Source organism: Pleurodeles waltl, chromosome 6 (assembly GCF_031143425.1).
Source record: "Pleurodeles waltl isolate 20211129_DDA chromosome 6, aPleWal1.hap1.20221129, whole genome shotgun sequence".
In the NCBI taxonomy this organism is placed as follows: domain Eukaryota; kingdom Metazoa; phylum Chordata; class Amphibia; order Caudata; family Salamandridae; genus Pleurodeles; species Pleurodeles waltl.
In genome coordinates, this window is record NC_090445.1 from 1404769371 (window position 1) to 1404913549 (window position 144179).

General features: G+C 47.0%; 1 protein-coding gene across 1 annotated transcript; it reads left to right on the plus strand.

Annotated features, from left to right (window-relative positions):
• The first annotated feature begins 32673 nt into the window (after positions 1 to 32673).
• On the plus strand, positions 32674 to 99601 carry LOC138300893 (arylacetamide deacetylase-like 4). The gene is made up of 4 exons (XM_069240753.1): positions 32674 to 32942; positions 78763 to 78988; positions 89081 to 89144; positions 98622 to 99601. Exons 1-4 carry the CDS (start codon positions 32766 to 32768, stop codon positions 99394 to 99396), a joined length of 1242 nt encoding a protein of 413 aa, XP_069096854.1. The 5' UTR covers positions 32674 to 32765; the 3' UTR covers positions 99397 to 99601.
• The last annotated feature ends 44578 nt before the right edge of the window (positions 99602 to 144179 follow it).

The following is a 144179-nucleotide window of genomic DNA, read 5'->3' on the forward strand; positions in this document are numbered from 1 at the left end:
TGCCATCCAGGGTGTAGAAAGGGAGGTGCACCAGAGTAATGCATACCTGGAGGGCATTCATTCGGGTCAGGCTGCCCATCAGCGATCGTTCAACGCTCTGGCCTCAGCACTGACGGCAGCAATTGTCCCTGTCTCTAGCCTCCCCCCTCCAACTTCCTCCACCCAGACCCAATCCCCTGTACCTCTGCCTATCCCATACACACCATCAGACCAGCCTGCACACACCTCAACACCCAAGGGAAGCTCATCCAGACATAAGCATCACACAAGCATTCACACAAGCAACATCCACATGCAGACATACCAACAGCCACTGCCTCCACTGTGTCCCCCTCCTCCTCGTCTCCCTCCTCCCTCCCTGTGACGTCTCCACTCACACTTGCATGCACAACATCTTCAGCCACTACGTCCATCACCAGCACACCCACCAGAACACTCCGCACACGTGCAGTCACCACCCCCACTACCATTTACACATCCCCTGTGTCCTCTCCCAGTGTGTCTGTCACCCCCTCTTCCAAACTATACAAACGCAGGCAGCCACCCATCCAACAGCCATCCACCTCACGACTGCCTCCAGCCCAAGAACCTGCACCCAAAGACACCAGACTTCACACTCCTACAACCACATCCTCTTCCTCCACTCCCATACCCACTACACCTACCCGTCACTCTCTTTCCAAATTGCTTTTCCTTGCAAACCTTAACCTCTTTCCAACAACTCCCCCACCCTGTCCATCTCATAAGACTCCAATCAGCACCTCAGCCACCACAAAACCGGGACCTGTAAAGACTGTTGTCCATGGACTGTGGAGTCCCCCACATTCAAGGGCATCCAGTTCATCTAGGAGCCAAGGCACGGCCAGCCCACCCCCGGAAAAGCAACCGAAGATTGCCAGTGCCCGGCGCGAGAGACCAAAGACCCCAGGGACCAAAATCCCTACATTGGCTCCGGCAGGAAGTCGGATGCCACCTGGCACACCACCAAAGGTGGGAAAGGGCCACAAGCGTACAGGGAAGGGTGGGAAGGGCAGCACACCCGACAAGTCCGGCAGCAGGCCAGCTGGCCAGGAGGGCCCCACCAGCCCCATCCCAGGTGTGCAGGAGGACACACACAGGCCCGGTACTGCAGCCCAGGAGGGACCGCAAGCCACGTCCCAGGTGGGCAGGAGGACACCCACAGGCCGGGTACTGCAGCCCAGGAGGGCCCCGCAAGCCACCAGACAGATGGGCAGGAAGGCCCCGCCAGCCACATGTCAGGTGGCGAGTGACATCCATGCCTGGGCCGGAACCGCTGACCAGGACAATCATCTCAAGCACCCCTCCGCTGGGCACCGCCGTCTCAAGAACCGCTGAACTGGGCCCTTCATCTCAAGCACCGCTGAACTGGGCACCGCCGTCTCAAGCACCGCTGAACAGGGCACCGCCGTCTCAAGCACCGCTGAACAGGGCACCGCCGTCTCAAGCACCGCTGAACTGGGCCCTTCATCTCAAGCACTGCTCCGCTGGGCACCGCCGTCTCAAGCACTGCTGAACTGGGCCCTTCATCTCAAGCACCGCTGAACAGGGCACTGCCGTCTCAAGCACCGCTGAACAGGGCCCTTCATCTCAAGCACTACTCCGCTGGGCACCGCCGTCTCAAGCACCGCTGAACTGGGCCCTTCATCTCAAGCACCGCTGAACAGGGCACCGCCGTCTCAAGCACCGCTGAACAGGGCACCGCCGTCTCAAGCACCGCTGAACTGGGCCCTTCATCTCAAGCACTGCTCCGCTGGGCACCGCCGTCTCAAGCACCCCTGAACTGGGCCCTTCATCTCAAGCACCGCTGAACAGGGCACCGCCGTCTCAAGCACCGCTGAACTGGGCCCTTCATCTCAAGCACCGCTGAACAGGGCACCGCCGTCTCACGCACCGCTGAACAGGGCCCTTCATCTCAAGCACCGCTGAACAGGGCCCTTCATCTCAAGCACTGCTCCGCTGGGCACCGCCGTCTCAAGCATCGCTGAACTGGCCCTTCATCTCAAGCACCGCTGAACAGGGCACCTCCGTCTCAAGCACCGCTGAACTGGGCCCTTCATCTCAAGCACTGCTCCGCTGGGCACCGCCGTCTCAAGCACCGCTGAACAGGGCCCTTCATCTCAAGCACCGCTGAACAGGGCCCTTCATCTCAAGCACTGCTCCGCTGTGCACCGCCGTCTCAAGCACCGCTGAACTGGGCCCTTCATCTCAAGCACCGCTGAACAGAGCACCGCCGTCTCAAGCACCGCTGAACTGGGCCCTTCATCTCAGGCACTGCTCCGCTGGGCACCGCCGTCTCAAGCACCGCTGAACAGGGCCCTTCATCTCAAGCACTGCTGAACAGGGCCCTTCATCTCAAGCACTGCTCCGCTGGGCACCGCCGTCTCAAGCACCACTGAACTGGGCCCTTCATCTCAAGCACCGCTGAACAGGGCACCGCCGTCTCAAGCACCGCTGAACTGGGCCCTTCATCTCAAGCACTGCTCCGCTGGGCACCGCCGTCTCAAGCACCGCTGAACAGGGCCCTTCATCTCAAGCACCGCTGAACAGGGCCCTTCATCTCAAGCACTGCTCCGCTGGGCACCGCTGTCTCAAGCACCGCTGAACTGGGCCCTTCATCTCAAGCACCACTAAACAGGGCACCACCGTCTCAAGCACCGCTGAACAGGGCCCTTCATCTCAAGCACCGCTGAACAGGGCCCTTCATCTCAAGCACTGCTCCGCTGGGCGCCGCCGTCTCAAGCACCGCTGAACTGGGCCCTTCATCTCAAGCACCGCTGAACAGGGCACCGTAGTCTCAAGCACCGCTGAACAGGGCCCTTCATCTCAAGCACTGCTTCGCTGGGCACCGCCGTCTCAAGCACCGTTGAACAGGGTCCTTCATCTCAAGAACCGCTGGCCCATTGGCGGAAGGGGCAGGCCCGCATCTGTGTCGGGCAGGGTTGCACGAAGCACTCTGGGCACTAGTCCCCCTCCAGTACCAGTGGAGACTGATATTGACTTGAGAGACTGTGGCTTTGCACTCCCCAGGATGGCACAGTGGGCAACCCACCCACTGTAGAGACTTGAGAGACTGTGGCTTTGCACTCCCCAGGATGGCACAGTGGGCAACCCACCCACTGTAGAGACTTGTGAGACTGTGGCTTTGCACTCCCGAGGATGGCACAGTGGCCATGGAGGCCCCTCGTGGATCTGGCGTCGTGGACTCATCTGGCTGAGGTGCCCCCCCTTCCCTTCCCCCTGAGGTGCCTGTAGTTTTCCTATCTGATGCCCCTGCAGTGTTCTCTCCGTTGGAGGCAGGTATCCTGTGTGGGCTTTGCCCATGTGTTTTGGCCCAGTGGCCCACGAACAATGGCTGATAGACATATCGGACTGGACAATTTATGTATATAAAGTTATAGATGTGTGATATATTTTATACTCAGTCTTACAATATAATTCTATATTTATAATCATTTCCTTTTGCCTTTGCATTCTTCCAGGGGGTTTGGGGGGGTAACTGTGATGTATTTCTATGCATTGATGTGTGTGTTGTAGTGGGTGAGGGTGGGGGTGGGTGTATCGCGTATGTGTGTGCCCGTAATATTTTCGCCTCCCCCCTCCCCTGTGTCGTAGGTGCAGTACTCACCGTTGTCTTCTGCGTCGGCGTTCGTGCTCCTGGTAGAGGAGCAGGAAGACAATGGCTGGTAGGATGTGGAGTTCGGGTTCCATGCTGTCCTGATTCCTCGTGGGATGTATGGAGGTGAGCGTTTTCCGTTTGAAATGTCTGTTTCCGCCGTGTTTTTATCGGCGGGGCTACCGCCCCGGAAAAGGTGGCGGATTGGTGGGTTGTGATAGGGTGGGCGGTACATTGTCTCCCGCCTGTCTGTTGGCGGTGACCGCCGCACTGTTTGTTTGTCCCGCCGTGGCGGTCGGAGTGTTAAAGTGGCGGTCTCTCTTGGCGGTTTCCGCCAGGGTCGGAATTTCATTTTTTTTAACACCAGCCTGTTTGGCGGTTTGGCCGCCGCTTTAACACCGACCGCCAGGGTTGGAATGACCCCCTTAGTCCCTAGTACTATTCCAATTGTTTTCCAGGGATTGTTTCAGATTGTCTTGTCCTCATGTTAAAAATGCAGTGTTTGTTCTTAAACAGTATTCTAGAAGGTTCTTATATTTCTAGACTGTATGTGATATTTCATGAAAAGCTCATATGAAATATTGGATTAACCCATTCTTGATTTATTCCAGGTACCTAGATTTCTTGAGGCCTAGTTAGAGTCTAGTTCTAGGCCATTCATGTTTCTTCAGTCTGAGTGTTATTTCATGTTCCGAATATCATTGAACCCTAGATTCAACAGAGTGTTATTTCATGTTCCGAATATCATTGAACCATAGATTCAACAGAGTGTTATTACATGTTCTGAGTATCATTGAACCCTAGATTCAACTGAGAGTTTTTATGAACCTCAATGTAATTATATCTTGATATTGTGTTGTTTAACCTTTTGCTTCCTACAGGTCTCCTTCCCAGCTGTTCCCTTCCTAATCCCCTTTTCCCCACTTGGACTCTCTCAGGCTCTGTGATATTCTAGCAGAGTTTTGGAGCTGTCTAGTGGTGGACATGTTGTGAGCGTACGCAGGCCCCGAGGATCTGGCCTCCCTGACAGAATAGTGAGCCCACAAATTTATTATCCTGCTGGTTTGCATGTGTTCTCAACATGGCCACATTGGACGAGCTAGTCAAAGTGATCACGCAGCTCCAAGCAGAGGTAGTGTCATCAAAGGATATAGCAGCCAGCTTAGCTGAGAGAGTGAGTCAGTTGCAGGAAAGAGTGGGAAAGATGGAGCAAGGTCCTTTGGGTGCGGGTTGGCTTGGTCCTCCTCCTCAAGGTACAAGAGGCAATCCTCCAACTAACATTTCTCTCAACGTTCCCTCAGCCATTCCTCTGGCTCCTCCAGAACGGTTCTCAGGTGATCCTTTGAAAGCGCAATCCTTTTTGATGCAAGTAGAATTGCACTTTACCTGTCGACCAAGTGTTTTCCCTGATGCCCAATCCAGGGTGGCCTTCTTGCTATCTTATCTGACTGGAGACGCGGCCACCTGGGCAATGACTCTTGTGCGTAAAGACAGTTCTTTGCTCTATAAGTGGAGAAATTTTGTTCGTGAGTTTGAACGAGTGTTTGATCAAAGAACAGTGACATTGTCGGCAGATCGTGAATTATTAGACTTGAGACAAGGTAACCAAGATCCAGTTTCCTACTTAGCTAATTTTAATCTGCTGGTAGCCGAAACATCCTGGCCTGAAGAAAAGCAAGCAGCCTTGTTCTACCAAGGACTCAAGGACGAGTTAAAAGACATTCTTGCTCAGATAGACCCGCAGCCTACAGATTGTCAAGATCTAATAAACCTTGTTTTGAGACTGGATCATCGTCTTGCAGAACGAAAGGGAACACGCAAAAAAACTGAGAAATATTCCTGGCGTGTTCATAATCATAGAGAATCACAAGTTCAGAAAGTGAACAATGAGGAACCAATGGAAATTGGAACTATCAGGGGGTCCTTAATGAATGCAGAGAAAGACCTACGCCGGAAAAAGAGACAATGCTTGTGTTGTGGCCAGGAAGGTCATTTTGTTAAAGAGTGTCCAGTAAAACCAAAGAGCAAATTGGCTGTTGCCAAAAAGGTTGTGACAAAAATAAATATTGAACAGGAAAAACTAAAATCCCCAGAGTGCAAAGAAGAGTTAGTCTTGGGAGTTACCACAGACCCTTCTCAGGAAGAGGCACAACCGTTAAGAAAATCACAGTATTTGAAATTGGAGCTAGAAATTCAAGTAAAAGAACACACCTACCTAAGGGAAGCTTTAGTGGACTCAGGTGCTACTGAGAATTTCATAGACACTCAATTGGTGGAAGCATGGGGGATCCCGTATGAGAAAAAGAAAACACCGGGGTTAGTGGAGACTGCAGATGGCAAGCTCCTAATTGGAGGTCCAGTGACTCTACAGACCCTGCCCTTGTCAATAATTTGTGATGGACAAACTTATGACACTAAACACGTCAAGTTGGTAACCTTTGATGTTATTCATGCTCCTCAGTATGGAAACTTCCTCGGAATGCTCTGGTTGAGTTACCATAATCCTCAGATAGACTGGGAGGAGAGAAAGATAATATTCCAGTCATCTTTTTGTAAGACAAGATGTCTTAAAACTTTGTATGTTCTAAATCTGAGTGAATCTCCGTTAGCTATAGTCGCTACAAAGGAAATGACATTGCCTTCACAAAACGTATCATGTACTGGTGTGGAGGGGGCAAGGAAGAATGGAGAGCCCTTCTTGTGGTCCCCAGAAGCCAATAAGGCCTTTTCGGTTTCAAAGGAAGTCTTTTTCAGTACTCCTATCCTGACTCGTTCAGTGGCTGAAAGTCTCATTGTCACAGAAAGCTGTCTCCAGACATCCAGTGGTATAGAGCCTCAACGATCCCACATAGCCAAGGATGCTGAAAAAGAAGACTTCTCCACCATCCCAGTCTTGACTCATCCTGATCTTGACCGTCAAGTCACAGTAGAAGCAGGTGCTTCAGATAGAACAAGTGGTGGCGTGTTATCCCAATGCAATAAAGACAGACAAAAGCATGCAGAGCATCACAACAAGAAACATTGTGAAGGACCTCAATATAAAACAGGTGATAGAATGTGGCTTTCTACACAACATATTGACTTCAAGAAAAGACACGTGTTTAGTCCCAAGTTCACAGGTCCTTACACCGTCTTTCAACAAGGCAACCCAATAACCTATAAACTGCAGCCCTCTTGGAAAAATTACGGTCCTGAGAGTAACTCATGGGTCTCCGCTTCTGACATTCATGCTCCACGATTAGTGAGGCGTTTTCATCGCCTAAAACCAGACAAAACAGGCCCTAGAGCACGCTTGGGAGAGAGGAGTACTGTCAACATCAGGACAGTGCGCGCTCTACGGGTGACAAAAATGCAAAAATCTAGTCTTTATGCAAGAGCATAATTCATGCATTGTGTTTATATGCAGTTTGTTAACCTTTTGCATTGCAGAGTTTTACCTTGAAACCACTATTAATGATGTTTGCAAATAATGTTCATTTGCAAGGTATTGCTGCAGGCTTACAGAGTGTATCAGGGTGTGGTCCCTTTCTAGGACCTTCTAGAAGCTTTCCGTGCAGCATGACTGGGTGTGGTTTGTGGGCTGGGCCAGACTCTATATAATGGAGTCAGCCCAGCTCCACGTGCTCACTATTCAGAGGTCCCGGTGCAGAGCAGCAGCATTCTCCTGAGCTCCTGTTCCAGAGGCCTACCTTGGTGTTCCAGGCCTGCCCCGCATTCTTTTGGTGATCCTTGAGCAGGGTGGTAGGACGGAGGTCGGGCTGGGCCCCCGACCCCATTCTAAGAGACTCTTGAGTTTTGGGGCCTACTCGTGAAACTTTCAGAGTACGCAAATCATTGCTCTGATTCAGATCTTGGTGTTCAGATCGGCAAAGGCTTGCACGATCATTTCAAGGCATTTGCATATTCTTGTTTGAATCGGCAGTGTGCGTGATTCATTTACCCCATGTAAATCTTGGTCTTCAGATCGGCAAAGGCTAGCGCGATCATTTCATGGCATTTGCATATTCTTGTTGGAATCGGCAGTGTGTACGATTCATTCCTGCATTGAAACCTTGATGTTCAGATCGCTTATAGAGCACGCGATCATTTCATGGCATTTGCATATTCTTGTTGGAATCTGCAGTGTGCGCGATTCATTCCTGCATTTAAACCTTGATGTTCAGATCGCTTACAGAGCGCGCGATCATTTCATGGCATTTGCATATTCTTGTTGGAATCGGCAGTGTGCGCAATTCATTCCCACATATAAACCTTGATGTTCAGATCGCTTACAGAGCGTGCGATCATTTCATGGCATTTGCATATACTTGTTGGAATCGGCAGTGTGCGCGGTTCATTTCCCGCATTTAAACCTTGATGTTCAGATCGCGATCATTTCATGGCATTTGCATATTCTTGTTGGAATCGGCAGTGTGCGCGATTCATTCCCGCATTTAAACCTTGATGTTCAGATCGCTTACAGAGTGCGCGATAATTTCGTGGCATTTGCATATTCTTGTTGGAATCGGCAGTGTGCGCGATATCATCCCGCATTTAAACCTTGATGTTCAGATCGCCTACAGAGCGTGCGATCATTTCATGGCATTTGCATATTCTTGTTAGAACCGGCAGTGTGCGCGATTCATTTCCCGCATGTAAAACTTGGTGTTCAGATCGCTAACAGTGTGCGCGATCATTTCATGGCAATTAAAACTTTGATGTGTAGTGTTTCCTGAAGTGCACACATTTATCCTGAGCCTATGGATTTCCTGTGAAGATGATAAATTCAAAATGTGTTGTTCTTTGTGCATATTAAGTCCCTAGTACAATTCCAATTGTTTTCCAGGGAATGTTTCAGATTCTCTTGTCCTCATGTTAAAAATGCAGTGTTTGTTCTGAAACAGTATTCTAGAAGGTTCTTGTATTCCTAGACTGTATGTGATATTTCATGAAAAGCTCATATGAAACATTGGATTAACCCATTCTTGATTTATTCCAGGTATCTAGATTTCTTGAGGCCTAGTTAGAGTCTAGTTCTAGGCCATTCATGTTTCTTCAGTCTGAGTGTTATTTCATGTTCCGAATATCATTGAACCCTAGATTCAACAGAGTGTTATTTCATGTTCCGAATATCATTGAACCCTAGATTCAACAGAGTGTTATTTCATGTTCTGAGTATCATTGAACCCAAGATTCAACAGAGAGTTTTTATGAACCTCAATGTGATTATATCTTGACATTGTGTTGTTTAACCTTTTGCTTCCTACAGGTCTCCTTCCCAGCTGTTCCCTTCCTAATCCCCTTTTCCCCACTTGGATTCTCCCAGGCTCTGTGATATTCTATCAGAGTTTTGGAGCTGTCTAGTGGTGGACATGTTGGGAGTGTACGCAGGCCCAGAGGATCTGGTCTCCCTGACAGATTGTAACATTATTGTGCTGGAGATGTTCAAATAGTGCATATGTGTACTGTGACGCAGTTAGGATCCATGGCCTGCACCCCCCCTGAAATGGCGTCCCCTGTCCTGTATGGAGGGACAGGTGGAAATGAGGTAATTCTGCTGACGTTGTGAGCCATTGCGGGAGGCGGTCGAGAACCGTTGTGCAACTCCTCATTGGTTATCACTGGCCTCTATGGTGGTACAGTGGCCAATGGTGATGTACGTCGGCGGTGACGGTACGCACCACCGCAGACGTGACCGCCATTTTCTATCTGTGCACTCACTTGCTACCTGACCTTCAACAGGAGAGGACCTACACTGCAAGTGCTGCTGCGACCTGTGCCGGGAACTGACCATGGCTTGTGTTACTGGGGAAAGGGCCCTTGCCCTCACTTCAGCGGAGTTGGAGTGACTGGTGGATGGGGTCCTACCCCAGTACCGACTGCTGTATGGGCCTCCAGACCAACAGGTGAGTACACCCTGAGTACGATGCATAGGGCATGAATGCATGGAGTGGTGTGTGTGAAGGCCTCATGTAGGGAGGGGTTGGTGGATGGTCCCTGGGCAGCGTACAGCATGTATGGTGAGCCATGTCTGTGCTAATGGGGATGGGAAGGGGCATGGTGGGCCATAACTGTAACAGGCAGGACGGTCAGACTAATACCTTTCCCTGTGTCTATTTCCCTGCAGGTTAGCGCCCATCCAAAGAAGGGTATATGGCGTGCCATCGCCAAGGACGTATGGACCCTGGGGGTCTACGGCAGGCAGAGCACCCACTGTCGGAAACAGTGGGAGGACCTAAGACGTTGGGCACGGAAGACAGCGGAGGCCCAGCTGGGGATGGCCTCCCAATGAGGAAGGGGTGCCCGTCGAACCCTGACCCCCCTGATGGCCCGCATACTGGTGGTGGCCTATCCGGAGCTAGATGGGCGCTTGGGGGCATCACAGCAGCCACAAGGGGGTGCGTACAGTGCCCTAATTTACAACTTACGCCTGGTGGGGTGGTATCCGGGTTGGGGGGTGGGCCCCTTCGGGTACCCCTAGGCCAGGCCTGACATTGCAGAGTAGGTCACATGTTGTGCAGGATTCTGATGTGAAAGTTCTCCAACCAAGCTAGTAGGCTTCCACTAGTTGGCAGGGGTCTGTGGGTCTCTGGTATGCTGTTAGTGGCGTTAGGTATTACTGTCCATGGGCTGGTGACTAGCATTGTGACTGGTAGTGCATTGCCTAATGCGTAGGGCTGTTCCCTGTGTGTGAGTGTGTTGTGTACGCCAACCGTGGTGTTGGTGCCGCCAGTGACCAAGTGTATCATTTGTTTCTCCCCCCCACCTTTTTGTTTTGTCACCCTGTGTAAGGAAATGCCTCCTTGGCATGGTTACCCCCTGACTTTTTGCCTTTGCTGATGCTAAGTTATGATTTGAAAGTGTGCTGGGACCCTGCTAACCAGGCCCCAGCACCAGTGTTCTTTCCCTAAACTGTACCTTTGTCTCCACAATTGGCACTCAGGTAAGTCCCTTGTAACTGGCACCCCTGGTACCAAGGGCCCTGATGCCAGGGAAGGTCTCCAAGGGCTGTAGCATGTCTTATGCCACCATAGGGACCCCTCACTCAGCACATGCACACTGCTTCACAGCTTGTGTGTGCTGGTGGGGAGAAAATGACTAAGTCGACATGGCACTCCCCTCAGAGTGCCATGCCAACCTCACACTGCCTGTGGCATAGGTAAGTCACCCCTCTAGCGGGCCTTACGGCCCTAAGTCAGTGTGCACTATACCACAGGTGAGGGCATATGTGCATGAGCACTATGCCCCTACAGTGTCTAAGCCAAACCTTAGACATTGTAAGTGTAGGGTAGCCATAAGAGTATATGGTCTGGGAGTCTGTCAAACACGAACTCCACTGATGCCAGTGTGCAATTTATTGTAAAATACACCCAGAGGGCATCTTAGAGATGCCCCCTGAAAACATACCCGACTTCCAGTGTAGGCTGACTAGTTTTGGCCAGCCTGCCACACACCAGACATGTTGCTGGCCACATGGGGAGAGTGCCTTTGTCACTCTGTGGACAGGAAGAAAGCCTGCACTGGGTGGAGGTGCTTCTCACCTCCTCCTGCAGGAACTGTAACACCTGGCGGTGAGCTTCAAAGGCTCACCCCTTTTGTTACAGCGCTCCAGGGCATCCCAGCTAGTGGAGATGCCCGCCCCTCCGGCCACTGCCACTTTTGGCGGCAAGGCTGGAGGAGATAATGAGATAAACAAGGAGGAGTCACCCCCCAGTCAGGACAGCCCCTAAGGTGTCCTGAGCTGAGGTGACTCTGACTTTTAGAAATCCTCCATCTTGTGGATGGAGGATTGCCCCAATAGGATTAGGGATGTGCCCCCCTCCACACAGGGAGGAGGCACAAAGAGGGTGTAGCCACCCTCAAGGACAGTAGCCATTGGCTCCTGCCCTCCCAGACCTAAACACACCTCTAAATTCAGTATATAGGGGCCCCCAGAACCTAGGAAACTAGATTCCTGCAACCTTAACCAGAAGAAGGACTGCTGACCTGAAGCCCTGCAGTGAAGACAGAGACGACAACTGCTTTGGCCCCAGCCCTACTGGCCTGTCTCCCAACTTCAGAGAAAACTGCAACAGCAACGCATCCAACAGGGACCAGCGCCCTCTGAAGCCTCAGAGGACTGCCCTGCAACCAAGGACCAAGAACCTCCCGTGAACAGCGGCCCTGTTCAACAATCTGCAGCTTTCTGCAACAAAGAAGCAACTTTAGAGACTTCACGTTTCCCGCCGGAAGCGTGATACTTTCCACTCTGCACCCAACGCCCGCGGCTCGACCTGCGGAAAACAAACACCTCAGGGAGGACTCCCCGGCGACTGCGAGCCCGTGCGTAACCAGAGACGACCCCCCCTGAGCCCCCACAGCGATACCTGCAGAGGAAATCCAGAGGCTCCCCCTGACTGCGACTGCCTGTAACAAGGGACCAGACACCTGGAACCAACACTGGACCCGCAGCCCCCAGGACCTGAAGGAACCGAACTCCAGTGCAGGAGCGACCCCCAGGCGACCCTCTGTCTAGCCCAGGTGGTGGCTACCCCGAGGAGCCCCCCCTGTGCCTGTCTGCATCGTTGAAGAGACCCCCGGGTCTCCCCATTGCTTTCAATACAAAACCCGACACCTATTTGCACTCTGCACCCGGCCACCCCTATGCCGCTGAGGGTGTACTTTCTGTGCCTACTTGTGTCCCTCCCAGTGCCCTACAAAACCCCCCTGGTCTGCCCTCCGAGGACGTGGGTACTTACCTGCTGGCAGACCGGAACCGGGGCACCCCTGTTTCCATTGAAGCTTATGTGTTTTGGGCACCTCTTTGATCTCTGCACCTGACCGGCCCTGAGCTGCTGGTGTGGTAACTTTTGGGTTGCCTTGAACCCCCAATGGTGGGCTACCTTGGACCCAACTTTGAACCCTGTAAGTGTTTTACTTACCTGTGAACTTAACAATTACTTACCTCCCCCAGGAACTGTTGATTTTTGCACTGTGTCCACTTTTAAAATAGTTTATTGCCATTTTTGTAACAGTTCGGACATGGATACCTCCTCCGATGAAAACTCCTCCTCTGATGGGAGCACCTCTGTGCCCACCCCAGCTACAGTTACAGCCGCCCCCCCGTACCAGCACCGCCCTCCCAGCAGCCCCTCAGCGACTTTCCCGTTCCCGCTCACCCAGGAGGGTGGGCATCTCCTTCGCCCCAGGCACCTCAGGCCTGCCCCCTTTAGCCCTGCTGCCCTGAGTGAGGAGGCTATTGACCTCCTGCGATCAATCTCTGTTGGGCAGTCAACCATTGTGAATGCCAACCAGGGGCTGGCAGCACAGATGCAACAGACTAATGCATTCCTGGAGGGAATTCACACAGGCTTGGCTACCCAACATAGATCAATCCAGACTCTGGCCTCCTCTCTGATGGCAGCCATTGTCCCTGTTTCACCCTCTCCCCTCCAACTTCCTTCACCCAATCCCAATCCCATTCCCCTCAACCCCAACCTATCCCAAGCACACAGGCAGACAAGCAGGCACCCAGGACAACACACAAGAGTGGACATGACAAACACAAGCACCACACTTCATCCCACAGGCACTCAGACAAACAACATCCAGAATCAGACATACCAACATCCACTGCCTCCACTGTGTCCCCCTCCTCCTCGTTCTCCACCTCCCTCCCAGTTGCGTCTCCACTCACACCTGCATGCACCACATCCTCATCCGTTACCACCATCACCAGCACACCTATCAGTACACACCCCTCACTGGCAGTCACCACCCCCACATCCATGCGCAAGTCTCCTGTGTCCTCTCCCACTGTGTCTGTACCCCCTCCTCCCAAAGTACACAAACGCAAGCACTCGGACACCCAACAGCCATCCACCTCACAACAACACCAGCCCATGCACCTGCACCCAAACACAGCAGACTGACACCTCCTACCACCACTCCCTCTTCCTCCACTCCCAAACTATCTCCCTCTTCACACTCCAATGTCCCTAAGAAGCTTTTCCTCGCCAACATTGACCTCTTCCCTAGCCCTCCCCCCATCCCTCACGTCAGGCCAGGGTGGTCAAAACCCTGGCAAGCACCTCAGCCACGCAGTCCACGGTCACAGTAGTGTCCCCAGCAACTCCAGGTGGGAAAGGATCCCGGCCACCAGCCAGCCAGATGGAAAGGGTGCCTGCCCCAAGTGCGTCAAGGAAGGGCAAGGAGTCAGCCCCAGCTGCAGAAAGGAAGGGAAGAAGGTAGCCCCAGCTGCAGGAAGGAAGGGAAAGGAGGCAGCCCCAGCTGCAGGAAGGAAGGGCAAGGGGCCTGCAACATCAGACAGTGGAGACAAAGGACCTGGTGCTGGGACTCAGTCAGAGCCCCCACCACCAACCATGGTGGTGCAGCCACACGAGGCTGCAGGGGATGTACTGGAACCACCCCCACCACTGCCACCACCGCCACCAGCATCAGCAGCCCCATTAGGCAGCCGTCCGAGGCTGGAGGGGATGGGCTGGTGCCTGCCCCCACCACTGCCAGCACCGCCACCAGCAGCAGCCCCAGTGGGGAGCCGTCCAAGGCTGCAGGGGATGTGCTGGAGCTCCCCCCACCACTGCCAGCACTACCACCAGCACCGCCATCAGCAGCTGCAGCCCCAGTGGGCAGCCGTCCGAGGCTGCAGGGAACGGGCTGGAGCCTCCCCCCACCACTGCCAGCTCCACCAGCAGCACCACCCCAAGATCTGCATCAAAGGGCAAGATGCCCCCTCCAAAACCAGTGGAGAGGCCATCCACTCACCCCATCCTCCCCAGGATGATGCTCACAGGGCACAATGCCCCCTTCAGAACCAGTGGAGAAGCCATCCACTCACCCCATCCTCCCCAGGTTGAAGATCACAGGGCACGATGCTCCCTCCAGAACCAGTGGAGAAGCCATCCACTCACCCCATCCTCCCCAGGATGATGCTCACAGGGCACGATGCCCCCTCCAGAACCAGTGGAGAAGTCATCCACTTGAGAGACTGTGGCCTTGCACTCCCCAGGACAAAGCACAGGGCATGTTGCCCCCTCCAGAACCAATGTGGGAGACACCCACTTGAGAGACTGTGGCCTTGCACTCCCCAGGACCAAGCACAGGTATTGTTGCTCCTCCAGAGCTGGTGGGAAGTCACCCACTTGAGAGACTGTGGCCTTGCACTCCCCAGGACCAAGCAAAGGGCATTTGCCCCCTCCAGAGCCAGTGGGCAAATCACCCACTTGAGAGACTGTGGCCTTGCACTCCCCGGACCAAGCACAGGGCATGTTGCCCCCTCCAGAGCATGTGGGCAAATCAACAACTTGAGGGACTGTGGCATTTCACTTCCGAGGACCAAGCACAGGGCATGTTGCCCCCTCCAGAGCCAGTGGGCAAATCACCCACTAGAGAGACTGTGGCCTTGCACTCCCCAGGACCAAGCACAGGGCATGTTGCCCCCTCCAGAGCATGTGGGCAAGTCACCTACTTGAGAGACTGTGGCCTTGCACTCTCCAGGACAGAGTGATGGGCATTTTGCCCCCTCCCGGACCAGTGACATTGTACCATCTTCCGGCTGAGTGCCCCCCCATTCCCCGCCCCATTAGGTGCCTGGCTATTATCGACCTGATGGCCCTGCAGTGTTCTCTCCGTGTTGTTGCAGGAGTGAGGTGGGGCCTTGGACTTTGTGATGTGGTCCTGTGGCCCAGGAACATTGAGGACTGGGCAGTGTCCCTTGATTTGTGAATATGTGTATACTTTTTGATTTGGATGCATGTATTACTACTATATTTATCTCATTACACTCTTTTTACTCTATTGTAGTTGTCCTTGTGTAGGAAGTTGGCTCTGTATGCACTATTTCAAAGTAAGAAATAGCATGCACAGAGTCCAAGGGTTCCCCTTAGAGGTAAGATAGTGGCAAAAAGAGATAATTCTAATGCTCTATTTTGTGGTAGTGTGGTCGAGCAGTAGGCTTATCAGGGGGTAGTGTTAAGCATTTGTTGTACACACACAGGCAAAAAATGAGGAACACACACTCAAAGACAATTCCAGGCCAATAGGTTTTTATATAGAAAAATATATTTTCTTAGTTTATTTTAAGAACCACAGGTTCAAGATTTACAAACAATACTTTAAATGAAAGGTATTTCACTCAGGTATCTTAGGAACTTTGAATCATCACAATAGCATGTACAGTTTTGGCAAAAATTGCAATAAGCTATTTTAAAATTGGATACTTAGTGCAACATTCAACAGTTCCTGTGGGAGGTAAGTATTTGTTAATTTTTCAGGTAAGTAAAGCACTTACAGGGTTCAAAGTTGGGTCCAAGGTAGCCCACCGTTGGGGGTTCAGGGCAACCCCAAAGTTACCACACCAGCAGCTCAGGGCCGGTCATGTGCAGAGGTCAAAGTGGTGCCCAAAACGCATAGGCTCCAATGGAGATAGGGGTGCCCCGGTTCTAGTCTGCCAGCAGGTAGGTACCCGCGACTTCGGAGGGCAGACCAGGGGGGTTTTGTAGTGCCCCGGGGGTGACACAAGTCAGCACAGAAAGTACACCCTCAGCAGCTCAGGTGCGGCCGGGTGCAGAGTGCAAACAGGCATCGGGTTTGCTTTAGGTTTCAATGGGAGACCCAGGGGTCTCTTCAGCGATGCAGGCAGGCAAGGGGGGAGGGGGCTCCTCGGGGTAGCCACCACCTGGGCTAGGGAGAGGGCCTCCTGGGGGTCACTCCTGCACTGGAGTTCGGATCCTTCTGGTCCCGGGGGCTGCGGGTACAGTGTCTTTACCAGGCGTCGAGTTCATTGAAGCAGGCAATCGCGGTCAGGGGGAGCTTCTGGATTCCCTCTGCAGGCGTCGCTGTGGGGGCTCAGGGGGGTCAACTCTGGCTACTCATGGGCTTGCAGTCACTGGGGAGTCCTCCCTGTAGAGTTAGTTTTCCGCAGGTCGAGCCGGGGGCGTCGGGTGCAGAGTGGAAAGTCTCACGCTTCCGGCGGGAAACGTGTGGTCTTTAAAAGTTGCTTCTTTGTTGCAAAGTTGCAGTTTCTTTGGAACAGGGCCGCTGTCCTCGGGAGTTCTTGGTCCTTTTAGATGCAGGGTAGTCCTCTGAGGCTTCAGAGGTCGCTTTGCCCTGGGGGACGCGTCGCTGTTGCAGTTTTTCTTGAAGTGGGGAGACAGGCCGGTAGGGCTGGGGCCAAAGCAGTTGGTGTCTCCGTCTTCTCTGCAGGGCTTCAGGTCAGCAGTCCTCCTTCGTGTTCAGGTTGCAGGAATCTATCTTGCTTGGTTCTGGGGGCCCCTAAATACTCAATTTAGGGGTGTGTTTAGGTCTGGGAGGTTAGTAGCCAATGGCTACTAGCCCTGAGGGTGGCTACACCCTCTTTGTGCCTCCTTCCTGAGGGGAGGGGGGCACATCCCTAATCCTATTGGGAAATCCTCCATCTGCAAGATGGAGGATTTCTAAAAGTCAGAGTCACCTCAGCTCAGGACTCCTTAGGGGTTTTCCTGACTGGCCAGTGACTCCTCCTTGTTTTTCTCATTATCTCCTCCGGCCTTGCCGCCAAAAGTGGGCCCGTGGCCGGAGGGGACAGGCATCTCCACTAGCTGGGATGCCCTGTGGTGCTGTAACAAAGGGGGGGAGCCTTTGAGGCTCACCGCCAGGTGTTAAAGTTCCTGTAGGGGGAGGTGAGAAGCACCTCCACCCAGTACAGGCTTTGTTACTAGCCACAGAGTGACAAAGGCACTCTCCTCATGTGGCCAGCAACATTTCTGGTGTGTGGCAGGCTGGCAAAACTAGTCAGCCCACACTGGAAGTCGGGTATGTTTTCAGGGGGCATCTCTAAGATGCCCTCTGGGTTTATTTCACAATAAAATGTACACTGGCATCAGTGTGCATTTATTGTGCTGAGAAGTTTGATACCAAACTTCCCATTTTTCAGTGTAGCCATTATGGTGCTGTGGAGTTCGTGTATGACAGACTCCCAGACCATATACTCTTATGGCTACCCTGCACTTACAATGTCTAAGTTTTTGCTTAGACACTGGAGGGGCATAGTGCTCATGCACCTATGCCCTCACCTGTGGTGTAGTGCACCCTGCCTTAGGGCTGTAAGGTCTGCTAGAGGGGTGACGTATCTATGCCATAGGCAGTGTGAGGTTGGCATGGCACCCTGAGAGGAGTGCCATGTCGACTTAGTCATTTTCTCCCCACCAGCACACACAAGCTGGCAAGCAGTGTGTCTGTGCTGAGTGAGGGGTCCCCAGTGGGGCATAAGACATGCTGCAGCCCTTAGAGACCTCCCCTGGCATCGGGGCCCTTGGTACCAGGGGTACCAGTTACAAGGGACTTACCTGGATGCCAGGGTGTGCCAATTGTGGAGACAAAGGTACAGTTTTAGGGAAAGAACACTGGTGCTGGGGCCTGGTTAGCAGGCCTCAGCACACTTTCAAATCATAACTTGGCATCAGCAAAGGCAAAAGGTCAGGGGGTAACCATGCCAAGGAAGCATTTCCTTACACCTTGCATTATTCCTGAGGGGTACAGGGTGAATATGCAATGTTGCTGCATCTGCTTGTGTGTATGGTGTTGGGGGTGGGGGTGTTGCGTGTGTGTGTCACTCTCTTTTTCCTTCCCCCCTCCCTTGTGTGCTAGGTGGCAGTACTCACCATGGTCGTCTTCGCTGGCGTTGGTGTTTGTAGTGGAGCCAAACGTAGAGGAGCATGGGGAACACATGCAACTCGGGCTCCATGGTTGCGTGGTTCTTCCGTGAGTCTCCAGAGGTGAGTTGTTTCATTTCTGTGCAGTGTTTCAGCCAGGCTTTTGATGTTGTTGGTACCGCCCTAGAAAATGTGGCGGATTGGTCCGTCATTTTACAGTGGGCGGAACATTGTCTTCCGTCTGGCTGTAGGCGGTTACCACTGTGGTGCCTGTTGATTTCACCCTGGCAGTCGGTGTGTTAAAGTGGCTATCTGTCTGAGCGGTTTCCGCCATGGTCATAATTTCATAGTTATTGCCGCCGGCCTGTTGGCGGTATTACCGCCACTATATCACCAACTGCCAGGGTTGTAATGAGGGCCATGGTCATTATAATCCATCCTCTGCATCAGGGAGAGACACACATGTTATAGCAGATAAAATCAATATGCACCAACTATCAGGAGAAGCAGACCATCATGGCAGCATCTATGGCTCCCAAGGCCCCACTGAGAGTCAGAGATCTGCAAATGGAAGGTGTGCCTCACTTCGACAGCTATGGCAGAAACAGAGAAGGACAGATATGTCAAGCAAGGCACATGGAGCAGCTAACGTGTGCAGAAGTCATGCTGGGCAAAAAAGCAGTGGAGGTCACCAAGTCAGAAGCAGCCAAAGGCTGTCTTAGGGCAACATACAGCAAAAACAGGTCTTGGAGCAGGTTAGATGGTTCACCTCATTGCTAATATTCAGCTGATGAGTACAATGCGGCCGCGACCCGTCCTTTGGGGGTGATAGGCCATGCCCCTTCTCCTTTTGCCCCTCAAGAAGCGTGTCTGTCAGGCTGAGCAAAGGTCAGCCTCAGAGACACACCTCATTTTCAGGTCAGGCAGCCAGGAGCTAGACATGCTCTATTTCCACAGCATGCGCTATTTCAACAGGCTCCTGGCAGCATGAGCTGAACTTTGCTGAGCTCCTGTGGGCGTGACCTCCTCAGCTCAGCAAAGGTCCTTGAGGCCCTCCCCCCCAGTGACAAGGGACATTGTCATCCACTGACACAGACCTGTGCACTTCAGTTTTAAGAACTGTAGCGCACAGGGCCGAGGGTCAATCAGTGACACATCGTCACAGAATAGGGTGGGGTCAGGAGTCTCACCGACCCTATCCCACTCTGTGACGAGGTTGGGAATGCCAACCCTCCTGGGACCTCCGAGGCTCGGGACTGCTCTCTTCCCTCATTGGCTGACCAAAGGCAGGAGTCCCAACCCTCCTCGGAACTCCGAGGCTGAGCTGCAGTTATTTGTGTTTTTTTCTTCTTCAAATTAATGTTTGATGTGTGTGTGTGTTTGAATATTTGGTAAAGAGTGTTGTGAATGGATGTTTGTGCGTGTGTGATGTGAATGAATAAGTGTGACTGTGTATGTGTATGCATGCGTGTGTGCCCCGTCTGCCCCTCCCTCCGTCCTAAAATTACCGAACCCCACTGCAAAGGATCCTCACCATGAATTTGTGAAATTAGAAATTCACTAATAAGTACAATCATGCTTACCGAGGATGGACTTTTTGCCACATATCTACGAGCCATAGGGGGCTGAGTAATGACCAGTGGCGGCCAGTAATTTGAGGATTGTCTGTCAGGCTGAGCTTTGTTCAGCCTGACAGACACTCTTCTTGAGGGGCAAAAGGCGAGGGGGCATGGCCCCTCAACCCCAAAGGACGGGCCACCGTGCAAGGGCCTGATTTAGATAATGGCAGACAGGTTACTCTGTCACAACGGTATTGAATATCCCGTCTGGCAAAACCTAAATCCCATAAGAAACAATGGGATTTAGATTTTGGGAGACAGGATAACCATCAGTGTTGTAATGAAGTAACCCATCCGCCAAAACCTAAATCAGGCCCAGAGTCCTGTGTTTCATGTACTTGCCTTTCCAGATCGTTCTCAGTAGGCATAGCAACTGGCCTGGATGGTAGACCCAGAAACATGTATTTAGCATTAGTCAGCCTCAGGGGACCTGTTTTACTAGGAGTACCTGAAGTTACAGCATCAGGTTAAGAAGGCCCATCCTCTGAAAGCATTGCCATTTAAAGTTCTCTCATATATTCCTGCATCTCCGTTTTTGGTTTGCCTTTCCTTGAAATGAGTTATGCAAGCAGGGGGCGTACGTCAATGAATATCAGAATTTGACTGTGTGTGCAAATAGCATATGTCTAGTTCCGGGCTGGCTGACATGAAAATGAGGAGTGCCTGTCAGGCTGACCTTTGCTGAGTCTGACAGACACCCTTCTTGAGGGGCAAAAGGCAAGGGATTGTGGCCCTGTAGGAGGCTGGCCTGGTTTGTAGTGGGTACCAAAGGTACTTACACCTTATACCAGGTCCAGTTATCCCTTATTAGTGAAATGTAGTCAGTGGCTAGAAGCCAGGCTGTCTAGAGGTAGCTGTAGGCAGAGCAGCCAAGGCTTTAACTAGGAGACATGCAAAGCTCTTGCAATAGCACTGTAGTCACACAGTACTCACACACATGAAAGACAATACTCAGTGTTACAAAAATAAAGGTACTTTACTTAAGTGACACAATGCCAAAAATGCCTTAGAGACTATACTCCCTTAGGAGGTAAGTAATATACACAATATATACACTAGTAAGCAAAAACAGGTATGTACAGTCAGAAAACAGTGAAAATAATAAAAATCACAATAGGTTGCAATTGGCCTAGGGGGAACACAAACCATATACTAAAATAGTGGAATGCGAAAGTCGGTTTCCCACCTAGACAAGTGTAGTGTGTACAGGGGCGCTGGAAGTGTAAGAAAACGCCAAAGGTAAGAAATAGATCCCACCCCAGAGCCCAGGAAAACAGGAGTAAACCACAGTAAGTGCCCTGAAACACACAAGAAGTTGTGATAGAAGATTATGCAAGAACCAGAAGAGACTGCAAGACACCAACGATGGACCTGAAGACCTGTGGAAGAAGGGGACCACGTCCAAGAAGCACTGAAAAGTCCAGGGAGAACAGGAGCCCCTGCTAACTTGGATGAAGGTGCAACAGAAGAACCACCGGTGAGAAGACAAAGTCAGTTTTGCACCCAAGAAGACAGATGCAGGTTCCTGGTTGGTGCAGAAGATGTCCCACACTGGATGAATGACTGCAGTCTGGTTTGCGTCGCTAGATTCTGCCAACAAGCCTTGGCACATGCAGAGCTTGCGATTAGCAGTTAATGGCACTGCCCGCGATCAGGAGTGACATGATGGCCTCATCCAGGAGGGGGAGACAGAAGGGGCTCTCATCAACTCAGAGAGCCCTCTGAAGACCAGGCAGCCTGCACAGGAGTTCCACAGCAAGGGGACAAAGAAGGTGCAAATGGTGGTCTACGCAGCACGACACAAGGGCATCCCACACCGCCAGAGAACCACTCAGGAAGCTGTGGATCACAGGATGGAGTGCTGGGGGTCTAAGCTGTGCCGTGCCAAAGAACTTGTTGGAAGGTTGCACACAAGCCTTGGCAACTTCAAGTTATGCGGTGCACAGGGGTACTGTCCTGCATGGGGAGGCAAGCTCTTACCTCCACCAAAGTTGGTCATTTGGACCTTGGGACTGTCAGGGTCACTTTAGTCTACCACCTGTGTTGCTGGATCCACGCTCGTCATCTGGAGAGGGGACCCACACCAGCGGTTGTCGCTGCAGAGAGGTGCCTGCTGAAGCAGGGAAGTGACTCCGTCACTCCACAGGAGATTCCTTTGGTTCTTCTGGTGCAGGCTGAAGATAGACAGTCCTCAGAGGATGCACGACCTGAAAACTGTTGCAGTTGCTGGCAGGAGCTGAAGATACAATGTTGCAGAAGTCGTCTTTGCTTCTTTGTTACTGTTTGTAGAGTTCTTGAAGGGTTCAGCTGCGGTTCTGTCAGTAGAAGATGAAGTAAAGGATGCAGAGGATTCCTGCTGTAGTCTTGCAATCCAAATCTGAAGAAACACCCAGAGGAGAGACCCTAAATAGTCCTGAAAGGGGGATTGGTCACCTAACCAGGTAAGCACCTATCACAGGAGGTCTCTGACGTCACCAGCTGCACTGGCCACTCAAATGCTCCCAGAGTGCCCCACCACCTTGGAATCCAAGATGGCAAAACTCAGGGACACCCTGGTGGAGCTCTGGGCACCACCCCTGGGTTGGTGATGGCAGTGCTTAATTTGTAAATGAAGAGGAGCCGGTGCCCAAAGCCCTCCTCTTAAACATGCGGCTGCTGCAATCAAATGTGTGAACACGGAATACTGAGGCTCTGTAATCCTGAAGCCATCTCGGGCATCTTCAATCCATATAAAGCTACTCCCTGCCCCTTCAGCTCACTCCTGCAGCTTTCTACTTTCTTCCTTTGTGACGCTTTTTCGTTTTTCCCGTCCTCTGACTTCCCCATATGTATCTTTTGCTCGCAGCAAATGCTTGAGGCAGAAGACTAAGCCCGGCCCTCAAAAATAAGTGTCGGTGCTCAGCACCGGAAACAACAAGCACAAATTAAGCACTGGGTGATGGACAGGGGAGTGGTCACTCCCCTATCCTTTGTCCAGTTTCATGCCAGAGCGGGGACTGGGGGTCCCTGAACTGGTGTAGACTGGATTATGCATGTAGGGCACCATCTGTGCCCTTCGAAGCATTTCCAGAGGCTCTGGGAGGCTACCCCTCCCGTGTTTGTAACACCTATTTCCAAAGGGAGAGGGTGTAATACCCCTCTCCCAAAGGAAATCCTTTGTTCTGCCTTCCTGGCTTGAGCTGCTCAAGCAACAGGAATGCAGAAACCTGTCTGTGAGGTGGCAGCAGCTGGGGCTGCCTGGAAAACCTCAGAAGGCTGGTATGGCAGTACTGGTGGTCCACTGCGGAGCCCCCTGACTGCATGGGATTGTGCAACCAATACTGGAATCAGTATTGGGGTACAATTCCCAGTTGTTAGGCACCTTACATGGCTATATTCAAAGTTACCATTGTAAAGCTGGACATAGGTATTGACCTGTGTCCAGTGCACGCGTAAAATGGTGTCCCCTCACTCACAAAGTCCGGGGAAATGGTCCTGGATGACATGGGGGCACCTCTGCTGGTGCAGGGGTGCTGTCACACACAGATACTTTGCACCCAGCCTTCAGGGTTGGAAGGCCTGACATATAGGTGACTTATAAGTGACCTGGTGCAGTAAAAATGGACCACTGAACACAGGCTGCAATGGCAGTCCTGTAGAAGCCTGTGCATTGGCTCCCAATTTGTGGCAAAAATAATGCTGCAGCCCATAGGGATCTCCTGGAAACACAATGCCCTGGGTAACTAGGTACCATATACTAAGGACTTATAAGGGGTGACCACTATGCCAATTTAGAGTGAAATACTGGGTTACCAGTATGTAGTGACAAATTTGGGGAGAGAGAGAGCATAAGCACTGGGGTCCTGGTTAGCAGGACTCCAGTGACACAGTCAAGCATACTGACAAACACAATGAAACATACTGACAAGTAGGCCACAAACCATAAGCACTGGGGTCCTGGCTAGCAGGATCCCAGTGACACAGTCAACCACACTGACAAACAGGCCCGAAATGGGGGTACCCATGCAAGAAAGAGACTACTTTCTCACAGGCCCCTAAGCCCTAAAGGATAGGCGCAGCTTATGCTCTTGTTAAGAGGAAACAGTGGTTAACTCATCATTTAATAAAGCAGTGTCTCAGACTGTTTTAAAGTTCTTTCGCTGATTGCACAATACTGTTTCAGGCCACTTCCAATCCAGTGGTCTTTTAATCAATCCCTGCTAAATATCAGATTGCATTAAATATATAGAAACACAGTGGATTATTTTTTTTGAATAATTAATGTCGGACATTTCCCATCGTAATATATATATGAATATTCAGAGCCGGCTAAGTCATGGCAACTGGGAATCCAACATTCCCAACTGGTATTTCAAAACATCTGCAAGGCATGCCACAAAGAGACCCAAACTCAAAGCCTTAATGTCAGTGAAATTGACCAAGGTAGATACCCGCGGAGTCTGCACTAAAGTGTGAAAAGAGAGATAAAACTGGGAGTGTATTAGCAATAATTGCTGGAGAGGGTACAGATTACTGTTAAATCCATTGAAAACAAATTAGGGGTCCTTACTCGGGAACCTACCAACATTTCTGGAGGTTTCCATTCATATTATTCTGTATTACATACAGAGGTGGTCATTCTGACCCTGGCGGTCTTTGATCGCCAGGGCGGAGGACCGCGGGAGCACCGCCGACAGGCCGGCGGTGCTCCAATGGGGATTCCGACCGCGGCGGTAAAGCCGCGGTCGGACCGGCACCACTGGCGGGGTCCCGCCAGTGTACCGCGGCCCCATTGAATCCTCCGCGGCGGCGCAGCTTGCTGCACCGCCGCGGGGATTCCGACCCCCCCTACCGCCATCCAGATCCCGGCGGTCGGACCGCCGAGATCCGGATGGCGGTAGGGGGGGTCGCGGGGCCCCTGGGGGCCCCTGCAGTTCCCATGCCACTGGCATGGGCATTGCAGGGGCCCCCGTAAGAGGGCCCCTACATGTATTTCACTGTCTGCTGCGCAGACAGTGAAATACGCGACGGGTGCAACTGCACCCGTCGCACAGCTTCCACTCTGCCGGCTCGATTCCGAGCCGGCTTCATCGTGGAAGCCTCTTTCCCGCTGGGCTGGCTGGCGGTCTGAAGGCGACCGCCCGCCAGCCCAGCGGGAAAGTCAGAATTACCGCCGCGGTCTTTCGACCGCGGAACGGTAACCTGACGGCGGGACTTTGGCGGGCGGCCTCCGCCGCCCGCCAAGGTCAGAATGAGGGCCAGAGTCTGGTAAGGGGACAGAGAAAGCAATAGCTAAGTAACTAGGAGAATTTGACCTCCCAGCACTTAAAAATGAGTATAGTAAATCACTGAAAGAGGAAATCAGTCTTGGTGAATTACAGGAATTAATGATCCTAGAGTGGTTTTACAACAGGGGACCATTCTTCTCATTATGACAGTGTGGTGGGGATGGTACGCGCACACAGATTGCACCATCCCATTCTTCTATCTGTAGGACGTAACAGCATATAGTTTCCACGTGCTAGGTACCAAGTGATCCAATGTGGTCAGTGCAGCGCATTTTCCTTCGGGCGGAACAGTGAAAAGACCACAACACTCTTTATAAGGGGTAAAAGGCCGTTTTAATAGAACAGGTCTGGCTATAAACCATAACCTTGGCATAAAAGCCTCACAAAACTACAAAATCCTCACTAATACAAAATTTTACCTCCTAGCCCCTTTTATCTCCCTCTAAACTTACCCCTCAGCACTACTCCTTGTCCCATCCCCACCTTGACCCGACCAACCCATTAACCATCTGTCCTGCTGTCCACCTTCTGCAGTTACCCTTGCCTGTGAAAACTCCCTGCCCTCTCATCTTTTATGATCGATCCCCTTCCCCTCGAAAGGCTTTCTATGAACAGAACCCCCGCCCAGCCAGACCTGACTACCAGCGGCGTAACTACCTACCCCACCCCACAACTACAAAAAGGGGAAGAAAGAAACCGAACACGAAATCAAAACACAGACCTGCCCTGTTAAAACATCACACCAAAACTAAAAGATGGGGGTGAGGGTGGAGCCCCATAAACCACCCAACCGACCCAGGAAAATGAAAACATCACCAAAACAACCCGGGTAAAAGGAGAAGAAAGGAAGGAAAGAAAAAAATAACGGGAGGGCGGGAGGACACGAAGACACAAGGCCTACTGGGTGTGACAATGGCCAAAGAGGCCGCCCACACCCTGTCCCTGCCTTATATGCCCGTGCCCTAATCACCACCCCATCCGGACACCACCTCCAATCACCATTCGAGTGAGTGGACCATTCCACTGTCGCCTGATAATCCCGCGGGTAGACCGGGCAAGCCCTCTGCTCCCCCCAAGCCCCCATCGGGCAGAACAGTGAAAAGACAACAACACTCTTTATAAGGGGTAAAAGGCTGCTTTAATAGAACAGGTCTGGCTATAAACCATAGCCCTGGCATAAAACCCTCACAAAACTACAAAATCCTCACTAATACAAAGTTTTACCTCCTAGCCCCTCCCCCTCCCTCTAAATATACCCCTCAGCACTACCCCTTGTCTCATCCCCCCTTGACCCGACCAACCCATTAACCCATCTGTCCTGCTGTCCACCTTCTGCAGTTACCCTTGCCTGTGAAAACTCCCTGCCCTCTCATCTTTTATGATCGATCGCCTTCCCCCCCGAAAGGCTTTCTATGAACAGAACCTCCGCCACACAGGAAAACCCAATAGGTGTTTTCCTGCCCCACTTAACGCAACCTACCTATCCCAAAGTTTCTCACCCAACAAATCTGCAATTACCAGATGAAGCTCCAACAGATAATGCTCATTGCCAGGAAAGATAAGTGTACCCCATCCTGCCGAAATAGCTCCCTGTCTGAACCAATGATGTTCTCATACGTCAAAACCGAAAAACCCTGCAACCTACAGAAATTCCTCATCTCCCTATTGACCTTCTTACGCTGCTTCTCTATTCCCACAAAGGAATTAGCACCCCTCCAAACTCTTCTCAGCACCAAACTCGTCCTTACAATATGTGTACCTGCCCAACGTTCCTTTATCCTTCCCAAATCCAACTTCATCACCTTCAAAAGGCCAATACCAGATAACAACACTAAATCATTCTCTCCCAAATCGATAACCAATAGATCCGGGCAAACCCCCTTCTCCAGTCTCTTTGAAAGTACGTATAACAATTCGCCCCACCTCATGCTACTTTTACCCACCCAGCTAAGTTTAACCCTTGCCCCATATAAACCCAGTTGCCGACCAAAATGCCGCGATGAAGCTTGCTTCTCAGCCCCACAAATGAATGCCCCACAATCCATACAGCGGAGGCTCTGCCCAGGCCCCTGACGCAAACCTACAAGAGAACATATCTTAAGTAACATTGCATAAAGAAGCACATCACAGCAAGCGAGGGGAAAATTTGGAGGGGGGGAGGAGGGGGGACAACAGGAAGAAAGCACAACATAGCGGAATGAAAACACCTCATCCCTACTTAAGCAACCTCACTTAGCGCTGAAAACATTGCGATCTCCACCTACCCAACTCCTTAATAGTCTGATCAGGTTTACCCAGCCTTCTTGCTTCTGTGGCAGCCCCAATCCTAAATGAATGTGTACCATAACAATTCGGATCCAAACCCAAATTTTTAATAGCCATCTTCAAAACCACAAGCAATTGCGAGGCTAATAAACAGGAACCATATTGGTGAACAAATACCAACCTGTAAGCTTCTGGCAATAATCTGGCAAAAGACCTCCAACTCCTAACGGGACAATCACAAGAGTTCTTACCTTTTAGAATGACCTCTTGGCCCCTTCCCAACTGATCCACTTTAGATAAATGCAACCAAATACAAATATCCCCCCCCCCTCTTACCTGAACATCCTCGCGGGCGATACCTTCTTTCCCCCTCACCCCCAATAGCTCAGAAACACGAAATGCACCATGAAATAACCAAGACATGCAGAGTGATATCAAACGCACTTCCCAATTTGAAAAGCAAACCTCCACCAGAACACCCAATAATGCCTGTAAAAGGTGAGATGTAATTGGGCGCCTGCGATCCCACCGCGCACCTCCTGACCGAGCCCAGCCTGCCAAAATTCTCCTACAAATTTCACCCTCTGCTGGATCATAACCCCAAAAATACTTATCGTAAAATGATATCCCTGATAACTTACCTGATATTGTAACTGCCGACAACCCAGCCTCAATCTGCTGCATGATAAAACGAACAGTATCCTCCTGCCTCTTTGAAAAAACGTCAAACCCACCCGTCCGTTGTACAGCACCTGAATTCAGAAACTCCGACCAAGCCTGAAAAAAAAGCTTCCTCGTTGACGGAGCAATAGACTGCTGTACTAGCTCCAGTATCCTCAAGCTCCTATCTCCCACAACTCCCCCAGTATGACAGTCTTCTGCACATTCGCTCCCAGTTCCAAACCACGGAATCTCTGCCACTGAAAACGAGATAGGGCATCAGCAATATCATTATTAACGCCAGGCACGTGTCTAGCCTTGAACATTATATTGAACTTCAAACAATTCAGCAAGAAAATTCTCAACAGCCTGAGCACCCTTTAATCCTTTGCCTTCTGCGAGTTTACCAAGTAAACCACGGTCTGATTATCCATATTGAAAATCACATTCCTATTAGCCAAATAGGGACCCCAAATGACCAAAGCAACTACCAAAGGAAAAAATTCCAAAAAGGCAATGCTATGCTGTGCTTGTTTCCAACTCACTGGCCAGGCCTCCGCTGCCCAATGACCGTCCCAAAACAGACCAAAACCATTAGCACCTGACGCATCGGAAAAAATTTGAATTTGCCAAAACCAATCAGAGTGCTCAACCAACATTGTCACCCCGTTGAAATCCTGAAGAAAACCAATCCACATCTGCAAATCGTCTTTTACACTGGCCCGAAGCCGAATATGATGATGCGGCAAAACAGCACCATGCATGGCGAAACCCAACCTACGACAGAAAGCTGTGCCCACTCTCACCACTTTGCAAGCAAAATTTAAATGACCAAGCAATGACTGAGCCCAACGCAATTCCAACTTAGGTTTTCTTACCGCCTCCTCTGACATCGAAATCAGCTGCTGCACTTTGTCCTGAGGTAGCCTCACCTCCATTTTTTCAGAGTCAAGCTCAATTCCCAAAAAATTGAGACATGTTGACGGCCCTTCCGTCTTCTCCTGCCCAGGGGAACTCCAAAAAGAGACATGATTCTCTCAAACTCAACTAAGGACCTACCGCACTCAACCGAATTAGCCCTTCCGACAAAGAAAAAATCGTCCAAGTAGTGTGTCGCCAACTTAAAGCCCCCCTGAAACTAAAAAGACGACTGTAAAAAAGTGCTAAACATCTCATACAGGGAACAAGAAACTGAACAACCCATCGGCAACATCCGATCTACATATATGGCATCCTCAAACTGCATGCCCAATAAAGAAAAATCCTCTGGGTAAACCGGCAAAAGCCTAAAAGCTGACTGTATATCAGACTTTGCCATTTCCACCCCCTTGCCACACCTCCGCACCAATGAAATTGCCTCATCCACTGAAGCGTAATGCACCACGGTATCCACCGCTGCAATTAAATCATTAACCGAAGCACCAGCCGGCCATAACAAGTGATGAATTAAATTAAATTCACCCGCCTGCTTCTTGGGCACTACGCCTCGGGTGAAATAGTCAAGTTCGGCAAAGGCCACTCTGAAAATGGGCCCACAATTCTGCCCAGCTCTAATTCCTTCCTCAATTTAGACCTCACCGCTTCTTGCAGATTTCAGATTATTGGCCCATCTACGCAACCTAGGGCCCTGATAACACAACCTGAAAGCCTCCAAAAACCCACTAAACAGAAGCTTTGCATCCTCGACACATGGATAAAACTGCAACCAATAAGAAACCACCTCCCACTTAATAGGTGTAGGGCCCTTTACCTGCCAATTGTTGGATCTGCCCCCTACCTCTCTCAACACCTCTTGTCGTGGCCCATGCCAGCCCCATTGGAGGCCACCATAACATTGATATGCCGGGTGTCTCCCACCACAATTGGAGCAGTTGTGTCGAAACTTACACTGTTGCCTGCTACAAAGCCCGCTACTGAACGACCAACACACCCCATTACCCTGGAACTGTCCTCTATGTCCAAAACCCACCCCAAATTGGGTAGGGTGCCCCTGAAAGGGCTTGTACTGGTAGACCACTCGCCGTATGCGTCGTAGGCGCATTCCTTGCCGTCCGTAGCCATTGCCTCCAAAGTTCATTGTCAGTTTCACCCCACACTTTATTTGAATCCATGGCCTTCCTTGCTCTGAATTCCTCATCATATCTAACCCAACCAAAACCTCCATAGTCCATCTGTGCCCGACGCACAACATCCATATATTTAAACAAAGCCATACAAGAATCTTGATACCGCTCACAATACACGCTAGCATAAATCAAGAAAGCTGAGGTCCAATTTTCAATTGTAGTTGGAACTCTAGGTCTCCTAGCTAACTCCCATTCTTCTTCTTTCGAATCCTCCTTCGCCTGGACCTCCCTATGTAACAATTTAAAAATGTCAACAAACTCCCCTTTCCATATTCTTTCCTTCAAACTCTGAGTGAGATGCGCCCCCAAAGGCATTGACACTCCCATATAAGGTAGCTTCTTGGCTTTGGACGTGCCCCCCGAACCCTCTCCCCCTACAGTAGTTATGGTAGCCTGCACCTCCCCCTCACCCAGATCCGCCTTTTGTACACCCACAGAACCAGTCCCCAAACTCACCTCCGACTTACCTGCCCCCATATCCGTGACATGACCTGCCTGTATGGATCTGTCCACCCTACCTTTCCTTTGTTCATTGGTCACACCACATATATCTTTATCCACCTTTTGTGTGGCATCCCCAACGCCCTCCCTCACACCTCCCAAACCAACTGAAATAAATACCCCTTCCTCACCTCTCGGCAAACTGCCTGCCACCAGCTCCCGATGGCGAACCCCAACGTGATCACCCAGGACCACCTTGGGGACGACTCTGGGCTTCTTCATATTATCACCCCTCTGCACATACGTTACATGTTCTTCAACCTCATCGTCATAGTCGAGCAATTCCTCCTCAATGCTTTCAAAACTGGCACCAGCGCCCCGGCTAGTGGATGGCCGCACGTCAACAACTGGGTCATCGCACTGGCCCAGAGATCCAGCTCCAGCTGCCTCCCGCGATGTCCCTCTGGGTTTGACCCTCCCTTCAGCCTGGTGTCTGAAAGGTGCCCCGACCTTCACCGGCAAGCTCTGCACATCAGCCAGCCGCCCAAACTGCTGATGCACCGTCCTCTCCCCATGTCCGCCCAAAACATGAGGAGCGTCACACCCAGTAGGACCCTCGCCTTGAACCGACTGCCAAAAGTCCAGCCTGACTTGAGCCCTACCTACTGACCCATCGCCACTAGCTTCCCCACAAACCGTACCATTAAGTACCAAACCACTCCTTTCCACCAACTCAACCTGCTCACCCAAACTAAACACTGCCTGGTTCTCCGCTTCCCATGCCTGTACCCTATGTAGCATGGGACTGACTACCCTAGGTACCCATTGGACAATCCTACCAGCCTTTTGTCTAGAAATACTTCAACTACCAACTTTTCCCTTACACCCAACCCTACTCTGACTCACCTGCGCTTCAACCTCTTCATCCAATATTACCACAACCTCATCATCGATGTTAAAAACGGGCGCAGCCATCTTGCCCGGCTCACTTAACCGCCTTTCCTCTAACCGACTCCTTTTTAGCCTATCGGCATTGGAGGACGCCGCCATCTTGGACGCGCCTCCTAACGTCCATTCCTCGCCCAGGCCTTTGACAAGCTCAACGCCTCTTTCGAGCGGCAGTTGTGCTTGCCTTTTGCTTGTTCCCAACCGCGGATCCGACCGCGCATGCTCAATGGAGGCCTGCTTCCCCATGCGGCTGCTTGCGCTCACCGCACTCATGGGGCCAGACCCCATCCCACCAGCAGCCACGCGCTGCGCTAGGGAAGTGCCCAAACGCCGGGAAAAACGACCCCCACCTCGCCGCCGCAACCCGACCGTCGGCAATGACCCGGCGACCTCCTCAACCGCCCCCACCGTTTCATCAGGTGAGCACGTCACTTTACGCCCCAAAGCACTCTTCGATTTAAATTTCTTAAACGTTTTTTGTGGCGACGTGCAAGCAACAACTGCCGCTGTCACACCCTCAGCAGAAAGCCTTTTAGGCCTACGGAGACCCACCCAAGCTTCCTCTAAAACACCCACTTTTATTAGGTCCTCTCTCCCCTCCTCCTGCAACACTTTTAACGCCTGCACAACTTTATTAGGCTCCATAACAACTATTATGGCAACACACACCAGAAAGAACTTAACCACTACCTCCTCCCACACTCTGACGACCGCCTCTACACCTGCCCCTAAAACGCCTTAAAACAACTCCTACCACGAAGACACAACGCCTTCTGGGTGTGACAACTGCCAAAGAGGCCACCCACACCCTGCCCCTGCCTTATATGCCCTGCCCTAATCACCACCCCATCCGGACACCACCTCCAATCACCATTGGAGTGAGTGGACCATTCCACTGTCACCCGATAATCCCGGGGAGGAGAACAGGCAAGCCATCTGCTCCCCCCAAGCCCCCATTGCCAACAGCACATTGCCATACGGGATTTCTTGTCTTGGTTTAGCAATTAAAGGCATGACCATATCCAATCATATGAAATCATGGTGGGAACCGTTCTCATTTGTTGCACTCTCTTTTTCCATGGGCAATTGGGCTCATTTTGTAAGTTCATTCATGCACGTCCTGCAGACGCGGAAAGAACCAGGAAGTAACAAGTGCCGTCGCAGAGGGCAGCCGTGCTCCTTCACGAGCAGGCATCATGGGGTTGGGAATTCTTGCACTGGGGATCCCTGTCGTCGTTCTGATCTGCCTGTTTTTCCTCCTGGTAGCCGGGGTGATTTATTTTGAATTTGTAAATTCAGACATCCCTCCTGGGTTAGCCCACCCGGGAAAGCTGAGAATCATTCACGGCGCGATGATAGGCATAGCAGTGCTGGTGAGTGTACTCTCCTATGGAAGTGAATGGTTAATCGTGCATTGGAAAAAACGTGCGGAGTAAAACATTTAACTAACAGTTTGCGTTTTTACTTGTATTGGATTATTGTTGCTCTGTAACGGCACTGAGTGTTAGTCCTTTCTACAGCTTAAAAATATGCGAGGATTTTTTTTCTGTGCACAAGAAGTCGTGAGTGGGTAGTAGTATATTAAACTACTTTACACTCTTTTTGACACTAGTGTTTGGGGGGGGGGAGGGGGCGAGGCTCCACTGCATGGAAATGTTCTTTTTTTTAACTCTAGGCAAGGGTAAACTTAAGATCTGCCCTCCAAATGATGGTATCCTTTGAAGTTAATTAGTTTGTTGTGCGGTGCCATAGTCTCAGTGTTTCGGAGCCCCATGAAGCTCCTGGAAGGCAGCTGTTGGAGATACATACAAAGCGCCTGAGAAAATGTATTATTTTACTTTAGTAATATTTTAGTGTGTACTGGTTTTTGTATATGTGTTGCAAGAGCAATCAGTGAACAATTGTTCAAATGTTCTGTTTTTCATAATTTCATCGGTCATTTGCACTATGTATTAAAGTATTTTTTAAATGTATACAAATCAGTGTTTCTATTTCCGCATGGCCATAGCTTTCGTTTGACAAATTTCTCTCGGGGATGCGGTTTTGACAATAACCACGCTTCTCCCATTTCAAAACACTGTAATTCAGAGGTGCTATAAAAAAAACCTAATTCAATACTACTCATTTTACCGACCTTTTAAGAATGTCAGTCTGTTTTGACCATGGTGACATTAACTACCGACAGATCACTTCTGATGTTAGCTGCGAGCCTTTAACTCGCCTAGTCACGTTGGTCTGGTAAAGATTCCATTGAAACCATAGGACCAAACACATCTGATAACAAAGGTTGATAACAAAAAAAAGCTGGAGAGAGGAAACATGGCATTCTCACCACGTGGGTGACAGCTCCAGACAGTGCTTAATTTGTAAATAAAAAAGGTGCCGGTGCCCAGAGCCCTTCTCTTAAACACGCGGCTGCTGCAATTAAATGTGTGAACAAGGAATATACTGAAGCAGCGTAATCCTGAAGCCATCTCGGGCCTCTTCCATCCATATACGACCACCCCCTGCCCTTTCAGCTCACTGTAGCAGCTTTCTACTTTCTCCCTTTGTGACGCTTTTTCTGCCTCCGTCTTTCCCATATGTGTCTTTTGCTCAAAGCAAATGCTTGAGGCAGAAGAATAAGCCCCGGCCCTCAAAAATAAGTGCGGGTGCTCAGCACCGGAAACAACAAGCACAAATTAAGCACTGGCTCCAGATGGAATTAATGCTGTAAAACGTCTCTTTGCCTAGGGAATCAAACATTGATGCATCGTCCTTATCTCAGAGGAATCTGACCAACTATAATTCCCATGAACTGGAAAAATAAGTTTGAAATTGAAATTGAATAATGGGATTTGACAAGTGAGTTGAATTTACAACAATCCTAGTTAAACGGTGGAACATGCAGTGTAAAAGCCTTACTACCTTGTATATGGTGGCAAATCACAAAAAAATGCACATAAGTTAGCGTTATTGTCAACATTTCCGCATCACTAATTAAGCACGCTAACTTACAAAGATGCGTGGCTCCTGAATTAAAAACCCTTTTCTCCGTGCAACACAGAAGGAGTTAGAAGTTTAATTTGTGTGACACTTCATTCTTTATTTGGCCACCCTGACCCTCAACCCCGTGACCTATGTGTGACCTTGCATTGGGAAATCTGTTAACAACAGATATCAAACTGCAGATCTTGTTGTGGTTGTCTCATATGATTTATGGCCTTGTAACTAGCAGGATGTAGGCATACAGTTGAGCTGATAGTCCAAAGTGTAACCCTTTTGATAGCAGTAAAGTAGTGCTTGAAAAAGTATATCGTTCAGAGGCAAAGAGCATAGCCTCCAATGTTTTGATTGCCACTTTTAGTGAACCCTGTTTTTTAACACTTATTACCATGCAGTTCTTTTTGAGCCCATGATTACAATGCTAAAAGCAAAGCAGGTCCCAGAATAAGCGTGCTATTGACTAACAAGCATTTCCAATGCAATGGGTCTCGAGTTTGCTCGAGTAGGAACTTAGGGACAGAGTGACCACCGAGACTCGTTTGTGTGTGTAAAAGGCCGCTTTATTGGAACAGGTGCCCCTAGACCTACCCCGTTGGCCTTTGCCTTACAAAACTAAAACCTCACTAGACATCAAGCCACCTGACCCCGCCCCTCCCCCTCCCCCTCCCCTACCCCAATCCCTCCCCCCCTTCTTCTGGACCTGTCTTTCCCTTCCTCTCATCTCCTTTACTTTCTCCCGCCCTACCTACTTCTCTGAACCTGTCCGCTCCTGAGCAGTCTCCTGCCTGTCCTTGTCTAATTAATGTTCCCCCCGTCCTAATACCTGTCTTTCCCTGCCATCTCCGTCCTACCCCCGAGCTTTTAATAGCTGCCCTGCAGCTGTCCCCGTCACCAGAAAAAGGCCCTGACTTTTCCTGCCCCCCCACACTAGGTCTCGCGTAGTAAAGCCTTGAGCTGCTCCCTCAACTGTAAGAGGTACCCCATCATCCCTAAAAAACTCCACGTCCTCAAACCTGATGTCTGCATGCTCCAGGAATGATATACCACGCCCCACGCAAAAACCCTTCATTTCCTTATTAATCTTACGTCTGAACCTCTCTATGGCCCCTGGTTTCCTGGCCCCTCTCCACACCCGACACGGCATAAACGCCGTAAAAACGATATGACATCCTTTCCACTGCTCGCTCACTAACTGCAGATCTCTTTTTATGACCTTGAGCAAATTCAAGCCCGTAGATCTAACTAACTCGTTTTCCCCTAGATGAACACAAAGCAAATCCGGACAATGTCCCCTCCCTCGCGTTACCTGAAGCCGAGGCACTAGCTCGCCCCATAGCATTCCCCCTTTCCCAATCCACGTCACCCGATACCGATCGTTATCAAATCCCAGGTTGTACCCTGCCGCAGTCCTTCGTGTCTGTCGTTGTGCCCACTTTACGAAAGAATGCCCAATCACCCATATCTCCAAATAGGCCGCTTCTGGCCCCAGGACCACACCTGAAAAAGAAAAAAAAGATATGAAAGTATTCATTCCCCCTTCCCTACAAACCTTCTAACAGTCACTTCCCCGCACATACCTCCTAAAGCAATCTGACCTCCATCTACCCAACGCCATCATCTCCTCTCTATCGCAGCCTTGCTCCCCTGCCTCTGTAGCCATTCCAATGCAAAAGGAATGTGTCCCAAATCTCTCCGCCTCAAAACCCAGACCTGCTAGCCCTTTTCTCAATACTGCCAGTAGCTGCGCCGCCGTCACCTTGCGACCGCCCGCGTGACAAAAAACCGGCCCGCCGAAAACTCTGACCCCGATCGCAGTAAGACACCCAACCTCACCGGGCAAATGTCTTTGTAAGGGTAACGACGAAGAACGACCGTAACCCCGGTGCCTTTTTGATCAGTTTTCGATTGTCGAACCCAGAGAGCCAACCCTTTCCTCACCACCCGAACCTCCCTCCACAAAATACCCATAGCTCCCGACCGGCCCAGCAACTCCGATACACGAAACGCTCCGAAGAACATCCATGACATGAGGGTCCCGAAAAGAATAGCCTCGCGCTCATCATAGCACAGACTGCCCATCATCGCTATCAAGCATTTTAGCATAGCCAAAGATATCGGTTGGCGATCCGGGCCCCGTTTTCCAAATGATTTTTCCCAACCTTGTAAAATTCTCGTTCCTAATTCCCCAGCCGACGGCGGGTAACTCCATAAAAGTTTACCCACAAACCCGATGGCCAACAACTTACTAGATATCGTGACTCTCGACTGACCTTTACCAATCAAATCCATAACGAACTGAATCACATCTTCCACCACCTCTTACTGTCGCGCCCGCCGTCGCGCCCCAGATCCCAGGAACTCCTCCCACGCTTTGGCATAAGCCCGCCTCGTGGACGGTGCCAAGGAGTTCATAACCAGTCGAAGCATCCGTGATCGCCTACTCTCCATAAAGCCTCCGGCATGCGGATTCTTCTCAACGCCACACCCGTGGTTAATCCATGGAAACGCTGCCACTGCGAACGAGACAAAGCATCCGCAATGTCATTATTCACCCCGGAACGTGTTTCGCACTGAAGTAAATGTCATTACGCAAACATTGTAGGACAAAAACGCGTAGCAGCTGTAACAACCCTGCTTCCCGCGCCGACTGCCGGTTGACCATCTGAACCACTGCCAAGTTATCGATCCGAAACAGCACCCACGAATGCCTCAGCTCAGTACCCCATAAGCACACCGCTACGATCAGCGGAAAAAATTCCAAAAACGCGATGCTACGACTGCCGTGCTTCCACTCCACTGGCCATTTCTCCGCGCACCAACGCCCTTCCCAATACAGCCCAAAACCTCCCGAACCCGCCGCATCCGAAACCATCTGAGCGTCCCATTCCCACTGTCTCCAGACCTTCAGAGGAACCCCATTAAATGACTCCAGGAACCTTGACCACATGCGCAAGTCCTCTCGAACTCCCACCTTCAAACGCACGTGATGGTGGGGTAGCGCTTGCCCCGCCAGCGCTAGAGAAAGTCGTCTGCAAAACGCTCTGCCCGCTCGCACAACCCTGCACGCAAAATTCAAGTGCCCTAACAACACCTGCACCTCTTTCACCGAAACCTTGCGCCTCCGCAGCATTTCCTCAATTCGCTTGATCATATCAGACTGTTTCCCGACAGGCAACCGCGCCATACCTGCCACCGTGTCCAGTTCAATCCCCCAAAACGACAGTGCCGTAGCTGGCCCCACTGTCTTTTCGGCAGCCAGGGGCACACCCAGATCTCCCATAATGTCCATAAACCAGCTCAGCACCGCCGCACAGCGCGGGCTGTCTGCTGGCGCCGCAAAAAAGAAGTCATCCAGGTAGTGCGTTACCTCTTGGTGACCCGTACTTTGCACAAAAATCCATTGTAGCGCCGTGCTAAATCGCTCAAACAGCGCACACGAGCTGGAGCAACCCATGGGCAGTGCCTTGTCCACGTACCAGCTCCCCAGGAACTGGATGCTCAACAATTCAAAATCATCCGGGTGCACCGGCAGCAGCCGAAAAGCTGACTTGATGTCCGTCTTTGCCATCAAAGCCCCCGGCCCCAACTGATCAACCATCTGAACCGCAACATCCACCGACGCATACGACACCTTTGTGAATTCCTCCGGGATGAATTCATTCACTGATGCCCCCTCTGGCCAGGACAAGTGATGAATCAACCGGAATTGACCTTCCTCTTTTTTGGGCACTATGCCAATTGGAGACACTATGAGATTTTCCAAGGGCCAATAAGAGAACGGGCCCGCCATGCGCCTCTCCTTTACCTCCTTCATCAACTTCCCTTGGACCAGTTCCTCTTTTCCACGCACGGATCGCAAATTCTCTGCCCACCGACGCTCCAGCGGACCTTGATTTCCCAACCTGAACCCATCCCGGAAACCGCGAATCAGTACCTCAGCGTCATCCTGCCTGTCATAACCCTGCAACCCTAACTGCAACCTATCAACCCTAACCGGCGTAGTAGCCTTTTCCCGCCACGTCTGGCCGCTGGCGCTGGCCTTCCCTTCCTCCAATACTGGCCCCTTGACCCCCACTTGCCGCTCCCCCTGCACTGGCCCCAGTCTGCTGCCCATTACACGCTGTGACCGGATGACGCCCCGCGCATTTTGTACACTCGTGCCGGAACTTACAGTACTCTCTGGTACATATACCTTTATTGAAGTCCCAGCATGCTCCCGACCTTCCTGTCCCTGCGCCGATGGCTCTATTGGTGCTGGAGGCCCGGGAACCCACCCCTTGGGTGGGGCGCTCCCGAAAGGGCCGATATATTATGGGCAACCCACTAGCCGTAAACAACGGTTTTCCCAAACTTTGCTGGCCCCATGGTGTGCTGCCACAAGTCTGTATCAATTTCTCCCCATTGCACTTCAGGATCCGCCGCCATGCGCGCCCTAAATTCTTCATCGTATTGGCGCCACGCGTATCCCCCATAATTAAGCTGCGCTTTTCTTATGATATCCATGTATTTAAATAGGGATACCGACCTCTCCGGGAATCGCTCGCAATAAACGCTAGCGAAAATCAAAAAAGCCGCCGTCCAATTCTCTATCGTAACCGCCACTTTTGGCCGTTTAGAAAGCTCCCACTCTTCCTCCTTGGAGCCCTCCTTGGCCCTGATCTCCCTATGGAGCAATTTTAAGATGTCCACATATTCTCCTTTCCAAATTTTCTCTTTTGTCGCCGGCATTAAATGAGCCCCCAGCGGCTTAGCTGTGCCCATATATGGCAGCTTCACCTTTTTGGACGCCGGCTCCCCCTCCTTTTCATCCTTCGCTCCCTTTTCTGCCCCGGCAACCGCTGCACTGTCCCCTTTATCCGAACCTACGCCCTTCGCCTCCTTCCCTGCCTTCACGTCGCTCTCCGTTGATACCCCCGTGTCTTGCATATATACTCCCTTTACTAAACGCACCGACTCTTCTCTCGCCTCTGAGGCCACCGATATCCTTGAGCATGACAAATTCTTACCTGGAGATAGCAGTGGGGGCCACTCCTGAACCGTCCGCGCCTCTCCTCCCTTCTGCTCTCCCCGACGTTCACCACGCCGTGTAACTGACCGCTGTACCTGCAATGACTTACGGACAGGGTTAGATGTACCCCGCCCTCTGCTTTCCCACCACTCATACTCACTCCCACTGTTCCTCAACTCGCCCTCTTCCAAACTCTCCTCTGACCTTTCCCCCCACTCGACCGCACTCGCACCCGATCCACCGCATCTCACACAGCTGGAATACTCCCCTCTCTGTTTTGACCGCCGTCCGGACAGGCCCGGACGTTGCTCCTTCTGGGCCGCGGCGACGGGGGGCGCAATGCCCTCTCCTCCACACCGCCCAGTAGAAGCATCCGCAGCCCCACTGCGCCGCCTGCTCCATCCTGATGATGCTATCCGGCTGGCCGCCCAAGGGCCCGCCTTCCCTTCTCCCCAGTGCACTCGAGCCGTGTCCTGCTCGCCTGGGTCCTCATCACCGTAGTCCAACTGCCCCTGCCAAGAAAGGTCTGGTGTGCCAGGGGAAGAACTCATATCCCATTGACTACCTACCCCAAAGCCCTCCTCCTCCTCTAACCCCTCCTCGTGCAGCCCATTATCCAATCCCCCAACCCCACCCTCCGTAAAACCATCCCCAAGGGCCATAACAGGGGCACACCCAGCACTGACAGATGTGGAACCTCCACCTACCATGCACATGGCGCCTCCTAACTCCCCTCCCTCCTCATCGCTGCTCCACTGGAGCATTGTAGGCCATTTTTTAGACAGGGGTATCTTAGGGTCCCCTTCTGCCTCCTGCTTCTTAGGAATCCCAGATTGCCCCCCCCCCCGGGGAAGAGCCCAAATCCCACGACCCGATATCTGCCCTGCCACTGTGCTCCCCTTTGCCCCTCCCACCCAAGGGTAAAACCACCGGCCCAGACAATGCCCCGGAGGCCGCAGTGGCACCCGCGGCGTTCGGCTTCCATTTACTTTGCCTGGCTCCTCCCAGACGCTCCTGGTGCGCCCGCCGCCTTTTCCTTTTCTCTTTTAGCGGCGCTCGGCTCGAGCGCCCCAACTTGGCCTTCCACCAAGGCCTGCTGGCCTGCTGCCCCGCAACGGCCCCGCCCTCCATTTTCGCGCTGGGATGCGGCTCGAACGCCTCCCAGCATGACCCGGCTCTCGGGAAACCCTAGGGGAGTCCCCAACCCGTTCCCACCCATAGACCCTCCCTATGCCCGCCCTTCGCCCCCGCCCCCCGGGAAGGGCCCCTTACCTTGCTGCTTGCTGCAACACGCGGCGGGGAGCACGCGGCCACCGCCGCCGCCACCCCCGCTGAGGCCCTGCGCGCCGGGCGGGTCGGAGCCAGGGCTCCCTCTTTCAACAAATCAAGCCGGCCCGTCTGGCGCAGCAGAGCGACGGCCTCCAGAACCTTCGCCTCAGACTTCATCCTGCCCACAATCGCCGCAATCCTGACCGGGGCAAACACCGTGTAAGGTAAATCCCTTAAAAATCTACCCTTAAACTATGCCGCGATCGTTCTTTTTAAGAATGATAAGTATATGCTATGAGAATTATTATTTTTTAATTTAAAAAAAAAAAATTTTTTTACACGCATCAACCACACCACGAGGAAAGCAACACAGAGCCCGCCTGCTTACACCCTGGCCACCAGGTCACCTTCCCAAAATGGTGCCTGTAAACGCAAAATGGCTGTATAAATACCCAACCCACCCCCTTTCTAATTGGCACCCCGGACGTCCAAACCCGTCCCGGGTCATGCCACCTGTCCCAAAAACCCCGGGGGGGGAACTCCTCGTTCCTCCTCTCCCTCCCCCCCCCCCGAGGCCCCATTTTGCGTTGTAAATTCCGGACTGGACATTTCTTGCCACATAAATTGAAAATAAAAACACCGATATCCTTGAGCATGACGAATTCTTACCTGGAGATAGCAGTGGGGGCCACTCCTGAACCGTCCGCGCCTCTCCTCCCTTCTGCTCTCCCCGACGTTCACCACGCCGTGTAACTGACCGCTGTACCTGCAATGACTTACGGACAGGGTTAGATGTACCCCGCCCTCTGCTTTCCCACCACTCATACTTACTCCCACTGTTCCTCAACTCGCCCTCTTCCAAACTCTCCTCTGACCTTTCCCCCCACTCGACCGCACTCGCACCCGATCCACTGCATCTCACACAGCTGGAATACTCCCCTCTCTGTTTTGACCGTCGTCCGGACGGGCCCGGACGTTGCTCCTTCTGGGCCGCGGCGAGGGGGGGCGCAATGCCCTCTCCTCCACACCGCCCAGTAGAAGCATCCGCAGCCCCACTGCGCCGCCTGCTCCATCCTGATGATGCTATCCGGCTGGCCGCCCAAGGGCCCGCCTTCCCTTCTCCCCAGTGCACTCGAGCCGTGTCCTGCTCGCCTGGGTCCTCATCACCGTAGTCCAATTGCCCCTGCCAAGAAAGGTCTGGTGTGCCAGGGGAAGAACTCATATCCCATTGACTACCTACCCCAAAGCCCTCCTCCCCCTCTAACCCCTCCTCGTGCAGCCCATTATCCAATCCCCCAACCCCACCCTCCGTAAAACCATCCCCAAGGGCCATAACAGGGGCACACCCAGCACTGACAGATGTGGAACCTCCACCTACCATGCACATGGCGCCTCCTAACTCCCCTCCCTCCTCATCGCTGCTCCACTGGAGCATTGTAGGCCATTTTTTAGACAGGGGTATCTTAGGGTCCCCTTCTGCCTCCTGCTTCTTAGGAATCCCAGATTGCCCCCCCCCCCCGGGGAAGAGCCCAAATCCCACGACCCGATATCTGCCCCGCCACTGTGCTCCCCTTTGCCCCTCCCACCCGAAGGTAAAACCACCGGCCCAGACAATGCCCCGGAGGCCGCAGTGGCACCCGCGGCGTTCGGCTTCCATTTACTTTGCCTGGCTCCTCCCAGGCGCTCCTGGCGCGCCCGCCGCCTTTTCCTTTTCTCTTTTAGCGGCGCTCGGCTCGAGCGCCCCAACTTGGCCTTCCACCAAGGCCTGCTGGCCCGCCGCCCCGCACGGCCCCGCCCTCCATTTTCGCGCTGGGATGCGGCTCGAACGCCTCCCAGCACGACCCGGCTCTCGGGAAACCCTAGGGGAGTCCCCAACCCGTTCCCACCCATAGACCCTCCCTATGCCCGCCCCTGGCCCGCCCTTCGCCCCTGCCCCCCGGGAAGGGCCCCTTACCTTGCTGCTTGCTGCAACACGCGGCGGGGAGCACGCGGCCACCGCCGCCGCCACCCCCGCTGAGGCCCTGCGCGCCGGGCGGGTCGGAGCCAGGGCTCCCTCTTTCAACAAATCAAGCCGGCCCGCCTGGCGCAGCAGAGCGACGGCCTCCAGAGCCTTCGCCTCAGACTCGATCCTGCCCACAATCGCCGCAATCCTGACCGGGGCAAACACCGTGTAAGGTAAATCCCTTAAAAATCTACCCTTAAACTATGACGCGATCGTTCTTTTTAAGAATGATAAGTATATGCTATGAGAATTTTTTTTTTTTTTTTTTTTTTTTTTTTTTACACGCCTCAACCACACCACGAGGAAAGCAACATAGAGCCCGCCTGCTTACACCCTGGCCACCAGGTCACCTTCCCAAAATGGTGCCTGTAAACGCAAAATGGCTGTATAAATACCCAACCCACCCCCTTTCTAATTGGCACCCCGGACGTCCAAACACGTCCCGGGTCATGCCACCTGTCCCAAAAACCCCGGGGGGGGGGGGAACTCCTCGTTCCTCCTCTTCCCCCCCCCCCCCCGAGGTCCCATTTTGCGTTGTAAATTCCGGACTGGACATTTCTTGCCACATAAATTGAAAATAAAAAGTAAAACAGAAGTTCACTCGCAGTCAAACCTATTATTGGCAAAAATGCAATTATCCATGTAACAGGGTCGATGTAATGCAAAACACTTGACTACTGCCCAGCAAGACCGTGCTGTGTAGGACATACATAGAAAAAAGTAGTCCAGAAACGACACGGAAAACATGGAGCCTTGTATGGTTTCATTAGTTGGCTGGTGAGCTCGAGGATGGCTAAACACTGGAAAAGGCATGACGTATGCATGCCTTTCACTAATGAAATCAAGTAAATTTTAAAAGGCAAGCCCATGAATCATCCAAACTCATGGGTGTGCGGTGGGCGTGGTTACAAGCCTACAGAGAGATTACAGCAGGGACGAGCACTTCGCGCTTGACTCTAAAAATGAATAACAGGATGATGTCATGACATCACGCCACTTGGCATCCAGTATAGACAAGTCATTGGACTGCCCTTATGAGAAGTCAAAAACATTTTTGCATTCTGCGTTTATGAATTCCTCGTACTGAATGTTCGATTCATATTTTTGCTTTAAATATTTAAATGGTAGATGAAATGTGTACATGTTAAATGAGATGTTGCATTTTGTTTTGCAAATGCTTTACGGGCTTTTATCTGAGGGAAATATTTTTTGAACATTGGTCTAAAAAGGCATATTTTAAAGTGATCCACACACCACTCAATGCATTTTTTGTAGTGGACCACCCCCAACAAATATTACAAATACAATCAGTGGCGTAAGTAACCCCCCACTTTAGGATCGTAAGTGGGGAATGCCACAGGGCCAAAGAGCAGATTAAATGGGCTCCACTTAAATGTTAACTAGTTGTCAATGGTCGCCTTTCCCCTACAAGTCTGCAGACAAAATCTTCACAACTAACGCCTTATAGGCTTCAGGCTGCTGCAACACAGAAATAAATAATTACAATGAGGGAAAACAGAGAGAGAACCGCAGGAAAACACTGACCATGGGAGAAGATAAGAAAGAAAAAGTAAGGATGAGAGAAAACAGATGGGATTATTGAAAGGAGAAAGAAAGAATGGGAATAGGAAAGAAGGGTGAAAGGAAAGAAAGGAAGCATGGAAGAAAAGAAGCAAGGTGAAAGGAAGGATGAAAGGTTGAAAGAATGATTTGATGGAGATGGGATCTAAAGGATAAATGGAAAAATGGATGAAAGGGTGAAATCATGGAAGGATAGAATGATCACCTGAAGAATGAATAAACGGATGGATGAACTGACGGACGTATGAATACATGAATAAATTGATGGGTGAATGAGTGAAAAAATGGATTGATGGCTGGATGGATGGAAAAGTAGATGAGATGGTGCAATCAGTGGGTAGATGTAGGGTAAAGGGGTGGACAAATGGATAAATGTATACATGGGACGGTGAATTGACGGAAGGAGGATGAGAAGGCCAAAGGAACCCTTCTGAGGAGGGTCGAGTTTGCTCACTTCACTTGCTCAATATCATTAGAAGTATGTTTCAAGTGGGGTTATTTCTATTTTCTGACTACTCCCTTGTATACAATACACCACATAAATGCTTTAAAATACATATGAAATATTTTGTGATTAATGAGCAATCAGGCGTCCCTCTGCACTAGTGTGGTTTTATCCACATATATAATGCGTATCTCTACACATTGCAAAGACATCGCCAGAGGTTTTCTTGGGTCTAACTGCTAAGACAGGAGAGTATAATGCTGCTGACATAAAGCAACCTAATACAAGCAGCAGACAGTTAAAAACTATGTTTTCCACTGTATACAAACCCTAATGGGCATGAATTGGAAGTTTGTTCTAAAAGGTTGGTGACATGTCAGAGAAAGACATTCACGTTTACATCACCGTTAAACGTTATCTTTTAATATAAAAATAGATCGATGCTAATGTTAGTGTTTCCCCGTTTTTTCCGTCTCAGTGAAGATGAGAGTTGGATTGGCAGATGAAGATTTAAGAAGAGTGTTAGCAAAACCCGGAATTTATTTTTCAAAAAAGTTATGATCATCCCAGAAACTAAATTAACCAGTGGTGATATATCAAGAAAGCACATCCTTCCCTTGATTTTACTAGTTGGTATTGTTTGTATTTTCTAAAGACTACGGTTAAATGTGTTAATTGTGAACTGACTAGGCTTGTGCTTTGGCTCTAGGAACCAAAACCTCTGACACAAGTCTGGCCTGTAATGTTTGTTTTGCGCCATCACTAGCATAGACCGGATTCTGGAGCAGATTGAGCAAAATGTCAGTACATGCAGCATGTTGGCCACTATTCTAAGAGAGCACTGCATGGCAGGTGCAGAGTCATCTTGTAGTAATGCTCAGATTTATTTACCAGTAATGTTCCTTGCACTGTGTGCTACTCTTTCCTGCCACAGGTTTTACTGTCCCATGGGACAGGAGTCTGTCAAACCTAAATGAAAGCAAGGATTTAAGTATACACTGCCCCTCCATATTGATACCGATAAGGCCATGGGTATACCTTTTAATTTTCTGAAGATAGCAAGACCCAAAGATAAAGCAACTACAGTGCCCATCCCCCTTCGTAGGGATGAGGTATTTGGATGACTGAGTTGACACATTCATGGCTGTATGAGCTATGAATAACACAAGATTATATGAGAGTATATTAGTATTAACATAGACAAGAATTAAGTTGTTTACTTACAATGTAAGCGCGCCACAGCGTGCACCTCTGCGTGTTGCTCTGCGTGGAACAACCGTATAATGTTCATGAGACACTAAAATCTGTTATGCGTGTAACCCACTGCTTGTAAGAGTGTGCGAGGGCTTTTGGTAGCCTTGAAGGCAGGAAGTTTGATGGCAAAATTATTGAATTTTTAAATATATATTTGTGAAGTTTTGAGTAATTAGAAGTACAATTGTTATCTTAATGTATAAGGTTAGTGTACCCATCTGCTGTCCACGCCTTTATGGTCTCTGTAACCAGCATTGCTGTATGAACCAATAAAAACAGTTTAGTTTTACTAGGGAGCATCAAATTGAGAGACATGTGTAATCTTTTGCTTTCCCATCCTTCCCCTAGGGCGTTTTCAGTCCTAATATGTGATAGAGAAACTAACTGAAAAGGGCACAACTAAAAAATGAAAGAAAATAAAAAGTACAAATGTAGATACAACCTACAGTAAGTGATGTGCCGTTTAAAATTCCATTTTTGGAACCCTCTAAATATCACCTAGGCCTCATGTTTATTTTACCAAGGAAATTGTGCCTCAACCGGCACACCTTTGCCTCTGTTTTCTCGAAATTATCTTGGTACATGTCATCCTGCTGTATTCTTGGGGATACAGGCTTGGCTGACACTATTAAACTATTTCATAAGTGACCCTTGAGAGACTTTGGCGTATTAGTAAATTCAAGCCCAGAACTGGATTTAAAATTGAACATTTAAGTCAATCGTTTCACTTTTTTCTCAGGAGAAACATAAACACTTTGGCTCACTACAGAGGTTGCAATAACTCCACCACTTGGGAAAGCCGAAGGGGTTGTGGCCTAGCCACCAAAGCTGCCAACTTTATATCTGACGAATCAGGTTCGAATCACAGTTGGCTCAACATCCTGTGATTGTGGGTAAATCAATTAATCTCCCTGTGCCTTAAAATACAAAAAACAAATCTGATCTTGTGTAATGTGATCTGGTGCTCATTTAAACTCCTTAATGCCCTTTGGCCAAGTTTGTACTATATAACAACTGTAAACAATAAAATAATAAAAACGAATTTATCAGCTGACACTGGGTTCACGCAGCATTGCAGAATGCACCACTCCCCCACTATTTGCCACTAGCTGCCTAACATTACATGCTTTGGCCTGTACCCCTTACAGGCAGTGGCTGCCACGGTTGGGAGCAGTCGGTAGACCTAGCTCTAGCATTAGATGGCGGCCTCCCAAGAAACACCTCGGTCCTTAAGATTTATTTTAAAAACATTTTTTTAGCATTGGAGTTCAGGGGTCGCAAGGGAAGTGCCCAGGTGCACCCAAAGTGCCACCCCTTGACACCCCTAAGGTCCCTAATAACCCACCGGAATGTGTGCAATGCACATTTTCCGTTTCGATCATTGGTAGCCTGGTGTCATGCAGATACAACTTTCAATTGATAGCTTTCTGACGTAGTGTCTACCGTAAGGTGGCAGGCTGTCCGCATAACTAAGAGTAGAAACCAGCCTATAAATCACACTAAACCGAACTTTATCCATTTTTTCTCCACTTGGTGGCACTGTTGATTGATTATTGTTCACGGGGAGTGATAGTTTTCGGCGAAAATCTTGTTTGCTGTTGTAGACCAGAAGCTCTTACAAAAACATTTACCAAGAGAAGCAAACCTACGTTTTATGGTATAAATGAACAAATGTTGGTTTTGGAAATATAAGCTCATATTTATACTTTTCTAGCGCCGCATTTGCGTCATTTTTTGACGCAAAAGCTGCGCAAACTTACAAAACATAAGGCCCATGTTTATACTTTTTTAGCGCCGCATTTGAGCTGCTTTTTGATGCAAAAACGGCGCAAACTTACAAAATACAATTGGGGCATATTTATACTCGGTTTGCGCCGAATGTGCGTCAAAAATTTTGACGCACATTCAGCACAAACCTTGCCCCATATTTAAACTTTGACGCCCGAGCCCACGGACGTCAAAATTCCTCAGTGTGAGTCATTTTTTGGATGCGGGAAACTGCCTTGCGTTAATGGCATGCAAGGTAGGAGTTCCCTCCCAAAAAATGACTTTAAGGCCTGTGCGCCTTATTTATACTCCCGCGTCATTTTGAGGCACAGGAGAGGGTGGGCCTTAAAAGATGGCGCACAGCCTGATGTGCGCCATTTTTTAACGCCTGGGTCAGGGCAGGCGTTAAGGGATCTGTGGACTCACTTCCATGGTCTCTGAACATGGAAGGAGTCCAGATGTGCCCTTCCCTGCCCCCAAGGACACCCCCTGCCACACTCACCCATCCCTGGAGGACACTCCTGGATGGGGGGACCCATCCCAGGTAAGTACAGGTAAGTATATATATATTTTTTTTTTAAAGTGTCATAGGGGGGCCTAATTTGGGCCCCCCTATATATATGCCACTATGCCCAATGGTCATGCCCAGAGGACAGAAGTTCCCTGGGCATGGCCATTGGGCAAGGGGGCATGACTCCTGTCTTTGCTAAGACAGGAGTCAGTTCAATGGGTGTTGTGCGTCAAAAAATGGCGCATGTCCGGTTTGAGGCATGGTTTTTGCCTCAAACCTGACTTGCACCATTTTTTGACGCACAACCCCTAACGTCATTCCTTAAATAAGGCACCTGCATGGCACGTAGGAATGACGTTAGCTGGCGGTAAAACTTTTGACGCAAACCAGGGCCGGCGCTGGTTTGCGTCAAAAAGTATAAATATGGGCCAATTGTATTTTGTACGTTTGCTCCGTTTTTGCATAAAAAAGCGGCTCAAATGCGGCGCTAAAAAAGTATAAATATGGGCCTAAATGTATTCTGTAAGTTTGCGTCGCTTTTGCGTAAAAAAATGGCACAAATGAGGCGCAAAAAAGTATAAATATTGGCCATAATATTTGAAATAACGTTAAGTAGGAAAGCGTATCAGGCCTCTGCTTTCTTGAGAAACCTAATGAAAGCAAAATAGCAGGTTTTTCATTCTTTAAATTTTACCATGTAAATTGAAACGTAGTTGGTACGCAATAGAAATACCCATAAAGTATCTACACATCTTTGTGACCAGAAGGGTAACAATATACTACTTTTGTAAATCGTCCAATGGGGCAAAAAAATCACAGAGGGGAAGGTTGTCACCATTTTTAATTTTCTAATTTTGTAATTTATTGTTATTTCCTTTCAGTGGTTGCTTTTTTTTGGACAACCATGAGCCAGCTACAAAAAAATTCCATTACTGGATCTGAATTTTTGTCTAGTTTTCAGAAATGTTTAAGGTTGAAGGCTCACCCATGGGTTTCACACCTGTTTCATACATGCCAACATTTCAACACTTTAGAGAGTGCTTTTGAAAAATACTTTGGGGGACTTTATTTTCCCCATTGAAGCACGTTGAAGCACAGGCAATTTTAGGTGGCAGACTTCTGAAATAAGCCGTTTTTGGCCAAATAAAAGTGTGCGTCTCCCGCCTGAATCGGGTCTGCTGGTTCGTATGCGGTTTCCACCACAAACTGCTGGTAGAAGCAACACAAAATAAGAGAAATCGACTTTCACTTTGTAAACTGAAAAACTATGGTAAAATGTATTTTTTACAACTCTGACTGCTCCTCAAAGCTGAGAAGATGATCTTAGCACATGAGACATTTGGTTCATGTTATTATTTTTTATTATAAGTGCTTTCTTGCACAGCAGTTTCCCCCCATTCCGCCCACACAAAAAGTGCTGTATTTTAGTTGTCTTATTTAGTTTAAGTGAAATGTGCCCCAAACATGAGATAAATGACTCAACACTGGGATAGGAAAAGTCTCAGCAGGTAAGGCGTTATGACTAAAATGTTCATTTGAGTGGTACCGGGGTGTGTTTGTGAGTGAGGTGTGTTTTGGCTGTGGCAGAGGCTTGGAGCTAGCTATGACAGTAACCTCTCTTCAGAAGCTATTGTGAAATGCATTACTTAAAATGGGGTCTCGGTACTGGCATATTGGGCAAAGCTGAAATACTTCCCAAAGTGAAACAAGCATTTGCAATGCAATATGACTCCTTAGAGCTATTAGTTTTGTACATTTCTAACTGGAACTTTCTTGCCACACAGACTGAAAATAAAAAGTTAGTTGACATAAGCAAGCCGATTCACAGTGCCGCAGTGAGTGCTAAGGATAGAAACAAAAGGAAAAATAAGTTTCTGGCAGTCAGTTATTGGCAAACGTGCAGTTATCCATGTAACAGGGTCGATGGCCAAGGCAGTAGCAAAACCGCCCTAAAGAGGGGCAAACGTACAGAAGTTACCAACGAAAACAAAAGATTTTTGAAAGGCAAGCCCATGAGTGATGGGCATGGTTAAAAACCCAGAAACATACCAACACGTCGGAAAAGCAGTGCTTGCGCGCTGCTACGCTCGACCTAAAAACTGAAAGACGCCGACAGGCCAAGACTAAAACGTTAAAGTAAATAAAGGTCGTCCTGCCTCCAAATGAGATAAGTGCACCAAGCCTCTGTGGCGTTGGTCAACACAGATATTTGGAAGGACAGAGCAGCAGAACAGGTTGCACAAACTCAACCAGATTTGAAATACATTAACAAAACCTGTCCTGCTAGTTTAGCTTATCATAAACACAGCAGTTATTTGCTTAGTGCATGCCACTCTCATGAACAAAAGATCAATCGATGTCCTTTCTGGCTTATCTCCTTTGAATTGTTTTTTTTGTTCTACGTGCTTTTGAGCCCTCAGGAGACAGGGCCTCCAATCTGGATACAGCTAGTATCGCCCCCATAGCCCTGTAAGGATCTTGACTGAAGCAGAATGTGTTGTACCAGGAGTAATTTCGGGAGTTTCAGGTGATCTCTTTTTTGTCTGCTCCGTACCTTATAGGCGGTCGAAATTTACGTTTTATGTGCACTTTGGAACAGAACAGATGCAAAGAGGTCAGCTTAAAGCAACAAGTTTCCTTCCTGACGGAAAACGAGGCCTACCTTTGCCATCAATGTTAGCACGCGCTGCATTGATGACGTTTTAGTTAAGAACCAAATTGATGTTTGTCCTACTTGCAGTACCTTTTACTATGGGCGCTGTCATATGTGCTACTTGGCTTCGCTGCATCCAATTTGAAGCTATGTTTTCAAACAGGTCATAGATCCCATCTGAAAAACGATGCCGGGTAATTGTAAAGTTTTTGTTGTTGTTTCTTTTATTTTAGCTCTGTTGCCATTGGTTGCTTCTTCATTTTAAGGCATGTTCTACACTAATATTTTTTGTTATCAATCTGGTGCTCTTACACCTTTTCCTGGTAGAGAAGCTGTCTGTAACATGCGGTGAAAAAGCCAATAGATCTCACCTCTGCAGGTGCTATTGGGTTTGAAAATGTGTTTTAGCCATGTTGTAATCCAGCGTGGCTGCTGTTCAGCCTGGATAAAACTTAGTGGCATAGAGGAGAGTCGTGGGAGTGTTGTGAGTGAAATGGTGAAGAGTCGAGTAGAGTATTACAGAGTGGAATGGCAGAGAGTGTCATGTATTGGAGTGGCATAGTGTGGAGTCACGTAGAGTGGCATACATAGGAGTAGCATAGAGTAGACTGGACTGGTGTAAAGGGCATTCCCATAGAGTGTTAGGAGCAGTGGATTTGAGTGCAGTGGCATTGAATTCAGCGGCATACAGTGCAGCATTATAGAATGCACCGGCGTAGATTTGAGTGGTGCATAGTAGAGTGGAGTGGCGCAGAGTGGAGTGGCCTAGATTAAAGTGGTGCAGAGCGGAGTGGTGCTGCGTAGAGTGGCGCAGAGTAGAGCACCACAGAGTAGAGAGGCGAAGAGTGCAGTACCGTAGAACGTAGTGGCATAGAGTAGAATGACTTAGTGGTGCAGAGTGTAGTGGCTTAAAGTTGAATGACCCAGAGGGCAGTGGCGCAGAACAGAGTCGAGTGGCATAGAGGGCAGTGGTGTACAGTGCAGTAGTCGAGTCTCATAGAGTGCAGTGGCGTAGGGTGGTGCAGAGTAGAGAAGCATAGAGGGGTGCAGAGTAGTGTATAATGCCCAGAGGGCACCGGCATAGAGTGGAGTGGTGTAGAGTGGAGTGGCGCAGAGTAGAGTGGTATAGAGTTCATTGGTGGAGAGTGCAGTGTTGCAGAGTAGAGTGTCATATTGCAGCGGTGCCGAGTGGAGTAGATTGGTGTAGAGAGCAGTGGCATAGAGTTCAGTGATGCAGAGTAAAGTGCAGTGGCATAGAGTCCAGTGATGTAAAGTAGCTAAGAGTGGCTCAAAGTGGAGTAGAGTGGCATAGATTAGATTGTTTCAGAGTAGAGCAAAGAGGTGTAGAGTGTAGTGGTGCAGAGTAGGGTGCATTGGCATAGAGTGTAATGGCATAGTGTAAAGTGGTGCAGAGTGCAGTGGCATAGAGTACAGTTGTGCAGAGTGGATTTGAGTGGCATACAGTAGATTGGCATAGAGTGTAGGAGCAAAGAGTTGAGTGTTACATGGTAAAGTGCATTGGCGTAGAGTGTAGTGGCTTAGGGGACAGTGGCGTAGAGTGCAGAGTGGCATAGTGTACAATGGCCTAGAGTGGAATTGTGCAGAGTAGATTGGTGTGGCCTTGACTGGAGTGGTGTTGAGTGCAGTGGCAAAGAGTGCAGTTGTGTAGCCTACAGTGGAAAAGAGTGCATTGGCATAGAGTAGAGTGGAACAGGGTAGAGTAGAGAGGCGTAGCATGAAGTGGCTTAGAGTGCAGTGACGTAGAGTGGAGTGGTGCAGAGTGCAGTGGGATGGAGTGTTGTAAAGTGGACTGGTGCTGAGTAGAGAGCAGTGTTGTGGAGTAGTGCAGAGTAGAGCATAGTGGCACAGAGCGGAGTATGCATGTTATGCTTGCGTACTTCCATTCCAAACAACACGTTTTCAGTTGAAATGAACATTACATTCACCCCGGCATACAGTTCTACTAATAAAACTATACAGTGCAATAACGAAAATGTGTGGAAATTGCATTACCTAGTTTAATGATTTGATCATATTAAAGTATTTGATTCAACATTCTTCAGAATTAACAAAAAATGTGCTTTATTTGTATTCCTGATTCTGATATATTCTGAAATACTTACACAGTTCATTTAAATGTTGTTGTGTGCTGCAAAAAAGCTCTTTCCTATCCCCAATATCCAGCAGGATTGTCACATAAATCCTCTCACTTTGAAGTCAGAGTAAAAAAAAGTAAACCAGCCCACTTGGAAAGGAACGCCTAACATTTTACTCTGGTCTTTGAATGCACAGCAAATGTGACAAGATAAGAACAAGATTTAAAGGCCTATTTGTTTTTTTTATAGAAAGAGAGTTTGTGGAAGAACACAGTAAACTTGGCTTAGGCAATGGGAGGGACAAACTGAACCTAGAGAGCCCAAAGCAAATAAAGCCAGCAAATAGAAAGCCAAAAAATGTGAGTTCCAAAGCCAATGATAATCAATGGGTAGAATGCATTCTTAGGACAACTTTCTGAAAGTCCCCAATGTGTTTTTAGCAAACCAGACAGCTGCGCTGTCCTGTAAGCTGCGACCTAAAAAGTGTGTGGAGAGATTGTAACAGCCATATGTGCGTTTAGTTTTATGACCGCGAGAAGGCAAGTATTATGGGAGGAAACACACATTTTTTGCAGGATCACCCTGGCATTTTGCTCAATTTAGTGCTGGTTTGCTGTCTCTGAACACTGAGTCGCTGATGTCCAGCCCCCAGTTTATGTGCTCTGATCCCTAAAGTATATGTGCAATTAGCTAATACCTGATTGGAATATTTAACTTACCTATAAGTTCCTAGTGCATGACTAGTGTTCCCAGTGCCTGTAAGTCGAATGTCAGAAGTGGCCTGCAGCACTGTTTGTGTCACCAGTAAGGTGACAAAGTGAAAACACGACCCAGGGCCTGAATCTGCAGCCTAGCTTGGCAGTTTTGAAAGTACAGTTTCAACCTGGAAAAATAACCCTTTAGTCTGGCCTACACCTTTCTTTTTAATACTTATAAGTCACCCCTAGTTAGGCCGTAAGTGCCCGTAGGTTAGGGTGCCTTGTATTTAAAACGTACGACCTGTATAATTATGTTTTACATGTTGAGGTAGTGAAAAATTTCCAAAGTCGTTTTTTACTCAGGCAAGGCTGTCTGGCCCAAGAAAAGGCCAAGGGCTACATTATTGCCCCTTGTAATATATAACTTCAGTTTGGGACTAGCTAAAATCATGACCCAAGTACTCAAATTGGTAGGAATTTAAACTCCAATCTGATGGTAAGGTTGGATTTTAAATTACTATTTTGAAAATGGCACTTTTAGAATGTTGGCATTTTCTGCCTAAAGCCTCTAGTAGCACTTTCAGACATAATCCCTGACTGTCACCTGGCAGCTTACTGGGAGGTGTGAATTGCTCTCCGGAAAGGGAACAAAAGGGCTTGGCTGGGAGGAGGTGTGAACCTCCTCCTGATAGAATGGCCTGGGGAAAGTGCCCACTGACTTTACAAGCTTCAAAGGGGTAGTCCTTGTCACAGTCAAATGTAACCAACACCTATGTCTGCCCTTGCCAATGTCTAATTAGGCAGAGTGGCACCAACCCCAGTTGGGGGAGGGGCTGTCCCAGAAGTGGTTTTGAAGGGGGAGTTCCTCATTATGCTGAACACACATTAGGGGTGTGGCCAAGGCTTTTACACACGGAAAAACGTTTTTGACTTCTTGGATTTGGGCAGAGAAATGCATAATGGGATTGTATAGTACTAAATTCCCAGGAAATGATGTAGGAGTGCATTGGGTTGCCCATGGGAATTTTACTCCTGTTGATTAGGGAATCCTCCCCACGTGAAAACTTGAGACTGACATAAAAGTGGTATCCCTGGTTACAATCCTTAGAACACTGCTGGACTTTTGGAATAAAAAACGACTGTGGCTGCTGAACCAAAGGCGTCAGACTCAGAAGTGGGACTGAGCCTGCTGTTTTGCCTGTGGAGGGAAACCCCAAGGGCTGGACCTGCCCCCACTAAAACCCAGGACAGAATAGTGGACTCTGAGGGCTAGGTGGCTAGCCTCTGGTTGAGCTCCAGAAACACAAAAGCTGGAAGAAGACTGCATCAAAGAAGAGTTCAGCTTCCCCAGTCTAACTGGATTTGCTCTGGAACCTGCTGTTGGCTTCTGGGAGACAGAGTTCTAACTCACGCGGGGTGCCTAAAAGATCTTGAAATCCAGGCTGGTTTTAGAGTGTACTCTCTCCCCACTTCCCTTGAGATTTCTACAGTGGACACATCAAATTATTTTTTTATAAAAGAATGAGAAGCTACCACACGACCACTGCTAAACAGCAGTCACTGTTGTCACATCACAAGTCAGATTCAACATTCACATTTGCGCTACTGAATGCAGCTCTACTTTCAGAAAATATACTAAGTCCCAATGTGGAGGATTTTACTGGGGCCAACGCCTAGTAGAACCCCACTGCCATCAGGCTCTCTGTCGGATCCAGCCGGCAGCCCGCCCAGCCAATGAGAAAATTCATCCAGAAAAAAAGAATAAGTCAGAAGGTAAACTTTTCACCAGGACAAACCTGGTCCCCGTCTCCAGCTCGCACTCTTATTGCAGGCTGACTTAACTGTTGACCTAGTCTAGTGCTACCAGATTCCCACGGTTGCTGCATTGCTCTCTTTGGAACTAGGAAACTTTAAAATGTCTAAAATCATACCTCCAGCCCCCTTCATGAGATTGTTGTCATGATGGTGTCTGATTGAAGAGCAAAAACATATCATATTTTTATAAATTGGAATGGGATTTTTATTGTGTTGTGTTTCTTACTTATTAACTGTTTTGTACTGATAAATGCTTTAGACTTTTTTTTCCTTGAAGCTATGCCTGACTGCTCTGTGCCACAGCTACCCCGTACTGGGCTAATGCTTAAATTAAAGTAACCTAAGTGGATCTAATACAAAAAAAGTGACATTATTACTTCTCAAGGTCTCACAACCACCCTATCTAATAATCCACTTTCTCACACACTTCATAGACATTGAGTCTGATTTAGATGATGGCGGTAACCGTCCCGTCATCGATTTACTGTCAGATTTCCTGTTTTCTGCTGTGCTTTCGTTTATGTTTGGATGTGCTGCTTGTTTGTGTTGGAGTGAGTGTGTTCAAAGGAGTGAGTGTGCTTTGGATAGGGCTGGGAATAGGAAATTGGGATGGGGAAGGGGCTGCAGTCAGGGCACGAGGTTGGGAAGGTTGGGAGGCTGTGATTAGTAAGGAGGCCAGACCTTGGAATGACCTCTGTAAGCCAGGTGTTGCATTAGGAATGCCTTCCAGGTAAGCTAACATTTGTTGTATCTGGCAACAAAGCCCCTGGATGGCATTCAGGAATGTATTCTGGCCTAGAGAGATGTTCCTCAAGAGATCAATAGCCTCCTCACTCAGCACAACCTGGGGAACAGGGGTGGGGAAAAGGTGTCTGCCTCAAAGTAGATACCACCTCTTTGAGGGGTGTGGGTTTGGCCAACTGAGGGAGAGAAAGGGAGGGTGGGGATGGGAATGTGGGTGGCAGACAAGGATGCAGATGGTAAAGCCGCAGTAGGGTCTACCACCATAGGTACCAGTCTTCTGTGGAGGCCTCCAACGATGATGTTGATGAACTCGTGGCATCCGTGCCAGTCCCCTCACCCTCTGTGCCACTGTGTCCAATGGGGTCAGTGGTCTCAGCACCCAACCCACAGTGGCCAGCTGCTTCCCTCCTTCACCTGCCCCTGATAATGCTGAAATGACTGATTTGAGTTTGAGTGTATCTTTGTCAGTAAAATTGAACATGAACTTTGATCACAAGACATTTGCCAAGTCTACATATTTCACCAGCTTCAAGGCTGTCAAACGTTGCTTCTTTATCATCAGTATCTCATGCAATGTAGGGAACATTTTCTGAAACCATTTGGTCACAATTTTGTAACTACCCTTGCTAGCTCCTATATCACGTATGACCTTGTCTCTTATCCATTGTAATTTCTCTGCAGAAACTGTTTCACACCTCTGATTGCTAGGGCTTTGTTGCTGAGAATGGTGACAATATATCCCCAAAAATAACATAAACCAGAAATACATTTGTACAGTGTGATTACAAGGTCAAATAATCTGCATCATTACATTCACAGAAAGTAAAATATAAGTCAGTGTGTCCACAAATACTGCAATGTTGTAGTAATATGTCTATAATCTGAAAGCCTGTTTCCTTTGTCTGACCATTTCACAATGACGATACTTACTTCAGGTAAGTAAAGTAAATTTCAAATGTACAAAATATTAAATGGAGTCTGTTCTAAAGTAGTTTAGAAATGTATAACACACTATGCACATACCTATGCTGTTGAATTTTTGAAAATATTTTTGTGGTAGATTTACAGATAGCTTCAACAGGATGGGTAACTACATAGGCCTTGATACATTAATATTCCACTTCAGTACAGAGCAAAACATTTTCACTTTTCCAAAAGAGTCATGTTTTGGTATGATATTGACTTTTCAAGATGGGTTACTTCAACATATATGTGATGTAACTATCTGTCTGCACACATCCCTTTAAGTATCACGTGTTTCTCATCTGGACACGACCTAGGACACTAAATTCTTCTTTCGGATACGTGTAACTCTGTCATCATGGTGGACATATTCCTGTCTATTTCAATCAATATAGTTTGCCTACTGAATTCATGTTTGTTGAAACAGAGACTGGCTTAAATGCACATTTGTGAAGTAGTAAGGTTTAATGCCAATCTACTACAGACAACATGAACTGACATGTTTTTGAAAAGGAATGATGCCATTGTACTCATGTTTCCAGTCCTTTTGAACCTGGACCAGATGCTCAATATCAGTTGGTCATTGTATCAACTTACCGATGTAATGTCTGAAACATCAACTCTATCATAAATGGTTAGTGTGCCATGTCAGCTGTAACAGGGCCTACGTTACATACTGACATTTGTGTTGAATTTAGAAAAGCACCAATCTTCCGATTCATATTAAAATTTAGATTTTGTTATATTTGTTTATGAACAGCTTAAAATATTTGATCATTTGTGCATCTGTTTGATAAATGCTTGTTTCTTTATTTTTTGTGTATTGTTTTGCACTTCAAATCAGCAAAAATGGTCAGTTTGGGGAACCTGGCTTCTAGTTTTTTAATGAATATTTTTACAGCAAATGTTACAGTGATATTATCAATGATTTCATAAAAGGGGTCATGAGTGCTGTAATATCTGGGATAATTAACAGTGCAAGGCGGGGACGCAAGTTATAGTTACCTTAGGGCACGAGTTATAGTTACTTGAAATAACACTATCTATAAGAGGTGAATTTCTGTGTTTTTGTACATTTACAATGTGAGCCAAATTATAACGCCCTGTAACCTCTGGTTTTTACGTGAATTTCTATTATTTTTTCAGTTCTATTTCCTAGCTATAACGTCCCTATAACGCTTGTTTTTTTCAGTGACTTTCGATGTTTTTTGTGATTTTAATTACTATACGTTAATCCAACCACCACCGTGCAAGACAGAAGGGGTGGCTACAGGGCCTGCAGCCAAGCCCCACATAATCACCCAACCCCGTGCCATGCACGGCCTTCGGCCACACCCAGCAGGGGTTGGTCATAGGTCCTGGAATACGCCCATGCCCTGCATCCAACCCCATACCCATTCCCGCATCTTGCACGCCCTTTGGCCCCCCCCATGCCCTTTGCCCCCCCCCCCCCATGACTACCCAAACCTGTGCCACTTAGAAGGAGAAATGTTCTGGCAAATTGAAAAAAAGGTTTTTTTAACAAGTACAAAGTGTGAGATCACCTTTCTGTATGTACCTTAAATATTTGAAGTTGAAAATAATGTAAAGCTTAGAAATGACAACTGACACACCTAGACTGGAAGCCTTAACCTTTTGTTGGAGGGTCTGTGAATGTAACCATTAAGCCACACAGGTGGCACCTTGTGATGTGGTGTCCAAACATTTCTATGACATTCGATCCATAGATGGGTAAAAGATGTAAATATTCCATTAATAGGAATGCTTACCATTCAAAACATGAGTAAATAAACAGTCATAGTGCCCTGAGATAACAGGATTTGAACATTCAACCTATTGAGTGACAGTCCAAGAGCTTTACCAGTAGGCCAGAGGTGACTCTGTTCTGCTCTGTTTCAAAAGGTAACCATACATCTGTACATTGCAACCAACCATCTTTCTAGTGTGACACCTTGAAGTCATTTTATGGAGAGACCATTGCAATACCAATCTCTCTTTCACCCTCTTATATCCCAATATGGGATGGAAAAGGGAGAGCGAGAGAAAGTGTCAGGACTGCGGAGTAGCCTCAAAACCCCCTTGGTCCCACCGTCTCCTGTTTCCGGCAGGGAGCTGCTTTAAATAACAGCTCCTTGTATGCAGGAGCAATGCTTTCATCTCTTTTTCTGCCTACATGTTAGCGGGCAATGAAAGAGGTGAAAACTCTGCTTTCAGCAAGCAGGAGCAGTTTGACAACTCCTGCTTGCTGAAACTGGAGCTATGTTTGCTTTTGATTGGCAGCAGCTGCCTACTTATGCCAAGCAAAAGCAAGCAAGCAGCTACCTCCCAACAGTAGGCACTGCGGGAGGTACCAGGATCCGTCCCTGGGGATGGCTGTCCCTAGGGCCATGTATGGCTCCACAGGGGAAGCTGTGCACCCCCCTCCATCTTTTAAATTTTGCCCAGGAGAGGTAGTGGTCTCTAGAGCTGGATGGGGGGGGGGGGGTGGGGTGGGGGGGTTGGAGGGGTTGCGCCAACCACCTCCTAATTTCATTTTGTAGCCTTTGGGAGATGTTGTTCCACAAGGCCCAGGGGGATCCGCGCACCTCTTCATACTGGTATTCCTCGGAGATATGGTCGTTCCCAGGCTACATGATGTATTGTCCTGGGGGCTGCCACCTACACAGGGCAATACTTCAAGTATGCGGACCCACCGCATACTTGATTGCCCTAGTGAGGTGGCTGTCCCCGGGGTGCCTGAGGCCCATGTGCCCCGCATACTTGATGTAATGCCCGGGGCGGTGGTAGTCCCCAGAGTGTGGAGGGCCCATCCAGCACCCCCGCATTATTCATTCATTGCCTTGTGAAGGTTGCTGTCCCTAGGGTGAGGGAGTGATCCCCTTATTACTATAATATTATCTTGTCTAAGGAAGGTGGTTTTCCACAGGGCACGGGGGCCCCACGCGGCCTCCCAGCATACTTTTGTATTGCCCATGGGAGGCGAAGGTTCCCGGGACGTTGGTGACGGGGTGCGGACCCCGCATAAGTGCTGTATTGCTCTGAGGAGGTGGCGGTCACCAGGGGCACGGAGGGGCCCGTGCGGCACCCGGCATTCTTCATTAGTTACCCCAGGTAAGTGGCTTTTCCCAGGGCACGGAGGGTCTGCAGGACCCTCCCTATTACTATATTACTATCTTGCCCTGGGGAGGTGGAGGTTCCTGGGACACTTGGGGGCCACACAGCCCCCTGCATATTTTCTTAATCATATCCTCGGGGAGGTAGAGGTCCCTGGGGCTATTAAAAGGCCTAAAAGGAGGGCTCCATATGCCCCCTCCTTTTACGAACCCACAATGCCCCTGGGACCTGGCCCACCCGGGGACCGAAGCATTAAGTAACGCTGGCTACTGTGTCCTCTTTTCCAGCAGCAGATTTCTCTGTTATTAAAAAAAATGCTTTTAAACCTTGGGGGGTCCCAGAGGACCCCTGGACCTAGGCTGTGGGGCGTAGTGTAAGAGTGCCCTGCCCGTTTTCCTTAAATGTTTTTTGGGACTCAGCTGAAGCTGAGTCTCAAAATGGTGGCCAACACTTCTTGTTTGAAGTGTTGGTAGCCAATCAGATCTCAGACCTCCCTGGATCCGTAGCCCTAGAATTTCTAATATCTTGAAAACTACGGAATAGATTTAAACTAAATAAAAAATGGGTGATCTGCGGATCAAAAGCTGCCTTTTTGCCAAATTTGGTTTCGTCCAGCGGTTCGGGATCAGGTGTGTCTGAAGATTTGGGCTGATTAACCCTATCTGGACACAGGTTTAACCTCAGTAGTGCACTTTGGAACCCAAATACAGAAATAAGTAGCAGAAAGGTGACCAGGCAACTTCTACAAAGTGCCTTTCACTACATGACAAAATTTGCTGCTCTGTTTTTAGTAACTTGTGATCTGCTTGAACTAAAAACAAATATTTTTGTGTTTGAAATCTGCAGATTATGAGATAACTTTAACTGGCAAATTTGTAAGGTTTTGTACGTTTAAAATGTGATCCTAAATATAACGTCCATGTAACTTGCATTTTTTTCAGTCTATTTCTCTGTTTTTTTAACGTATAGTAATTTTAATTTCTATAGGTTAATCCAACCACCACCTGTGGCCAGGCCCTGTGCCCAACCGCCTATAACCATCCAACCTTACACCGTGCACAGCCTTCTTCAGTGTGCAGCGGAGGTTGCCCGCAAGATCTGGCCTGCAGCCAGACAGGGCGGGCAAACTCCTTAACCACCCAACCCCATGCTGTGCATTGCCCTTCGGCCATGTGTGGTGGGAGTTTTCCTGGGCCTCGCTGGGTGTGAGAATAGGTGTGAGAGGGCATATCTGGGGGTGAGATTGGTTGTCAGATTGTCTGGGTGTGAAAGTGCATACTTCACTGACTAGGGTTGAGTGAGTGCATAAGGGTCTGAGTGGGTCTGTGAGTGGGTGCGTGAGTGTCTGAGTGGGTCTGTGAGTGGGTGTGTGAGTGTCTGAGAAGATCTGAAAGTGGGAGAATTGAACGAAAGACAGAGAGAGAAAGAAAGTGAGAGGGGGAGTGTTTTTTAGGCTTTGATGTCTGTTATACTTAGAATGAGATATTCTATCTAATTTAAAATAAAAAAATGCATATTTTTAAAACAATATATATTTTTTTATTTAAACAAAAATGGTAAGGAGTCTAGCTGGACTCGAACCCATAAGCTCAGTGTGAAGGTTTTCGACCTCCACACTGAGCTAGGTTTTTTTTAATTTTTATTTTTGAGCCCTTTATGGACTGCGAGGGAGCCCTAAAATGCCATTAGGGGCCACATGGCACTGCAGGGGAAGCCTGAAGGCTTCCCCTGCAGTGCCATTGCTTCAGCAAGCACTGAGCTGCTTTGACAGCAGCTCCATGGTTGCTGAAGCATTTCATAGCTGTTCTTGGCACACATGCATGGGACAGAGATGAAAGCTTTGCTGGTTGACAGCAGCACCTGCTTTAAAGCTCCCTCTGTCAAACAGCAGAATGTTTGCAGTGGCTTAGCTGCAGCTCCCCCAAATCAAACAGCTATGTTCTGGGGCTGGGCACCCTGGGACATAGCAGGAACCGGCCCTGGGGTTGGTAGTCCCGAGGACCATCAGTGGCTCCAAGAGGGTGGTCCCCAGGGTGCAGGGGTCCGCGCGTCCCCTTTCCAAATAAAGAGTGGTCCCCTGGGCCTCCACCACTTACTTGAAAACATTTTGGCCCCGGGGGTGGTGGTCCCGAGGATGCGGGGGCCGCGCCCGCACCTTATTTGCACATTCACCTCGGGGAGGTGGCAGTCCCCGGGGCTTATTAAAGCCCAAAGATGGAGGGGGGGCCCATGCACCCCCTCCTCTGTGATTCCGACACCTGGGCCAAATAAAAAGCGTGGGAGACGTGGATTTTTCTGGTTTATTTAAAAAAAAAAATGTTTTTTAACCCCCAGCACCAGGGCTGAGGGGAATAGGGTGACTTCCCTGGCCCCTTTTCTATTTTTTTGTCTTTTTTTCTGGGACTCTGCTTCAACCAAGTCCTAAGATGGCTGACAACACTTCCTTTCTGAAGTGTTGCCAGCCAATCCGCTATCAGCAAGGGGACATTCGGATCTGCAGAGGATCCGTGTCCCTATATATCTATATTTTCTATCCTTCAAAACTTCTTTTCTTTTTCTTCAAAAATATTGGATGGATTTGAACCAAATCACAAAAAGCGTGATCTGCATAACAGAATCTAGCTTTGTTCCCTTCCTAAGAAAAAATGAATGGGGAAAACGTGTTTTAGGACCCCTCCCTTTTTCTCGCCCCGCTTCACAGATTACCCCAAAACTTTCAAGACAGAAGCTGAATTTAGCAAAGTATACGTTTTGAAAATTTCATGAAGATTCGTCAGGCGGCGCTAAAGATATAGGCACAACAAAAAACGTTTTTTCTATAGAAACTAGATCCTAACCATAACTACGACCTACTGGTGACTGCCAATTATAACTGGGGTGAACTGCTGTGGCTCTGGTGTTCAAAACCTTATATTGGCACTGACATTTTCACCTAACAATACCTTAACCTTAGCCTTTGTTTTTTTCAGTGTCTTTTCTGAAACGTGAATGAGAAAAACTGATGAAAGAACTCATAAAAAAAGTCAGTTTTATTTGCTAGTGTGATCGTTCCAGGTTGAAATGAGCATTTCAGTTGTTTAATGATATCTTGGATACTAATACATAAACCATTTGTTTCAGACATTCATAAACTTAGCTCAATTTAAATGGGTTAGTAATGCAGTAGATTAGTGTTTACTTGATACTTCTGTAAATGATATTGAGCTAACAATCAAATAAACCAAAATTATAGATTTATTTGTTACAGTCACCAGCATTGTTTGTTGCAGCAATAGAAGTTAAGTTGGAATCTCAAGCAGGGAATCTGGTAATCTGCTCCATTGTCTTGCTTTTGCACAGTAAACTTTTTGCAATCACCATTGCTGTATTTGTCAATGTTTCCACAAAACAAGGGCAATTTAGTATGCTAAAACAGGAACTGCGGGTAGGATGTGACCAAAGCAGCAGTGCCACACACTAGTCTAATTTGAAAATTAATTATGCACATAACCAAGCAATTTGCGGGACTAATGATTTACCCAAAACTATCAATGCAATGAAATGTAACGCACTAGGTCACTTGACCATAAATATGGCCCCAAGAGTATATATGCAAATGTCAAAAGGGATAGGACAAATGATAAACACTAATTGATTCAAACTTGCTATACTAGATAGAACATTCCTGGGCTACGAAGTCAGGCGTCAAATGTAGTTTGACCAAAAGATCACTAGAGGGTCAACATCAGAAGGGAAGTAAATTAGCACTTGTATAGCGCACTACTCACCCGTTAGGGTCTCAAGGCGCTGTACTCATACCGCTATGGAACCCCTCCTGGCTTTTCCCTGTGAGGCGCCCACTCCTGAGCACCCCCAGGGTGAAGCCAGGCATCCAAGCGCTGTTGGGGCTGTTGTGGAGATTAAGCAAGCTATTGCCCAGAGTTGCAGAGTGGGACCCATGAATTAGATTAGGCACCGAGGCGAGAATTATCTGGTCAAGGGGAATTGAGCCCAAGACCTGCCGAAGCGGGACTTGAACCCTGGTCTTGAGCCAGATCTCTGCTTCAGGGTCTGCCGCTCTAACCATTGAGCCACACTTCTCCAATGAAGTAAGTCATTATTGTCAGTATTACTGTACAAAAGGGCAGTTGGCATTACGCAAAAGAAATGTACCCGGTGCGATGGGCATCGGCTCAGCCGGTTCACTCTAATCCAGAACTTGATCAGGGTGGAAGGGACTAAAATGATTAGTAACCATATCACCTCAGCCTGTAGTTAAAGGGTGTGCTTGTAATAACTGGTGAAAGGAGAACAATGAAGCATCTCCAAATAATATTCCAGGGCTGGAGCAAGAAAGTGAAGGGTAAAAGCGCTTTTAGAGCAATGTTATGTAATGCAAAATTATTCATATTCAAAGTTGTATTTGCATAGTTAATTACAACTTTCACAAAGGTCATGCAATAAATGAACAATAGTACAAAACATTATTGATACCCCTTCTGCTATTACAAAAGAAAGTTGATTAATCACACACAAGTATAAAAAAAAATCAATAATATTAACAGCAGTTGCTCAGAGTTTTTCAACTTGTTCTCAATTTAATCTGTAACAAACAAAACAGTAAACTGTGTATTGTCTTCTTTAAAACAAGCATTGGCAAAGCCAATAGGTCTCGCCTATACAAGAGCTATTGGATTTGGTATGTGCTTCAGCCATGTTGTACACCATCGTGTCTGCTGTTGAGCCTGGCTAAAAGTTATTAGTGTGAGTGTTGTAGAGTGGAGTAAGGGGAGTAGAGTATTGTAGAGTGGAGTAGAGGGAGTAGATTGTCATAAAGGTGGATTTGTTGAACTAGAATGTTGTTGAGTGGCGTGGGGGTATAGTGTCATTGAGTGGATTAAAGAGGAGCAGAATTCAGTGGTTCAGTGGCAGAGAGTGTTGTAGAGTTGACTGGCACAGAGTGGGAGATAGGGAGGAGTGGGTTTGAGTGGATTGAGGTAGAGTAGGGTGGATTGGACCTGAGTGTAGTGGTGTGGATTTGATTGGATTGGAGTGGTGTGGTTTAGTGTGTGGTGCATTGGAGTGGAGTGGGGTGGACTGAAGTGGAGTGAATTTGATTGGATTGGAGTGAATTGCATTGGAATGGAGTGGTGTGGACTGTGGTGGGGTGAATTAGACTGGATTGGGGTAGATTGGACTAGTGGATTGGATTGGAATTGGGTGGACTGCACTGAGTGGAGCAGGGTGGATTAGATTAGTGTGGGATGGATTGAATTGGAGTGTGGTAGATTGGATTAGGTGGAGTGGATTCGATGGAGTGGATTGAATAGAGTGGGCTGAATTGGAGTGGGTTCGATTAGGTGGGTGGATTTGATTAGTGCGGGGTGGATTGGATTGGAGTGGGCTGAATTGGAGTGGGCTGAATTGGAGTGGGCTGAATTGGAGTGGGCTGGATTGGAGTGGGCTGGATTGGAGTGGGCTGGATTGGAGTGGGGTGGATTGGAGTGGGGTGGATTGGAGTGGGGTGGATTGGAGTGGGGTGGATTGGAGTGGGGTGGATTGGAGTGGGGTGGATTGGAGTGGGGTGGATTGGAGTGGGGTGGATTTGAGTGGGGTGGATTTGAGTGGGGTGGTTTGGAGTGGGGTGGTTTGGAGTGGGGTGGTTTGGAGTGGGGTGGTTTGGAGTGGGGTGGTTTGGAGTGGGGTGGTTTGGAGTGGGGTGGTTTGGATTGAGGTGGATTGGAGTGGGGTGTGGTGAATTGGGTGAAGTGGATTTTAGTGGTATGGATTGGACTGGAGTGGGGTTTTATCGGAGTGGGGTATGTTGGGGTTGGGTGGATTTGAGTGCAGTGGAGTTGATTGAATTGGAGTGGATTGAGCTCAGGTGGATTGGGTGAAGTGGATTGGATTGCGGAGGGGTGGATTACATTGGGGTGGATTGGAGTGGCATGTGGTGGATGTGATGAAGTAGATTTTGTTGGGATTGATTGGGCTGTGGTGGATTGGGGTTGGGTGAATTTGTGTGGGGTGAGGTGGATTGGATTGGATTGGAGTGGGTGGATTGGATTGGGGTGGTGTAGTGTGGATTTGATAGGAGTGGTGTGGATTGGGGTGGATTTTGTGGAGTGGGGTGGACTGGAGTTTGGTGAATTGGATTGGATTGAAATCTGATGGAGTGGACTGGGGTGGGCGGACTGGGTTGGGGTGAACTGGATTGGAACGGGGTGGATTGGATTAGAGTGGGTGGGTTGTGGTGGATTAGAGTGGGTGGATTGGACTGGAGTGGGGTTCATTGTAGTGGACTGGATTGGAGTGGAATGGATTGGGGTGAATTGGATTGGAGTGAAGTGGATCGGATTGGAGGGGGCAGAATTGGAGAGGGGTGGATAGGACTGGTATGAGGCGGAATAGATAAGAGTTGCGTGGATTAGGGTGCATCGGATTGGATTGGGGTGGATTGGATTGGTGTGAAGTAGATTGGTGTGGGGTGGGTGGATTGGAATGAAGTGGGGTGGATTGGGTTGCTCTGGATTGTATTGAATTGGGGTGGATTGGATTAGAGTGGGTGGAGTGGGTTTGATTGGACTGGGGTGGATTGTATTGCAATGGGGTGGAATGGATTGAGTGGGTGGATTGGAATGGTGTGGATTGAATTGTATTGGAGTGGGGTGGACTGGATTGGTGGTGGGGTTGATTGGAATGGGGTGGGTTTGGAGTGGGTGGATTGTACTGGAGTGGATGAGATTGGAGTGTTTTGGACTGGATTAGTGCTGTATAAGGTAGAGTATGGTGGATTGGTCTGGAGTGAGGTGGAGTGCACTGGATTGCTGTGGGGTTATTGGATTGGAGCAGGATGGATTGAGTTAGAGTAGGGTGGGTTGGATTGGGTCAGTGCGGATTAGATTAGAGTGGTGTGGATCAGATTGGGGCAGATTTTGTTTGAGCGGGTGGACTGGATTAGATAATGGTGGATTGGAGTGGGGTGGGATGGATTGGTTGGGTTGGATTAGCTTGGAACAGGGTGGGTTGGAGTAGGGTGGACTGGATTGGAGTGGGTTGTTTGGGGTGGATTAGATAGGATTGGAGTGGGGTGTATTGAATAGGAGTGGGGTGGATTGGAGTTGGGTGGATTGGAGTGGGTTGACTGGAATGGGATGGATTAGGGTGGAATAGTGTGGATTGGATTACTCTGCTTTGGATTGGAGTGGAGTTGATTAGTTTGGAGTATGGTGGATTATATTCGTCTGAGGTGAATTGGATTGGAGTGGGTAGACTAAAATGGACTGAATTTGAGTGGGGTGGATTGGATTGGCACAGGTTGGATTGGATTGGAGTGGGGTAGATTGTGGTAGGTGGATTGGTGTGGATGGATTGCAGTGCTATGGATTGGTGTGGAGTAGGTGGGTTGGAATGCAGTAGGGAGGATTGGGTTGGAGTGGAGTGGATTGGAATGGTGTGGATTGGATTGGCTTGGAATGGGGTGGATGGTATCAGAATGGGGTGGAATGGATTGTGATGGGTGAATTCAAGTGGTATGGATTAGCTTGAGTGGAGTGTATTGGAAGGGGTGGATTACAATGGAGTGATTTAGATTTAATGGGTTAGATTGAAGGGGTGGATTGGATTGGAGTGGGATGGACTGGATTTGACTGAGGTGAGGTGGACTGGATTAGAGTTGGGTAGAGTGGATTGGGGTGATTTGGATTGGGGTGGATTCTTTGGAGTAGATTAAATTAGAGTGGGGTCGAGTGGAGTGGAGTGGATGGGGTAGATTGGATTTGTTGGGGTGGATTGGAGTGGAGTGGAATGGATTGAATTGGGGTAGGCTGGATTGGAGCAGGGTGAGTTGGATTGCAGTGGGGTGGACTGGATTGGAGCGGGTGGATTGTGTTGGATTGGATTGTAGTTTAGTGTGGTGGAATGGTCTGGAGTGGACTGGATTGAAGTGGGATGGATTGGGGTTGATTGGATTGAAGTGAGGAGGATTGGAGTGTGGTGGATTGGAGTATGGTAGATTGGACTGGAGTGGATTGGATTGGAGTGCAGTGGATTGATTGGGGTGGTGTGGATTAGATTGGGGTGGTGCGGATTGGATTTGGGGGGGTTTGTTGGAGCAGGGTGGATTGGAGTGTGGTTGAGTGGGTGGATTGGATTGGGATGGGGTAAATAGTGGAGCGAATTGGAGTCTGGTGGACTCGATTGGAGTGGGGGATTTTGGTGGATTGGACTGGAGTGGGGTGGATTGGAGTGGGATGGATTGGGGTGGAGCGGGGTGGATTCGATGTGAGTGGACCATATTGGAGTGAGTAGAGTGGGTGGATTGGATTTGAGTGGGGTGCACTTGATTGGGGTGGATTGCAGTGAACTATATTTGAGTGAGGGGTATTAAGGTGGATTGGAGTGGGATGGATTCCATTGGTGAGGGGTGGATTGGGTGCATTGAATTGGAGGGGGTAGTGGGGGATTGGATTGGAGTGGGGTAAATTGGATTTGAATGGGGTGGAATGGATTTTAGTGGGTGGATTGGAGTCAGTGGATTGTATTGGACAGCAGCTGGGTGAACTGGATTGAAGTAGGGTGAATTGGGCTGGGGTCGGGTGGACTGAAGTCGGTGGATTGTATTGGGGTGGATTGGATTGGAATGGGGTGGATTGGATGGGAGTGGGTTGGATTGTGGTGGGTTGGATTGGGGTGAGATGGATTGGGGTGGATTAGATTGGGGTGAGGTGGATTGGAGTGGGGTAGATTGTATTGGGCTAGATTCGATTGGGGTGGATTGTGGAGTGAGTTGGATTGGGGAGAAGGTTGATTGGAGTGGGGTGGATTGTATTGGTGTGAAGTGGATTGTATTGGTGTGGGGTGGACATCAAAGGATTGGATTGGAGTAGGGGGATTGTAGTGAGGTGAATTGGTATGGGGTGGATTCGATTAGGGCAGATTGGAGTGTGGTAGATTGCATGGGGACACAGTGAATTGGGATTGATTAGTTTGGAGGGGGTGGATTGGAGTGGAACAGATTGGATTGGGGCAGAATGGTGTGGGTGGATTGGGTTGTGGTGGATTAGGTTGAGGTGAGTGGTTTGGATTGAGTGATGAGGATTGGAGTGGAATGTAATGGGTTGGATAGTTGGGTGGATTGGATTGGTGTGGGTCCGTTGGATTGGTGTTGGGTGAATTGAATTGAATGGGGCGGATTGGAGTGGTACGGATTGGATTGGGGTGGATTGGTGTGGGGTGGATCGGGTGTACGCATGATTATGTGTTAAAGCATAATTTGGGAAATTAAACATAAGAAAGGAGCAATGTCGCTTTGCGATATTTAGAAGAAGATAATTGTCATCTTTTCAGAACAGCAGCTACAGAGCAAAAACAAAACAGGAGTCCGCAAAGTGAGAAAAGAAGACTGGGCAAATAAAGTAAAGTTAACAATAGAAAATAAAACTTTGCAATTTCTTTGTCCTGTGGGTACTTTACTGGCAGTCACATGTCTTCTGTTAGCAGATCACGAGCAGTTAAAAATAATGAAATAGTACCTCAATCACGTTGGGAGCAGCAGAGGACTGGCACTGATTAAGTTGAATCAGTCAGTGCTTGGTCCCTACACCACAGAAATGGGGGGAAATGATGCTTGGCCTCCAGTGACCAGTGAGGAGGCTGTAAAGAAGAGTGCCACACAAGCCACCAAATGGTAAGCAACGAAAACCTATAAGCCCTTTTTGTTAATACCATTGTCTCACGAGTGAGACGCATGCTCTAGCGCATGCTATGTTAGACTCGACCCTAAAAAGAAACCAACAGATTCTTTACAAGTTCTAAAACCTAGCCATTTAAAAATAGGCTTTAAAAGGCAGTTTCTCAAATTACTCAAAGCTGGGCAGAAAGAAATAATTTGGATTAAAGGGATGTAACCCCCTCCGAAATACCCAAATGTATAATTAGTATAGTGCAAGTGGCCCGCGCCCTTTTTTCAGTCTGTTCCTCTACTGTTTGTGAGTCGCCATGGTATGTATATGTGGTTTGCCACCACATTTGCAGGCTCGAATCATTGTAGAAATACTGACCCTCAACTTCAGAATTGTGTTCGGTGACTTTGGGAGAAAAAGGTAGTGGCCCTGGTCCACTGCCTTCTACCCTGACTGTCCGTGGGATTTCTACAGTGCCAGCCTAATCAAAAGGCAAAGGAGTGCTGCAGATGGTCTAAGTTCAGCATAACACCATTGAATGATGGGAGAAGCAGCATTTTGTAGCCTGCTAATGCATTTTAATGTAGTGTTCTTTAAAGACGTGAGTCTTCAACTCTTTTGTAAATTGGAGCCGCGTTGGGAAGGTCCTAATGAATACAGGGATGTTGTTCCAGATCAGGAGTGCATAGATGGAAAAGTCCTGCTGCCATGTTTGTTTTTTTCTATTTTGCACTTCTTAGCCCGCAGTCTGAGTCCTGTGCAAGGGCCACAAGAGATGGTGAGCTTGTCTGCAAAGTAAGGGGGCCGTGGGTTACTGGTCATGATCACTATGTATATGATGAGGTGGTTTAGAAGGTGGTGCGGGCCGGCAAATAGAGCGAATGGAATTCCATCAGGATGAGAGTGACGCATTTTTTTTTTGTTTTAAAGCATCCTGCATCCCTTTACGGGACATGGGCAGCTTTAAACAGATACCTTTAGCAGGCCCCCTTTTGTGCATTTGCAATTTATAATGGATCAAAAAAGGTCGCCTGTCTAATTAACATGCACAAGGCAGAAGGTTTCGCGCCCTCCTACGAATATTCATTTTGAGATGTGACTAGTGCAACAGTTGAACCCCGAACTGTAGAACAGTATCCGTTTTTCAACTGCCCTTCGTACATCAGGACCTATGTATTCACAACACTGACAACAACCAGGTAGCTAATATTAGCACGATCAAGATCTTCGCCTTTGGCAGTGGTTGAAAAAACAGGACAAGTAGCACCTTGGCAGTAAAGACGTGGCTTTGGGTCCGCTTATGATTATCTGTGAGTCTGGCTTCGTGGTATCTGATTTACAGACAATCGCTGGAAGTCATTCCCAGATAATACTTTGCTCCCAGTTGTATGAATTACTACCTCGTGTTTTATTTCTGTGCAGGTCCTTGATTCACAGAAGGAGATTTTGGCTTTCGGAATTATTGAAAGCAGACGATATCTGCACTTGTAAAAATGCATCTGATTTTGTCTGAACAGTTATCACTAGCAAGGATTATGCATAGTTGAAAACGTTCTTGAAATCCCCGTGAAAAGAGTAGTAGATGCAAAAGCACTATGAATTACTATCTGAAATTACTGCCACTGGTTGCCTTTTAATTTTGGTTAATGAGAGACTTGTTGTTTCATAACGTCTAAGTATTTCATTTTTATTATCTTGATTGTAATGATAATTTTACAATCATATCTTCACTGACTCCTCATGAATGCCCTTTAATGTCATTCTACTTCCCAAAAGCAAATATAGAGTTAGAAGACGTCATCTCTATACCTTAACTAAATGTCCCTTGACATTAATGGCTTTGATCCAGTAGCTCACCCCTCCCCTGTAACCAGTGTATGTAGCTTTTAGATGAGCAGAGCCGGTCGGAATACTTATGGACGTTTCCACTGTTCTGTCATGGGCAATGTATGATGTGGGAAAGGCTAGGGGCAAAACACCCTATCTTAGTTCTTATTTAGCTGGCCTGATATACTTTTGAACAAAAGGAAACCCATGCTGTGACCGCGAAATAATATGTCTTTATGTTTGTTCATTCAAGTAATGGCATGTAAAAATGTGTAATGGAAAACTATTAGAAGACCGAAGGCAAGTTGTTTCCCCTCATCACAATTGAGGTGCCCTCATCCCTCAGATATTCAGCATGTTTGTCTGCAAAGTGTGGCCATTATGTTTGGGAAACCCTGACATCTCTGTTGCCTTTTGTCTAGTTCCGCCATTCAGTAGATCTTGTATGCTCTCTGTCTCTGGTTTCATCCTTTACCTTTTATTTGTACGAGGTAACTAATGCAGATATTTAGCTACTACAACACAACACAAGGGTGTAAAATCATGGTGTGTGATTACCAAATTAAGAATATATAAGAAAACGTCCACGGTTGTAAAAAGTCAAGGACATATAAAGCCAATGATACAAAACAACACAACAATGCATAAAGCAATGATGTAAACGTAGCCAATTTGGAAAAAATAAAGATTTAAAACTGTGCAAAAACATAGAATGTAAAAACCCAAGAATGTGAAGACCAATGAAGTTAAAAAAAAAAGATATAAAAAGCCAATAATGTAAAAAGTTCAAGGATGCAACCACTTAAGGATGTAGGAAAACAAGTACGAAAAAACCTTGTTGTTAAAATTCGAGGAAAGAACTAAAACCGTGTACAAGTACTTGCAGCAAACTAAGATCCAAAAGTATAGTGTTAAATATATTTACGTTCTATAATCAAAGCAAACATTATTGCACACTAAATAAGAAATATGTGCAATTGAGAAATACACGTGCCATACATTGTTAAACAAGAAGGACAGATGCCGGATGGAATGCCGAACAATACAAACATTCACCCCTAGTCACAGATTTGTGTTTAATCCATTTTTTTTTTGCCCACCAGGCCACCCCAGTTTGGACCCAGCCACTTGCAAATCCGTTTTTTTCCTGCTCCTCATGGATTAAACTCAGATCTGTGACTGTGGGTGAAAGTTTGCATTGTTCAGCATTCTGTCCATCATCTGTTTTGTTTTGCTTTTTTCGCCTTACGTGGGAAGGGTATACCCAGACGTGGGGCTCATGCTCACTGTGCCCGTAGATTCAAGCTAGCCTGGCTGATGTGGGGTGATACCTTGAAACCGGTCCCGGATGCTTGTTTCCGATGCAGGGAGGACCTGGCCTGGCAGTTCGGACTGGACTGCTTCCATTGTGAACAGGATCATGACCGCTTTACATATGGGTGGGTCCAAACTGGGGTAGTGTTATGAGAAAAAAAAAACGTTAGTTTAAACCCATATCTGTGACTAGGGGTAAATGGTAGCTTTGTTCAGGCTCCGTCCATCCTCTGTTCTTTATAAATTGTTAAAGAGCATTACTTTTAACAATGAATCCACCTGTCAATGTTGCGCCCCAAAAGAAGTACATCAATCACATCAGGCTGAAAAGTCAATTGCCACATTACAGTTTTTCACGCCAAACTTTGAAACCAAATTAAATGGGCAAATATTCATAAACGTGTTACTACTTCCAATATTTGTAGTTTCTTCTACTTCAAAGTTCACCTCAGTGAATGCTTTATGGGGCCCATGTGAAACTCTAAAGCAGGGCTAAACACCTATGTACCCTGCATTACTCTACCCTTGAACAGTATTAAGGCCCTGATTTATACTTTTTTGTGCTGCATTGCCATAATTTTTTGACGCAAAAGTGGTGCAAAATTACAAAATACAATTGTACTTTGTAAGCTTGCTCCGCTTTTGCATCAATGAATGACGGTAATGCGGCGCAAAAAAAGAATAAATCGGGGCCTAAATGCGTTAAGGTTTTTCTCTCCTATCAAGCGAATGTGTCGAACAAACAATATTTGTTTAATTATTTGTTATTGATTTTTCCATGTGACAGCACAGACAACTTAACTTGAAAACAATATAGTAAAGAGAAATAGCAAATGATTAATTTCAATAAAAAAATCGACCAGTTGTTGATCAAATTCTGTGCACAAGTATTATTGTATGTGGTGCATGAGACCGGGCACTCCAGTAAACACCTCCATATGCTTATATTACAACTACAGCAATAAGTAAAGTAAATGCACCGGAGGAGCAGTATTGGGCATTACTGGCAAGGAGGGCCCCCTCACATGACCTAAAAAGGAGACTTGAGGACATGATGATACATATTAAATGTCTATTAGAGCAGTGTCTGTATCCCAATGTTTTTCAGCCTAATGGATACTCTCAAACCCTCCCTTTGGCGTCGGGTCTCCACCAGTTTCAGCAGTCAGCGTCTCAGAATTTCCTCTCCATTCATGAACGTTTTCCTCCACCCTCTCAACCTGTGCACACTATTTGCAATCACATTTCATTCAGCCAGCAGCCAATTTGTAAGATCTCAGCATTGACCCTCAAACGAAGCCTTGAGTCTCGCAGCTAGTGGATACACGTTTTGTCCAGGAGAAGTTAGAGAGCCACCTATTTGTACATCACTTTCCACATTTAGATAAGAGGGGGCCATTGCCAGCAAACATTCTTGTGGCGACAGAATGAACGATCTTCCTGCTTCTCTTTAGCCGATGGAGGACCCACCCAGCACTGTTGGTCCCACAACCAACATTGAGTGGCAGTTTCCTTCCTATTAGGAAAGAATCAGTCTGTTTAATGTCCTAACCTCTTCAACCCATGCCCTCTACTATTTCTGCCCCGACCTTCTTCATATCTACCCAAATATTTTGTATGTAAATCACCAAAGGTAACCATTGATGGGTGTAGCATGGTGTTTTATTATGTTTTTCAATATTAAATACAACAATTGCTGTATGTGAACTTGGTCCACTTTTGTGCATTGAATCCATTAGAATGCATAATCAAAATACAGGAACCACACAGCTATGTTTACTTTCCTACCAAGAGCCATCCAAATTGTGCATTTTATAAAGTGTGTGCCTGATTGTCATGTCCTAAAAAGTTCTGTCTTGTAGAAATGAGGGATAGAAGCAGTAATCTGTGCACTTTCTATGTTTTCAACAAGAAGTATTGTTCACTGTCCTGTGTAACAAAACAGGAGTTGAGTGTGTGCTCACCTCTCCTCCCTCAATAGAACACTATGCCCCATATTTATACTTTTTGACGCACACCAGCGCGGGCGCCGGTGTGCGTCAAAAGATTTACCGCCGGCTAACGCCATTCCAACACGCCAGGCAGGCGCCTTATTTATGGATTGAAGTTAGCCAGCGCTGCGGCCTGTCTAGAGTTAAAAATAATGACTCAAACCGGACAATGCAGGAGAACGGAAGAATGGGGGTTGTGCATCAAAAAATGGAGTAAAAAAATCATGGCTCTAACAAGACTTGCGCCATATTTTGACACACAACCCCCATTGAAATGACTCCTGTCTTAGGAAAGACAGGAGTCATGCCCCTCTGCCCAATGGCCATGCCTAGGGAACTTCTGTCCCCTGAGCATGGTCATTGGGCACAGTGGCATGTAAGGGGGCCCAAGTTAGACCCCCCCTTATGCCAATTAAAAAAAATAAAAAATTACTTACCTCTACTTACCTGGGATGGGTCCCCCCATCCATGGGTGTCCTCCAGGGGTGGGTGAGGGTGGCAGGGGATGTCCCTGGGTGCACGCAAGGGCACATGTGGACTGCTTCCATGGTCAGAGACCATGGAAATGAGCCCACATGTCCCTTAACACGTGCCCTCACCCAGGCGTTAAAAAACAGTGCAAATCAAGCTGTGCACCATTTTTTAAGGGTCGCCCCCCTCCTGTGCGTCAAAATGACGCAGGAGTATAAATAAGGCACACAGGCCTTAAAGTCATACCTTGCATGTCATTAAGGCAAGGCCGTTTCACTCACCCAGAAAAAGACGCACACTGCTTAATTTTGACGTTTGTGGGGTCAGGCGTCAAAGTATAAATATGGTGTTAAGTTTGCACTGAATTTGCATAAAAAAAATTACGCAAATCCGGCGCAAGCAGAGTATAAATATGCCCCTATGTATAAGAATGGGATGTAAGGTACATGTGTTTTGGGTGGGTTGGACATACGGACTGGTTGTCATAGGGATACTGAAATACAGAGTTTCGACATCAAGCACGATTGCATTTTAAAGTACGTGATTTAGCATAATATTACAAACAGACTAATGCTACTGTGCTGTAGGACAGCTAGTTATATCTTAATAATTTGGGTTTAGACTAATAGATTAGGGACGTGTGATGGCTACCATTCGCCCTAATGTGTGGTATACTTGCTGAGCTACTTAAACTATTGCTAACACTCGTCTCTAAATGAGCATATTTCAGTAGGGAATAGTGAGAGGCAAATGCCAGATTTCCTTTTCTTCGAAAAGTTCATAGCTTCCTTGGACTAATGATATATAGTGAGAGTGACCTAATACTTTGGGAGGTACTATGCCACCACCACCGATGCTTTATGACATCCTAACAAATGCAGTAATTTCCACAGAAACTCTTCCAGAAATGTGTCGAATTTAGCCTCAAAGCAGAGGTTCACATTTCCGTGAATGACATCTGTGGGGATCTTTAGCGATCCCGTTGATTAACTTGCTTGCAACCCTACCTAAGTTTAAAACTTTTTTAATTTTCAAACCTCAAATATTTTGGGGAATAGTACTCAAAAGATAACGGGTTATATTATTTTTCAAAAATAAAGGAGTATAGCATTGCACTATATAGATTTAAAATGTTACACACACAAATCCACCCTTGGGCATAGAGAGCTGACAATGGTCATCCTTAACATGGTTTTTGTTTACATCAGACACAGAATTCAGTAATGTGTCATTATTTAAAACAGCTTCTATTTTCCTTTACTTAGTTGAAAAGAGAACATTTTCTATACATGTTTATAGATATGTACAGGGAGTGCAGAATTATTAGGCAAATTAGTATTTTGACCACATCATCCTCTTTATGCATGTTGTCTTACTCCAAGCTGTATAGGCTCGAAAGCCTACTACCAATTAAGCATATTAGGTGATGTGCATCTCTGTAATGAGAAGGGGTGTGGTCTAATGACATCAACACCCTATATCAGGTGTGCATAATTATTAGGCAACTTCCTTTCCTTTGGCAAAATGGGTCAAAAGAAGGACTTGACAGGCTCAGAAAAGTAAAAAATAGTGAGATATCTTGCAGAGGGATGCAGCACTCTTAAAATTGCAAAGCTTCTGAAGCGTGATCATCGAACAATCAAGCGTTTCATTCAAAATAGTCAACAGGGTCGCAAGAAGCGTGTGGAAAAACCAAGGCGCAAAATAACTGCCCATGAACTGAGAAAAGTCAAGCGTGCAGCTGCCACGATGCCACTTGCCACCAGTTTGGCCATATTTCAGAGCTGCAACATCACTGGAGTGCCCAAAAGCACAAGGTGTGCAATACTCAGAGACATGGCCAAGGTAAAAAAGGCTGAAAGACGACCACCACTGAACAAGACACACAAGCTGAAACGTCAAGACTGGGCCAATAAATATCTCAAGACTGATTTTTCTAAGGTTTTATGGACTGATGAAATGAGAGTGAGTCTTGATGGGCCAGATGGATGGGCCCGTGGCTGGATTGGTAAAGGGCAGAGAGCTCCAGTCCGACTCAGACGCCAGCAAGGTGGAGGTGGAGTACTGGTTTGGGCTGGTATCATCAAAGATGAGCTTGTGGGGCCTTTTCGGGTTGAGGATGGAGTCAAGCTCAACTCCCAGTCCTACTGCCAGTTCCTGGAAGACACCTTCTTCAAGCAGTGGTACAGGAAGAAGTCTGCATCCTTCAAGAAAAACATGATTTTCATGCAGGACAATGCTCCATCACACGCGTCCAAGTACTCCACAGCGTGGCTGGCAAGAAAGGGTATAAAAGAAGGAAATCTAATGACATGGCCTCCTTGTTCACCTGATCTGAACCCCATTGAGAACCTGTGGTCCATCATCAAATGTGAGATTTACAAGGAGGGAAAACAGTACACCTCTCTGAACAGTGTCTGGGAGGCTGTGGTTGCTGCTGAACGCAATGTTGATGGTGAACAGATCAAAACACTGACAGAATCCATGGATGGCAGGCTTTTGAGTGTCCTTGCAAAGAAAGGTGGCTATATTGGTCACTGATTTGTTTTTGTTTTGTTTTTGAATGTCAGAAATGTATATTTGTGAATGTTGAGATGTTATATTGGTTTCACTGGTAATAATAAATAATTGAAATGGGTATATATTTTTTTTTTGTTAAGTTGCCTAATAATTATGCACAGTAATAGTCACCTGCACACACAGATATCCCCTTAACATAGCTAAAACTAAAAACAAACTAAAAACTACTTCCAAAAATATTCAGCTTTGATATTAATGTGTTTTTTGGGTTCATTGAGAACATGGTTGTTGTTCAAAAATAAAATTAATCCTCAAAAATACAACTTGCCTAATAATTCTGCACTCCCTGTATATATATGTAATAATGGTAGAAATATACCGTAACTCAGTTAGATGAGTAAATGAGCTAAATTGTGTGCCAGATGAGACATTCTGCCCCTTACTATCTATGCCTATTTCTCGCTCTCTCTCTAACATTGTATGTTTCCTTTTTAAATTAATAGGCTAAAATTGTGGAAAATCTGGGTATTTGCAGCCAGGTTACCTTCACTCGATATGTAAGAGAACAACTCTTACTCAAAAACGTGGGAAAGGACTCCAAGCTCTTCATCAAAGACTTGCAGTTTGATGAGGTTCCAGTAAGAGTTTACCAGCCTAAATCACCATCCTCTGGTCGACGGAAAGGTATCATGTTCTTTCATGGAGGTGGCTGGATGTTCGGAAGCGTTGGTAAGTTAGATTTCAACAATAACAATTACATAATAAAAAACATCTAAAGGTTGTGCCATGAGAATCCTCCATCGGGTATTGCTGGTATGAACTAAATTGTGGCCACCTGGTTATTTGCTCAAAAGTGATTTCATGTGCTTACCCTGTGATGAGGCCGTTATTTGGGGAAGTATGTTCTTACCACCCACAATAGCTCACCTACCTGTGAGTGTGCAGATAGGGCCCTATTCCTCAGGGAATGCTTGAGTATGTCAAATAGCTTTTATTACTCTTTTGCGTACTCGCACATGCCTTTGTGAATTGGCCCCAAAAAATCTTAAATGGGAATATTCATATACAGCTACGATAACTAAGGATGACTGTCACCCTCTTTGCACGTTTACTAATACGTTGTTTGACGTTTCAAGATTATTGACAAAGGCATTTAAGCATATGTTAAAGAGTGCTCCCTTAGTACTCCACCTCACACCGACAAAGGATTTTTTCCTTGCCAGTGACTCACCTTCCCAGAGTCTATGTATGATTACTGTAAACAATTCGGAAAAAGCAGTCAGTGGCTTTAGTTATTAAACATAACCTTCCACTTTAAGAATTCTTTACGTTTCTGTATGTGTGTGATGATTTAGTCAGGGCACATTTTTATCAATTTATTCCAACCTTCCTCTGTCCCTGATAGTATTTCCATCACAACAAACTATGTAACTTTGGAATTTTTTCTCTGGTGTGGTAATTTTATATATTTTTTTCTTTTTTTTAAAGGTTGTGCACCAATGCCAAATTACTTCATTACACTAGGTCCAACTTTTCTCCCTCTCACTACTTAAAGAATGAGCTCACTCCAAGACACGTCAGCCCTCTTCCTTGTCATTATACCAAAAGGTTGAAGGTGTACGATGCACAAATATTAGACTTTGACAAACCATGGTAAAAGCAAATTGCTAAGTAAAATAAGAAAAAGAAAAACATCACAAAATCTCATTGTGACTGTGACCGACCAGTACATCTTTGCATAAGATCAAAACAATTGCTTTTCTTTTACGCTGCTTTAGTGGGCAATTATATATATCTTTAGAGTTAGTGTATTTTAATGTTGACGAATTGTAAAACTAATTGTGTGACGCCCATTTTTGTATTTTAATTACGTTAATATTTTTATAAACTAATTATACAGTCTAATTATACACTGTTTATTATTAACATTTAAATTGAATTAACTTTGCGGGAATGACCGACTGCCATGCTCTTTCTGGGCCGTTCTCGGTAAATTGGGCCAAGGGCAGGTGTTCCCACTCTTAAATTAACACACCCTAGAACACTGTTTAACTTACAATTTGGCAGCCTTATGCTCCCTTAAAAGCATCTTAGATCGACAACCAATATTACCACTCCCCTCTACCTAAGCGTCTCTGGGCCAAAACTTAGTCTAGATATTTAATCAGTATGCTACTTCTAACCACGATTTTTAAAAAATAAATGAATAAGAACAGCTCTTGATGCCGCTATTCCTAAATAAAAATTGCAAATCATATCACTTCCTCTTTGTTCCCATCTCACTGCAGGCGTAGTGGCAGCCAAAAGTGCTTTAAAGCTTTTGATAGCCACGGGTGGTACAAATATTCAGAGAAACTAAAAGCACTACTAAATTGAGTTACACAATTACTCAGGCAAGCATGTGCCAGGGTTTACCACCCCCCCCCCCAAAAAAAAAACCCACCTATAATGCAATTAGATATGTGTTCACAATATTTAACAGTCTCGCTCACCCTAATTCTTTTGAATCCAAAATTCCACATTTGCAGCACTATGCAACAACTACGTACTTTTTAAAATCTAACATCAGTGGTATAGTCCAATTCATTTCATCAGGTAATATTCCTCATAAACTCTATACATCTAAACCCTGTGCCCCTAATGATAAGGTTTTGCTGTCAAATTTTGCACTAGTGACCGTAACTCTTACCCTCCCCTGATTCGAATAATCCACTCTAGATCACTGTTTGGTGCACCTAGTCAAATTGAGCTGCTCTCACAGCCTTCTGCAAATCTTTCATAGAATCTGGTAAGGTTCCTCTTGACTGGAAAAAGAGCCCTAGTTATTCCCATTTTGAAAAAAGTTCATGCAGACAGAGTTGCTGCTTCCAATCACCTCAAAATTGATTGAATACAGTTTCAAGCTAAAACTTTATTTTTTAAAATCGAACAATATTTATATAACACAACAATCCACCTTTCGTGCATACTTCAACATTGAAACAGTTTTAGTACCTGCCATAGATGGCATTTATGAAATATCTAACACTGACAAAAATGCAGCACTTATTTTATTACACTTATCACATGGATTCAACAAAGTGTCTCATCCCATCCTTCTTAATCTTCTAGCCTATCACCACCTCAAATATTCCATTCTTCTTCCCATTCAATCCTTATTCAGCTTCGTCAGCTGGGGTGTCCCCTATGGATCTTTCTTTAGCCCCATGCTTTTTAACATCCGTCTAACCCCATAACAACCGTCATCAGCAGCTTTAAAAAAAAGTTTCCATGCTTACGCTGACAACAAATTAATCATCCCTTGCCTTGATGGGCCCTAACACCTCTTCCAGTCACAGTTCATAGATACATATTCTATACACAAGGCCTAGGTCTTCATGTATGGACCTTAACATGCTATGCCTTAGAACAGAAATAAATAAGTTGTAGTATTGGGAAACAGCTCATACTGGAGTCGTGACTGGTTGCTGTAAACACTTCTGCCCACATCTGTTAACTTGGCATATAACCTTAGGGTCATGTTTGACCTCAGTTGCCTTTTCACTGCACATAAACTCTCCAACACCTGCTTTCTCATGCAAAAACGGTTTGGCTTCTTCATGCTTGCTACTGCTATCCAAATGCTGTTACTCTCCTGAGTACTATTGTAATGTTCTTCTTGGTCTCCAGGCCTTTATTTTTGCTAAACTACAATTTATTCAAAACAGAGCTACATGCATGCTTCTTGGCCTCAGCTGCAGATCAAGGATCTATCATCTTCTTAAAATACTAGACTGCCGGAGAATGCAAGTTCTTGTCTTCAAGGTTTGGAACAATATGCCGCCCTCTCTTAGTAACACCGCTTTCCTTACCGCCTTTGGAAACAGCTCAAACTTCCTCTATTTTCGGAATAAAATGTTGTAAGCTCTCTCTGTTGAAGCTCTATCAGTGCCAGGATATCCTACCCCTGTGTCACCAAGATTAGCCCAGCTAACTGAGCTGTACATCACATACATTCATGGAGTGGCAGTGAAGCGCATGAGGATATTGCAGATGGCTAACATCTCTAACTATTTGGATAGTTGAGAATCTTGAAACCTCACACCCTTATTTGCTAGATATTTCACAGGGCTTCCTCCAGCATGTCATGTGTACACATCTGGTAACAGGCCCCTGGTGCACCATAACAGCTTCTCAACCGGGCAAAGTTGAAAGTCCTTTCCTTAGCCAGAAGTCTGCTGTCCTTTCACCACCTCTCTTGTTTCGGAACAAAGCTACTGCCCTCACTACTGTCTCTTGTAATTAAGTGGCTGTGCCTACAATACTGTGTGGAGGATAAATATGGAGAGGAAAATAAAGAAAATGATTTTGGTTATAATGCTGGCAGTGCTTTCACTTACATTTGGGCTTTCTGGGCACCTATATATGCCCAGAGCAAACATAATCGTTACCATAATGTTTTTCTTTTTGGTGCATCCCAATGCACCCAGGATACACCATCAAGTAATACAGACCCCACCCCTCCTTGATATATGCATTAAATGAACTCTCGGCTTAACTCCAACTCTGTTAATTGTCAAGAAATGCACACTCCTGGGTGTCATACAGCCACGGAAAGAGGAGCAACACTTGCTTCAGCAGAACATCTTGTCCTGCTCACATCATGAATTTTGGGGCAGATGCTTTAGATACGGCCATGTTTGAGCTCATCAGTCATTTGACAATACACTTAACGTAGTTGCTTGAAAAGTTAGAAACCGGCACTAATTGTCTAACTTCTTTAAAATAAAAAGCTTCTTCTGATGACTCCTTTCTGTCTGACAATTTTCCCATTACTCTTTGTGGGCAAGCTTGCGGAAAAGGAAGTTAACTGTCTGATCACTGGATTTATTAAAAAATAAAAAGATGATGTTCTTTCTCTGCTTATCATAACACAGAGGTTACACTGGTATCTGTTATGAACTTGTTAAGAATAGTTCAGGATCAGGGTGGCGTTGCTCAAATCCTATTGGTTATAGTAATAGCCTTTCATACTGTATCTCACATGGTTTTTCTTGTTAGGCTGTGTGAGGCCAACATCCAGAATAAAGCCCTTGAATTGCTGTTTTTGTTTTGAAGAGATGCTTCTTATCAGTAAGACTTCCTCCACAGCATTCCTATTTTAACCCAATTGATGATGGTGTTTTCAAGGGTCATCTTTAAGTCCTACCCTGTCTATGTGCCACCACTGGCCAGGTTTATTAGAACTTCTGGCACGGCTATGATGGTAACCATGACACAAATAATTCTAAAAATGGATGATAATCCTCAGCCCTGTCCAATTTAACTGCCTGTCTTTCTGCTGTGGTTAAGTGAATGCAAACTAAGAGGGTTTTCCAGACCTTAGTGGACAGGCCACCAGCCCACCTTATCTTCAGAGGCAATGGCCGCCACTTCCCTGGCAACTGACTACCCGTCTTAGAGAGAGATCCCCTTCTATCTTATGGAGTTCTCTGAAGCCTACAATACAACTGCTGGTGCACTGATTGTAATGATTTCTGAGAACTTTGGCAAAGGTGCCAGTTTGTAGCTGGAGTGATAAAAATGATTGTCCCTGATGTGGAGGGAGTTTCCTTTCTGAGTGTTGAGGACATTAATTGATTTTCCTGCACAGGACCACCACATCTGGTCACAGGCAGTGGCCCCTTGCAAAATAGTGCAAGGTTGCTATGACTGTGCCCATCATTCCGGTTGCACAATAGCCTCCATGTCAATGGTTTTCACTGGCAGGACCAGCTGAGGCTGAGGCTGGTTCAAGCCTGTTCCTTCTTCCACCATTAAGTGAGCTTTGGGAAACTGGGGTTTGTTGGAGCAGGAGGACCACCGATTTACAGTAGTTATGCCGCTGCTCTCAACCCTAAATGAACTCCATCCACCCCTAGTTTATAGAAAGTTAACTTTAATCCTTCTGCTAACTGGTCCACCTGCTGGAGGAATGCTAATCATGGCTGTTGTCAAACATTGGTATCCACTATTCACGTTCACAATCTGGGGTTTATTTTTGCTTATCATGGCTCATTCTTTCCTCAAGTTGCCAAAGCTACCTCTACCTGTTTTGTTTTCAACTTGCAGATTCTAAAGAAGAATGTTATTTTTTCCTGCAGAGAGTTATGGAATCCCACCTTACTTACTGCAGTGCCTTTACCAAATGCAGCTTTTCCGTTAAGTCCGGTAATTCAGAACTCTGTCTTTTCTTTTACTTTTCTCTCCGATCTTTAGTGTCCTAGTAGCGGCATGGGGGCCCTTTGCCAAGCTTTTTATGGACATGGTCCTGGATTTATTTTAAAATATCTTCTCGCTTTATTGCCCCTTCGGCATTTTTAGTTTGCATCCGCTTTTCCTCTTATGATTTCTCAAGTGTGATGAATTCCCCCAAACGGGCAATCCTTTTTCTTTTTCTTTTTTGGTTGCTAAAACTTGAAATTCTCTGCCACCATCCACCTATACTAATGCCCATAATCTAACCTTTAGGAAAATGTTGACAACATAGTTATTCATCCAATGAACCCGGCATTCATTCAGTCTCCCCTTCCCCAGACGCGTTTACCACGAGGACTCTCTAACTGGTATTTGTGTGCTTTGTAAAGTTTGAAAAGAAAGAAACAAGTTGTTTTAGTTACAGTAATGTATCTGGTTTAGCAGCCCACCACTAAGTTACATGATTATGCATCGGGGTGGCAACAGTGCCTCGCTTCCACCTTAAGAGGGCTTACAGGTTGACAGTGTGCAGAATAGTTAAAGAAAAAAAAAAGAAATTAACTACCATTACTGAGACGTAATGACAGCAGAATGGTGTTTCCTGGATCTCAAAGAGATGTTTTCATCTGAACAAGCTGAACTGCTGTTGAGCGATGGTTGTGATTAGATGAGAGCCGTCGTGTGGTGCAGCGATCTGGTAGCAACAGATCTCTAGCTCACCCCCAACCACTGCAAAAGGTTCTGTTACCAAATCCTCCTGCGAACTTAGGCTTTGGGGAATTCATAAATGAAGCCAAAAATGAGCAAACATGCATTTTCTAGAAAAATAATACAAATTTAAACAGGAAGCAATAATTTAGAGGCCAAGAACCCCCTCTGGAAGAGTTCCTAAATTAACTCTCTCACAGAGACTATTATGTCATATAAAACAAACCAAGATACTAGTTTAAACAGTCTTGTTAAGACCTTAAGCGGCTTTACTGTCACAACTCACACCAGGCACGGTAGATATCACAGGTAAACTACAAATGTAAGAGAATGCAGGGAAGCACTGGGGTCTCCTCAGATCATCTTCTCCTGCATTAGACATCCAGGGAAAACAGATGCTTTCTGTTACCCGTAAGGCAGGTATATTTTGATGACGGCTCCCCACTACCTCGGACCCTCCTCTAGTGGAGTTTACATTGCTCTGCACCAATGGGTCCTATCGAAGATGTAAAGGGGCAGATACTTTATGTAGTGGGTAGCCTACCCTTCTCGGTAGCTGACAATAAGCTGAGTCATAGAGGTCAGCTAAGGGCAAAGAGTCCATTACTTGAGTTGGGCAGGGCAGAATATCTGGTCACATATTTTAAGAGCCGTCATTTTCCCCCTCAACAAGATGTGTGGTTCATGGAGCTTACAACTGAAGCTATCACAGAAAAGTAGACTTGAAAGAGACCTCAAGATGAGGAAAGATGTATTTGTCCTAAAGACAGGCAGAGCGAGCAGTGCCTTGCAATCAGCATCCAGTCATCCACAGGAGAGACTAATGAACTGCAGACAGCTGCAATGTTCATACATGTCATGAAAACCACCCAGCTTTTCCAGTTAAAAAGGATATCTCTTCCCAAAAAGGATGACATTGACATACCACATAGTTTTGGGGTAGACATGCTTTTCCTCCAAATCTTGGGGCAGCCGATGATTTTTGGGCAGGAAGTCATTTACCCCTGGTTCTAGAGGTTCTTGGATTATGATGTACTCATCCTTGGGTTTCTATTTAGATCTTGCCTAAGGGTATTGTGATTGCGCATCATAAGTGAAGGTAATGAGTGCTTGGAACAAAGATGCAGTATGACTCAAAGCAAAAACGCCTCATAGAGGTCACTGTCCATTCGTAGGTATACCTCAAAAGGAATCTAGTTTTTAATTCAAATAGCAAAATGTAAAACCGTAGAAAATTAGGACCTAGACAGAAACAAGAAGGCTCTTGCATATCCCAAACAGAGATACAGACACAAATATATTTATAGCACTTAGGCTAGAGATTTCTAACCTTTTGACTTTTGTCGACCCCCCCCACTAAATCATTACTGGAATCCGGGGCCCAACACTTGGTCACTGCTGGAAGCCAGGGACCCCAGCCCAAGCACTTTCTATGATTTGAACATCAAAACAATACACAGAAATACAGAAACAAGTATAAATCAAACAAATGCAGAACTTATTAAATATTTTATTTAGTTCAGAAACATACAAAATTAGAAATGTTTCTTTAAATGAGATGTTTGCTGCTTTCTAATTAGTGGTTTAATTTAAAAGGACAAAGCAATATGCTAAACTCTAGCATATAACTTTGTTTCCTTGCTCTTAATGCATGCTCTCTTTGTCAGTGCTTCAATTGATGACACCCATCATCCACATAATTTAATGTTCTTGTTCTACTTGCACTGCTCCTACAACTCAATCTAAGGGTAACAATTTTAGCCAACAATTTTAAATTCCTACATATTTACAGAACGTTTTAAAATTGACAATTTTGCTATTTTTTATTTATTCATGTGCGCTTTATTAATTTGCTACTATTATTTAGTTTTTATACAGGCGCAGACTTCTTGAGTAGGCATTGGGAAACTGCTGGGGTCTCCAGACAATGGGTTAAGAACCGCAGACCTAGCACAAAAGACATCGTAATACCGTTAACATTGGGCTCTATTGTTATTTTATGCCTGGCTGCCAGAAAACACAACATACTGGCAATCACAAGCAGTCTCTTAGTCATAGTTCTTTACCATGGACAAAGAAGGAGCTACAGGTGCTAGAAATCTGGGGTTTACAAAGGAGTGGAATACCAAATTTGGGTGGCTCATTTCTCATAAATGTTTACATGTATGAGAATGTGCTTTAGCTGCGGAATACCCTCAGGACTGGGGGGGGGGGGCATTCTTAACCCACTGGTTCACACCAGTTATGGCGAGCAACCTGTTAAAATGACTGTTCATTGAGAGATGTTTTAAAAAACTCTGGGTGACCAGCCTCAGCCGGGGGGACAATCTGAAATGATCAAATGTGAAAGACGTACCCCTGAGAACCTCTCAGCTTGGCAAAGGGCAGTTGTTGGCACACATAGGTGCACGTGTGTGTGTAGAGCAGTCTAGCTTCATCTTCTATGAGCTAAGCTACAGAATTCCTACCAAGTCCAAAGTTAATTAAAGAATGTGGCTCTGGAAGACCCTTGTGATTATTGTTGGGAGTCCTAGGGGAAGGCAAGTGACCATTCACAAGCTGCACAATAGCTTCTAAGTCGTGTGTAAACCAGTCTCAATACCGGGAATTTCTTCCTCACTTGAATAGAGTGAAAAGCTACAAATATTAAAATGGGATGTTGGCTAGTATGAGACAGTGCAGAATTCCTGAGAGGTTTCTGAACAGCTTACCACATTATCAACGAGAATGCTACAGGCAGCTATCGGGATGTGGACTCCAAGAGACACAGGGCGGGCAGGCTCTGTAAATGAGGAGAAAGAGATAGACAGGACATGTATTTGTTCTATGGGGAAGTTTCTGGGATAGATGTATAATGCAGCCAGAAAGCAGACTATCAAGAAGCTCCTCCATGGTCTCAAAGATGCTGACCTTGAGGGTACTCCAAAAAGAAAGAAGCTGGGCCGGACTTCACCCTCTTACTGGTAATCACATTTTGTGCTGCATGTATGCAAATCCTTCACAAAGTGCACTGCGTCCATGCACACCACACACAGCACGATCACACAACACACTCTCAAACTGATCATGATGTACAGTTGACACCTCTTCTAGGGGTACAAATGGCACAGGAAAATGCCCCAACTTACATACGGAGTTGAGCCTGCAACTAAATGAGCATGGACAAGATGTAGTCGAATTAGGAGCAGTACAGATTTGCAGTGAGGTATCTGGTTAACCCTAACCTGGCATTTAGAAGCCTGTGACATGTGCAAACCTGTAGGTTCTGGTGACTCCTGGGGCTATTATTTTAGATAGAGCATTTGCCTTCAACGCCAACCTTGTATTTTCCATTTTTGCTAGTACACGTGCTTATTCAATAGCAATAGCTGAAATCCTAATATAATAATCTGAAATTGTCCTTAGTACTGTTTATCAAGCGACTGCTACTTTAAATATGGACACCGCCAATGCACTATGAAAGGGCAGAACAACTTTGGGAGATTTAATAATAATAATGAGCAACAAAAGAGGCATACAAGTTTAATAGCTATATGTGTAAATACCACGATTTACTCGACTTCCTGGAGGTTGAATTCACCAGTTTTGTGTACACTTGATTACTCAGTATTTTGAGGCTGTCACACTGGGACAGTTAACATTTTTACAATAAACAAGTCTTTATAAGTGACTGTTCAAGTCCTGTGATCGATGAATAGCATTTGCCTACTTATAATAAGTAAATAAACCATGTGAGTTGGTATCACGTGATGTATAAACCGCCAAATTTGTAAACAAAATAAAATCAGTAAAAACGTTTTACCTTGAATATGCAGTTTGCAATGTAGACAGATGCAAATAAAAGCTAAGTTAAATAGATTGTGCATAATTTACTGATGTCTCAGTGGAATTTTTCAGATTCGTATGACCACCTGTGTCGTTACATTTCAAGGGAGACCGAATCTGTGGTTGTGTCAGTTGGGTAAGTAAACCCTTCTTTATATTCATTGCTAGTGAGTTGTGTAATAATCGCAATGGACCTAAAAGTAGTGCACGTCTGTGCGCCTTTTCCTAGTAATCCTAATACACAAGCATTCCCCCTAGTATGCCTGGAAACTGCGCCTGCCCTACGTTTCTATGCCTAATCTTGGCAGTGTCAGATGAGAATGGATGTTGCTATTCTCCCGGTGCAGAATTATAAGCACATTACAGTTCTGCACTGGGGCAAGGCAGCCCGTGTAGTTGCGTATTTGTTATTTTTTCCACAGTGATAACTTTTTGCCCCCCGGAAAAAATCTGTTTTCTGACGTTCACACAAAGTGCTGGGTATTCCGTTTCCTTTCCTGCCCTTAGCTGGAGCAAATGTTTGATCATTTCTAAAGTGGAGAGGGCTTGAGAGGATTTTGTTAAATTCCCACTAACTCACAAGTTTGCAGAGGCTCACAAAATCTCAAGGAACAGCACACCTTGATACACCCACTCCAGGCCCCTTGCGGGGGTGAGAGATGGGGGGTTGGGATTGTACTACATCATTACACGTATACACAGCCGTGCCGTAGAATTACGTAGTAGTACATGCTTTTACGCTTTCTGTGTATACCGTTCGTTAAACTTTATTTCGGCAAATATTGCCATAAAAGTCAAGACAAGAGATAAATACAACATACATATATACATTTCACAATTAAATATAAGATACAATACATACAGTTGGCAAGAGATATATAGATGTCTCCATGATTAAGCAGTACCGAGTATAAAAATATAAATAAAAATTTATAAATTAGTTAAAAGCCAAAACTAAAAAATTAATTAACTTGGATCGAAGAAACAGTGCATCATATACCTTTACAAGGAAGGGGAAGAGCGGGCCACCTAACAAAATATTACAGTTTGTGACCAAATCGTTTTCTGATAAGGTACACATTAAATAAAAATCTACTCGTGCCAAACACACCTAATTGTGAAGCATTAGACTGAAATATGCGCTCTGCTTCTTTGTAGGATCTAACCCCCACATATTTACAAACGGGTTTGATCCAACAATCCCTTGGTTTCTTGTATACTGGGCAAAAGAAGAGTAGATGAACAACATCTTCTTTAGCCCCTGAAGTACAGAGGGTGCACAATTCACAACCTTTTACCCCTCCCCAATTACATGTGTAAGCATTAATCTGTAAGACCCCATACCTAAACTGTAGATATAGTGTTTTTGCCAGTGGAGGACCGACCTCATCCAAAAATTGTTCGAATTTAGGTGTATCTTTTATGTTCAAAAAATTCAAAGTCAGAATACCAATCGATGAACTATGCAATAGCTCTCCGTTGACATAAGACCAAAAAGTGTCCTTTACATATTTCCTGGTACATGTTGTCATATTCTGAGGAACTTCCCATAGATGTGATAAACCTAATCTCTCATACCACTTAGATACATATTTTAACCAAGGGGTATTCATATGACCATCTATCTGAGTTAATTCAGTCAATCCACTCTTGTAATCACTCAACTCCGGGGTTACCCATAACCTGACCCAATACAGCAGTGGTCTTAATAATGCTTGATAGTCTGCTCTTTTAAGATTAATATCACGAAAAACAGGGACTAGAGGAGTTCTTGTCGGAATTTTAAGTAGCCTTCATACAAAGTGATTTTCCGTTTTTCCAAAGTTGTTGTTACAATAGTAGCCCCAGAGTTCAGCACCATAAAGGGCGGCCGATTGGGCCTTCGCTTTATATACTTCAAGTGCCGGTGAGATTGCTTTAGAATAACTAGCTCCGTGTACTTTTAAAATAGGCATTGAGTTTTGTTTAAGGGATAAGATGCTTTTATCCATCTGTCCTTTCCAGGACAGGTTACTATCCAGCATTAACCCCAAATAATTAAAACTCCCTACCTGTTCCAGTTTTTGATTCTCCAAGAACAGATTTTTCCTGAGGGATTTCTTGGGGTTTATGGACATATACTTAGTTTTGGTAGGATTTATTTCTAGCCCCTTCCCCACACAATACTTCTGGAAAGAATCCACCAAATTTTGCAAACCTCTCGGAGTTTGAGAAATAAGGATGGTATCATCGGCAAATAATAATGCCGTAACCGGCTCACCACCTAGCTTCGGGGAGTCATGTACACAATTCCTTAAATAGCTCGGAATATCATTAACATATAATGAGAAGAGTGTAGGTGCTAACACCCAACCTTGGCGCACACCACGGTCTACAGGTATGGCCCTTGAGGTTTCACCTTCTTTTCCCCATCTAATTTTTGCATAGTTCCCTGTGTGAAGCTTGATAAGTTCTTTAAGTAGTTCCCCAGGGACCGCCATGTTCCTTAATGTAATCCACAACAAATTGCGCGGAACAAGATCAAAGGCGGCCCTGAGATCCACAAATGCCACATAGAGACTACCCTTCCTTATGTTTATATACTTCCAGCAGATGCACATAAACCTAAACACCTGGTCAACCGTACTAATTTTTATTCTAAAACCAGCCTGATATTTGGTTAATATTTTAGTCTCTTCAATCCAATCTAAAAGCCTATTTAAAATGTGTCTGGCATATATCTTTTGAAAAATGTCTATTAAACTTATTGGGCGGTAATTACTTGGATCATAGCGATCACCTTTTTTAAAAATTGTTATGATTTCTGCCCCTTTCCATGAATCGGGGATCGGTGTGCCTGCCACAATGGAATTACTCAGGTAATTTATATAAGGGCCCCACACATCCACATCATATTTTAGTAGATTGCCGGGAATTTTATCAGGGCCTGGGGCTTTGCCCATTTTCACACCTAATAAAGCCTTATTAGTTTCTTCTAAACTAAAAGTTAATGGAGCAATACTCATTTCTAAGTTTGTCTCATAGTCCCCGAAGGGCAAACTCTCCTTTTTGTTAGCATAGAGCTTAGTGAAGTGATCACACCAAGTATTTTCATCTAGAAAAATATCCTTTGTTGATCTACCCTGCTTATTTCCCTTAGCGATTAAATTCCAGAACATGCTCTGATCCCGTAACTTAGCTGCATTCAAGAGATCCTCCCAAAAACTTTCATCCCATGCTTTTTTAGCTTGGGCCATAGTGTTTTTGTAGGCTAGTCTACCGCTTTTTATATCCAAACAATTCCCGGATTTTACTGCCTGGATCAATCTTGATTTTGCTATTCGAAAATCTTTATTATACCATGGGTTCGCTGTCTCAAGTTGGTTCCTTATCCTATTACCATCTTTTTTATAGATTTTACTCAATAGTGGAGTTAGTGCATCTACCAGCTTAAGATGTAAATCAAGAACACCTTGTGTTCCCACTAATGCTGACTGTAAGTCTCCTACCGTTTCAGAAAATACATTGTAAATATTTATCAGCGTCTTTTCTGTTCCCAAGATATATGGCCATCTTAGAGCACGCCTGTTATTGGTTACCTCTAGCTCCGCGATCGTGGTACTTAACAGGGTCTCTTCTTCGGATCTAATAATAAATGATTGAGAGTCTAGCCATAGTTGGAGGGGGAAATGATCACTCTCCGTCCTGTGGTCTATCTTGAAATCGATTATTTGGTCCCATATATTCCGGGTAGCCATTACAAAATCTATATGTGACCTGGAATTTCCCTTATAATAGGTTGGAGCTGCTGGTCTGTCAGATCGGAATCGACCATTACAAGCCCTTAGATCATGTACCACAGTCAACTGTAAAATCTGTAAGGCGGCTTTTGTGCTTTTAGCTGAATTTGCAGATTCTAAGGGCAGGATATCATTAGCAGCATCTTGTTCATCAAGTAATTCTTCCAACCCCAAGACAGGCTCATATTTACAGTTAAAATCCCCACCAACTAACACCTTTACATTATCTCCTAATGAATCTAAGAAGGAATCCAGGAGTTCCACCACCTCTGATTCCTTGTTAGATGGGGACGGTCTGTTATATACATTTATTAAATGTATAGTTTCTTTCCCTCTTGTATCAATTTTAAGGCCTAGTAGGTCCGGAGAGGGGATGGATAACTGGGTGACGTCTATTTCTAGAGTCACTTTAACCCAGATAACCAGTCCCCCTGAGGCTCTACCTCTAGTTGATGGAATAGCAAAAGAGCAGTATGTTTTATACCCCAACCTATGGGGGGTTTCTACCATCCAAGTTTCCTGTAGGAATATGATATCGTAATTCTCAATATAGGAACACCAAACCACATCCTCAAGGATCCTGGCTAAGCCAGCTATATTCCAAGATATCAATCTAATATTTGTTTTCTCTTTTACACAGGGTGAATCTAATACTATAGGTAAGTTGTCTTTTTCTGTAACATCCTCTAGTTCAACTAAAGGATTTAGCTCTTTGTCTTGATTATAGTCTTTGCTATCGTCATTACCCTCCCTAGTCACTGTGAGGCACTTATCAGGTACGCCCAAACTGATTACCTCACTCAAAATAGAATAAAGGGATTTAACGCTGTTTACCAATTTAACTGTCCATGAATTTCTGGGGCTCGAAGGTACTATAAGTTTCGGTTCTAAATATTCTATACTCTGTTTTTGTTCCCACGTCTGGGAGTATACTAACATTTCTGTGATAAATTCCCCTGCTCGTGGGAGTCAATCGTTTTCATCCAAAGTACTCAGTACCGAAAATCTATTTTCAATTGGAATATAAAAATTTGTGTTTCTTCTATTAGTCAAGAGTCTGTGTTTTTTAGAAAATTCTGATGTACTGGCTAAATGTCTATAAAAATAACCCAGAGGGTGCACACCCACGTCAGACTCCTCTACACCCAAAGAAGCTGCTCTGAGAAGAACAGTCGCAACATGTTGAGGGTGCCTAAAATTAACAATTACACAATCCCCCTTACATTTTTTCCTCGCGTTTCCGATCCATGGTACCCGTCTAGTAGACAGTATATGATCGGATAAATGTGGGGGGAAACCACAATTTTTGTTTAACCAAGCAACTGATTTCCGTTTGAGAGAATCATGTGATTCCTCACGGGAATTCATTGCTGTTGGGTCTAAGGGAGGAACATTCGAAAGGACTATGACATATGGTTCACAATCAGGTGGAAGATTAATATGATTTGGTCTGTTCACGGGAGTAGTGTACCTCGCAATATTAGATGCAGCTGCTTTCATATGAGAGGTACTATCCACCATACATGGTGGCTCCCTAGGTTCTGGTAAACATGACCTCTGTGCTACAACCAATTGTGCAGAGTTACCGAATTGGACGGGTAGCTCAGACTGTTTCATAGTCTGTTCCTTACACATCTTATCTAAAAGACCACCCAACCTAGATACCTCCGTAGATAACAATTCAATTTTTTCCATAAGAGGTTTAGTCATATGGTCTAGTTTTTCCTCAAATAGCTTAGCGATGTGACCCAAGAGATCACAATTCATATCATCCTTATCAGTTGTAATCTCATTATTAGCTACATTACTTCTATGACCATATTCTATCGTTGGTTTAAGATGTATGTTCCCCGCTTAATTTGCGTTTTTCTGCATTTTCTAACAGCTCTCTTAGGAGGAGAGAGAGACACAATACAGACTCACTCGGGGGCTCCAATGGGTCTTGAATTGGTGGTTCTAAAACTAAGGGTAAAATGGCTGAGTTTTCCAAAGGGAAAGCTTCAATATTAAGGGGATCCACCATGATAGAACCACTACCATCGTCTACAGAAGAAAAAATTTCTAAGGTGGACTCCTTCCCTAAGGATTTCCTTCTATCAGTGTTTATCTTGCTCACCATTTTAACCAAGTAATTATCCAGGGTGGAAATATTTTTAGCCATTCTACACCACCCTCACGTATATAACAACCACTACTAGTATTGATAAAATACTCAATGGACTGTCTAATTTTTTAGCCCTGCTCTACACAGAGCTTTTATATCGTAACAAAGTATAGGGCACCTACATATATCAGCAATAACACAGAACAACAAGTGTATATGACCCAGAAGACACAATAACTCAATTAAATGGAGCCCAAGTATACAACTTACTAAAGCGTTATCGGATTAAATAGAAGCAATTAACAGTTTAGCGAAATGGCCCAACCCGACCCCTTCCGGCCCCCTAATGGCCACACAACGGCCCGTCTTTTGCCCGGGCTTAGCCCGGCGTGGTCCCGCTCAGCCAGAGACAAAAGACAAGATCAGTTTAATAGCGCCTTCGGGAGCGCAAAATGCGTTGGCTCCGCTTCCGGGGTGCAAGGGGACCTGGGTAATGTAGACCCGTCCTGTCCCGTCAAACGTTCCCCCCACACAGCGGTCGCGATGTCAAGCGACGGCGGGGGGGAGACGTGGAGGCCGACAGAAGGAACAGCAGCCCCGAGGACCACAGGGGCACACAAGTATGCAACACGATGCGGGCGTAGGTAAATTCGCTGTAATCTCTAACTTGGCCTTGTGACGTAAATGACCAACCAAGACGTTTCCAGTACCGCTGCTTCCGTTGCTTACAAAAAGGAGAGGCGTGAAAGGAGACTTGGGGTTTTAGGTAACCAAAATGAGGATGGAGACAGTTCCAAAGACAGTTCAAAGACAAAGACAGTTCCAAATGAGTAAGAACGACAGGCTGATAGTCTGTAGTTTCAGCCAGACTGCGCCTTTGGCAGACGTGGTAATCGCTCCAGTCGCTCCAGTCAGAGTAGAGAGGCGCGTCGGAGTCTGGAGAGCTGCACTCAGCGGCCCAAAGGAGCACAGCTCACACCTCTCGCCACTGCAGAGCCCGGCGCACCGGGAGGACAGACCCTACCCGTGCCTTATCCCCAGAGGCGGACGATCTCCTCTCGAAGGGGCATCCAGGAGGAGCCAGCGGCACCTGCCCTCTGGAGCCCACGGATTGCTACTGGGCGTTTGTGTTGCTTTTTGTGGTTCGGTGGAAGGCGACAGCTGGGCGCCGCGCATCGGACAGAACCAGGAAGAAAACCCTGTGTGCTCGCGGGAGGCTGCTGGTGCTGTGCGCTTAGCACACGGTCCCTGAGCAGGCGCCCACCCCCTCCTGCACCCGGAAACTTGGCACCAACCAGCGTGAAAGCGGCGGGGATCGCCCCTGCGCCTGGAGTACACGCACCAGCACCTGGAGTCCCTGTTGTTGCTGCAGCGCCCCTCTGGAAAGATGCCTCCGGTTCGGGCCCCTCTGCTTATGGCCGGGCTGCTGCTGCTGCTCCTGTGGGCGGGCCCCGGGCGAGCTCTGGTCTGCCTGCCCTGCGACGAGTCCAAGTGCGAGGAGGAGACCCGCAGCGTGCTGCTGGGGCTGTGTATACTTTTGTGGATGCCTGACGGGGTGAATGGAGACATTGTTGGCTTTAAACGTATGTCACCAGATGAAAATTACTTTGTGAATCTATAATACAGACCACAAATTCAATGATCGCTAGCTTTTCAGGTATTATGGCATTTTAATTGACTTATTGTTTGAACCATGAAAGGCGGAGTCCGCCCTGGTGTCATTTAAACTTTTAAGCCAGAGGGCTTTATCCATTCAACTCTCTTACTATCTATTTTATTGATCTAGGATAGAGCATAGATAAGACTTTATAGCCAATATACCCGCTAGCAACAGGTATGTTTAAATGTACTGAATAGACATAGAAGTATTATTCTAACCTTTATTCACTTGTATGTGAAAATGAAAACCGTGGTTTTGTCAAAATAACTAATTAGAACAATTTCAAGTACATGTATACCTATAACCCATCCAGCAAGTCTGTTTTTTAAGGCTTGAAGAGCAGATCGACAGCCTGACACACTCTGGGATAGATGACTCTATCATGCAAACACGTTCTTGTTTCCGTCATTTGGATTTGTCAGTGATACTGGCCATGTGGCATAAAGTGATCTGTGCTGGCTGTATCTGAATTTGTCGGGATCAAATTAGGCAGTCCTTGATGTGGGAATCAAATTGCATAAAATAATGTATATTTAATCTTACGTAAGGTGAATTTTCAATAATTATCAATTTGCACAACAAAGGGAAAATATCAATATCGATATTTACTGAAAACAAATTAAAATACGTCTACCACAAATCTGTTCACATCATACAGACAATACTAGTGAAAAATGAAAACACGACCAATACAAGCTAGCTGTACAACCTCCAAAGGCTGAAACTGGCATCCTATTTCACATGTGACTACTGAGGCAGCCAATGGATACTCTTAAACATGGTAATTTTGGTTAAGGCTCAGAAAATCAGCAACGTAAATAACTGATAGTGGTTTTCAGAATGTGCTCACAGGAAATGCTTTCTCAACATTACCAGTGCACCCATCGTTAGGGCTACCTGTAGATTATCATGAACTTTTATCTATGCAAGAATATCAGATGCACGAATCCTCACGGAGGTAGATCGTTTGCTTTATTGCCTTTCTCCTCAATTAGAATATGGCCTGTTTCAATATCCTTGCGTGAGAGACTGTTTAAGTACCATGTGAAACATCGATGGACATGGTTCACCTGAAAACGGCTTTAAAATGATGGACCACGTTTCTCCCCTGTATAAACCCACGTGATTAACAGGGACAGCCCACAACATATATTTGAAATGCAATCACACCATATACAGCTAAATGGCTACTGACTTCTGCAAACCAGCTTCTGCTACATGACATTTCATAGATGCTTTGATGATCAAATCTGTCGAACTAGGTTTCACCTTATCTCCGATCATGCTGTACTATTATGTGTTTGGGGAAAGTCTGACAAACTAAATATTGGAGTAATTAACACCCCTGCCTCTGTTCCTTCTGCACAGGATAACACCATACCTATAAACAGTAAGGTTTATTTTATGTAAGAAATCACGTAAAATTAAAAACAAAGTCATAGCCTTATCCGAATTTCGCCATTTCTTTTGGGTGCGTGGACTCTATTCCACAAATTCTATTCTGTGCACACCATTCCACACATAGACACCGCTAAATAAATAAGTCACCTGTTTGCCTAATCATGAAACTTTGGTTACTAAATTTAAGATTTTTTTTGACAAAAGTGTACATTGCTAGTGAGCTTGCACTTGTGATGGATTGGTTCTTGAGATCCACCTGCAAATGTAATCCTTAACGCAGCTTGCAGTGCTGCCTTCACTGGATGTAATGCTTCGGCATGCCTATAGTCATTTTTTTACCTTAGGTGGAGGTGCTCCATTAATCCTGTTTTTATAAAAGTGATTTCAATAGACTGTGGCAGTTGTTGCACACCAATTTAGTGACAATGCAAGTGATTAATAAGACTGTATTACATCTAGCGTGGAATTCACTCAAAATGCTGAGATCTACATAGCATTGCACCAGTAAGAGTAACTCTTTAGCACACATCACTGTCTGAATTGTTTCATGGCGCTTAAATAGTGAGTTCTGCACATAGTACTCTCCCCACAACGCTATATTACCCCCACCCAATTAATAGGTTGGTTTGATAAATGTAAAATGTAATGCTAATGTTTTTTATTTTATAGCTATCGGTTATCACCAGAGCACAGATATCCCACTCAGTATGAAGACTGCTTTAAGGCTACAGTGCATTTTCTGAAGACGGCAGAGGACTATGGAGTGGATCCTTCCCGTGTTGTTATTAGTGGTGACAGTGCTGGGGGAACCCTTGCTGCTGCAATTTGTCAGGGGCTTGTCAACAGAAAAGATCTCCCACAGCCATGTGCACAGGTCCTCATCTACCCACTGGTCCAGGTGGCAGACTTTAATCTCCCATCCTACCAGCAGAACCGCTCAGTCCCCATCTTGTACCGGGAACGTGCTGCGTTCTATGTTCTGCACTATCTCAATGGGGATATTTCTCTGATTGATGAAATTTTAGAAGGTGAGCATGTTCCGGAAGACAAAAAACTAAAGTTTCAGAAATGGCTGAGTTCTGATAATATCCCTGATGAGTTTAAAGTAAGAGGTTATAAGCCCCATACAGTCAGTTCAGAAGCAGAAAATGTATTTGACCGGGTCAAGGATGCATTTGAAATGGCATCTTCCCCACTTCTTTCTGAAGATATCATCATCTGCAGTCTACCGAAGGCTTACATTTTGACATGTGAATATGATGTGCTAAGAGATGATGGACTGTTGTACAAGAAGAGACTGGAGAACAATGGAGTACCTGTGACCTGGTACCACATGAGAGATGGCTTTCATGGAGAGATCAGCTTTTTTGATGGAAGCTTGCTTGCATTCCCATCTGCGAAACTAGCAGTAGATGATATTGTGAATTTCATTAAAAGTGCATGAAAATGTATTTATACTCACCCTGCAAAGACCCCTTTTAGAAAACTATGTAAAAGGTATTTTTTTTTAAACAAAACAAAAATACTATTTAAGCAGAAAAGATTCAGTCTTCATCATGTTCACATCTAGACCTCAGTTTGTCTCTCTTATATGCCTATGATAATTCACAGAATTTTCAAGAAGAGATATTAGATGCTTTTTGTATACATGAACTTCTACTGTGTTTTATTCTCGTTCATTGTGAAAATAGCATTCGGAAATCTTAAATCTGTTGTCAAGTAAGACATGTTTAGCCAGCATTAGTAACATCTCAACATTTGGTTACACCTTTATGTTCCTAGGCACAAGCAGACATGTTGGATTCTTTGTTTTATGGTTTTTCTATAGTGTAGAGTGATGACAAAAAACTTTTTGGAAAATATGTAGTCAAAATATGGAGAACTGGGTTTGCGGTGAGACAGTAATCATGATGGGATTCTAATAGGTCAAGTAAGTTAATAGGACCAATGCCCAGTTGACCTGCTGCATCAATGCTTCCTGCCTGACCCCTCTTTTGATTTTGGGATTATGTTTGTCCTTGCAAGAGATTATACAATCCTTTATTGGCATGCTAGATCTATGTTGTGTGTGCCACCCACTATGTCGCAGCACATCTTTCCTAAACAATAAAGTGGCTGGTGCACATTTTCGTATGTGGAAACTCTGAAACTTGGTTGGAGCCGTATCCAGGCTTCTGGCAATCCCCTCCCCTTTTCCCTACTTTAACATCATCTCCTACGCGGACGACACTCAGCTGATCCTCTCTCACACAAAAGACCCCCCAACCGCCAAGACCAACCTCCACACCGGACTTCATGCTATCGCCAACTGGATGGAGGCAAGCCACCTCAAACTGAACTTGGAGAAGACCGAGATCATCATCTTCGGCTCCAACAAATCAGCATGAGACGACTTCTGGTGGCCTGCCACTCTGGGAGCCACCCCAACGCCCTCCACCCACGCACGCAGCCTCTGCTTCATACTGGACTCATCGCTCACTTTGACACAGCAAGCCAACGCCATCTCATCCTCATGTTTCAACACCCTTCGCATGCTCCGCAATACCTTCAGTTGGATCCCCATTGAAACCAGAAGAACGATCACCCACGCCCTCGTCAGCAGCAGTCTGGACTACGGCAACGCATTCAACGCGGGAACAACAGCCAAGCTCCAGAGAAATCTTCAGCGCATCCAGAACGCCTCTGCACGACTCATCCTCAACCTCCCTCGCCACGAACAGATCTCAGCCCACCTCAGAGACCTCCACTGGCTCCCCGTCAACAAAAGGATCATCTTCAAACTCCAAACCCACTCTCACAAAGCTCTCCACGACGCCGGACGTACCTACCTCAATGAGCGTCTCAACTTTTACACCCCGACACATCAGTTCCGCTTCGCCAACCTCGCCCTCGCCACCGTCCCCCGCATCCACTGTACCACAGCCAGCGGCAGATCGTTCTCCTACCTGGCCGTAAAGACCTGGAACTTCCTCCCCATCAACCTACGTCTGGCCCAGGACCTCCTGACCTTCAGGAAGCGCCCCAAGACCTGGCTCTTCGAGCAGTAGCACCCCCCTCCAGCGCCTTGAGACCCTACCGGGTGAGTAGCGCGCTTAACAAATTACTGATTGATTGATCGATTGATTGAACCCCATACAGGGTGTTTGGAGGTTGTAAAATGACTGATTCTGACTTTTTGTCTCTATAACAGCAGAAGGGCAAGTTTCCTGGAACAACAGCAAAAACTGTGCAAGCAGGGTAAATATCAGCAGGAGACTCAATACTTGGGGTCATATTTATGAAAAAGTGGCGCAGCACAGCGCAGCTGGTCACCTTGTTTTCCTGGGCTGCCTCATTGAGAAAAGGCAGGAATGCACCACATTTAAGTCAATACAGTGCATTGCCGTCCTTTCCCCTGTGCTGATGCATAATAGGCTGCCTAGTGCCAACGCAAGCACCCTTGCACAGTAGTGCAAGGGTGCCTCAGTTGCATGCAGCATTGTTTTTGTGCAGGAAGAGGCACCTTCCTACAAAAAAGAATCCTGACAGGTTGTTTCCTCTTTCTATGTGTGCTGCAGAATACAGCACACATAGAAAGAGGAAATAACTAGGAGTAATAAAGATATTTCTCCTCATTATGCCTCTCCTAAGGAGGTGTATCTTATTGGTATATTCCCAGTTTGACTTGTTCTTGTAAATTTGGGAATGCGTCAAAATCCACAGATGTTTTAGGAGAACACCCATGGAAACGCCTCCCCGGTGCAGCGTAATGCAACACAGTGATTTCTGCTCCATTACATTACTTGAGGTGTATGGAGCCATGAAGGGTCACACAAGAAGGCATGGCGTGGCTTCGTAAATGTAATTTTTCATTTGCTTTGCTTGAGGCACTCATAAATGTGCCCCTTGGCGCGCAAACAAGGTAGTTGATTCTTCACCCATACTGGGATTCAGTTTGTGTACAGCGCTCTTATTCTCTGTACCAGGACCTAGTTCTTAGTAACTAATTAAAAAGTAACAGAAGGTCATGATGGTGGTTTTCGACCTATTCAAAGATTTTTTTAAAAATAATGACACTTGAAACACAGCACATGAAATAAATGTCTCCCTCTAGATCAGTATCTTTCTCATATTAATCCCTTTAGGTACATAATATTATGCAGAAACAAAAAACAGATTGAAACATTTTACCTGTATAAGTATTTGCGGATGTGGGATGAGGATTTTAACCATATTACTATGCCATTTGCTATTCCACGCCAAAAGGATTGAGGACTGTCTCATCTAGGTCCTACTGGAGACCTATAGGAATACGTTGAATGATACATGTTACTTCAACCTTTTCCCCACCTGTTTGGGAGTCTCCATGTACTTTCTAGGTGCCTCCTGTTGGTTCATAATGAATCCTTACTCTTAATCACCATCATCTTCAACCTTATTAGGCATAGCACTAATGTCTGTGCTCCAGCTACAGTCCAGTGTTCCTGCGCTGCATTGTCATTGTACCTGTGCTTGTATCAGGAAAAGAAAAACGGATAAACTGCAAAGTACCACATTCCCATAGCACCTTCATTGTAATTTATTCTGTCACCTTTGGCATCATGTGTGATGCCTTGAGCAGCACAGTGGTAGGTATTTTGCTTGCTTGCTTTGCTTAGGAACTGGTAAGTTACACTCATTTTTAGGTTTTTCATAATAATCATAATGACCTTCGAATGATGTTGCTTTTTAGGGAAAAATGAGTTTTTTAATGAAAAGCTATGCTTTTCTTTTAAATAAAGAACCATCATTTTTCCTATAGAATGGTTTGAGTTAATCTTTCTTTTCTGATGATATATTTTGTGACCTGGTACAGTAAGAACCTATTGCGCATCATGCTCTCACACTTGAGAACCCGCTGTACACATTCTTTGATTATGGACAGTTGCCGCTGGACAGATAGCATCGCCCGCAGCCACAGACAGTGCCAAAACATGTACCCAGAAAACCTCTGTCATGCACAGTGAACTCTTGGTGCAGAGTGTGTCTTTTGTTATGCCACATGCCCAGCCCATGTGCAGAAGAGCCACTGCTCCTGAGCTTTGGGCTCAGCCGATTGTCTTTTGTCGCACTCTCTTCTCAGCTGTATGGGCCAGGAGACCACTGGCCACGGCCATTGGTCTTGCACAACATGCTGTAAACATATGGTATGGCCATGCTCTGAACCCAGTCCCTGTGGCACAGAATCCGTACAGCCTTCAATTGTATGCCATGTGACACTTCTAACCATACCCTGTGCCCAGCCTCATGTACGAAAGGCACATTGCACAGGGCCTGTAATTGGTCCACACTCTGTTCTCGACTCCTGTACCCTTCAAACGCTATAGGCCTTTCTTTGGTGTAAATAGTGGTTGGGTGTAGAGCAAGACCTCTGGCCACTTCATGAGCTCTACCCTTAGAACACACAGGCACATGGCATTTGGCCTTGTGCAGTGGAATTTGGCCTAGATCCAGCTGTGCATGGTCGTGCACAGGAAGCTGGCTTGGGGCCCCTGTTGTACGTAATTTGAATGCCTAACGAATTTACTGATCCTGTTGTAGAAGGCCTTGCATGGGTGCTGAGTCCAGTGTGCCCAGTTCATATGGCTGTTGACCTTTTTTGGGCAAGGCAACTGGACTACTGCAACAAATTATAGCCAAGTGCTCTTGAACAAAAAACATAGGCCCATATTTATAAGCTTTTGGCACAAGGTAGCGCAGCAAATCACTGTGCTGCGCTGCCCTGCTTCAAAAGGAAAGGGCAGGAAGATGACGTATCTATGAAATACTAATCTCTGGCATATGGCGCAATTCCTGTCCTTTCCCACTACGCTGGCTTTGTTTCGGCAGCTTAGCACCAATGCAGGCACCCTTTCAGCATGATGCAAGGGTGTCAGCACTGTAGGCAGGAATATTTTTGTGCAGGAACGATCACCTTCCTGCACAAAAACAATCCTGTGAGGCTTTTTCCTCTTTCCATGTATGCTGCAAATAGTGATATTTCTACTTGTTGCGTCCCCCCCCCCCCCCCAGGGTATTGTGATGTTTTGGCACATCCTCAGATTTACAAGGTCTTGTAAATCTGGGGATGCAACAAAATACATGAGTGTTGCTTGGGAACACCCACTGCAATGCCCACGAACATCTCCTTTGCGCAAAGTAAGGCAACACATCGATTTCTGCTGCCTTGCCTTACTCCAAATCTGTGAGGCCATGCAAAGCCACTCAAAGTGGGTTTGAATGGCCTCATAGATATGATATCAACAGTTGCACTGTTGTTGCCTCACAAAAAGTGACGCAACGGCAGTGCAAGTGGCTGGTAAATATCCACATGGTTTTTGGTTGTTTTTGTTCTCAGTACGAGTGCATTATTTTAGTTTTTGGTTCTCAAACTCTGAATGCTCGTTTAAGTTTATTTGGATTAAGTGCAATTTTCTGTCTTTTTGCTATGTTCTCTCATACCCACTGGAGTTTGGATGTACACCACTTACCCCTACTTTACCCCTTCTAACTGCTGGCATTGTCTAATGGTGGTGTTTGTAAATTCTTCAGTCGATAAATGCCAATCCGATTCCATTTTTTAAGTATGTTGAGAAAACTTACCCCGGCCAGTCACATATGTTTTTCAATTAATTATTTGTCCTTAAACAGAACAGCTCTAAAAACAACTTTGAAAACATACAGAAGCTAGACTTTTTAAAACTCACTGATACTTTTTAAATACAAATAATGAAAATAATTTCTAAACAGGTTACAAATCAACTTCGTCAACAATTTCTGCATCAGCAAAGAGCAAAATTCATAAGGGACTTTAAATGCAGAAGGGTATTTTTTTGACAGCACAAAAAACTATGCCCTCTGTTGACTGGGCTGCACAAAGTTTAAATTCAAGAGTCTGAGATGGGCACACTAAGGCCCTGATTTATACTTTTTCATGCAAAACTGCGCTAACACAGTTTTGCGTGAAAAAGTATACAGCCGGCTAGCGCCATCCAAAGACAACAGCCGGGCGTCATATCTATGGTGTGACAGTACCTGGTGGTAACGTCCGGATAGCGTCATTAAAAAGGATACTAGCTGGGTGGGGGAGGCATAGGAGGAACAGGAGGTTGTCCTCTAACCAGACTAGTGTCATCCTTTGATGCACAACCTCCATGGACATGACTCTGTCTTTGTAAAAACAGGAGTCATGCCCACCACCCCAATGGCCATGCCCAGAGGACTTATGTCCCCTGAGCATGGCCATTGGGCCCAGTGCCATGTAGAGGCGCCCAAGTTAGGTCCCCAATGGCATTTTGTAAAAAATATATATATACTTATCTGTACTGACCTTACTCACCAGGTGATTGGGTCCTCCCATCCTCTGGCGTCCCTCTGGTGTGGGTGGGGGTGTCCCTGGAGCTAGGAAAGGGCACCTGTGAGCCCAATCCATGGTCTGTGACCATGGAAATAGGCCCACAGGTCCCCTAACGCCGGCCCTGATGTTAAATAATGGCGCTAAACAAGCTAAGCGCCATTATTTAAGGCCCTCTTACCCCCGTGCTTGATTTTAGATATGGGTCTAAGACCATATTGTCATTTTTTGCCCAGGAATACCTACCTTGAATCTCACTGATGCAAGGTAGTTTCTCACAAGCAAAAAATGACTTTAACTCCAAACCTTTGGTGCTAGACTGGTCTAGTGCCAAAGTATAACTTTGGAGTTAGGCTTGCGCCGCATTTGCGTTAAAAACAATTACACAAATTCGGCGCAAATAGGGTATAAATATGCCTCTAAGGCCCATATTTATGGATGGTTAGCTTTGCACCATTTATTTTGGTGCTAAAACAGCGCTAACCTAACTCCATATTTATATTTTGACGCTAGACCCATCTAGCGTCAAAATATTCGAGTTAGCGCCATGTTTAGGATGCGCCAAACCACCTTGCAATCTCTGAGGTGTAAAGTAGGTGTTCCCGTCCTAAACACGACGTTAACCCCCTAGATCCATATTTACCTCCTGACACAAAAATGACGCTAACTAAGGAAGCATACTCAAAAAATGGCACTGAGTCCGATTAGCTTCAAATTTTAATGCCTGGTCAAATGAGGCTCACACCCACCACTCAACGAAAACACATAAAAGGAGCATTGGAAACATCCAGGACAACATGAAAGTGGTACTGCTCCAGCTTGACACATGCCGCAGACGCCTGCAAAGACAGCAGATCCTGCCACCACCACCGCAGCCACAAAGGCAGCGCAGAAGGAGGGAGAGGATCTTCAGAGAGCGCACAACCATCCTTGGAATGAGGGAACAAGATGTGGTCCAGATGTACAGATTCAACCGGGAGTCCACATCATGGCAAGGGTGCAAACTCCCCATAACATTCCATCCATGACAAAACTCCTCCCTGTCCTCGATATGATGGTGTCTGGATCATTCCAGATAACGGTGCACAAGTGGCTGGTGTCTCCCAGTCATCCTTCTCGGTCTTTCTACAAAATGTCCTGGACGCAATCCTACGCCTCACACCCCACCACCTCTGCTTCCCAAACACCCAGCATCTGCAGCAGGAGACCAAGCAAGGTTATTATCAAATTGCTGGGTTTCCAAATGTGGCGGGTACAATAGACTGTAGCCATGTGCAACTAGTGCCACCTGCAGCAACATAACACCTATACAGGAACCACAAGCACACATATTCTATTAATGTGCAGGCCATCATGGACCACCGTGGGCTCTTCACCAACATCCTTGCGAAATACCCCAGCAGCGTCCAGATTGCATACATCTTTCGCCATTGCTCCATCAACCAGCGGTACCAGGATGGTCAGTATGGCAATGTGCTACTGATAGGTAAGCCACCATACCAATTATACCACACAATACACCAACCATCTAGGACAAACACAAGACTAAATACACATGAGCAGGGCCACAGAGATGTACAGGCAAGAACATATATGCAACATTCCACACTACACTGCATACTTTGCATGTCACAAACACATACACCCAAATGTACATAACACAGCTACACCCTGACTGGCACAATACATGTGGACAGGTGCAGCCAAGTCCCCTTTGCATACAGAAGCAGCTAACAAACCACTACCAGTGTCCACAGGTTGACAACTAAATACAGACCACACACACATTACACCAAACAAAGAAGCGTACAGGCATGTCAATGGCATAGGCTATGGTCATTTTGAAGAAGTCACACAAAGGCACATTCCCTCGTAAACCATGGTGTGCAAGTCTCTAGCAGAACCTAAATCAAATGCCACCCAAGTGGTGCCATAGCCAAATATATATCAGCTACATATACCTGACATACCTGTAGCGTGCACATACACCTGTCTCCTGCATTGTGTCGTACATATACAAATACAAAATTACCTGCCATTAAAGACCATGGGGCTGAATCATGAGAAGTGGGGCTGCACCTACTCCAATGTCATCTCACGTGCGCCCCTAGTGCCCACTAACAACACCATGTCTATTGCAAATACCATAAACGGTCCACCATGGTGCTGAGTCTGTGAAGAAACACTAATAATTATGGATGTCATAGTAGGACACGGTAGGAGTATAGAGGACATACCTGACCTTACATACACCGTACTAAGGGACCCAAGTGAAAAATAGCTGTTCCCCCTCACAAAGCCTGCACTGTGCATTTGTATAAAGTGTCTGTCAGAAATCATGTATTGAAAGCTAGGAGATACTACTTCACCAAATCACATTATCCAACTAATGTGTGATACACACTCTCCTAACTTGATGGCTGGCACAACCATCATCTGCCACAGATGGTCAGATAGTGTCACACTGCATGCAAAGTGCCACATGGTAACATGGATGGTACAGTCTGGCTTGTAGGGCAACTATGGTGTTTCAACATCTGAGACCATTGTAGTGCTAGGAGGTGGTAGGTTCCATCTAACCATAGAACACTGCTTCAAATATGGACTACACAACACATTTACCTAATCATAACCATCATTTTGGGACCAACATAAAAATTCCCGGGCCCTTGAGACACTACCCAAGATTGTCAAGTCCATCAACACAGTCCAATGAAACCATTTCACAAGAACAGGAACATACACTATTACCACAAACAAGTCTGTGTCACCACTCCAACTAGAAGTACAACTGCCATGGTATGTTCCTTACCACTACCAACACTTACCAACACATTGTCTCTCTATCTTTTGCAGCTGATCAAGGGTACGCCATACAGCTGTGGGTGATGACCCTATTTGCCAATCCCACAACTATGGAAGAGTGGGCCTACAATGAGGGACACAAGAACACTCGCAATGTGGTGGAGAGGACATTTGGGCTCCTGAAATCCAGGTTCAGGTGCATGGCCCTGACAGGAGGAAGCCTCTTGTATGCGCCACCCCTTGTTTGCAAGATAATTCTGGCATTTGCGATCCTGCACAACATTTGTGTCAGAACAAATATCCCCTGGGATAAACAGGTTGATGTCCCTAATGAGGAGGAGAATGAGGATGAAGCAGATAATGTTGAGGGGGAACAAGAGAACACTGCTGCAGGAGTTTGTGCAGACTCCACATTGTTGAGAACCTCTACACATAGTCATTATACTATAAACATCACATTGTAAATAGCACAAATCACTTCGCACCTGATTCTCCTTGGTCTACTCATTCTCTACTACATACATCATTGGAATGTGACTCAAACCTCAGTGAGCAGGTAAGTAACACAAATGTAACAAGTATGGTAGCAACATCATTCGGGATGTAAGAGGGTCTCCTGCCACCATCTCACATATCAGTGACATGCAATTTACGGCCATGTGACTCCTGAAGGTCTAGATCCATGCACCACTACATGTATCACCACAACGACACCATGCATAACAGGATGTATGCAAGGGGCACACTTAAGATAGGGGCTGTCAACAAATGGATATCAAGTTTTTTAGGAAAAGAACACTATCACAACTCATGGTGAAAGTAGGTTTGCCTGCATGGTACATGTGTGATAAGGGTGGAACATCATTGCTAACTGTGGTCCTTAAGTAAATGTCCAGGGATTGTAACCAATGTCCGATGCTGAGCCTGTACAGTGTATCCATGGGATTGTGTCCTGGCACTGCCATGGGGCACAACCCTGGCTCATGATGGACTGTACCTCACGTATGGCACACACACTTTGGCTGTGGAGTGCGCTATGGGTTGCTTGACTAAATAATCAGCTATGGGTGTAGAATCACTATCCAAACACATGACCCATAGTCACGATTCATGGATTCATTGGGACAGTGAACCACCAAATCTTTAACGGGGTCGAATGTCAGAAGAGTGTCTAATATTCACTTTGTACATGAGGTGCACATTTGTCACATTAATCTGCTGTCTTGACACATGCCTAGAGCAAATCCAGGCAAACATTTGAAGACTGATGTACGGGTGTATGTCCTAGGTAACAATGGGTTTGCCAGTATCAACAATTCTTGACTTGTCAGCATGAATACATAGTATGCTGTGTATAACTACATCACACAGCACAAAGCAATACACACCACTCATTGTCACTAACAGAACAAGTGCACAATATTAACAGTAACAAATTGCCCCGTACATGTTGTGGCCTCCAACATTGCAATCAGGTATGGGATTTGCTACTATGTTCAGCATTGTTGAAAAATGTCTGAGACACACCACCAAACTGAGTGGGAGTAGACCTAGCCATATATGTAGCAATTGGCAAATGAACTGTGTAGGACTGAGATGATTTTATACCTCAAAATCATTCAGTCATGGTAAGAATTACCTAGGTTGTGGCATGCTGGAATAAATGCCTATCCATGTTCAGTGGAGGTTGTGGATGGGCAGCTTCGAGACACCCACAGATACTTGCAAATACAACACAGGAGGTGAAATGGAGACAACACAAGTGCTGTGGCAGGAGTAATGTCATGTGTATGTGTGGAACTCATGACATCTCACGAATACTGTCAATGGAACCGTAACTATCAAGTAGCAAGTAGAAGATGTCTACATTACACAAGTCACATGTTGCATCCTGTCCATGTATGACCAGACAATGTTGCTGTAGAAGATGTGTACAAAGTGCAAGTAGCTACATGCCTTACCAGTAGTGCAGGAATACATAGAGAAGGGACATACATAGACCAACACTGATTGCACAAAACATCAATGTTTACATTGCAACATTTCACATATGTACAGTGAGGGTGGGCAGGTCAGTACATAACCCAGTAATTTTGGGAAGTAGCATACTATGGTATTTGCCCATCGCATGACAGGAGGTTGTGATAGATAACACCATCTGTACCCTGGCATGTTTCCAATATTGAAGTCACAACAGATATACAAGCCCAACAAGCTGCCCAAGGAAACAACTAAGGACATAAAATAGTGTCACATGTCCCACATGTGCAAGCACCGAGCTCAGTACATAAGAGGGGAAAGCTGACATTAAGTACCGGAGAGGAAAATGTGATATCCTGGTCTGTATGACCATATTTGTGCATGTCTCTGTCTGCTGGGGAGTGTGCATAGTTCTGCTGAGTAGCAATCATGAAGAGGCTAGGTCCCTGCTCAATAAACCCACACATCACAGCTCTTGGTACATTAACATATTACATTGTCTGGGGTCTGATGCATGTGCATAGGGGGCTGAGTAAACTGGAGGTCCATTAACTTGCCCCTTCAAATGCAACCATGGGATTGTGTTGCCATACAAACTCACTCACTTGTGATGATGAGTAGGCTCCCATCTATGCCAGACTGCAACACTGTTATACGCTGGTACGCCATTGTTTGTGACAGTCATAACAAACATCATGTGGACAAATGTGAGTGCCTAGTTGAAGGCGTGCACACTTATGTCACATATCTCGGCACACGTACCACTGTAATGGCTCAGGCATGGTAATGTGTATGGGTTCTGAGCAAAAGGCAACCTAGCACAATTGTAATGTCATAGGTATCACAAGATCGGTGACTGTAAGAAATGACCTGTGTTCCGACATACGGAAACATAGGCTGCACTGTTGTGACAAAACATGCATTTGTCAAATGCCAACATGTGTCCATGCAGGAAGATAGTAATTTGAGGTTTCACATCCATGAACACACCTCTGTCGTCATACGTTACAGAAATTACAAAACACGTCTATACACGCACACGGTATTAGACCTGGCATCCTTGGAGTGGTCTCCTCTGTCTTTTTTTACCCCTGCTTCCCATGTTTCGACTGTGTGCTGGACTCTGTTTTTGATGTTTTTGGTACTCTGGGCACTTTACCACTGCTGACCAGCGCTAAAGTGTAAGTGCTCCTATGTAAAATTGTATTGATTATTGGCTTTTTCATGATTGGCGTATTTAATTTACTAGTAAGTCCCTAGTAAAGTGCACTAAAGGTGACCTGGGCCTGTAAATCAAATGCTAGTAGTGGGCCTGCACCACTGGTTAGTAGCCCTGTATACATGGCTCAGACCTGTTACTGCAGTGTCTGTGTGTGCAGTTTTAAACTGCCAATTTGACTTGGCATGTGTACCCCCCTTTACAGGCCTAAACATTCCATTTTTATACACCAGGTCACTATAAGTCACTCCTATAGTATGCCCTCTCAGCTCAGAGGGCAGGGTGCAGGTACCTGTGCGTGAGGGCACCCCTGCACTAGCAGAGGTGCCCCCACAAACTCTAGATCAATTTTCCTGGACTTTGTGAGTGCAGGGATGTAATTTTACACGTGTACTGGACATAGGTCGCTATCCCGAACCTGGGCATGTTTGGTATCAAACATCTTGGAATCATACCCCAATACTGTTGCTAGTATTGGTTGCATGATTCCATGCACTCTGGGGGCTCCTTAGAGGACTTATAGGGTTTTCTGGGCAGCCAAGCTGCTGCCACCCCTCATACATGTTTCTGTCCTCCTGCTGCTTGATCTGATCAAGCCCAGGAAGGCAGAACAAAGGATTTCCTTTGTTAGAGGGAGGTAACACTCTCTCCTTTGGAAATAGGTGTGACTGGCTTGGGCGGGGTAGCCTCCCCAAGCCACTGGCTTGCTTTGAACGGCACATTTGGTGCCCTCTGTGAATAAACTAGCCCACACTGGTTCAGGGACCCCCAGTCTCTGTTCCGGCATGAAACTGGACAATGGAAAGGGGAGTGACTACTACCCTGTCCATCACCATCCCAGTGGTGGTGCCCAGAGCTCCTCCAGGTGGTCCCTGGGTTCTGCCTCCTTGTTTCCAAGGTTGGCAGGGAACTCTGAGAGCACCCGAGTGGCCAGGCAGGTGACTTCAGAGCCCCCTGATAGGTGCTTACCTGGTTAGCTGACCAATCCCCCTTTCAGGTCTATTTAGGGTATCTCTTGGGTGGGTCCTCAGATTCAGCTTGTAAGATTCCATCACGGCTCCTCTTCAACCTCTGCTTCGACTTCTGGCCAGTAGTACCGCGACTGGATCCTCCAGGAACCGACAAACGCTGTTACAACAAAGAACACTCTTCTGCAACTTTGTTTCCACGTCTCCTGCCAGCTTTGCAAAATTTCCCCAGCTGTGCATCCTAAGAAGGCTGCAACTCTTCAGGCTGCAAAAGAAGAAGAAGGAATCTCCCTTGAAGTGAAGGATTCACTCCTGTGCAACCACAGGCACCTACAACAAGTGACGACCAGCTGTGTGGATCCCCTCTCCTCCTGAGCTGCGTGGATCCTGCATCATGGGTGGGGGTCTGGAGAAGTCGTCTTGGTCCTCTCTGCCGGCTGTCCAACTTTGGTGGAGGTAAGCCTTTGCATTCCTACGCAGGACAGCACCCCCTTGCACCTTGTTTCCTGTAGCTGCCAAGGCTTGTTTGCATCTCCTCCAAAGGATCTTCAGGCAACATGTAGCTCCAGCCCCCTACACTCCATCCTGCAAAGCACAGCCCCCTTCATAGTTCTCCTGCGGCGTGGGATCCTCTTTTGTAGTGCTGCATGGGCTTCTTCTGCGACTCCTGTGTCCCCATCCTGTGGGACTCCTCTGGGTACTGCCTCTGCTCCTGTGGACTCCCTGTGACTCCCTCTCCTGGGTTGAGTCCTCCTGGGTCTTGCTGGTCCCTGGCAGCACCACTTTTCCACTAACCGCAAATTTGCCTTTGCCAAGACTTGTTGGTGGAATTCCTGCACAGACACCCATCTGCAATCTTCCTTTCAGCATGGGACTTCATCTGCACCCATCAGTAACTCTTCTCCTGCTCCAGGGCTGCAGTTTTGACCTGTTCTTCATCACCGTCGACCAACTTCTGAAATCACAGCTGGGTGGGTAGTAGCTCCTACTCCTCCTGGACTCCACTGTGACTCTTGGACTTGGTCCCCTCTCTCCACAAGCCTTCTTTCTTCAGGAATCCACTGCTGGTTTTCTTGCAGTCTTGTCTGGGTGTCTTCTTTTTCTTCTTTTCCTCCTTTTGGATGGTTTAGGGAAAATCCAGTGTTTTACTCCTGCGTTCCTGGTTGCTGGGGGGTACAGTTTACTTACCTCTGTGGTTTTCTGGTACTCCCAGCACCCCTCTACACATTTTACTTACCTAGGTGGGGGTACTTTGGCCCTGATTTATACTTTTTGACGCAAACCTGCGTTACTGCAGGTTTGCATCAAAAAGTTTAACGCCGGCTAGCACCATTCCTCGATGCCAGCCGGGCGTCATATTTAAGGAATGACCATAGCCAGCTGTAAGGCCCGGTTAGCGTCAAAATAAATTACGCTAACCGGGTGGGGGAGGTGTAGGGGAAACAGGAGGTTGTACATCAAAGATCGAAGAATGGCGCCAGTCAGGTTAGAGTCAGAAAAATGACTCTAACTTGACTAGTGTCATTTTTTGACGCACAACCCCCATGGACATGACTCCTGTTTTAGTAAAGACAGGAATCATGCCCCCCCTTCCCAATGGCCATGCCCAAGGGACTTATGTCCCCTAGACATGGCCATTGATCACAGTGCCATGTAGGGGGGGCCAAGTTAGGCCCCCCCATGGCACTTTAAAAAAAAAATCTTACCTGGACTTACCTGGGATGGGTCCCCCCATCCTTAGGTGTCCTCCAGGTGTGGGTAGGAGTGGGTGGGTTTGTCCCTGGGGGCAGGGAAGGGCACCTGTGGGCTGCTTCCATGGTCTCCAACCATGGAAATTAGCCCACAGGTCCCCTAATGCCTGCCCTGACCCAGGCGTTAAATAGAGCCTCTAAGCAAGCTTAGCGCCATTATTTAAGGCCATCCTCCTCCTGTGTGTGATTTTTGCAGGGGAGGATCAATAAGGCGCTAAGGCCTTGGAGTAATTTTTTGCCGGGAACGCCTACCTTGCATCTTATTGACACAAGGTAAGTTTTCAGAGTATAAAAATTATGTTAATGCCAATATTTTGACACTAGACGGGTCTAGCATCAAAATATAATTATGGAGTTAAGTTTGCGCTGGATTTGCATAATAAAAATGAAGCAAATCCGGCGCAAACAGAGTATAAATATGCCCCTCTGTTTACATTCAATTTTTGGAGTATATGGTTTGCCCCCCCCAGCGTCACTATTGGTTATTGCTATTTGCACTGTTTTCTAACCTTTTCTATGTCTGTTTCTGATTACTAATATATATATTTAGTGTATTACTTACCTCCTAAGGGTGGGTTACCTGATTAGTATTTTTTGAGGTGATTTGTTCCAAAAATAAAGTACCTTTATTTTTGTACAACTGTGTTTTCTTTCATGTGTGTAAATGCTGTGTGACTAAGGTGGTATTGCATGAGCTTTGCATGTCTCCTAGACAAGCCTTGGCTTCTCATCCACAGCTACCTCAAGAGAGCCTGGCTTCTAGACACTGCCTACACTTCACTAATAAGGGATACCTGGACCTGGTATAAGGTGTAACTACCATAGGTACCCACCACACCCCAGGCCAGCTTCCTACAATGGTGTGGTTGATGTTCCTGTTATGCCTTGGGGGAGGGTCTCCAGGGCACGTAGCAGTGTATCATCCATGGGTCTGACTCCTGAAGAGTTATAGGACAGACCGGCAGAGAGGGCTCAACAGTTGGAGTTAGAGAAGTTTAGGATGCAAAGGGAGATGGAAGAGAGGAGACTGGCCATTGAGGAGAAGAATATACTGCTGGCTCATGAGCTTAGTTTGAGGGAATTAGATCAGAGGAGCCAGTCTAGTAGAGACAGTGGTAGCAGTACCTCAGTGCAGCCTGATAGGAGGGTAAACATCCCAAAGGACTTAGTGAAGGGTTAGAAGAGGGAGAATGATATATGTTGTTTAAGGGGTATGAGTCTGCTCTCCTCATGAATCCTGTCCCTGAAAAACATTGGAGGGAGGGTCTGTGGAAACACTTTGAGGTAGAGGGGGGGGGGACACTCTGACATCCCTAGGGGATCCTCAGGGGCTCTCTTACTCTATCATGAAGGACGCCCTACTCATAATGTATGGTCTTACCCCTGAGTAATATAAGGACAGGTTTAGTTCCTACAAAAAGAAGGAATCCCAAACATGGTTGGAATGTGTTGACTTTTTTTGCAGGTCTCTATATGGTTGGGCGAAGGGCAGTAAGGTAATAATCTCTGAGGGGCTGTACAATTTGATTGCTTGGGAGCATTTGTATAGTCTTTGTTTTCCAGATCTGCGCCAGCACCTGATTGATAGCAAGCTGACCGGCCCCCAGGAAGCTTGCACAGGAAGCGGGGAGAGCACCAGTGTCCGGAAGAGATATAGGGGAGACCACGCCAAAGGAGGGCAGGATCCCTCTCAGAAGAAAGGGGGGGGGGTAAAGGCATACAGGGGAGTTCTCTAAAGGGCCCCAACCTAGTTCCCAGGGTAAGGATTCCCAGCCCCCAGTTGAGAAGAAGGCATGGTTTTCTAAAGGGAAACCTGCAGCGGGTGGACCCCGCAAGTGTTATGTATGTGTCCAGGAGGGTCATGTGAGGGGGACCCCAAATGTCCCAAGGGGACACCGGCACCCACTGGTGCTCAAGCACAGGGTTTGGCCAGTGTAACGCTTGGGGAGGAGTTGGTTCCAGGTGGGTGGGAGCCAGCTGAGATGACCCTTGTCTCACTAGGGGACAGTGAGATGGTCCAGAGAACCCTTGTGCCTGAGACCACTAAGAAGTGCGGGCAGTTGGTGACCATCAATGGACAGAGGGTGGAGGCTCTGAGAGACACAGGAACCAGTGTGACCACTGTGAGAAGTCACCTGGTGTCTGAAGAGCAGATAGATATCCATGTACTTTACCAAGTAGTTGAGTAGACAACTCAGAGCGCCTGTGCAGAGTGGCACAGGTTAACTATGAATGGGGGGAGGTCTCAGGTGCCTTGAGAGTAGCTGTGAGTCCAACCATTCCTGTAGATTGTCTGTTTGGCAATGACCTTGAGGATTCCCCTTGAGAGGAGGTGGAACACAGGGCTCACTTGGAGATGTTGGTTCTGCCTGGGTGGGTGTGTGTCCACCCAGTCAATGGCAGCCCGTCAGGGTGATCAGAAGACCCTGGAGTCTAAAAGAGTGTCCCTGGTGTCTGCCTGAAGGAGGAAGGGCAATGGGTACAGGAAACCCACTCCAGAAGTTCCCACGGTCCACGAGGAGGCTGAACCTGAGGGGGAAGCCCTAGAGGCTACAGGGGAACAGGTGGCAGAGCTGGGGTAGGTCCCTCTGCTAATGCAGTGGCAGCAGGAAGGAGGGCCCACCAGGGAAGCATTCTGTGAGGCACAGGAAATATGCCCTGCTCTTGAGAGTGTCCTGCAGCAGGCTGCAGACCAGGTGCCTGGCAAGGACCCTGGATCCCACTTGATTTACTGGGAGGACGGCCTTCTATATAGTGAGCCTAAGGTTGCTGAGCCTGGGTCAGCCAGTGTGCTGGTGCTACCCCAGTGCTTCGGAGCCTTCCTACGGGGTCTGGCTCAATATGTGCCTTTAGCTGGACAGTTGGGGAAGGACAAGACCTTTGATGGGCTTGTCACCCACTTTCACTGGCCCCAAATGCGCAGGCACTCAGATGCACACTGTAGGTCTTGCCAAACCTATCAGGCAAGTGGCAAGAGTGGAGGGAAATGTAAGGCTCCCCTCCAACCTTTTCCTGTGGTCAGACCCCCTTTGAAAGGGTTGGTATTGACATTGTGGGGCCTCTGGATCCCAAGACAGCCATGGGCAACAGGTTCATCCTGGTCTTGGTGGACCCTGCCACCGGTACCCAGAAACCATTCCTCTGAGGTCAGTCATCTCTCCTGTTGTGGGACGTGCTTTGATGGGGGGTTTTACCCACATGGATTTCCCCAAGGAGGTGGTATCTGATAGGGGTACCAACTTCATATCAACTTATATGAAGTCTCTGTGGAAGGAGTGGAGAGTGACATATAAGTTCACCACTCCTTACCACCCCCAAAGTAACGGTCTGGATGAGAGATTTAACCACACCTTGAAGGGCATGATCATGGGCCTGTCAGAACCCTTGAAGCGTAAATGGGACGCCCTCTTGCCATGCCTCCTGTTAGTCTACAGGGAAGTGCCTCAAAAGGGTCTTAGATTTAGCCCTTTTGAGTTACTGTATGCCCACTTTGTCAGGGGACATTGAGTCTGGTTAGGGAAGGCTTGGAGAAAGCCTCCAGTAATCCCCCAGGATGTATTCAGTTACATGCTGGCTTCTAGGAACCAGACTGTTCACTTCAGGAAGCTTGGCCAAGAGAACCTGGAAGCAAGCCAGGAAGATATGAAGCGCTAGTACGACCAGAATGCCATTCTGGTTGAGTTCCAGACTGGCCAGAATGTTTGGGTGATGTCCCCGGTGAAGCCTAGGGCTCTCCAAGATAAGTGGCCTGGGCCATTTGAGGTAGTGGAGTGCAAGAGCGATGTCACCTATCTGGTGAACTTGCGGACTCCCACGAACCCTTTGAGGTTCTTGCATGTCAATTACCTCAAGCCTCATTTTGAGAGGACAGAGGTAACAATGATTTTGGCAACAGATGATGGGTTGAAGGAAGAGAGTGAGCCTCTTCCTGACCTCCTGTCTGCCAAAGAGAAAGATGGTTCAGTGGAGGGTGTGAACCTCTCCCCCTCCCTGACCCCAGAGCAACAGAGGGACTGTCGCCAAGTGTTGGGACAGTTTGCCCCTCTATTTTCCTTGATCCCAGGGGTCACTCATTTGTGTACTCACGATGGGGACAGTCCTGTTAAACATAAGGTTTACAGAGTGACTGTCAAGGTTAGGGCCAACATAAAGGATGAAGTATCCAAAATATTAGCCCTTGGGTAATTTAGTTCTCCAGTAGCCCTTGGTCCAGCCCTGTGGTCTTGGTCCCAAAAGCTGCTGCTCCTGGTGCCACTCCAGAACTCAGATTCTGTGTGGATTACCGGGGACTCAATGCAGTCACTAAAACTGATGCGCATCCCATCCCCCAACCTGATGACCTCATTGACCGGTTGGGGGCAGCCAAATATCTCAGAACATTTGACTTAACGTCTGGATATTGGCAGATTGCCCTGACTGAGGGAGCAAAGGAGAGATCTGCATTCTCCAATCCAGAAAGACACTACCTGTTTAGTGTGATGCTCTTATGGATGAAGAATGCCCCTGCCACCTTTCAGAGGTTGGTTAACCAGCTGTTGGCTGGACTGGATAATTTTGTTGCAGCCCACCCGGATGACATTGCTTCCACTTGGGAAGAACACTTACAGCACTTCTGCAAAGTGTTAGTTGCCCTGCAGAAGGCAGGCCTCACTATTAAAGCAAGCAAGTGCCAAATAGGGCAGGGTTCTGTGGTGTACTTGGGACACCAGGTGGGGAGTGGCCAGGTGGCAACCGTACAGCAAAAATCTGACACTATTCTGGCTTGGGAGCCTCCCAAGGCCCAGACTAAGGTGAGAGCCTTTTTAGGTCTCCCAGGAAGCTACAGGAGGTTTGTCAAGAGGTATGGCTCTATTGTTGCTCCCTTAAACGAGTTAACCACCAAAAAGCAAACAAGAAAGGTGATCTTGCCAGACAGCTTTTGATGCCCTGAAGGCAGCTATGTGCTCGGCACCCGTGCTGAAGGCACCTGACTTCTCCAAAGAATTTGTAGTGCAGACTGATTCTTCAGAGCATGGTTTTGGGACAGTGTTATCACAGCTAATTGAAGAGGGCCTAGACCAGCATCTAGCCTTCATTAGTAGGAGGTTACTTCCCCCGCTACATAGGTGGAGTTCAATTGATCGTGAAGCTTTTGCTGTGGTCTGGGCACTGAAGAAGCTACAACCCTACTTTTTGGGACTCACTTCCGGGTTCAGACAGACCACAGGCCCCTCAGATGGTTCATGCAGATGAAGGGTGAGAATCCAAAACTGTTGAGGTGGTCCATTTCCCTACAGGAGATGGACTTTATGGTGGAACACCGCCCTGGCACAGAACACACCAATGCTGATGGTCTTTCCATATTCTTCCGCCTTAGTGATGAGAACTCCCATGAAGTAGGGTAGTTCTCCCCACTTTCAGCTGGGGGTGGCACGTGTATCCTTGGCATGGCCTCCCCTGTCTTTTTTGCCTCTACTTCCCATGTTTTGACTGTGTGCTGGACTCTGTTTTTGCTGTTTTTGGTTTTCTCAGCACTTTACCACAACTGACCAGTGCTGAAGTGCAAGTGCTCCTGTGTAAAAATGTATTGATGATTCACTTATTCATGTTTGGCATATTTGATTCCTTAGTAAAGTGCACTAGAGGTGCCCTGGGCCTATAAATCAAATGCTACTAGTGGGCACGCAGCACTGGTTGTGCCACGCACATTAGTAGCCCTGTAAACATGGCTCAGACCTGCCACTCCAGTGTTGGTGTGCAGTTTTACTGCCAATTTGACTTGGCAAGTGTACCCACTTGCCAGGCCTAAACCTTCCCTTTTTATACATGTAAGCACCCCTAAGGTAGCCCCTAGGTAGCCCCATGGGCAGGGTGCACTGTATGTTAAAGTTGGGACATGTACTTGTGTGGTTTTACATGTCCTAACACTGAAATACTGCTAAATTCAGGTTTCACTGTTGCAAGGCCTATCTATCTCATAGGTTAACACGAGGGCTGCATTTAAATATCTTTAAAATGCAGATACCCTTTGAGAGCAGATATTAATGTGGAGTTTGGGGTCTCTGAACTCACAATTTGAAAATACATCTGTAAGGGAAGTTGGTTTTTAGATTGTTAGTTTGAAAATGCCACTTTTAGAAAGTAGACATTTTCTTGCTTTAACCATTCTGTGACTGTGCCTGTTTGTGGATTCCCAGTCTAGGTCAGTTTGATAGTTGGGCTGTTTGTGAATCCACCCTAGTCAGTGAGAGAAAGGGTACTGGGGTGTAGTATGCATATCCCAATAAGCCATCTGTGCTAGAGTGGAGGGACAAGTGGTCACTTACAACTGAATGGGCTGTTACCTGCCCTGTCACAATGCAGTCTCCAACCACCTGGTGTGTGTCTGGGGCCTGGCCTGGGCAAGGCAGGATCTGGTAAACAACAGAGACTTTCCTCTGAAGTTTGCCTACTTCAAAGGCAGAAAAGGGTATATGTATTGGACCCAAAACCCCAGACTTTTAGATCACTTCTGGATTCAAGAGAAACCTCTGCCGAGCAGAAGAGCTGAAGGGCTGAGGAGAAGTGCTGCTTGTGACTGTGCTTAGTTGGGCTATCCTGCAGTTGCTGCTTCTGCCTGTGAAAGGGGACAAAGACTGGACTTTGTTGTGCTTTCCTGCTTGAGAAGACTCTCCAAGGGGTTGAGTTGAGCTTGCCTCCTGTTTTGTAGTCTCAGGGCCATCAAATACTTCTTCTGCCAGCACCAGGACTCTTTGCTGAGACTCCTGCGCTGCCAAGTGGTGCCCTATCCAGTCCTTGGGCCCTTGAAAGGTGAAAATGGCAGCACAAGAGCTGAAATTCACGCACAGAACGCCGTGCGGGGAAATGTTCGACACACCATCTGCAACACAGCTGATAAACTACATGCTGCTGACTTTGCGGCTAAAATCGATGCTCCACCTGCATCGCGGCTGGGGGATCGATGCACCGCAGCTGGAGAAACAATGTGCAACACTCGCTTGCGGCTGCTGATAACAACGCAAACCCCACGCATCACGGTGTTCTAACACTGTGCGACCCGATTTCTCACGCATCGTCCCTGGGTGTCAAAGTCATCCCAACCCTGCGTGGATCCGAGGTCCCCCGTCTGGAAATCAACACATCATCATTATCAGCTTTATTTCGGCCATAAGCCATAAAAGCAGTATCCTATCAATAACACAAATACATAATCTATTACAAATACTTTAGAATGGTTAAAATCATTAACATTGTAAAGTCATAAAATCAGATAAATACATATTCATTTAAATAAGCATATCACTATAATTCATACTTGATTTATCATTATTTCAGTCATTTTACCCTCAGATAAGATCCTGCAGGGTCCTCCTTTATAATTATACTCTTTCTATACGGAGGAAGATACCACATCAGACAGATAATCATTCTTTTTCACTGCTATTCCTAGGTATTAGCCAATAACATGATATCAGAATATATTCTACAAGTTAAAGGGGCCATTCTTAGATCTCACAATCCAGGCACTTCTCAGAAAGCCAGTGCCTGAAAACACTACCTTTCCGCTAGTGACTCCTTATAATTTTTGATTCCAAGATTACGGCACAGCAGAACAATCCATTTCTTTCTTGGCTTTAAATACCTCGGGCAAAAAAAGAAAAAATGAGCTAAAGATTCAACTTCCGCTGGACAAAAAGGACAAGAACCAATCACACCACTACTTTTCCTTTTTTTCCCATCTAGAATGAGGGAATTCAGTGGCAGAATTCCTAGTCTGAATTTTATAAACAGGTTCTTTGCTTGTGCCGGATATATATTATCCATGTAATGTTCAAACTTAGGCAGACATTTATGGTTAAGGAAGTGATCTGTTCTACTGCCCTTATGCTGTACTTGCCAAACTCGAATGAGTATAGCAATGCAATATAACCTTTTTACACATTATACCATACCTTTTTAAATATTTAATGGACATCTCCATATCTCCTCCATTATAATCTGATAGCACAGGTCCTTTATATAGTTAAGCCACAGGATTGATTCCACTTTATGAAAGGATAATAATTTCATCATTGCTATCCTATATGGCCCCAGATGGGCAGAAGACCACAGGTGCACCCAATATAAAAGAGGTTTCAAACCTATTACACAGTGTATTGGATTTAGTCCCAAATCAAATCTAAGGGGAGTGATTGGGGTACTTACTGGTAAATGGAACATGGAGTGCAGAAATGTGTTTTCAGTCACAGTCAATTTGCGCAAGTTGCAGTGCCCTAAAGGTCTGCACCATAAGCTGCAGCTGTCACTGCTGCAGTCTTATATACCACTTAAGCCGGGGAAAGAGGCCCTCTAGCTGAGTTTATTATCATTCTACCAATAACCATTGCCCGTTGCTGTAAGACCGCAGAACTTTTCTCTATTTGTGAAGTCCAGGCAAGATTATATGTCATTCTAATTCCCAAGTAGTCAAAATACCTAACCTGCTCATTCGGGACACCCCCTATAACCATTTCATCCCTAAAGGATTTATGCGGGTTTAGAGCCATACATTTTGATTTCCTTGAGTTGATTTCTAGCCCTTTCTCCTCGCAAAATGCTGCAAAGGAATCCAGTTTATTTTGCAGCCTCATCAGGGTTCTTGATATGAGCAGTGTATTATCAGCAAACATAAGGATGGGTACGGGCATTCCCTCTATTTTGGGAGCATCATGATTACACCTGATCAACTGATCCACTGCCCTATTAATATAAAGGCTAAACAAAGTGAGGGCCAGTACACACCCCTGTCTCACCCCACTTACGATTGGAATTGGGTCAGTGAGGTCACCTCCCACCGTCCACCTCACTCTAGCATAGGTGCCCTCATGCAGATATCTTATTAGCCCTAAGAGGTCATTATCCATCCCGTAAGCATTTAAGACTCTCCAAAGGGACTCACGTGGAACCAGATCAAAAGCTGCAGTCAAATCAATAAAGGCAACATACAGATGGCTGTGTTTTAAAATTAAGTATTTCCAGTAAAGAGATTTAAATCTGAAGACTTCATCCACAGTGCTAACCCCTTTTTGGAACCCAGCCTGCTAATCAGTAAGAATATGATGCTCATCAATCCATGAATGCAACCTTGCCAGAATCTGCTTGCAAGATATCTTTTGGGTAACATCAATTAAACTTATTGGTCTATAGTTCCCAGGGAGATCAGGATCTCCCTTTTTATAAAATAGTACAATTGTTGCTCCCCTCCACGTGGTAGGGATGCCTTCTCCCATCAAGATGGCATTACTTAGGGTGTTTATATATGGTGTCCAAATCTCAGGTTGTGATAGATACAAGTCGCCAGGAATGCCATCAGGGCCCGGCGCTTTCCCCTTGTTTAGGGTCCTCAAGGCCATAGAAGTTTCGTCCAAAGTCAATTCTGCCAAGTTGTATCTAGAGGGATCATGTTTACTATATAATTTAGACCAAGCAGTAACCCTAAGGGCTGTTACTGGCGACTTCCCGGTAGTTCTTACACCATATAGCCCTTTAAAATGGTTCACCCATTCATCTAGCTGGATTGTTGATTCGCACTCAAAAGCAGCAGGATCTTTGCTACCTGTTCCTAGTTTCCAGAATAACTTGGTATCCCCATCATGAAGAGCGTCAGTTAACCTATCCCATTGTTTATTTTCCCACTTCATTTTGGAGTCTCTCAAAGTACTTTCATAATGACACTTAGCATCCTGTATCTCCTCTTTATGCCCCTTATCCAACACACTCAGGAGCTGCAATTTCGCCAGTCTACAGGGCTTTGAGAACCACCTAGGTTTATTAACAGTAGCCACCCCTCTACGTCTCAGTATGGTAAACAGAGGTCTTAGTTCGTCCATCAAATCACAATGCAATTGAACACAATTGAGCGCTGGAGGATATGCAGACACCAAGGGAGACAGCCTCTCTATGACCCAGGAATAGATTGTCGACTGAACCTTTGTATCATTTGCCACCTCCTCCCACCTTAGATTCCTCCTGTTGTTTACTACTCTGATGTTGTTGTCCTCTACCCATGTGGGCATATCACAATCTTTAAAAACAGGTGCTAAGAAGGTCATACAAAGAGCCTGATGGTCACTCTCAGCTCTTGGGGTCACTACCATATCCACCAAGGATGACCAAAGCCGTTGGTCCAAACAAATGTAATCAAGGTGACTTGAATAGCCTCCCCTTCTGAATGTGGGCAGAGCCGGAACATCTGATATTGTGTTTCCATTAACCTGTTTTAACCCCATACTAATGATCAAATTCTCAAGGAGGGCTGTTACCCCCGTGGCTCTATGTGTATCTTCCTGGACTGGCCTTGATCTGCCTAAGGGTCTATCATAGGAATAAATATTTGACGGATGGTCTACATTAATTCTCAGCTTAGTATTATAGTCCCCAGCAACTATAACTTGCACGTTCCCAGGAAGTTTGGTAAGTATATCTGTAAGTTGTCTCACTATCACAATTTGGTCATTTGAGGGGGCAGGCCTAATGTAAACATCTATGATAGCTATGTGTTTCATTCCCAATTGGGTCGCAATCTCTACTATTAATATGTCCAAACTGTTGCAGGGAATTACTTTTGCTCTTGGAAAAAGATCCTGTTTAAGCCAGGTTACAAGGCGTCCTGCAGCATGTCCTGAAGGTGAAGGAACCAGCAGTTTTTGAAAGGTTAGGTATCCCACTCTATATAATGTTTCTGGGGCCCTGGTCTCCCACCTCATAATGATGTCGTGCTGATTTATAAAATTACACCACTCTGGGTCACTTAACTTGGTTCTCAGGCCAGCCACATTCCACAAGAGAAGCCTAACTGGGTCTTCATCACACCTTTTAAGTCCCCTTTTCTCACACAATTTAGTTCCTTTTAATCTCTCCTTCGCATCCCTAGGTCCCTCTATACGAGCTCCACAATCGCATTCACACCCCTCCTCTCTATTAGCTAACGGCCACACCAGTTTAGTATTTACCAACTCTTTGCTGGTTACAGCGGATGATTCCCACATAGTTGGTAGAATCGCCTCATGTCAATCAACATCTGATGTATGCCTAATGGATTCCGGGGTAACACGTTTTGAGGGATGCTGGGCGGATCTCCACTGTATGATGCATTTCTACAGTTAGTATGGGCCAGGGGGGCTAGTGGTGTAACCCTTATTTGTGACATTGTATGGGGTCTGAACCTTTGCTCAAGCAATAAAAGGCCATCCACAAGCTGTTGGTTGGCTATTTTCAGCCCAATTAAATCCTGACCCGAGTCTACACCTTTAATTCTCGTGGCATACCTTATATCCTCTCTTAGCACTGATCTACAACACCTTGTCTGCCTAATCCAATGAATAATTTTGTTTTTAAGTGAGTCTTGGGTTTCTCTTTTGCCTGCAGACAATTCAGGGAGATCTTCCCAATGTTCCTTCCTTCACAAGAGCCATGCACCTTCTATTGTCCCCTAGAGCCCGTTCTTTCCCTCCTACTAGATTGGAGATGCAACTATTTAAGGTGGGTGGAGCTCGAAATCCCATAGAAGGCATTTCCATTCGGGGTCTGGAATTCAGTATATCAATTTGCATCTTTCCACAACCTGTATTATCGTACTTACTAATGAAACAAATGGGAGGTGTAGGTATCTGGGCAGGATCTATCAATGGGGGAGAGGTCTCAAGCGTCGCGACCATGGTCGTCAAGCAATACAATTTTTCTTCCAACCTTTTACCTAGTGAGCTTATATGGGCTTTCAAATTCTCAATTTCACCTCTCAGTTGCGTTAGGTGCACCCCTGTAGGGGTTTCTCCCTTACCACCATCATCATTGTCAGCCCCATGAGGATTTGTCCTATCTTCAGAAATGCATCCAAGATCTTTAAGGGGTGCATAACGGTTAGAACATTCAACAGATGGCTCAGCTAAGGGAATGTTATCCTGCAGGGAATGAGAGCAATTCGTCAGGAAGGTTGCAACAGGTCCCTCCTCCGTGTAACTTCTAGAGTAAATTCCTCTGCTAGCTTTTGGGGCCTAGAGCCTTGGCCCCCCACTCTCCCTCCACCCCCATCAATAGCTTTGCTTTTCGGGGCAAGAAGACTTTCTACTTCCTCGATTAAATTGTCAATTTCAATCAAAGTGCAGTTCTCAGCAGAATGTCTAGGAAGCTTTTTCTTTGCCCCCCCCCCCAGCCCTGAACCCTTATCGGAAGCTTTGCTCTTGCCCATTCTTACGCAGCGTTTAATAATATTACTGAATTTAAAGAAAGGAATGAAAGAGAATGCGAAACAAAAGACCATATAAAAAGGAGTCAAGGGGGGTGGCCCAGCCACTTCCGGCCACTGATGGACCAAGGACGGGCACAGCCTTGGCCTGGGCTTTGCCTGGGTGTGCCCGTGCACGTCCCGTGCAGCTGGAGGAAGAGTCTGGTATTAAGCGCCTCCGGGTGCGATGAAGGTGGCAGGGACGGCTTCCTACTGCAAGGAGAGCAGGGAAGTGTATTTTCAGCCCCCAGTTCCTTGGCCGAGCGTCCCGCGCAGCGGGAGGAAGAGTCTGGTATTAAGCGCCTCCGGGCACGATGAAGGTGGCAGGGGTGGCTTCCTGCCACAAGGAGAGCAGGGAAGTGTAGTTTTAGCCCCCCGGTCCCTTTGCCTAGCATCCCACGCAGCGGGAAGAAGAGTCTGGTATTGAGCGCCTCCGGGCGCAATGAAGGTGGCAGGGGCGGATTCCTGCCGAAAGGAGAGCAGGGAAGTGTAGTTTCAGCCCCATGGTCCCTTGGGCGAGCGGAAATCAGTACATCGCTCTCTTACGAGGAAGAAAAGTGACACATCGCCGACCCAACCAGAGAAGAAACGACGCAGGGCCTCACTTGAGCAGAAGGAATCAACGTATCACTGCCTTTTCCGACGCACGCTCACCTGTGCGGCTTTATTTTTTATGCTAGCCAGGTGCTTTGTGCAAAAACAACGTTTCTATTGTTTTCTATGGAGTAAGACTCTTATTCTTTTGAAAATTCATATTTGGACTTGTGTAGGTTGGATCTTTGTTGTTTTGGTCTTGTTTGCTTTAGCTAAATATTGCCTATTTTTCTAAACTGGTGTGGTGTCCAATTTATAGTGTTTTCACTGTATTACTGTGTGTTGGTATAAATACTTTATACATGGCTTCTGGGATAAGCCTGCCTGCTCGTGCCAAGCTACCAAGGGGGTGAGTTGGGGTTAACCAGGTGTGTTTCTCCTTTGCCCTGACTAGAGTGAGGGTCCTTGCTTGGACGGGGGCAACCTGACTGCCAACTCAAGACCCCATTTCTAACAAACAATATATACCATTCTTCACCAACACATGTGTACATAACATCTCCTTTAACTAAGATGCATGGAGGACCAAGTGGCACACGCGTAGTAGAGCAACAAGAAGTAAAATCCAACAACACACCACAAAGTGGACACACATGCACACGCAAATTGGCAGAGTTTATGAGATGTCAATGCGGTCCAAGTCCACTGAATACTGTGAGTAGAAACCGTCATAGTTGTCACATGCCTTACTGTGTGTTGAACATAGGCCACCATTTATATTTTGTTGTAGGTATGTGTACATTTGTATCTCAGACATAACAATGTAGCTCACCCACAAATTAGTATACATATGCATGTGTACACACATAGCACACATGCCAACATGTATGTCGAAACAGTGTAGCTAGTGTTGCATGCAGCAGAATTATAAACAAACCTATAGGTTCAACATACCATTGTCACCGAAATGACAGTACTGGACAGTCACACACATGTTGCCACACCACATATACAACATTGTTGCACATATTAAGTTAATCAGGGTGCACGCAAGGCCTACATTGCAAAAATCCATGCAATTTTGTCATGCTGCGAAAATTTATCATGCAAACGCATCAACTACACATTGCAATGTTTGTAAAATGACGCCTGGGCCCGAGCAGCAATTACATGTACACACACGTCTGAATGCACAATGGTGTATAATCCACCAATGACCATCATGTGTTAACATTTTTCACGCATACGCATATACCATACAATACCCCTAAGATAAAAGACACCTAGCCCCAGAGCGTCTATTACATGTCCACAGGCCTTTTCACGCTAATGGTGAGAAAAAGAACGCATGACCGTAACATGTAAAAAAAAAAAAGCAATGCATGACTAGAAACGTGACACACATGCCAAAGAAGTGATGAGACAGGACATCCTGCCTCCAACCATGGTACAGTGAGTTCAATTTCACTTTCAGTTCACAGTCTTATTGTCTATGACTGTGTGAGGGTGTGTGGAGCTGGTGTTGTAGATGGATTGGTGTATATTGGAGTGTTTGTAGTGTTTTTTGTGCTGTGTCTTGTAGGTGTTGTCCTTAGTTGCCTTTAAACTTGTCTTTTGTAGTGTAATTGTACTGTTTTTGTCTCTGTATTGTGGGGTGTATGTCTGGGGTACGATAGTTGTTGGGGTAGTTGGGTTGGGTGTTAGGTTTACTTTATTTTTTTGTTTTGGGTGACCTGCATTTGGAGTATGTCTGAGAAAGAGAGGATTCCACGGATGTCTGCCGATGAGCTGGGGAAGGGGTTCATCTGGCTTGTTCAGCACTTCCTCCTTTTGATGCTGAAAATGTGTGACCGTGTAATCCTTGGCTACCACACAGAGGCACGGCGGCTGCGGTGGAGCAAGGTGCTTCACCACCTCATAAGGATCTTTGGCAATGGAAGGAACGACCACCAACTGAAACATCTATGGGCACATCTGGTTACAAGGGAGTAGGATCTGCTGGATCATCTGGGAATTGAAATTGGCGGAGCAGTTGGTAAGTCTCACATTTCTACAAAGTCCTTACTTTTGCATGTGCATGACAGTTGCAGATACGGTTGAGTGCTGCATGCAATGCTTGTGGATGTGGACATGTGTTATGCTATCCGTATGTTGAGTACCAGCAACAAATTAGGCCTGCAAGTCAGATGTACAATAATGAAGCCGATGCTGGGCAGATGTACCATTTTCCCTGTACAACCATTACAAAGTGTTGTGATGCATGCATAGGGAACTCGGTAATGAGCAGCACCAAATGAGGCCTGCGCCATGCATCATGTATGGAATGTGGTCCCAAAACCTGATTGGGTGACATATCTATAAGCCACTGAATAAGATGAGAAATCCCTTAGAACAATTATACTGGCACTCTGAACAGCTGCTAAGAGCAGGTGTGATGTGGGTGGATGGAAATGTATGAAATGGACCCCCAATGGACACAGCAGAAGTCGTGAAGATCTGTTGCAACTCCTGCTGAGTACATTATTTATCTACACATAAAAAGATGCATTTGGACCCTACCTCCATCATGCTGTGCCTTAATTCTCATTAGTCACACACATGGCGGAGGTAAGGGGTGTACTGAGGGCCACAAGGACTTTATTGATGCAGTCCTGTTGTCCTATTGGTCCCTTTGTGTCATTGGCCAAGGCCATGTGAATGAGCTTGACCATGCAGTGGGTCCAGACTACTAGCACTTCCCTGTTCCAGTTCCTTGTGTATCACATACACCCTATACTATGCCTATTACCACACACATGTTCAGAGTCAGTTCCACAGGCCTGCCACTTCTCACTGACAGTATAGGGCTGACCTGCATCTCCTCCTTCACTGGCACATCACTCAGTAACCTGCACCCACAAATGCATCCTTGGACCACAGAGCAAGTGTTTCTGTGTTGAGACATTTTCTATGCCATGTCCCTCCTTGGACAAATAATGGCATACCATGGCAACAATACCTGGCCACATTTCAATCAGTCAATGTGCTGGTAGGTACTAGTATCTTCACATTAGTATACTCCCATAGCATTATTGCTCATGTGTGTGCCTTGTGATGGCACACACACATTACTTACTTCACTAAAGGATGTATCAGGTACTTCCTTAACACCTTGGAATACGCACACAACCCCTGGGCAGTAGTTTGTGAGCTTGCTGTGACAACGAGGTAGATGTCTACGACATCTGAGGCAGGCTAAAATGCTATGTGTGCCACAATGGAACAGCCACTGCAACAACCATTGCATGCCCCCAGATGCAATATACAGTGACAAGCAATCCCATATGGTCATGGAGGTGCAAAGCTAACAGACACCTGTATGACAATGCTATGTATTAATGGTGCAGTGTGAAGCACCACAGATGATTTGTAGGTGTGTGGGTCAACATTATCTGAGACTATGTGTGATTGACTGATCACAGATGTTAGTTAGTTGCTCTGCTCTACTACTAGGATGAAGTGCTCACTCTGCCTAACAAGTTCACAGTATACAATGTTGTCCATTAACTGAAATGTATGAATTACACTAACCAATGTTTTCCATCCATGTCTTACAGGTGGACCTGCACCCTACACCGTAGGAGAGGTTGCAGAAATTGAAGAACCTGATGCTTCCAGCAAGTGTCATCTTGTGCGTCATGAGTGCTAATCCAGGGTTTGGTGTGAGTCAGTCTGAAGTGTTGAATGCTATGAAAGATGGTTTTGCCTGACCAATGATCTGATGTAATTCGAGAAAAGATGGTGACATTATGTATGTTGGAATGTTATGCAATGAGAATGGCTTGCATGTAGTTCAAGGGGCAACGAGTGGCGGCATGGAATTGTGTGAAATTGGAATTGTTATGGTTGGCCAGTTATTCATTGGTGTCTAGCATGATAGGTCTCAGGGCAGCTGTTTATGTATATAGCAAGCCTGTTTACAACCACTTTGTCACAGCACCATTGTCAGCACAGTGTGCCACACATATAGACTTACTGACAAGACGGTACAGATGTGGGTGACATCTGCAGAGGTCTCTAGGGGACTTATGTAGGAGACACATACACCACAGGTGCCTCAGTACCCTTCAGATATAATGAGTCTGTAATACTGCAAGGGACCATATTGTGCTGCACAACTATCAATAATGTACACATTTAGTAGACAACTAACCTCTAGATGGTTGTGTGAAAAGTCTATAATATATTCTTCCCACACCCGATCTCAAGTGGTTTTCACAACATGTTCCTGCCACTATGATATTTTGTAGGTAATGTAGGTCACATCACATATGCATATGAAGTGTATGCTGTGTGCGTACCTGGTACTTTGCTGATGTCTGACATACACGTGCAAATGATGTAAATGTTTCTGGATTCCTTTGCAGCACCCATTGCAGTTCCAAACTCACCGTAGGCCTAAGAGCACCCATATAGCCACCATGTGTGTGCGTTTAACACATGTACCACTACATAGCACAGTGTAGGGGGATTCAGTTATGTAATGTTTTGACAACTCTGATGTGCAGCTCAGGCTTAAATCCAAACTTTCTGGGAAGTTTCAATAAGTTGTACATGTTGGCAAGCCAGGTCTTACAACAGGACACATTAATGTTGATCTACCAAACCTTAGAATAGCAGATGGGAAATACCTGACTCCCTATCATATGGCCCACATCTTGCCTCCATGATGACTGGGCAAGCCTTGATGTTTCATCAGGTGTGTCGAGGTGATGGATTGCATGCACAGCGCCCCTTGTGCACAAGGACACAGGAAATCCATACTTGTTTGGGCACGTGATCCTCAAAAGTTAGAAAACACAAATGTGATCATGGACCATTTTGTCCACTCAGCTCTGGACCCTTTTGTTTCTAAATAGATTTCCATCATCCCAGTGAAATGTACATGATACTGATAATGGCTAAAAGGAAATAGCCTTAGATGAAGAGTAGGTCATTTTTGAGGAACGTGTTTTGGTCTAGATGTCTTATCTGCAGTTGCAGTATACATTATGGGGGTCATTCTGACTCACGCGGGCGGCGGAAGCCGCCCGCCTGGCGGGGACCGCCAGAAGACCGTACCGCGGTTAAATGACCGCGGCGGTCATTCTGACTTTCCCGCTGGGCCGGCGGGCGACTGCCAGAAGGCCGCCCGCCGGCCCAGCGGGAAAGCCCCTTCAACAATGAAGCCGGCTCCGAATGAAGCCGGCGGAGTTGAAGGGGTGCGACGGGTGCAGTGGCACCCGTCGCGATTTTCAGTGTCTGCTTTGCAGACACTGAAAATCTTTATGGGGCCCTGTTAGGGGGCCCCACGACACCCATTCCCGCCATCCTGTTTCTGGTGGTGAAAACCGCCAGAAACAGGATGGCGGAAAGGGGGTCGGAATCCCCATGGCGGCGCTGCTTGCAGCGCCGCCGTGGAGGATTCCCTGGGGCAGGGAAAAACCAGCGGGAAACCGCCGGTTTCCCTTTTCTGACCGCGGCTTTACCGCCGCGGTCAGAATGGCCCCTGAAGCACCGCCAGCCTGTTGGCGGTGCTTCCGCGGCACTCTGCCCTGGCGGTTTTCAACCGCCAGGGTCAGAATGACCGCCTATGTGTCTGTACACCCTCTACCCAATGCGGATACTGATGTTTGATTCTCCTCCTATTTCAGCTGCCAACATGACTGAAGTACAGAGGCGAGTCTTCCATAAGAGGGACACATGATACCCCCACATAATGGAGATTGATGATGCCTACTGCCGAATGGCCACGAGGTTTCGAAAAGAAAAATCATCAGAGGAATGGAGTGCCTTTCCCCATGGGGGACCTCCAAGACTGCCACAAAAGTACTCTGGAGACAAGCCATCGGGGTGCAGGGGGCCACAGCTGGACCACGGCCCTCAATGTCAGCTGCACCAGTGATCACACAGCCACCAGTATAGCCACCTGCAGCAGTAGTCCCAAGTCACTTTGAGCAGGACATGAGATGGGGCAGTGGGCAGATTTTGGCCAGACTGACTAAATTGGAGGAGGATGCAGCAGAGGACCTCAAGTTAGTGCAATATATTAAGAAAAAGTTAAAGAAAAGCAGAAAGTGAACCTATATTGTATCATACAACCTCCAAGTTCATTCCCCTCCCTTTTACTGATTTGTATTGTTTTATATGGGGTTTTAGATGTGAAATCTTAGGTCACTGTAGGGTAGGCATAGGTTAGGTTTAGTATAGTGGGGGATGGGTTTTTTCTACATTATTTCATTGTTGAGGGGTTGGGTGAGGGGTCAGGTCGGGGTATTTGTTAATAAAAAATAAAAATGCAAAATTTGTTTAACAAAATACCAAAAAATATATATTTCTTTAGGGCATAGGTTAGGTTAGTACAGGTGTAGTCATAGTTTATGTTGTCCTACTTGTATCTTGTCTCTTAAGAAAGGTGGGGGACCAATGTTTAGAGTGTGGTGTACCATGTGCAAGATACGTTTAGAATAGGTGAGATAGGTTTAGTTTTAATTTAAGGATAGTTAGTATAGATTAGTTTAGAATAGGGTAGGTTTTAGTTTTTCATTTGCTAAATGGCTTTAAAATAAATGCTGTTCATCTTAGCCTAATTAGTTTTGTAATAGACAGTGTCTGGGGCTTGTTATGAGTGCACTGGCCAAGTCGGGGAATGGCCTAGGGTATGCTTACTGTCTTGATTCCCGGGCTTCCCATATGCATCCACATGACCAAGAAGCTGTCAGAATGGCTACTACATACTGTCTACTAGTGCATACATTTGCAATTCTGTGTACCAGCCATTCACAATGTGTATTTCATCTTTATCTTGGACATGTAAATATGGTACTTCACCTGTCATTGGTGTGGTCCTGCTAATTCATTGTTGGGAAGTGTGGTGCATCCAACAACTCCTAAATTCAGAACAGTATTCTGCAAAACTGACAGGTGGCCATCACTGATAAGGTTAGCTTTTCCTGTTTTCCACACAAATCAGTTGTACTGGTACTCCCATCTGTGTAAATTAATAATTGATTGGGTAATGAGCCATACATGCTCAATGTCTACTTCAAAGGATATGGGTTCCAAAGCATTTAGTATACACAGTTAATTGGTTGTAGCCCACAACACCATCATTCAGCTTCCTCTTGTTTGGAGTCTAGTGTGTGGCTTGGTGTCTGACAGTCATGCACTAATGTACTGATATTGTGTACACATTGACATGGATTGACACAATGCTAACTTTTAGCTGTGTAGATGGATCACAGTAAACGTAGAAATGATACATGTGTACAAGGTGTTTTGTTTACCAGTGATATTGTTATTGTGATTTCAATACAATATCCATTTCAGAGATCCCATGAGTGAACGTTTGCCACACACACACTTCAGGGGATAGAGATGTGGAGTCAAAGGACCCAGCAGCTGCCATTTGTGGCATCACTGCTGCAAGGAGAAACTGCTGGTTCTTCAAGACCGCAACAATATCGCAGTGGTAAGCAGTCATGTTCTCCCTGAGGGAGGCCACTTCCGCTGTATGGACTCCAGGGTAGTCTGCATGCTGCTGGCATTTTGTGGAGCATTTGTCATAACCTCTCCTTCATGACTATGGCCCTCATTACAACATTGGCGGGCGGCGTAACCACCGTGCGGCCGCGCTCCCGCGGTGCCCATTATGACATCCCCGAAACAGAGTTTCCGCCCGCCGGCCCAGCGGAGATGTGGGCTGCAACATGGGAGCCGGCTCCAAATGGAGCCGGCGGTGTTGAGGCCGTGCGACGGGTGCAGTTGCACCGACGCGCTTTTCACAGTGAAAAGCCGCATGGGGCCCTGTCAGGGGGCCCCGCGACTCCCCTTACCGCCAGCCTTTTCCTGGCGGTTCAAACCCCTGGGAAAATGCTGGCGGTAGCGGGACTCGTAATCCCCTGGGCAGCGCTGCTAGCAGCGCTGCCCTGGTGGATTACTTCCGCCAGGGCCGGCGGTGGCCCCGGCGGTGCGACCGCGGAGCTTCCGCCGCGGTCGTTATGACCAGGGGAGCACCGCCAGCCTGTTGGCGGTGCTTCCGTCATTTCAGCCCTGGCGGTCCTGTACCGCCAGGGTTGTAATGACCCCCTATGTCTGCCAGAGACTGTTTGTCTCCCTATAGCGTAGCGTAGCGTAGCGTGGAGTCTGTCCCTCTGATGGCAGCTGAGTTGTCCCACACCCTCACATACACCACTCACACAACATCATAGCACCACAAAGACACCCCAGGTTCTCAGAGGAGCTAAGGTTCATGGTGGAAGAAATTATATGGGTAGAGCCACAGCTATTTGGATCACAGGTGCAGCAGACATCCATTGCTAGGAAGATGGAGCTATGGCGGAGAATCGTGGATAGGGTCAACGTCGTGGAACAGCACCCCAGAACAAAGGATGACATCAGGAAGAAGTGGAACAACCTACAAGGGAAGGTGCGTTCTGTGGTGCAAGACACCAGTTAGCAGTACAGAGGACTGGCAGTGGACCCCCCACCTCCTCCCCCACAACTAACCACATGGGAGGAGCAAGTCTTGGCAATACTGCCTCCTGAGGGCCTAGCAGGAGTAGCAGGAGGACTGGGCTCTGGTAAGTCAAATCTCTATTACTATCACCCCCCTACCTGCATGCCATCACATACCCCCTCACCCTCATTCCCCTCACTCCACCAACTCACATACACCTCACCATCACAACCCACCCCTTCGACTACCAAGCCCTGCATGCAACACCTATGCATGGACACCACTCACAGACCTGCATGAACACCCATCACCAAAGCATGCACACTTCAGACAATCCCCTATCCAACCAAATCACCACTCACACAAGCCTAAGCTGGCAGGGCAATTACAACCTTACAGGGCAACACACCAATGCACAAGATGTCACACGCAGAAACAATAACACTGTATTTACATCCCCGCAGGCCCCCCACACAACGTCACCGGAGAGGAGGTGCCAGCAAAATCCAGCCCAACCCCCCCCAGAAGAGGCCCACAGTGATGACAGCAGCTCTGCTCGCCTGGATCAGGATGACCAACCTGGCCCATCAGGGACGTTCGGACAGTCGGTTACCCATGCACACTCTCACACCACCACAGAGCCTCCCCCCTCAGGAAACGCACCACAGCACCCATCCAGCGGGCCCATACCTCTGTCCCCAGGACACGTCAATCAGCAGTTTGTCCACCACTACAGGCACCCCAGGCCACCCCACAAACACAGGGCGATCAGAGACCTGGGGCCAGTGGCATTGGCCACACGGTTCAGGGGACACAGGCACAGGTCAACAGGGAACCTGGGAGGACTGCTGTGTGACAGGGGGAGGACAGGCCCAGGGAACTGACTATCCAGGAGGCACACACCAACATCCTCTGAGCATACCACCATTCCCAGGAGACGATGGGCCAGATACTGGCCAAGTTGCAGGAGACCCAGCAGCTGCAGGAGGGAGAGTACCTGGGGATCAGGGAGGACCTGAGGGACATCCATACACACTGTGGTCACCATTGCAGAGGTGCTGGCAGACATGGCCAACACCATGAGGGAGGCAGTGACACACCAACGGGCCCCTGACACTAGCCAAACCGATGAACAGCCCTCCACCTGCGCTGACACTAGTGGACAGGAGACCCCGCTACAGGAACAACATGCCACCAGCACCCCACCCCCTGCAGAAGGAGAACCACCCCACAAACGGTTCCTGCGATCCAGGCAGAAGCCAGAGAACATTGCCAAGACCCCCACCAGGAAATAAGACTCTCCTGATTGTCTCTGTCAAGTGATTGAACTATGTATTCTTTTATCTGTAGACATTGCAATTTAACAGTGCAGTAATGCATACATAGGTATGACCTGTAGTTTGCTGCAGTCAATACACCAGGAGCCAGAGTGGGGTACAGATATCTGTAAATAGACATGTCAAAGGGTACAGTAAGTGGCCATAGTAGGAGGAATATAAGTCTGCCAGTGAAAATTTACAATACAAAACTACAATGGAAGGTGAAGTTACAGTGTCTTACCTCTGTGTCACTGGAAGTACTGTTGAATGATTGCTGTTCTATTGTCCACATCTTCATCATCTGCCTCATCTTTGTCACTGTCCACAGTCTCCACTGCTGCCACACGCCTATCTCCAGCCTCATCCTCCTGCAGAAAAGGCACCTGTCGTCGTAAGGCAAGGTTGTGCAACATGCAACATGCCACGATGATCTGGCACACCTTCTTGGGTGAGCAGCACAGGGAACCACCTGTTAGAAGGAGGCACCAAAACCTGGCCTTCAGGAGGCCAAAGGTTTGATCTATAATTCTTCTTGTTCACGTATGTGCCTCATTGTAATGTTCCTCTGCCCTTGCCCTGGGATTCCTCACTGGGGTGAGTAACCATGAGAGGTTGGGGTAACCAGAGTCACCTGAAACTACCAACGGATACCTGTTAGCCAGATACTAACCCTTAGGGCCAACCTCATACCCATACACCAACATATACTGGGTGGAGACCATGGGCTCACCTATTAGCCACACCCTGTGCCTCCGGAGTTGAGCCATCTCATATGGGATGCTGCCATTCCTCAGGATAAAGGCATCTTGCACAAACCCAGGGTACTTTGCATTCACATGGGAGATGTATTTGTCCGCCAGGCACTCTTTCTGCACATTCATCGAGTGAAAGCTCTTTCAATTTCTAAACACCTGTTCATTTCTCCAGGGGGGCGGGGGAAACAAAGGCAATATGTGTACTATCTATTGTCCCAATAATGTTGGGGATAAGTCCCATTGCATAGAAGTCAGCTTTCACTGTGGCCAAATCCTGCACCTGGGGAAAAACAATGTAGCTGTGCATGTGTTTCATCAGGGCAGACAACACTCTAGTCAGCACTATTGAGTACATTAGCTGAAACATTCCTGCTGCCAAGTCCACTGTCACTTGGAAGGAACCAGTTGCCAAGAAATGGAGCACAGATAGGAGTTGCACAAGAAGAGGGATCCCAGTGGGGTGACGGATAGCAGAGATCAGGTCTGGCTCCAATTGTGCACACAGCTCTTGGATTGTGGCCCTGTCAAGTCTGTAGGTGAGGATAATGTGCCTGTCCTCCATTGTTGCCAAGTCCACCAGGGGCCTGTACATGGGGGGATGTCTCCATTGCCTATTCATCTGCAGCGGTTGTAATCTAGGGGGCGAAACGATGAGCATCTGGTCAGTATTCAACATTCCCAAAATGTACAGTGCATTGCATGTTGTGACCGAAACAGTATGTCGATGTATAGGCCCAAACGGTGCCTGTGTGTCCTGTGACGCAGTTAGGTGCCATGGCCTGCCCCCCCTGAAATGGTGTCCTGTGTGGATGGATATGTGGAAATGAGGCAATGCTGCTGACGTTGTGCGCCGTTGCGGGAGGTGGTTGAGTACCGCCGAGCAACTCCTCATTGGTTGTCATTGGGCCCTATGGGTTACAGTAGCCAATGGTGATGTACGCCGGTGGTGACGGTACGCACCGCCGCGGATGTGACGGGCATTTTTTATCTGTTCACTCACTTGCTACCTGACCTTCAACAGGAGAGGACATACACTGCAAGTGCTTCTGTGACCTGTGTCAGGAACCGACCATGGCTCGTGTCACTGGGGAAAGGGCCCCTGCCTTCACCGCTGTGGAGTTGGAGAGACTGGTGGATGGGGTCCTACCCCAGTACCGAAAGCTGTATGGTCCTCCAGGCCAACATGTGAGTACACTGTGAGCACAATGCATGGGTCATGAATGCACGGAGTGCTGTATGTGAGGGCCTTATGTAAGGGGGGGGTGCTCGAGGGATCCTGTGCTGCATGTATGGTGGGCAATGTATGTGCTTAAGGGGATCGGAGGGATATGGTGGGCCATTAGTGTAACAGGCTGGACGGTATGACTGATACCCTTTTTCTATGTGTATTTCCTCTGCCGGTCAGCACCCATCAGAAAAAGGGTATGTGGCGTGTCATCGCCAAGGATGTGCGGACCCTGGGGGTCTATGGCAGGCAGAGCACCCACTGACACAAACGGTGGGAGGACCTGAGACACTGGGCCCGGAAGACGGCAGAGGCCCATCTGGGTATGGCCTCCCAACGAGGAAGGGGTGCCCGTCGAACCCTGACCCCCCTGATGTTCTGCATACTGGCGGTGGCCTATCCGGAGCTGGATGGGTGCTTGAGTGCATCACAGGAGCAACAAGCGGGTGAGTACAGTTTCCCAATATACTACTTGCACATGGTGGAATGGTCTCCGGGTAGGGGATGTGGGCCTGTTGGTGCCCCTAGCTGCATCCCACAGGACCCATGAGGCCAAATCCATCAACGGTGAGGGCACCAGTGGGACGGAGGGAGAGGGGAGCCCCACGGCGGAGACAGGAGGGGACAGTTCTGAAAGTGATACCTCCTCCGATAGAAGCTCCCTAGTAGTGGCGGACACCTCTGTGACCACCCCAACTACAGGTACAGCCGCCACCCCCGTACCAGCCCCGCCCTCCCAATAGCCCCTCAGCGAGTTTCCCGTGCCTGCTCAGCCAGGAGGGTGGGCATCTCCTTCGCCCCAAGCACCTCAGGCCCTGCCCCAGTTAGCCCTGCTGCCCTGACTGAGGAGGCTATTGACCTCCTGCGATCCATCTCTGTTGGGCAGTCAACCATAGTGAATGCCATTCAGGGGCTGGCAGGGCATTTGCAACAAACAAATGCATTCCTGGAGGGCATTCACTCTGTCAAGGCGGCCCAACAGAGATCATTCCAGGCTCTGGCCTCCTCCCTGATGGCAGCCATTGTTCTTGTCTCAACCCTCCCCCCTCCAACGTCCTCTGCCCAGTCCCATTCCCCGGAACCCCAACCTATCCCAAGCACACATTCAGACCAGTATGCACCCAAGACAACAGACAGGAGTGGCTCAGGCAAACACAAGCACCACACATCATCCCACAGGCACTCACACAAACACCATCCAGATGCAGACATACCAACGTCCACTGCCTCCACTGTGTCCCACTCCTCGTCCACCTCCCTCCCAGTAGCGTCGCCACTCATACCTGCATGCACTACATCCACATCCTCCATCACCATCACGCCCATCACTACACGCCCCACACTGGTAGTCACCACCCCCACATCCATGCACACTTCCCCTGTGTGCTCTCCCACTGCGTCTGTGCCCCCCCTCCTAAGGTACACAAACGCAAGCATGCAAACACCCAACAGCCATCCACCTCACAACAGCATCCAGCCCATGCAACTGCACCCAAACACAGACACCTCCTACAACCACTCCCTCTTCCTCCACTCCCAAACCTTCACCCTCTTCCCACCCCAGTGTCCCTAAGAAGCTTTTCCTCTCCGCCGTTGACCTCTTCCCTACCCCTCCCCCCGTCCTTCACGTCGGGCCAGGGTGGGCAGAACCCAGACTAGCACCTCAGCCACCCAGTCCACGGCCACAGTGGTTTCGGCAGCTACTGCAGGTGTGAGAGGCTCCAAGGAAACACCCATCATAACTGGCAGTGTGCCTGCATCAGCTGCCAAGGGAAAGGGCAAGGATGTACCACCAGCTGCCAAGGGGAAGCGCAAGGATGTACCACCAGCTGGCAAGGGCAAGGAGGCACCACCAGATTACAAGGGCAAGGAGGCACCACCAGACGGCAAGGGAAAAGGGCCTGCTCCTGCAGGCAGGAAGGACAGGAGGTCTGGTGCTGGGACTGAATCTGAGCCCCCAACACCAACCATGGTGCTTCAGCTGTCCGAGGCTGCAGGGGAAGGGCTGGAGCCTCCCCCCACCACTGCCTGTGCCACCACCAGCACCACTGCCAGCAGCAGCAGCCCCAGTGGCCAGCCGTCCGCGGCTGCAGGGGAAGGGCTGGAGCCTCGCCCCACCACACCACTTGCAGCACCGACACCAGCATCGTCACCTGCACCGCCACCATCACCACTGCCTGCAGCAGTAGCCCGGGTGGGCAGCCGTCTGAGGCTGCAGGGGAAGGGCTACAGCCTCACCCCACCACTGCCTGAATCGACACCAGCACTGCCACCTGCACCGTCACCTGCACCGCCACCCGCACCACTGCCAGCAGCAGCCCCAGTGGGAAGCCGTCCGTGGCTGCAGGGGAAGGGCTGGAGCATCCCCCCACTGGCAGCACCAACACTAGCACCAGCACTGCCACCACTGAGCAGCCGTCGCCGCCGGCGGCCATTGTGTAGTCCTGCCTCCATGGACTGTAATGCATCCTGCCCTCTGAAATCGTGTGGGTCTAACACCCAGGTGAGTGACTGTGAACTTGCACTCTTCATGATCTGTGTCTCAGGGCACAAAACCCCCTCAAGAACCAGTGGAAGAAGGCATCCACTCACTCCCTCCTTGCCAGGATGACGCACACTGGGCACAAAGCCCCCTCCAGAATAAGTGGAAGAAGGCATCCACTCACCTCCTCCTTTCCAGGATGAAGCACACTGGGCACAAAACCCCCTCCAGAGCCAGTGGAAGAAGGCATCCACTCACCCCCTCCTTGCCAGGATGAAGCACACTGGTCACAAAGCCCCCTCCAGAAGCAGTGGAGAAGGCATCCACTCACCCCCTCCTTGCCAGGATGAAGCACACTGGGCACAAAGCCCCCTCCAGAAACAGTGGAGAAGCCACCCACTAGAGAGGCTGTGGCCTTGCACTCCCCAGGACCAAGCAGTGGGCAGGCCACCCACTAGAGAGACTGTGGCCTTGCACTCCTCAGGACCAAGCAGTTAGCAGGCCACCCACTTGAGATTCTGTGGCCTTGCACTCCCCAGGACCAAGCAGAGGGCAAACCACCCACTTAAGAGACTGTGGCATTGCACTCCCCAGGACCAGGCAGTGGGCAAACTACCCACTTGAGAGACTGTGGCTTTGCACTCCCCAAGACCAAGCAGTGGCCAGAAAACCCACTAGAGAGACTGTGGCTTTGCACTCCCAAGGACCGAGCACAGGGCATGTTACCTCCTCCAGGACAAGTGGTGTTGTACCATTATCCAGCTGAGGTGTCCCCCCCCATTCCACGTCCCCCTGAGGTGCCTGTGTATTTTTGACCTGATGCCTCAGCAGTGTTCTCTCCGTGTTGATGCAGGAGTAAGGTGGGGCCTTGCCCTATGTGATGTGGCCCTGTGGCTCACGGACATTGTGGACTGGGCAGTGTCCCTCCATTTGTATATTTGTAAATACTGTTTTGATTTTGAGGACGTATTTCTAATATTTTATCTTATTACACTCACTTCAATCACTTCCTTTTGTCCTTGCATTATTCCTTAAGGGTACGGGGTGGATGTGTAATGTTGTTACATTTGTTTTTGTGTATGCTGTTGGGGGTGGGGGTGTTGTGTGTGTGTCACTCTCTTTTTCCTCCTCCCTCCCCTCTGTGCTAGGCGGCAGTACTCACCGTGGTTGTCGTCGCCGGCGCTGGTATTACTGATGTAAGAGGAGGTAGACCAGCATGGGGAACACCTGCAGTTCGGGCTCCATGGTGGCGTGGTTGTTCCCTGAGCCTCCAGAGGTGAGTCCTTTGCCTTCTGTGCAGTGTCTGTTCTGTGCTTTTGATGTCGTTGGTACCGCCCCGGAAAAGGTGGCAGATAGGCCTCTTGTAATACAATGGGCGGAGATGGCCTTTCAATGTGTACTGCGAGATGCAGCACACATGAGTAAAGGTAATGCAACATTGAGGTAGGGAAGCCTTTTGGCCTCATACACCAACCTGACGCCCCCCCCGGGGTGGTATTGACTTCCGTCCCAGTCTCTGATGTCCATGTTGTGTTGGTACAGTGGCTTTGATTATATGCAATTGGTGTTGTAATGACACAGCCAAACTATTTTTACATGCCTACCAGGCAATGTGGTGCATATTTACATGGTGGAGTATAGCCATAGTGAGTGTGCTATGTTTATGTTGTGTATATGTTGGTGTGCATAGCACAACCAAAGCGTCAGTACATATGTGGCTTGGGTGAGGACAGTGCGTCTTGATTCAGGGCCTATATGTCCAGATGCAACCCTTTAGCATGCATTGAGTGTGTCTTATGGGCCTCCCCCTTCAGGCATTAGTGGAGTTCCAGCTATCCCCCGCAACTTACGCTGCATTTGTGGTGGTTCCTGGTCGTTTGCGCAGTCCTATCCTGCAATTCCAGTGACCAGCTCCGCTGGGATGACCACTGCAATCATCTCTTCTAGCTCATCCAAGCTCTCCTATGGTGCTGGACTTCCACCTCCATTCTGCAGTGCTGCCTTACGGTTCCTGACACTTTTTATTTTGTCCACTATTTGCTGCCATATTGCATCTCTCCTGCCAACTGGCAATTTGGAGGTGACGAATAGCTGATGTTGGTGCAGCGTCAGCTCTCTGACCACAATGTCATGCTCCTCCTCACTAAAGCTTCACTTGCGCTTTCTATGCTCCTTCTCCTGTGATTTTTCTGTACCTTCCTGGCTGGCACTTGGGTGTTTGGGGTCTCCCTGGGGTCTCTCCTGGCCTCTTGATTTCATCTTCTGTTGCAATTGCACTCTTTCCTGCTTTTGCATTTTATGTTGACGCTAATGCAGTGTTGAAATGGTGCTAACCCATTTGCGACATGTTTATGTGCCACAAAATGGTGTTGCAACATTTTTGCAGCATTAATGTAATTTTTCCTACAGCATTGTGCAGCTAATAGCGCCTTTTTTCCCGCTATCCATTCCTTACTGCCATCCTACGTCTTTTATAAATACTGTATGGTGGAGGGATGGCGCTAAGGAATGACGCTAGCTTGCGGTAAGAAAAATGATGCACAACTGCACTGGTACAGTTGTACGTGATTTTTCAAAAATATGCCCCGAAGCCTCTGCAAAAATTTGTAGAAATTCATCAAAAAGGGTCACAATTATTTTCAAACCAAAAAATCTATTGTCTCTGGAATTATTAGCTAAACCATAACTACACAGCCACTATCCCTGGCAGTAATAGTTTCTCTGTTATTATTGTAATGTGAATTTGCTTAACACATTGCTTCCAGATATGTCTGGAGACACTATCGGAAAGATTTATGAAAAGTGGGTGCGCCCCGTAGTACCCCCCTAACCTCACCATGTGTGCGCCATATTTAAAATACGGTGCATCATGGTGGTAGTCAGGGGTACTAGCGTCATTATTTATTATGGTAGTCCAGTCCTTTGCAGGATTAGCATAAAAAATATTTACACTAATCCTGCCAAGCTCATTGAAAACAATGGGATCCTCCCTTTAATACCTGCTGCTAGCAGACGTTAAAAATGCTGATAAAAATGTCGCAGAGAAATCTCTTAGATTTGTTTGTGCCATTTTTTCAGCCCCTCTAGAGCCGGAACGCACCCTGTTGCATACATTATGCCT

Bases quoted from the DNA above. Each gene is read 5' to 3' on its own strand.
- LOC138300893 (XM_069240753.1), top strand. From the start codon at position 32,766: ATGGGGTTGGGAATTCTTGCACTGGGGATCCCTGTCGTCGTTCTGATC. The intron at 32,943-78,762 runs GTGAGTGTACTC...TTAAATTAATAG, and splicing joins TGATAGGCATAGCAGTGCTG to GCTAAAATTGTGGAAAATCT. The intron at 89,145-98,621 runs GTAAGTAAACCC...TTTATTTTATAG, and splicing joins TCTGTGGTTGTGTCAGTTGG to CTATCGGTTATCACCAGAGC.